The sequence below is a fragment of the Schistocerca cancellata genome, chromosome 9 (genome assembly GCF_023864275.1).
Source record: "Schistocerca cancellata isolate TAMUIC-IGC-003103 chromosome 9, iqSchCanc2.1, whole genome shotgun sequence".
NCBI classification, from domain to species: domain Eukaryota; kingdom Metazoa; phylum Arthropoda; class Insecta; order Orthoptera; family Acrididae; genus Schistocerca; species Schistocerca cancellata.
Genome location: NC_064634.1, coordinates 443,685,842 through 443,830,020, shown reverse-complemented (window position 1 = coordinate 443,830,020; position 144,179 = coordinate 443,685,842).

Genomic DNA, 144,179 nt, shown 5'->3' with positions numbered 1-144,179 from the left:
TTAGGAATTTAATATTTTTGTAAAAGTCAAGGAATAATTTATTTCTCCTGTAAAGTTATAAAGCATAAGTTTTAGATTTTTGGGGGATACAAGTATGTTTGTGAATGAAAAAATTATTAATGGAATTGGGCTTGTAAAGTTATGGGAATGGTGCTTATAAATGTAAAATAATTTGAGAAATTATTTTAAGGGATGGAACTTTCTTGATTTATAATTGCCATAGAAACTGAAGTTGAGAATAAGACATAAGTATTGAAAAAGGGGAGGGTAATCTTAAACGAAGGTTTCCTTAACTTCAATACATCTCCATCACCATTTAATAAAAGTCTTGATGTCAAATAAAAATCAGTCTCGAATTAAAAAATTATGAGTGGTACAAATTTGCATTAAAGTCAGATATAAAAAGCAGTATATAAATTGAAAAGTAGCTCTAATTTGTTTAAATTTAAAATTAAAGTATAGACAAATACAGAATAGGAGGAAAACGCTTCATATTATTTAAATAATTTTATATTAAGCCATAAATCTAGTAAAAAACATGTTAAATTATGGAAAAACATTAGATTCCCACTCAAATCTGTAGTATATAGTAAATCATTTGCGGTGGATAAACAAAAAGACAGACTGAAAGACCAGCTGTTTCGACTATGCCAAATTAAAATAGAGAGTTGGTCAATATAAGTATATAGCAGTTGCTACATTCAGCAGTTGAGAACAATTTTGCACTTTCAATCAATTTCTCAACTGTTGTTTGGCCCAGTATAAATTAAACACAAAAGGAGGCAGATATGTAAAGTGGCAGCTTGAATGAATGTTAATTTCGCACCTTACATGAGATTTTATACGTCATAACGAGTATATTGATATATCACATGACATACTTCAGTGAAAGTGAGCAGATTGGCCTATCAAAATTTTCTGTATGTAATGCAAAAAGTTATGTCACTGGATCGACTGTATTAACACACCGAACCCAAATCCCGCATGTCAGTGAGCAAAAGGTGAAAAAAAGTGCTGGAAGAGACGGTTGAGTTTGGAACAGACTTGGGTTGAACAGCCTCGTCCCATGTACTACGAAAAGCTTTTAACAGAGTGACCCATGGCAAGGCAGATGGCCAAGCGCTATCTGCGACGGAGAAATTCCTTAGAAAATTACGTTGGGGAGTTACCAGATGGATACAAACAGTCCTGAGGCGCCGTTAAAGGAGAGTCGCACTTACTGATTACATGAAAGGTCCGTGGTGCTCTTGTGATGTACGCATGTAACTTTTACCCATCAGAAGCGGGCACAAAATGTCCGATTGATCGAAATAAACTCGGAAGGAGTAGAATGGCGAGATTATGGCGCAGTTTGAAGGTACACCCTATGCGATTGGCGGGGGTAGTTTCCATGAGATGAAAGGAACGCTCACAATGTTCTAAAAAGGCTGTGATGCAAAGCCCGAGAGGAAATAATTGAAATGGCTCCAAGCATTATGGGACAACATCTGAAGTCATCAGTCGCCTAGACTTAGAACTACTTAAACCTAAGTAACCTAAGGACATCATACACATCCATGCCCGAGGCAGGATTCGAACCTGCGACCGTAGCAGTAGCGAGGTTCCGGACTGAAGCGCCTAGAACCGCTCGGCCACTGCAGCGGGCGCACGAAAGAACACAGATAGGGGAGGGGGGGGGGCAGTTTGCTACGAATGACAGAATACCGAAAACATCGGGGACTCTCCTCTGAACCAGTGTCAAGTGTACAACGGGGCGCTTCATGCTCTACACGATGCCAAAAGAGGAATTTTGTGTGAATACTGCGTTCATTTTGACTGACATTCAGCTAGGAACTAGCTGAAGAGTCGTTGAGCTCCGATAGGGGAGAAACGAAACAGCCAAATAGTTAATTCCTCTTGCGAGAACTGAGAGGGTGTTGAAATATACTCGTTGCTCCATCTATGTACGTGTATATCGCCATATTATCCAGACTAGGGATGAGTGCATGTTTTCTCGCCTAACAAGTAACATAGGGCAGTTTTAGTTGATAAAATCAGTAAGGATTTTGATTAGCTTTTTATAGGATTTTCAGAGGGCGAGAGCAGCCATCCGGCCGACACCACGTCGCACCTAAAGGTAAATGCCGCTGGCAGAGGCGTAATATTATTGGATCACCAGAGTGTGTCCACTGTGAACACGAGCAACCTTGATAGTCTTTTGTATATCTTGTCACAAAAACTAACCACCCTCCTTGACATGATTGTCATCCTAAATAGTACCGAACTTAGAACCTGGAATCGGATGATTTGACGTAATATTGGCCAACACAGATAGTGCTTCACTGTTTACATGCAGGAAAATACTTGTAGGGAACCTTCTATTTAAATTTGGTATTGTTGTACAGTGTCATTTCTGCTGATCAGAACATAATAGCCAGCCGGGGTGGCCGAGCGGTTCTAGGCGCGACAGTCTGGAACCGCGCGGCCGCTACAGTCGCAGGTTCGAATCCTGCCTCGGGCATGGATGTGTGTGATGTCCTTAGGTTAGTTAGGTTTAAGTAGTTCTAAGTTCTCGGGAACTGATGACCTCAGCAGTGCTGAGGTCCCATAGTGCTGAGAGCCATTTGAGCCAAGAACGTAATAGGTCATCCTGACAATTCTTATGAAATTGTCATGTCACAACCAGTATAAACAAGTGCGCTTCATTGACAATAAAACAGGAAATAAACCACATTTGTACAGCTAAACATCGATGTACTTTGTCGTATAATAAGGGTCAACTCCTAACCGCAGTAATTTATTCTAGTGATGTTAAGGAACTGGGTGTTCTTGCTGATGTCTGACGAATGTGAAAAGGAGTGAAGTGTCAGAGTTGTCGTGTCGCGTCGTAATTACTGCCAATCAGCACGCGGAGACTGATTATCGTCCATGCTGTATTGTGTCACGCCATCAGTGGTCGCTACCGAGGTAACAAACATGACGATCTGTGCGTAATGATGGCGACTCACTCGCGGACGATGGTCACGGACTTGCACCTACTAAGCCCAAGCGTCTTCCGTCACTTTTGTGTCCCAAGGTTCAACGACACTGTCTACCCTCAACGGCAAAAAGAACTCTGTGACCAGCCTAACGGCTGCGCCTCTAGCGCATTCATTTCGGCCCGTAACAATACCTACGTCCTCACATCTGGGACGCCTGGAATAGCGGATCTTAGGCCGGTTGTACACACGGCGGATTTTTCCTCAGCGGTCAATTGATCGTCGTCGTGCACAAGAGTAAGTCAGAGCTTGCACATTAAGCGGAAGAAAAAACGAGCGGTAAATCTGACGTCGGCGGTAGCTGTGTGACCGCCGACTGCCACTGACGCCGACGGCAACTCTACCGCCATGGCCAAAGTAGTGGCGCACTTGACCAAATGCACGCGTACACACGTAGCGGTTTTTCTACCGTCTACAGCTGTTTTGTTCAGTGTGAATAGAGTCGAGTCGTGGTGTTCACAGTTGTTAACTGGTTTCTTCTTTCAGACATGAGTAATCTAGACATAGATAATGAATTCGTCCACTACCATGCACATCAATTTCTAACACTATATTGTGTACTAATGTGTGTTTGTTTATTTAAAGTTTTGGTAATGTAGATATTTTGTATCTTTCTTCGGAATTTTATCATTAAATACCGTTACTTTAAAACTAGTTTGAAAATGATTATCTCAAACTTACCTCAGTGTTGTTGCCAGCATTTCTACAGGCTGAATACAATTCCTCATTTTGGTATTTTTCCGCTGAATAGTATCTTTCAACCGCCCATGGAGCCTGTCAAAGGTAGACACCGACATTCTGAAATAATTGAAGAATTTCGTGCCATCTTGCCTCAACTCTTCAACGTACAGAAAGCTCCAGCCTCCCTCCTTCTTTGATTAATTGGATGCACCGAAATTAATCGATTATTTCTTCTCCTTTTTATTCGTCGGCGTAATAACAATAAGCTTATAATTCGCACTCTGTTCATTTCAGACGACACCGTGTGTTTAAAAGCAACAAATACTTCAAATAAAGTAGTAAACTTGTGTGAACTGGTTTGATCATGAACGAGCACTGCCAGTAAAAAACTGCCTGACTCGTTTAGATGCCGAAGCGCACCGCAAAGCGAATAGCCTGCAACACGTAAGCTGCTGACGACGGAGATTTTACCGCCGTGTGTGTAAACGTTAGGCTAGGCGCGCACTGGCGATTTTCCGTCGCGCGGTTTATTTGTCGCAAGAATGAAACACAGTGGCTCGAATAGGAGCGCGCGCACGTGCGACAAAAAAGTAGCGGCGATTTAAAAGACGCAACCGGCCTTATTTCACGCGCGACGCGATTGTCGCAGGTGTGGAATGATTCTCAGGCACTGGCATGGGCCCGCGCGCACTAGCGACGCGATTTCTCAGTCAGTCGCTCTCGCTCTGTGTTACACAGCATGTCTGATAACGGGAGTTGCGCTACGGATGACATTGTGAGTTGTGTTGTCGATTCAGAAAGACCAATTGCAGACGTAGAAAAGCGACCAGCTCTCTACAACAGGAAATTAAAAAGAATACAGTGATCGCAAATTGAAAGAGAAACTATGGGGAGAAGTATGCTGCAGCCTAATTCGGAACTGACTGAACTGCCTGGACCAGAAAAGACTAACAAAGGTATTTTATGATTCACTTATTTTATTCATTCATGTAGACATCACAGTTACAACAATTTAAATTTTTTCATATTGCCAGGATACTGATCCTTGTGAAGTCACAAAGTAGTTTGCAAAATAATCCCTTATCTGCATACCACATGCATCAGCTCTTATTCCTACAGGCTCACAGCCTTACAGAAGGCATTCGTACGACTCGTTCTCAGTTCGCACACCGTCATTTCGTCTTACGAAATTATGCAGAATACATGCTTTTAGAATTATGTTTTTGCAGTTTTCTCATGAAACAAGTTCGCCAGTTTCGACTTGCAGTGGTGATTTTCTCGATGTATCTGATCAGTAATGTAAAAGGCAACAGCAATTGTTGAATGAAATGATTCTCTTGATGTATCTAATCAGTAATGTAAAAGGGCAATAAAAACTGTTGAATGAAATAATGTGTGCTCACCTCAAAGTCACTGATACGCGCTCCTCATGTGGTATACACTTCCTCCATGTCGTACCTTGTTTTGTTACATTCGGTCCTACTGTCTGAAGCAGTGTATCAAAACTATTCTTACTCATTCGATAGTATTGAAAGAATTTATTTTGGTGATTTTGTAACTCTTCGTGTAATTTGTAAAACTGCCCTTTCACTAGTCTTTGACTTACAATCGGATGCACCCAGTAACGACATTTGCGCTGCTTTCTCGCTCTTCTTCGTAGTAAAAGCGCCACCAAACAAGCTGTTTCGATGAAATCCATGCTGGTACTGAGAGTAGTTGCGATTTTCCTGCCGCTGTGTGCGCACCACAATGTACTTCCGCGACAGCGATTGTTAAGTCGCGCCGACTGAAAAATCGCCTGTGCGCGCCTAGCCTTAGAGTTCTGCGAGTGGCGACGGTCAACTGACCGCGGCGGAAAATATCCGCCGTGTGTGCAACCGGCCTTAGGGCAAAACGGCGGGCGGGGAGTGTGTCCCTCCGCCACCGGCACAGAAGAACTGAAATTCGAACTAACGGTTACTTGAGAGTTTTAGTAATACTCCATATTGTACCAATTCCAAATTAATTATACAAGTCGTCGGAAAATTATAATCGCTTCACGAGCCGCTACTCACATTCTTAGGCAAACCTACAGGTCCCTAAATGCCGCGGAAAATTAATTTTATATTATTTAATCGGAAATTAATGAACTCGACTTGTAAACTACTGTGCTGATCAGCCCATGACTTATATGAATAGACTCTTAATCTAAAAATGAAGGTATACGTTTAGCCGTGGCGGGACTGGTGCCAGGGCTATCTTTGGTTAGGCACTATCGATTCCCTCTGGCAGAAGTTTGTCTTTGGAGCCTGGGCCGGCTCAGGACATAGCGGGCTGTACGGAGTGGAAAGGGACAACAACGTTGGGCACGGCAAGCGGATGTGCGCGTATTAGCGAGACGTTGGAGAGACGACAGCGATCACGGCGTGCCCGAGTACGGGCGGCAGTCAGCGCTTGATCGTACTGGGGTCAGTAACAGCGGGCCGGCGCTGTGGCTTCTTGGCAATCTCGTGAAGCTACCAACGATTAGTGAAATATAATGATTGCTCTTGAGGCAGCAAAGCGTTGCAAGGACTATGATGTGATATTTCATGCCTCTTATTGCGTGCTTGGCTCCTTAATAGTATTGCTCTTAGTTCAAGTGTCTAAAACACTGATACGTGTGCGCAGCCTTACCGAACGATCTGTATTCCGTGTCTAAAGATTGCCGTGTGGTACCTTACAGGTCCAAATAAGGTGCTCCATGTGATGCTTGGGTTTTAATGAGCCAGTTCCGTTTGCATCATTCGTGTACGTGGTTCTGCTTAAAGGAATGAAATCAGTTGTATTATTGTCAATTTTATCGAAGTAGTTTTCTGTATAAGTTTGAGTATTAAGGTGGAGGAAGGGTTGTTTGGTTCCCTGCTGTCGCTTCTGATTTGTTACAGAGATCGGAAGCAGTGGGCCACCGAAGTGCAGAGCCTCCCCTTTTAAATTACTAGCGGGAGTATAGGCGGTGGACTTCGCCTGAGCTCGCGTGTGCTGTTTGGTTCCGATTTCGGTGTTCTGAACGGGTTGGAAGTACAAACGGATTCCACATTTTAATTCGAAGATAAGTACTCAGTCGCCTCCACCGTTCGTGGCCAAGTCGCGGCCTCACAATTTCGGGCCTCAGTTATTGTACAAGCTGCAGTTTTCTAAAACTTATGGTGGCTCTGCAAGGTTTTAAATATTTGTCTTAAGAATTTTGAGGGATTTCTAGAAGAATGTGTCTTAATTGTAACCGTTTTCTAAAATTGCGGTGCAGTTCACCCTTAGTGGCGTATGTCAATTTTGATGGGGAAATAACTGGGTTATTATTGATCAAACTGTCTATAACCTTGTAAAGTTGACTGGTAATATCTCGCCCGGGAGCGGTTTTTCAATCGATGTGGAAATAATAACTGATTTCCTGATTATTTGATGTAAAGTTTATTTTAAATTATTTACTTGGCCCGAGTGGCGGTTTTTTAAATGTTTGCAAAGAGATTAATTCGTGGTTTCATATAACAAACAGTTTGTAAAATTGGCCTGAGTGGCGGGTTTTTAAATGTTTTTAAAGAGATTAATTCATTTGTGGTTTTATATAACAAGCAGTTTGTAGTTTGCCTGAATGACGTCTCTTAAAGAAATTATTATGATTTATGATTGTAATTCTCTTAATGATTTACCTATGACGCAAATAAATACGTTCAAATGAAATGGTCACTGTATGGGTCAAGTCCTTCCACTCCCTTTATAGTAAAGGTAAAGGTACTGATTAAATTTTGTTAGGGTACTCTCCCTTTGTCAAAGGGCTGAACTAGCTGCTAATTTGCCTCCACATGTTCCGTTGCTAGGTACGACAATGCATGGTGATCATTAATAAAACCAACAAACTGCAAGAACGGATTCCTGACTGGAAATAGAGGAAAAGAGGGCCTATGAACATGTGTCCGGAAATGCATCGTTGCCACGGTAGATGGCACTGACGAATGATAGTTCCTATGACCACGTGCTGTATGTTCCTTGTGTGTTGCAGGCTGTGTGATTGACGCAGGGTGTTGTAAGCAGCAGAGATAGAGTTTGTGTACTGCCAAGCAGATTGAAACAATGGATAGGCAGAACGGCAATATCGAAACAAGTATCCTCACTAACATCACACACAACATTTCAAGCCATTTTTGGACGTCTCTGTGGTGGTGCGTTCTTTCAGACAGACAAATGTGCAGGGAGGTGGCGGACTGGGCATACACCAGATCTGGAGACAAGTGTTCTGCTAACATTGTGTAAGCCAAAGTACGAATATGTGTGTCATACATGACATTGCCTTCCATGGAGGCCACTTTGCATATTTTTTGTGACTTGGATGCGATGCAGCTCTGTACTGTGTTCCGGGACGATTTTTTGTCGTTGCACGCACATTGTCCATTTCCAGACACATGTTCATGGGACCTTTATTCCTCCATTTCAAGTCAGGAATCCGTCCCTGTAGTTTGTTGATTTATCAGTGCTACAAGGTGAATGCGGAAAATGACTTCGCGGGCAGGAGCGACAGCTTGCGACTAACGTGATAAAATTTGTTCACGATGAAAAGAGAGAGGATTTATCGTTCCGGGGGAGAAGTTGTAAGGTGACCATGTCATTTTGATTTGTGTATGTTATCGACGTGCACGTCAGAGAGAGAAAGAGTTATGTTACTGTTAAGCAATCTTTGGTCTTGTCGTGGCAGAGTCTTTGCCTCTGCGCAGTCTAATACATTCTTAGTTGGAGTGTGGTAGTTGATGTGTGAATTCAGTAGTGCTGTGTTGACTTGTGATGGTATCTGTTACATGGAAGATTCACTGTAAAGGACAGCAAGGCTGAATGTGATGTATATACTGGGAAGCCTAAAGGATATAAATTTTGAATGGTATTATTTTTGAAGAGAACTTTGAGGTAAGACTGGAGCACTGCGCTGCTGGGTATGGTTATTGTCAGCTAGTTAACTCGCTCAGTGCTGAGAGAGAGACCACTTCACTTCCCTGAGTCATGCATTAGCATGTTAATTAATTAAGCTCTTTGATTTTTATAGAAATTCTCTGCTGACGTTGTACCCTCTTTGTCATTATTCACCTTGTTAAGCATAGTATTGTTCAGACCAGTGTAAAGTGTGAAGATAACGCGAAGTTTTGTTTTTCTTCAGTTTCGCATATAATACGAGGGTTGGAACTTTAATAGTGGCAACTATTTATTTACAGCTTGTACAAAAGAGATAAGTTTTTCAAAGTTTTACTGATCTTCATAGTAGTCACCAGCATTGTGTATAGCCCGTTGCCAGCGATGTAGAAGTCGTCGGATACCCTTAACAGTGCCAGTTGTGTTTACAGTTCAAGCTACGCGGGTATTGCCCGACGAATTTGTAGCAGTTCTGAAGCGAATGCCGCGAAGTGTTTCCTTCAGCTTAGAAATCGAGTTGGACTCACGAGGGCTTAAGTCAGAGGAGTGCTGCAGGTAGTATAGCACTTAGCAGCCCCATCAGTCAAACAAACCAGTGACAGCTTGCACTGTACGTGCTTGAGCATTGTCCTGCAGAAAGTGTCATCACTTCTGTCTCTAAGCTGGTCGTAGGTTGTGTTCCAAAACTGAATAGCATAGAGACAGAAGTGATGACACTTTCTGCAGGACCCTTTGCAGGACAATGCTCGAGCACGTACAGTGCAAGCTGTTACTGATTTGTTTGACTGATGGGGTTGCTAAGTGCTATACCACCTACTGCAATCCCCTGACTTAAGCCCTCGAAGTTCAACTCGATTTCTAAACTGAAAGAAACACTTCTCGGCATTCGCTTCAGAACTGCTACAAATTCGTCGGGCAATACCGCGCCACTCGAACTGTCAACACAACTGGCACTGCTAAGAGTACCCTACGACTTCCACGTCGCAGGCAACGGATTATGCACAACGCTGGTGACTACTTTGCTCAGTAAAACTTTGAAACACGTATCTATTTTGTACAAGCTGTAAATAAATAGTTGCCACTATTAAAGTTCCAACCATCGAATAAAGACAAGTTGCATTCTGATCAGTTACATTTCAATTCAAAGTAGGTTCTGTTTAGTCAGGGGTTAGCATACGAGTTTAAGTTGGATAATAGTTTATGGATGCATAGTTTTGCTAATACGTAGGCTTTAACAGAATGGGAGGTAAAGTTGTGCTAAATTCCATACAGAAACTAATATAGTGAGGAGGTTATTAATACATATGTCGACTGTTCTGCCAGGATAGTTGGTTGGTTCTTTTGATAATACATAGATATTGTTGGATTTCTCGACAGCAAAAATACCTCTGCGCTAATTTTACTAATGTTGTACTTTTATCAGGAAATCCATTTAAAATTCTGTGTTAAATTAGTGAAATTTTGTGTCATGCGACGATTATTGATTACTTTGTTGTGTAAGTAGTTGCCACAATAGCACAGGTTCTGTGTGGATTTCATTCATTGTTGAGTATTTGCGTACACGATACTACAGTTTTGTTTGTTTGGCCATTGTAGCAATTTTGTTCAAGAAATAGTGATTTATCATGTTTGGTACTACTGAAAACAATATGAAAATCCGTCGTAGCACAAAATAGGCAGTGTTGGAAAATAACGACTCGGTACAGGATGAGATAAACCACCTTCAGCGATTAGCAAATACTAATAGTTTACATGAGACTGCAGGAAACTGCGCGGATCCACAATTATTAACCAGTTTAGCGAAAAAACTTTAAACAGAACTAACGATGAGTAATGAACACGTGAATTCTGAAGTCACCACAATCTAGCTAAAGCGTGCTACAGTTACCACAGTCGTGCGAAACTTTACGACTAGTAACAGACACATCAGAATCTGGTTTTGCATTCAGTGTCTTTTGAACAAAAGCAACACACATCACCATTCATGAACCATTATATAGAGCGGCACTGCACGAATCCGACAAATTTTCTAGTTTCATTCGTTGGATGCTTAGAGAAACATAAGATGAAAACAGAAAATTGCCGAGCGGTCTAAGGCGCTGCAGTCATGGACTGTGCGGCTGGTCCCGGCGGAGGTTCGAGTCCTCCCTCGGCCATGGGTGTGTGTGTTTGTCCGTAGGATAATTTAGGTTAAGTAGTGTGTAAGCCTAGGGACTGATGACCTTAGCAGTTAAGTCCCATAAGATTTCACACACATTTGAACAGAAAATTAGGGTAGAGAAGAGGCAATTGCTGGTACAAAATAGTATATCAGTTAGAGAAGAAACAAAAAAACTGCAGGAATAAAATAATAAATCACTGAGGGAAGAAATAAAAAAGACCTTAAATCAATAATTAACAGTTCTGTAACTTGAATACGTGACCTTGAAACAACACGAAAACGTGAAAATTAACCAGCGTAATGAAAAGGACGGATTGTTAGCTAAAATCAACACTGTAGTTCCGAGCGCCATACTTACTCAGATAAAAGAACAGAATAAACATCTTAACACAATGGTAAAGCAAATAAGCAAACAAGTGGAAACTTTGACACTAAATTCGGAAAAGTAAAAAGAACAGTTAAGCACAATTTAAGAAAAAGTTGGTGACTTAACAACGCAAATAGCAAATTTGTAAACCATTGCAGACAGATTCAAATGGCAATGTCAGCACAGTTTTCAGACGCTGCAGAATACCAGTCGTTAACAAATTTTAAAGACAGCCAAGAGAAAATTAATCGATAAAATAAGCGTTGCAGGAACACTGTGAGTGAAAAGGTCGAGCGTATTGAGAGAAAGTTTAACTGCGACGATGAAAAGGACGAATTTGACCTTATACATTCATATTCAGAAAACTTTCGTGAGCATACGTATCTATGGCGTTAAGATGATTTTCCACGAGGACAGTACCACACATCCAGATACTATAATGAATCGTGGACGTGGTGCAATAGAGAACAGATAGTTCGCACAGAGATTGTAACTTCGATTACAAAAATTTTTCGACGGTACGTAAATTCAAAGCTTTCAGGAATTACAGTAACCAAATTCACCCCCAAGTTTGGATTGATTAGTTCCCATTTTCTATACCACCAAATTGACCACTTGAACACAAATTGGAATTTCTCTGTGGTTATTTGGAAAATGAACTTGCGGTAAGAGTGCGCTCAATAGTGAGAGAGTGGTAAAGCATAAATGACTTCTATCGAGCATTTTGACAGCCTACTAGTAGCAGGGCACACAGAATAAAAAATACCATTATAATGTTACGGAACTTTCAACAGTCTGTCTTCTCGAGCCCAGCAAATACTTTGAAGGCATGGTACACGGAAATCAGTACTTACCTAACCCATACAGTCCACGAAGTTACCTAAACATTTATGACTTGTAATTTTGGCCGGCAGATGCAAAGATGGTTTAGAAGCGTTTCAAACATTACTTCAGAAATTGGAATTGGACAGTGACAACGGTTTAGCGAAAAGACACAATAACAATCACGAAATAACGTATGACAAACTAACAAAAAATATGGAAACTCTCATAACAAACACAACCACAGAAACAGTTACAGATGGGACAACCGACGTCGTCCGTATGACGCACAATTCTCACGACTGATTAATCATTATTGTGATTGAAGTAATTTCCAGGGCTTTGACTATAAACGCAATACCACACATCTCAGGAATTTCGGTATCGAAATAGACGTACTCAAATTATCATAACAATCAATATAATCAGATAATCCTCTAATTCAGATGCAAATTTTCACAGGTACAATTCAGGTAGATCAAATCCGCAAAATACATGGCACAACGAAAGTTATGCAAATAGCAATCAGCACAGTCAAAATCAACACAGTCACAGTAATCAGTATCATAATTCAGAGGCAAAATTCTGATAGGGCAAGCCCAGCGCAACAGACAGAAATAGTTTGAAGTTAAATCACCAAATTCACGAGATAATGAACGACGAAGAACCAGTACAAGACAATGACTCACGACTCTGGCAACAAACAATTTCGTGGATCATCCAAAATGCACCGCTACCAAAACATTGAAACTACGTGCGTTTTGAAGACATTAGAGATTCGTTACTAGAAGAGACTGATGACAAACCTAACTCAGTACATCCAATAATAAACATTTCAGTAGGCAACACTACTCTTTCCGCTGTCCTTGATTCTGGTAGCCCTATTTCTGTTGTCAGTGACACTGCATCCCACAAATGCATGACAATCACGGATTGTCCGACTTCGCCTTTACGTAAGATTAAAATACAAGGAGCGATTTCTGGAAAATGTGTTGACGTGACGCATCAAACCTACTTAGAGTTCTGGTGTCAACGCTGTAAATTTTCGATGAATTTCTTGATTGTTCCTCTCTTCTTCACTGAAATAATATTACGAGTAGATTTTCGAAACAACTATATAGTTATATAAGAATGCAGGCTTTCTCGGGGAATCCCTATGACATAATCTTCTCGTATTGACAGCCGAGTCAGTGCGTCGTACTCCGGCAACTTTTCAGCAAGTTTCTTACTTGCATTCTTCAGGTGAAATGTCATGTTATCTCTCTCTCTCTCTCTCTCTCTCTCTCTCTCTCTCTCTCTCTCTCTCACACACACACACACACACACACACACACACAATAACACTTGAAGGCTGATTTTGGTGAAGTGTTTTGTCTTTACGACATTTGCTTCTGCCTTTTGGAGGGGATGGATAATGGTCCTGGATTTTTTTGTGGGGTCCTGTCGTTTGTGAGAGAAATGTTTTATTTTGCTGGGTTTATCTGGGATTAGGTAGTGGGTTTATGATTTTATCATGTTAGTAGTGATTTGGGGGTTTCGATCCTGAATTCCCTAAGATTGTCGTTACCGAGGGAACTTACCAGTGCATTCGGGGATTGCCTGGTTCTATCGTAGAACGCTTGGGCGGGAATTTTGAACCTCGTTTTAAGCGGTTCTGTATTGACGGCAGCGTGCAAGTCTGCAGTGGGGAAACTAGAGTCTACGTGTATGGCTCTTTTCGAGGCTCTGTTCTGTATTGTTTGCAATCTTTTGATGTGAGTTTTTGCAGCGTACCCCCATACAGAGCAGGCGTATTCGAGGATAGGGCGCGCTAAACTGCAGTACATTCTAACCCCTAAACTGGTTGCCAGGCAGCTCTCTGGGATGGGGTATAGTACGTGGAGCCTTTGGCTTGCTTTTATCCTCAGGGCTTCTTTGTACCTACGCCATGTGAGGCGTTGGTCCATAGTCACCCCGAGGTACCACTCGGGGTGCCACTCGATGTTGCTTCTGTGGAGATGGAGGGTGGGGTGTGGGAGGCGGCGTGGAGGTCTCTTTCCTTTTCTATGCGTAAACATAATAGCTTGAATATTTTCACTATTCAGGGTTATGCGCCATTTCTTGGCTCGTCTGTTTTGTGAAGGACGGTTTGTACTCGTCTTGTGACAAGGTTCCTGTTCGAGCTCTGTGCGAAAAAGGCAGTGAGGCAGTGTCATCAGCGTATTACGCTGTCTCTGCTGTCGGTTTCGGTGGGGGTGTCCGCTGTGTATGAATTGTATAGGATGGTTCCTCTGACGCTCGCTTGGGATACTCCTGCACGGATGCGTCTCTTTGTTGCGTGTGAGTTATCGACTTATACTGTGCCAAGCTATAAAGATCCAGACGTGACGTGAACACACCACCTCACCTGATGATTGCAAGTAATAAACGAGCAGAAACGTTGCTGGAGAACGACGCATCGACTCTACTGTTAACCCGAGAAAAATTTTATCATAAATATAAAGGTATTTTGCATTTCAATGACGCCGAAGTCATTGCCTGCCATTGCCAATGCCTGCCACCTATAATGTAAGCAATATTCATACTGACAAGTACACTGCCATCGTTGTTTCTCCTTAGACAACTTGTTAACAAGCCTATAGTTTGTTCTACCCTGATTGGGAGACCTCACTACCCGTGAGGCCATTTTCTAGGATGGCCTTCGGCTGTGTGTCTGAGCAGGACTGTGAGGTTTTTATTCACTGTGGTTCTAATAATTATACCATAAAGGCCTATAATGTCCCTGTCTAAAATCGTAGTACCTGTGCGCACACCTTATACCATTAGGCATAAACACAAACTCTCTGTAGGCTTCCCTAAATTGTCTAATTAGTTCTTAAAGATTAGGCTTGTAATACCATAATTCCTCTAACACAATAACAGCAGCTGCATAGTTAATTTTGTTGCCATAAAAGGTAATTGCTAGTTCATCGATGCGTTCTTGACTGGTAGGAACAAGGAAGGCGAGGCGCAGGTCGTCTGGGTAATTTCTTATATGGTCCCAGTTGCCATAAAAAATCTCCAACGCAGACATTAGCTGTAAACAATAATCTTTATTTAGAATATAACGGTACCCTTTCTTTTACAAAATGTCATGTACACTCTATTCCTTACAACAAAGGTTACATATTTGACCTCACTCTGAATAACATCATCCTTCGCAGGTTCGTCACCAGCAATTTGAACACCAATATAGAATGGATTAATACCTTGAAATAGTTTGTTTTTTGCTTTACATTGTGTCTCCAGATCAGTCCACGACTTTACTTTTCCTATATCTGCACTGGTTTCTGGCTTATAATAAGTAACTAATTTAAATCTGTTTTTTCTACTATATTTATTTTACTATATATACACTCCTGGAAATGGAAACAAGAACACATTGACACCGGTGTGTCAGACCCACCATACTTGCTCCGGACACTGCGAGAGGGCTGTACAAGCAATGATCACACGCACGGCACAGCGGACACACCAGGAACCGCGGTGTTGGCCGTCGAATGGCGCTCGCTGCGCAGCATTTGTGCACCGCCGCCGTCAGTGTCAGCCAGTTTGCCGTAGAGATGGGCAAAACTGTTCTTTTCAGAGATTGGATCAGAACTGTTCACTCCCTGAAATGAATTAGCTCTTTTTCATGACTCACCACTCATTTACAATATAAAATAAATGGAAGGCACATTGTCCTTTAAACTTGGTTTATTCCAGTACTATACCTGTATTTTGATCTTATTTGATCCTATTTTGAAGTAACACAGATAATGAGTAAGAATTTTGTATTGTTTATTGAAATTTCCACGATATGACAGTTTTTGATTATTGATTTATTTTGCACTATCGTGGTTTTTTGGGTGATCGGAAAATGTTGTAACTTGAGATTTACATTAACAATATATTTGGCTATAACGTATTAAAATTTCATTAACCTCATACAAATACATCGCAAGCCATATATTTTTAAAGTGAACGTTTCCTTTCGAAGACGCCTAAAATCGCAAAATCCGTACCAGAATAAGAAAAAAAAATATAAATTTGACTGTAAAACGAAAGTGCTGCATATAGCCTTACGCAGAATAAAACAAGGAAAATATTGGTGTATCACATTTTGCGATACGTTTATCGGTTCGCTCGTAATTAAAGCGTAAATTCGAGTGTCTATAATAAAAATCCTATAGTAAGAGGAGTCATCAGGAACCTAATCTAATCAGTTTAAACAAATAAAAATAAAATAAAAACAATTGATGTATACATAACATAATAATGTAATATACATAGCGGCATTACTACGAAGAACAATATCCAGTGGGGACGAACTCCGATGCAGAGGTGCTGAGTCGAGCAGGTCGAGCCGCGAGCTGTTTTACTGCGTGAGCTGAGACCGCAGAGACCACAGTGACACCTGAGTCGCTTTGCTCGACGCTCTGGCTAGAGTCGAGACGGTGGGGCGAGCGTTGAGCGGGCGAGTTCCGAGGGAGGGGGTAGCGGTGAACTCACCCGCTCCGAGACAAATAGTTCGTTCCCTTGCGAGCGGGTTTTTGCAAGTAGTTCCTATGTTATCCGCTAGGTGGCTCTCTGTCCTGTTGCTCGCATCAACTGCCCAGAGAGCAGGACGTGCGACTGAAACGATCGCCGACAGAGTGCGATGCGAAGTTACGCTGCGCCAGAACACAAAATCCAATGGGGCACTGCACAATGCAGGCAGCCAAGGTAGAAGCAGGGCAGAGGCCGGCGCTGGCTGTGTTGTGTGGCGTGCGCTGTGCTGTGACCAGCAGAGGCGATGCTGATATGCTCCGTCTCTCTCTCTCTCTCTCTCTCTCTCTCTCTCTCTCTGCCGTGGGAAACGTTTGGAGCTACCGTTCTTTTTTTCTGAATCACTGATTGTTCACTCCTTTGAAAGATTGAACTCTATAAATTAGTTCAAGAGCGGATCCCCCATCTCTAGTTTGCCGTGGCATACGGAGCTCCAGCGCAGTCTTTAACACTGGTAGCATGCCGCGACAGCGTGGACGTGAAGCGTATGTGCAGTTGACGGACTTTGAGCGAGGGCGTATAGTGGGCATGCGGGAGGCCGGGTGGACGTACCGCCGAATTGCTCAACACGTGGGGCGTGAGGTCTCCACAGTACATCGATGTTGTCGCCAGTGGTCGGCGGAAGGTGCACGTGCCCGTCGACCTGGGACCGGACCGCAGCGACGCACGGATGCACGCCAAGACCGTAGGATCCTACGCAGTGCCGTAGGGGACCGCACCGCCACTTCCCAGCAAATTAGGGACACTGTTGCTCCTGGGGTATCGGCGAGGACCATTCGCAACCGTCTCCATGAAGCTGGGCTACGGTCCCGCACACCGTTAGGCCGTCTTCCGCTCACGCCCCAACATCGTGCAGCCCGCCTCCAGTGGTGTCGCAACATGAGTGAATGGAGAGACGAATGGAGACGTGTCGTCTTCAGCGATGAGAGTCGCTTCTGCCTTGGTGCCAATGATGGTCGTATGCGTGTTTGGCGCCGTGCAGGTGAGCGCCACAATCAGGACTGCATACGACCGAGGCACACAGGGCCAACACCCGACATCATGGTGTGGGGAGCGATCTCCTACATTGGCCGTACACCACTGGTGATCGTCGAGGGGACACTGAATAGTGCACGGTACATCCAAACCATCATCGAACCCATCGTTCTACCATTCCTAGACCGGCAAGGGAACTTGCTGTTCCAACAGGACAATGCACGTCCGCATGTATCCCGTGCCACCCAACGTGCTCTAGAAGGTGTAAGTCAACTACCCTGGCCAGCACGATCTCCGGATCTGTCCCCCATTGAGCATGTTAGGGACTGGATGAAGCGTCGTCTCACGCGGTCTGCACGTCCAGCACGAACGCTGGTCCAACTGAGACGCCAGGTGGAAATGGCATGGCAAGCCGTTCCACAGGACTACATCCAGCATCTCTACAATCGTCTCCATGGGAGAATAGCAGCCTGCATTGCTGCGAAAGGTGGATATACACTGTACTAGTGCCGACATTGTGCATGCTCTGTTGCCTGTGTCTATGTGCCTGTGGTTCTGTCAGTGTGATCATGTGATGTATCTGACCCCAGAAATGTGTCAATAAAGTTTCCCCTTCCTGGGACAATGAATTCACGGTGTTCTTATTTCAATTTCCAGGAGTGTATTTATTGTACTATATATATTTGTGTCTAACGAATTCGCAATTGGCGATGAAGCATTAATTTCACGGTTGAATGTTGTCCATGCCGATTGTCATTTTGCACATTATTCATGTCTTAAGGCGGAGTTGGATTCGTCGGACGCGTCGGACATGGAGGCCCCGGAAGATGTTGTATGCCTATCGTCGGATGAGGATGTTCCGGAGGGGTCGCGCTGCACGCCCGAGGCGTTGGATACGCCGACGGACGAATCTAACTAAACCGTATTTTGGTCGTATGTGTAAATGGCGCACTGAATATACGTAAACCGGTGGTGTGAGGTTTGAGTATGGAAAGATGAGCTCGTCTGAGAAGCATGATGAATTTGCAATTAATTTCTCCAAATTACAGCATTATGATATTACTGATGAGTTTAAGTTTTTCTCTAACAAATATGCAGGTGTAATAATTAATAAAGTAGTTACGTATGTGTACAGAATTAATTGAACGACTAACCTTAGATGATAGGGCTAATAAAAAAATATTTGAAGACCAAGGTGCATTAGAAAAAGTACGATTAGCGTGTAGTAACAAGCTTGGTGCGTTTAATCTTAATCCCGAACGCTCTGCCTGAGTACCCTGGCGTAAATATAGTAGAAAAAAACAGATTTAAATTTGTTACTTATTCTAAGCCAGAAACCAGTGCAGATATAGGGAAAGTAAAGTCGTGGACTGATCTGGAGACACAATGTAAAGCAAAAAACAAACTATTTCAAGGTATTAATCCATTCTATATTGGTGTTCAAATTGCTGTTGACGAACCTGCGAAGGATGATGTTACAAATATGTAACCTTTGTTGTAAGGAATAGAGTGTACATGACATTTTGTAAAAGAAACGGTACCGTTACATTCTAAATAAAGATTACGTATCCAACGTCAGTTTCATTAACATTTGAAGACTGGATCTCGAAACAAGAAGAAGAAATAAATTCTTTGTGTTTATTGACAGATAACGCATCGCAAATTCCATCAGACTACTTTCGTAATGACACAGGTTTTGCCTATACCTGTTATGATGAAATGGATCAGGAATCCGATATACACTGTCTCTTTCAGGAAAAGCTGAATAGAGTAGAGCAATGTACAGATGCTGACAGAAAGGATCTTTTTGACATTCTGTACACACATTCCATCGGTTACACACTTCGTGAAGGAACTATTAAGGGTTTTCAGTATGAATTCCAGGTCAAAGAGCCCAATACGTTTTGCGTTAAACTATGTGTCGTTTCAGTTAGCTAAAGAGAATATGTGAAGGCAGAAATTCAGTCCATGCTAGAACAGTGAATCATAGAACCCGCACTCAGTTCATATAACAGCCTATTACATAATGTAAAGAAGAAAGAGATACTCATTGAGTTGCCACACGATTCTACATCTTTATCTCCGTTATTGTACTCAGAAATCTGGATCTTATCAGGGAGTTAATACCATTTCCAGCTCCGTAAAAATTACGTCCTAAGGAAGTAGTAGATATAACGCTAAACAACATCAAAAAGGCTGCAGAAAGGAATCTCAGCAAGGACAATTCAAGCTCAAATAGCTACAGGTTGGACAGAAGATTCTGGTTAAATCTCATGCATTATGTTGTAAAGGCAAGCTCTTTCTTATATGTAAAGGATCTTATAGGATTCGTAGAATTCCACACGACAGTTTTGTGTAAATAAACGAATCGGACACACGAGAGCAAGAGACGTCATATTTCGCATATCAAACAATATACAGAATAATCCTGTTTACTAAAGTTGAACCCAGACGATAGAACTACATGTCACCTATTCGAAAATATTTTTTGCGTAACAGCGCACAAGTTAGCGATAAACAAGACTATTGCAGCGCATGCCAAAGCGACTCACGTGGCGCGGCAGGCAACGTCTGAAAAGAATCGGGCGACAAAAACTTCATTCATCGCCGAAGAACTAAAACGATTTGCTGCCTTGACGCAAACGCTAAATAAACTGCTGAGGACTTCGAAATTTGATCTAGAACCAAATAAGAATAAATAACTTCTAAGAAAACGACCATTGACAGTATTTATTAAAGCAGTTCTGAGAGGATACACAGGTTATCAGCAATATGTTGTTCATTTGAGAAATATCTTTAGCTTCACACAGTGATGATAATACAGGGACATGTAACATTTCCTATGACTTTTGATGAGATTTGCAGGCTGTTAGGATGGTAAGTGTGTTGTCTGCAAAGAAGATCGATAGGTATTTTTCAGACTGTATTGTGAGGCAGTGATATTGCGTTTACTGAGCTACAATATTTACGATTATAACTCTGATGTGTTGTTCATGTGGAAGTAAGTGGACGAAAAAAGAGCAAGGAATTGTTACTTGAAATGTATATCGAAACTTAAGATACGAATATGAGTAATCTTCTAATGGAGTAATGAGATTTATGTTGGTGAGGTCCACGAGTTGACAATTATGAGATTTATGATGCATACTGTAATAGAATGAAGCAATGATTATGATAATCAATGTAGAGAAACAGAGTGAGTAATGGTTAGGGCATAGGGACACTGTAGATTTTCATGCCATTTAGATGTATTTCGCGTTTATGAGTGTAAAAGCTAAGTTTTTGAAAAATTGTGACTGTATGACTATAGTGAATGAAGGTAACGTGACTTAAAACAACGCAGGTATTTCCTTAATGTGGAGTTAATAATCATCTGAGGCAAATTATTTAACCTTTTTATTAAACATACACTGTCATTTTCTTTCTTTGGAGCAACACAACATGTAACAGCTATACTGTACAATAATTCGAGAAGTGTATATTTTTGTCTCCAATTATGGATGGAAAATGTTTTGCAGAGATGTGGCTCAGCATTGATGGCTACTCTGTACTGTGGCACACTCTTTTAGCATATGATACCTCACTGAACTTGTTATGACTTGTCTTTTTGTTAGTGTCTATTTTCGTATTTATACTTATGTATTAGATCGTTCTTTTCTGATCTGTATATAGCTACACGCTCTCAAAATTTAACTTCTACTGAATACTATAAGAAAATCTGCTTTTCTTTGTCTAACAGATAAGCTTTACATATGTATGAAACGATGTCCTAACAGTCTAGATGTTTGGAAAATTTCGAATTCTTGGGAAGAGAAGATGAAATTCATCACTCGTGAGGTGTGACATGTACAGACAATATGCAGGAAGTAAAAGGAATAATGATGATTTCCTTTTCACTTTTCAGGTTTATTCTTTTTGCCATGGCATACGACAAGATTCTTTTGTATACAATTTTTTCTACCAACATGTGTGACATTGCAGACTGCCTTCTTGTATTTTCATATGATGTAACATAACAACATGCATTGCCTTAGCTTAAGGAATTTGACGTTGTATTTGACTTTCACACTTCATGTCATGTATTGAGTTTCTTCATCATGCATATTCTCTGTATAAATTGTTACTATAGGGAGTGTCGCCATTAGTATAATAATTAAGTGTAGTATTGTAGGGAGCACTCAGAAGTTAGGAAAGATGCGTAAGAAGTCATGAAAGATATGTAAGGAGGAAGCAAAGAGAAAAAGGGGGAAAGAAAGTTGTTACACAGATGACTGAGAGATGAAATGATTACGTAGGGCAAGTATAAGAAAGGGTTAGGTAGGGCAAATATGAGAAATCCCTAGGTAGGGCAAAGATGGCAAATGGGCAATGGGGCTAAATAACATGAGCTTATGAGAATGTATGAAACATGACAGAAAAAAGCAAATAGTACAGTAAACAGTGGCATTTGTTCAAAGTTTGATAAATTATGGGCAAAAGGATTAAAAGGTGCATGAACTAAAGGATGAAATATAACTAGATAGCATGCTAACTACTGACCATATTTAGTACAATAATAGACTGACCTGCATACAGTATTCTTTGATGTGAACCTTGGTTACTCCCTAATCCATTTTTCCTAATTATATGTTTTTCTCCTTATCTATGTGTGACCACATTCATTATGTGTTTATTTCTTGTGTATGATCACTATCCTTGTGTGTTTCTTTCTACCTTACTCCCTATAATTTTATATATTTTTACAGATTTTATGCATACAAATTGATTCCAACAGATTTAGAATTTTCTGTAGGTAATTCTGTACACAAATAACATGATTTACTTGTCTGAAGTTTCTGTAATTCATTATTCTAAAACCATGTCATTTTTTCCTTAATTTTTTATAGAGATACAAATCTGTTGTTTCCATTACATTATGTGTGCATTCCACATACACAACTATGTAAAATCTTATTACTCCTGTCTTAATGTAAGTAATTGTGCACAGCAAATGTAACGAATTGTAACTAAGTGACCATTCACTACAAATGATTGAGACTTGAGAGGGCAGAAGAAATATGTTTACTAATTATATACTGAAACATTCGCTGCCAAATACACAGCTGCAACTGACTTTAATAAGGTACTCATGGATGGTACAAGATGGCTGTGGAGTTATCAATGGATCTACAATCTGCTTCAAGCAGATACATTTTACTTCTTGTGCGTGTGTGGGGTTGTCATCTGAGTACAGCGCTTAGTCTCAGTGGGGCTGCTTCAACATAGCTTCCCACAACAATGACATTATTGCAACGGGCTAATGAAAGTTTGATCGTTTGTCACAAGGACACTCGTCTACCTACTTTCATCGTGCAAATTACTACTGTCATATATGACTGCGTGATAAATACTCTAATCTTCGTACTGTGTGCTAAAAAAAGTGTAGTTCACCAATACTATTTCAATACAACATGTGACATATAAACTTTCAAAATAGCCCTGTGCAGAATGTTCTCATAGACATCATAAAAAATTGATAACCTGCCAGAGGTGAATTCCATTGATGAATCATTCACATATTCTTCAATTTTGTAAACATTTTTACTTATAGTTATTTAACTCATATTCTTGAAAAGCTATTTAGCTCTTTGTATTTGTTACATGTCTTAAATGTTCCTGTCCAAAATGTTTACAATTTTGTCATCTTCCCATTCCTATCTGAAATGACCTTCATATAAAATTCTACTGGGGGAAGGTGGAGGATATATAAGGTGATCATGTCAATTTTATTGGTGTATGTGTTCGATGTGCATGTCATAGAGAGAATTATTTACCGTTGAAGAATCTTGGGTCTCGTAGTGGTGCGGGTAACATTCATCTCGTGCTAGATGAGGAGAACCCTACATCATACTGACGTAACGCTTCGTCACCGTGACGTAGTGTGAGATGAATATCACTCTTGTGGCGCAGTCTTTGGCTCTGCGCCATCTGATAGTCTTAATCGAAATGTGATAGGTCATGGGCGAATTCAGTATGGTGTTGCTGACTTGTGATGCTTTCTGATGGATGAAGAAAGATTCACTGTAAAGGATAGCAAGATTAAATATGATGTCTATATTGGAAAGCAAAAAGAATATAAATTTTGAAGGATGTTATTATTTTTGAAGAGAAGTTTTATGCAAACGAGACCACATAACCCCCAAAAGGGCATACTACACTAGGTTTTTACGGAAGAATGATGAATCAGAATCAAAGCGGCCAGTGCTTTACTTATATCAACTATGGATTCACACTCATTGCAGCACTGCGCATCTAGGAATGATTACTGTCAGCTGGTTAACTTGCTCAGAGCTGAGAGAAAGACCACCCTACTTCCTGAGTCATGCATTAACAAATTACTTGGTTAAGCTGTTTAACTTTTATAGAAATTCTTAGTTAACGTTGCACGGTCTTTATATCATTGTTCACTTTGTTAAGCAAGGGCATTGTTCGGACCAATGTTGTGTGTGAAGATCACCCAAAGTTTTGGTCTATATTTCTCGAATGCATACTTCATTCTAAAATTTTTGTCTTGGAATATTCATATTACTTCCCCACCCCACTGTCCATCATTATTCATTATCACATGCAACCGATTGAATACGTATTTAGAAATAGGAGTCTATCTTAGCCACTGTCTGATTGACGTTTGCTGTTGTGCTTTCGAGAAATCTGCAACAGCGTTGTCAGAACGCAAGGTAGGTGGAAATTTTAATTAGCGTCAGGTAACTGTTTTACTTCAGTTGCACATATAATATCAAGAAAAGTTGCATCTGATTAGTTAAGGTTAGTTCAAATTAGGTTCTATGAGTCAAAGGTTGGCATACGAGTTTGATAACAGTTTGTGAGTACATAGTTTTGGCAATACCTAGAATGGGAGGTAAAGTTGGGCTAAATTCCATCGGAAACTAATATAGTGGGAAGGTTACAAAGTCGATGGAACGGGCAACCAAAATGTTACAGTTGAGCAATAGGATGGTTTGTAAATTAGGGAAGGAGGTATTCGAAGTTGAGCAGCGAGGAATTCAAGTTTAGACCAAAGAAGGACGAGTGAGGTGCTCACGATAAGCATTTCGTTGACGACATGGATAAATGTGTTATCAGGCAGCAATTTCTAACGGTAACGAACAATATAAAGAAATACCAATTTGAGAAAACTGCACAGCTCTTGTAGCACAAAACTGAATTTCAATACTACGAAGGAGAGACTCTTAGAAAGATTGTTCTTTCTATGGAATTTAGTTTTAAAAGGTGCCCCTATAAAACTATGCAAACGAGACAACATAGTCGCCAAAAGGGCATACTACACTAGGTTTTTACAGAAGAACGAAGAATCAGAATCAAAGCGGCGAGTGCTTTACGTAGATCATCTATGGATTCACACACATTACACCATAAATAAACATTGGCAAAGTGACAGCGTGCGAGGAATATTGACGAATAAAATTGCTGATCAGCGTTAAATTGTTGCGCAAGCAGACGGTAACATAGGTTTCATTCCAGGTGCACCTCTTATGTATGACTCAAAAACTAAACCATCGTAGTATCGCCCAGAAATAGGCAGTAATAATTTTCTAAAATACGTACAGTCGCAGCTTATACAAGCCATGCATCGATCGAACTAGTAAGGTCGTTTTTGGCAATGCCCCGTACCACAACAAGCAGGAGAATAACCACCGTCCGCTAGTTCTCTAAAAAGGTAAACATAATCCTGGACAATGACAACACGTTATGAGCAAGATATACGAAAAGCATAGTCAAAATATTGGAAGGAAATTAATTTGTACCCTCCGACTCCCGCCATACCATCCAGACGTAGATACCGTAGGACTGATCTGCAATATTGCACAAAACGATGCCTGTAGTCGGAATACGTCAAGCGTCTCGCTGTCGGAGCTGAAAAAAATAAAATAAGTAAACGATTGATGCTTTTGCAGTTGTGGCATTAGAAACCTGCAGAAGGCGGTAGGTCATTTAAAAAAGCAGTGATGAATATTAGGGGAGAAGTGTTTTGTTGGACGAAGAGGTAGAAAATATAATTACATCAATTCAGAGTGTTTTGGGCCCGCTGCGTTATATAAGTTTAAGGACATTATGTAATTACGATTCCAAAATAGCAAGTAGGTCAGATCGCTTTATTCACTATAACAGGCCTATTTCAGAAAACAACCATCATCACGTTATCTGGAAGTAAATGGTACATAATATTAGTACAATAATTCTAATATTATAGGTCAATATTAATGATAAACATTATTATAAAATTTTGTTACATACTTCAGATGAGTTTGACATTCATACGTTGTCATGACTGTCGCTGTCTGTTTTAATTACACTTCGTTAGTGTTCTCGAAATAATAACGGATAGTTATAAGAGATATGACTACTTATCTGATATAATTTTCAGATAGTGTTAGTCTTCTTTAGTGCTGTAATTAGGTGACAGCTGATAATGAATAACCAACCGTTGTTACTTCAACTAGTATAGTTAAAACAAAGCGACCGTGACAAAACCAAAATAACATATGGATGTCAAACCAATGTGACATAAACGTAACAAATTTTATAACAATGTTTTCTCATCAATATTTACCTATAATGTTAGAAATATTGTACGGAACTTATGTACCATTTACTTAAAGATAACCTGACGGTAGCTATTTGCTGGAATGGACTATTGTAATGAATAAATCGATCTGACTTAGCTTTTTTGGAACCTCCATTACGTAATTAATTCATTTGGCGTAGTTTCAAGGGAAGAATCGTCATCGTCAGTGACCGAATAGGCAAGCTACGAATCGACGGAGACAGCTGAGGAAGACGATGAGATCAGCGTGGAAAGTAGTTCTGCTGATAATCCATGAGCAGCTAACATAAGATAAAGATACTTTCGTGCAGTTACTGTTCCAAACATGCAATTACTTCAGTGGTGTGTACAGCATGGTCATCCATTGTGTCGGCCTGTACATATGGTACACGAAAAAAAGACTGTTGTGCTGACCATGAAGTTTTTTCTTTATTTATCTGAGGAGAACTCCCTTTTATCTTCCTCTGACGAATCAAGCAAGATACACAAATGCTGAAATGTTCTCTGAATTAAGAAAACACAACGAATATTATATTATCCTTCGTAGTAGGCTAGTTTGTAAACTATTACATCCACTTTCTTTTACTGTCAAACGCTCCCGTCCACAATCGCAAGGTGACAAAACGTTAGATAACTCATAGGGGGAGGGGAGGGGAGAGCTGGGATCGTCTTTTGAAACCAACTACAAAGTGATGGGCAAATAAAAGTCAACAGGACGATTAAAATGAGACAACATAGGATTAGAAAATAATAAAATAAATACAATTCATTGAATAAAAAAATGAACGAAGTCAGTCTGACAAAGATATAAAAATAAACGTTTCAAAGTCCCTAATGCTATTCGAGCCCACAACCTTCCGCTTGTCGCGTGCATTATTTGCACATCTACACTATGCATCTGCTCTGGACAAGTATCTAAAAGTTAATTCGATACACTCTAAGAGTCTAGGGCATCACATGAGATACTTCTTGTTGATTAATTCCAATGTCCTCATCCATCTGGAAATTATCTAACCATTGCAAGTGTCCAGATTATATGTTCAATGACAGTACTGTTCATCTATTAATCACTTCTCAATTTCCATACGCACGTGATGTGGCGGAAGTAGTAAAAGTCTCACAAGGAGAAGATTCTGAAATGTCTTGCTGAACAACCTACTCTCTCATATATATATTACAAAGGCGCTGACAACTTCACTTCAAAGAGTTCACTAAATTGGAACAGAAAATTTACATAATCTACTTGTATTATAGAAGTGACACTCGGCAATCAATTTCGATCGGCTTAACAAAATAGGTTCAGGCCTAACATGTATAAAATACAGCTGTTTCGAAGTAAATATTTGTCTACCGCAAACTGAGTCGCTTGTAAACGTGGTAATCGAAGGGTGGCGTATGACACAGTTCCACTTTACGAATAATGTATGCCACAACTGCTTTTGTTTCCCTCCATGCCTCTCTGGCCCAAACACGACGGTGCTGCCATCGTGGCGAGACTACCAATTCGCTTTGCCGAGAAAGTTATCGATTTCCTGCCGTTCTGCATATTCGTACAGCTCGTGCGAGTTCGAGCGCTCTTCGCTTCGGAGCGCTGCAGTCGCCAGGCGGGTGTGATGTCGCGAAACTGCGTGTATCATTTTTAATGAAGACATTTTAGGTCTTATTGTTTCGATCCTCTAACATTAGGTAGGAAATTCAAGCTGAATACGATTTATTATCAAGGTATATGTAAAGTTGTACTTGCTATCACATATAGATGAAGATACTTATCAGCGTCGGTTACAGATAAAACCGTATGATGGCAGCACCACCAAAATTCCCTTTCACTTCAGAATTCACTATTCTTACTAGAAACATACGAAGCAACCGTACGATTCAGCCTCACTGTTATTGTAAACTCTAATTTGTTTGATTGAATGCTGCAAGGAAACGTAGTTGATCTAGATTTTCTACCTGGACAATTTTCATGACCACATATGTTATATAAATGTTGACATGTGTCAAAATTGATGTATCAAATTACGTGACCGCCTTTATAATGTATTTGTAGTGGGGCGCGGATTCGGCGTAATCCGCGCCTGGGATATTAAGTAAATTGGTACACGGGGTTAGAGAAAGACCTATCGGTTGCGTCGTAATTTCATCATAAATGGTGCTTAGCAGTTAATGATGGACTGTCTCGTAATATTACTATCAATTTCGCTACATATGGGTGCAGTTAAAAGAGTAGGTCGAATCCATCAGTTAAGTTTACGAATATAGTTAACACTGTGGATATTGTGGGCTGACAGGAATGTCGGCTGAATCGTGCTATAACCTTAGTTAATTAACTGTCCATTACATTTTAGTTGACGTATTAAGGATTAGGGCCATGAAACTCACCGCAAAATTACACATAACATGATAGCCCTTTACAACATATTAAATTTTAGAAAACTGTGAGTATGATGACAAAATTTTGTGAGATCCGAAAAACTGCTCGATTTCTGCAAAGTTTCTTCAACTGCCGACAGGTTCTTAATTTTTTAGTGCCTAAATGACTAATTACACTTCTCTAAGCCTTTATAGTATTGTGTATCTTATATTCAGTACTATTTATAATATGTTTTTAAAACGGGCTAGGAAGTAAAAAATAAAAAGAAAACCATGGGTCACGTATAATAAATATTTGATGCATGAATTGTTCACCTATAGCACGCGCCACGTAGGCCGACGCTTCCGCTCATAGAGGCAGAGCGGTGAAGAAGCGTAGAGGGATGAGAACTGCACATCCGCGGCAGCAGAGAGCGGGCAAACGAGACTCCACGTTGCCAAACTGCGATGCTGTGAGCAACAGTCACGCCCATTTGCCACGGTACAACGTATTATAGGTTCAAATCTATGAGGGGAATAGTAAATATTAAAACCAATTTCGATAAATCGTCATGAGAGAAATATTAATTCACGTCTTGAAAACGTTGCGTCCACTGCTCCACAAATTTACTCTGCGTGACATCGGAAGGCGAGAACAGCCGACACAGCTTTGCAAATCGTCATGAGAGAAATATTAATTCACGTCTTGAAAACGTTGCGTCCACTGCTCCACAAATTTACTTTGCGTGACATCGGAAGGCGAGAACAGCCGACACAGCTTTGCGAAACGAAGTACAGCGTAGAAAGTAGTTCTGCTGATAATCCATGAGCAGCTAACATAAGACAAAGATACTTTCGTGCAGTTACTGTTCCAAACATGCAATTAGTTCAGTGGTGTGTACAGCATGGTCATCCATTGTATTATAGGTTCAAATCTATGAGTGGAATAGTAAATATTAAAACCAATTTCAATAAATCGTCATGAGAGAAATATTAATTCACGTCTTGAAAACGTTGCGTCCACTGCTCCACAAATTTACTCTGCGTGACATCGGAAGGTGAGAACAGCCGACACAGCTTTGCGAAACGAAGTACAATTTTTCTCAACATGACAATTATCTAACGATAAGATGATTGAAACTGCTCCCAATTCATTGCGATTTGGACTGTATTATAAGTAAAAATTTAATAGACAACAAAATTAACTTCAAGCACAAACCGAAATCATACACTCCTGGAAATGGAAAAAAGAACACATTGACACCGGTGTGTCAGACCCACCATACTTGCTCCGGACACTGCGAGAGGGCTGTACAAGCAATGATCACACGCACGGCACAGCGGACACACCAGGAACCGCGGTGTTGGCCGTCGAATGGCGCTAGCTGCGCAGCATTTGTGCACCGCCGCCGTCAGTATCAGCCAGTTTGCCGAGGCATACGGAGCTCCATCGCAGTCTTTAACACTGGTAGCATGCCGCGACAGCGTGGACGTGAACCGTATGTGCAGTTGACGGACTTTGAGCGAGGGCGTCTAGTGGGCATGCGGGAGGCCGGGTGGACGTACCGCCGAATTGCTCAACACGTGGGGCGTGAGGTCTCCACAGTACATCGATGTTGTCGCCAGTGGTCGGCGGAAGGTGCACGTGCCCGTCGACCTGGGACCGGACCGCAGCGACGCACGGATGCACGCCAAGACCGTAGGATCCTACGCAGTGCCGTAGGGGACCGCACCGCCACTTCCCAACAAATTAGGGACACTGTTGCTCCTGGGGTATTGGCGAGGACCATTCGCAATCATCTCCATGAAGCTGGGCTACGGTCCCGCACACCGTTAAGCCGTCTTCCGCTCACGCCCCAACATCGTGCAGCCCGCCTCCAGTGGTGTCGCGAGAGGCGTGAATGGAGGGACGAATGGAGACGTGTCGTCTTCAGCGATGAGAGTCGCTTCTGCCTTGGTGCCAATGATGGTCGTATGCGTGTTTGGCGCCGTGCAGGTGAGAGCCACAATCAGGACTGCATACGACCGAGGCACACAGGGCCAACACCCGGCATCATGGTGTGGGGAGCGATCTCCTACACTGGCCGTACACCACTGGTGATCGTCGAGGGGACACGGAATAGTGCACGGTACATCCAAACCGTCATCGAACTCATCGTTCTACCCTTCCTAGACCGGCAAGGGAACTTGCTGTTCCAACAGGACAATGCACGTCCGCATGTATCCCGTGCCACCCAACGTGCTCTAGAAGGTGTAAGTCAACTACCCTGGCCAGCAAGATCTCCGGATCTGTCCCCCATTGAGCATGTTTGGGACTGGATGAAGCGTCGTCTCACGCGGTCTGCACGTCCAGCACGAACGCTGGTCCAACTGAGGCGCCAGGTGGAAATGGCATGGCAAGCCGTTCCACAGGACTACATGCAGCATCTCTACGATCGTCTCCATGGGAGAATAGCAGCCTGCATTGCTGCGAAAGGTGGATATACACTGTACTAGTGCCGACATTGTGCATGCTCTGTTGCCTGTGTCTATGTGCCTGTGGTTCTGTCAGTGTGATCATGTGATGTATCTGACCCCAGGAATGTGTCAATAAAGTTTCCCCTTCCTGGGACAATGAATTCACGGTGTTCTTATTTCAATTTCCAGGAGTGTATTTGCTTGACAACTGCGTCTACTCAATAGAACTTTTTAAAAATGTGTGTAAGGTGTGTGTGTGTGTGTGTGTGTGTGTGTGTGTGTGTGTGTCGATCTGTTTAACAGTAGTTAAGTGTGATCACTGAGGGTAAAAAAGAATTAGTGGCAGAAAAACTAATGTAAAGGACTATCATAATTTTTTTTTCTTTATTGAGTTTCGATTCCCCCTAAAGGGGGCGGGCTGGCAGCAGCTTATTACGCCGCTCTTCAGCCTACAGAATTTGGTTTAAGAAGATGAAGATAATAAAAAATAATAACAGTTGGTGATAAAAATCGATGACTTACAGGTAAAATGGCAGAAAATTCTGGAGCTTAAAACATAAAACACAGGAAGCAGAAAAGTAATAGATAGACAATTAAAAAACACGGCGACAGTCTGGGTTCTGTTCACAAGAGATATAAAATGCACACCCAGCGACAGCATGATTTCTGTTCGCAACACTGTGGAGAGACGCACAACACTGAACACTCACTTAAACACTGCACTAAAAAGTTGGCACAAATATGACATACCACACCCGAGAGCAGGTGGGGGGGAAACTGGTCAGATGACGGGAAAAAAGGGGGGAAGGAGAGGAAAAGTGAAGGGGGAGGGGGGGAAAGGAGCCAATGGAAGATGAGGATCCATAAGAGGGGTGGGGGGTGCTGAGCAGACGTGCCAGGGAGTGGGGAAGGCAGAGGAGGGGAGTACAAAAGGACTCGGGGGGGGGGGGGGAGAAAGGAGATAGGGAGAGGGTAGGCGGGGAGAAAACACAGGATGGAAGGGGGGAGGGAGCCCAGGGAAGGACGGAGGGGGGTGAGGATCAGAGTTGATAGGAGGGATAAATGGAGGGAGAGAGGGCACCATCCGGGAGGGGGAGTTGATGGAAGCCACCTTGGGAAAGGAGATGTAGGGTGTAGAGATGGAGGGCAGGGGGGATACAACAGTGAAGACGTGGCAGGGGGCAGGGATGGGAGAGGAGAGGAGCAACCAGGGGGTGAGGGGGTTCAAGGCGGCGGGAGGTGTAGAGGATGCGGATATGTTCGAGGAAGAGGATATCATAAAAGTGGTCAGTAAGATGTCATATTTTTCGCTGTTAAAGGGCGTTATGAGTGTGAACGAACTCGTTAGACATTACAGTGAGAGGCTGCATTTATAATCCACTGAACAAGCAGTTAACTATCATCTGCGAATAACTCCAGGGAATTCTGACCGATAACATCGAAAACCACCGATATTTCGACAAGTAACAGTTACTTGTCATTTTTGGCCTTACTCAGTTCGTGCCTTGAAAATGTATACATGCGGAAATATCGGAATTTTGACGAATTTATCCAGCTGCATTCTCGTATGTTATTAGAGTATACAGCATGGTGGTTGGAGATTAACTTCTCCTTGGGCAGTATATTGAACATTATAGTCTGCATAATGCAAAGGATGAACCATGAACCTTGCCGTAGGTGGGGAGGCTTGCATATCTCAACGATACAGATAGCCGTAGCGTAGGTGCAACCACAACGGAGGGGTATCTTAAGAGGCAGGACAAACGTGTGGTTCCTGAAGAGAGTCAGCAGCCTTTTCAGTAGTTGCAGGGGTAAGTCTGTATAATTGACTAATCTGGCGTTGTAACATTAACCAAAACGGCCTTGCTGTATTGGTACTACGAACGGCTGAAAGCAAGGGGAAACTACAGCCGTAATTTTTCTCGATGATGTGCAGCTTTACTGTATGGTTAAATAATGATGGCGTCCTCTTGGGTGAAATATTACGGAGGTAAAATAGTCCCCCATTCGGATCTCCAGGCGGGGGCTACTCAAGAGGACGTCGTTACCAGGAGAAAGAAAACTGGCCTTCTACAGATAGGAGCATGGAATATCAGATCCCTTAATCGGGAGATAGGTTAGAAAATTTAAAAAGGGAAATAGACAGGTTAAAGTTAGATATAGTAGGAATTAGTGAAATTCGGTGGCAGGAGGAACAAGACCTTGGGTCAGGTGCATACAGGGTTATAAATACAATATTAAGTGGAGGTAATGCAGGAGTAGGTTTAATGATGAATAAAAAATTTGGAGCGCGGATAAGCTATTACGAACAGCAAAGTGAACGCATTATTGTACCCAAGATAGTCACGACGTCCGCAGCTCGTGGTCGTGCGGTTGCGTTCTCGCCTCCCGCGCCCGGGTTCCCGGGTTCGATTCCCGGCGGGGCCAGGGATTTTCTCTGCCTCGTGATGACTGGGTGTTGTGTGCTGTCCTTAGGTTAGTTATGATTAAGTAGTTCTAAGTTCTAGGGGACTGATGACCATAGATGTTAAGTCCCATAGTGCTCAGAGCCATTTGATAGTCACGACGCCCACGCCTACAACAGTAGCACAAGTTTATATGCCAACTAGCTCCGCAGATGACGAAGAGTTTGATGAAATGTATGATGAGATAAAAGAAATTATTCAGATAGTGAAGAGAGACAAAAATTAAATAGCCATTGGGGACTGGAATTCGATAGTAGGAAAAGGAAGAGAAGGAAAAGTAGTAGGTGAATATTTAATGACGATACGGAATGAAAGAGGAAGTCGCCTGGAAGAGTTTTGCACAGAGCATAACTTAATCATAGCTAACACTTGGTTCAAGAATCATGAAAGAAGGTTGTTTACGTGGATGAGGCCTGTAGATACTGGAAGGTTTCAAATATAGTATTATATAATGGTAAGGCAGAGTTAGGAACAAGGTCTTAAATTGTAAGACATTTACTGGGGAAGATCTGGACTCTGACCACAATCTACGGTTATGAACTGTAGATTAGAGCCCGCATCTCGTGGTCGTGCGGTAGCGTTCTCGCTTCCCACGCCCGGGTTCCCGGGTTCGATTCCCGGCCGGGTCAGGGATTTTCTCTGCCTCGTGATGGCTGGGTGTTGTGTGCTGTCCTTAGGTTAGTTTGGTTTAAGTAGTTCTAAGTTCTAGGGGACTGATGACCATAGATGTTAAGTCCCATAGTGCTCAGAGCCATTTTTGTAGATTAGAACTGAAGAAACTGCAAAAAGGTAGGAATTTAAGGAGATGGGACCTGGATAAACTGAAAGACCAAGAGGTTGTAGAGTGTCAGAGAACATAGGGAACGACTGACAAGAACGGGGGAAAGAGATACAGTAGAAGAAGAATGGGTAGCTTTGAGAGATGAAATAGTGAAGGCAGCAGAGGATCAATTAGGTGAAGAGACGAGGGCTAGTAGAAATCCTTGGGTAACAGAAGAAATATTGAATTTATTTGATGAAAGGAGAAAATATAAAAATGCAGTAAATGAAGCAGGCAAAAAGGAATACAAACGACTCAAAAATGAGATCGACAGGTAGTGCAAAATGGCTAAGCAGAGATGGTTAGAGGGCAGCTGTAAGTATGTAGAGGCACATATCACTAGGGGTAAGATAGATATTGCCTACAGGAAAATTAAGGAGACCTTTGGAGATGTTTTGGTTTTGTGGGGCGCTCAACTGCGTGGTTATCAGCGCCCGTACAATTACCCAATCTTTGCTCAGTCCAATTTCGCCACTTTCCTGGATGATGATGAAATGATGAGGACAACACAAACACCCAGTCATCTCGAGGCAGCTGAAAATCCCTGACCCCGCCGGGAATCGAACCCGGGACCCCGTGCTCGGGAAGCGAGAACGCTACCGCGAGACCACGAGCGGCGGACTAGAGACCTTTGGAGAAAAGAGAACCACTCTTATGAATATCAAGAGCTCAGATGGAAATCCCAGCTCTAAGCAAAGAAGGAAAAGCAGAAAGGTGGAAGGAGTATATAGACGGGTCTATACAACGGTGATGTACTTGAGGATAATATTATGGAAATGGATGAGGACGTAGATGAAGATAAAATGGGAGATATGATACTGCGTGAAAAGTTTGACAGAGCACTGAAAGGCCCATGTCTAAACAAAGGACCGGGAGTAGATAGCATTCCATTAGAACTACTGATAGCAGGCGAAATACCCTCGGACTTCAAGAATAATATAATAATTACACTCCCAAAGAAAGTATATGTTGATAGGTGTGAAAATTACCGAACTATCAGTTTAATAAGTCACAGCTGGTAAATACTAACACTAGTCTTTACAGACGGATGGAAAAACTGGTAGAAGCCAACCTCAGGGAAGATCAGTTTGGATGCCCTAGAAATGTTGGAACCCGTGAGGCAATACTTATCCTACAACTTATCTTAGAAGATAGATTAAGGAAAGGCAAATCTAAGTTTCTAGAATTTGTAGACTTAGGGGAAGCTTTTGACAATGCTGACTGGATAAACTATCTTTCAAATACAGGGAGCGAAAGGCTATTTACAATCTGTACAGAAACCAGATGACAGTTATAAGAGTCGAGGGACATGAAAGGGAAGCAGTGGTTGGGAAGGGAGTGAGACAAGGTTGTAGCCTATCCCCGATGTTATTCAATCTGTATATTGAACAAGCAGTAAAGGAAACAAAAGAAAAATTCTGAGTAGGAATTAAAATGCATGGAGAAGAAATAAAAACTTTGAGGTTTGCCGATGACATTGTAATTTTGTCAGAGACGGCAAAGGACCTGGAAGAGCAATTGAACGGAATGAACAGTGTTGTGAAAGGAGGATATAAGATGAACATCAACAAAAGCAAAACAAGGATAGTGGAATGTAGTAGAATGTGTGATGCTGAGAGAAATAGAGACTCCTAAAGTAGTGGATGAGTTTTGCTATTTGTGGAGCAAAATAACTGTTGATGGTCGAAGTAGAGAGGATATAATGGCAATGGCAAGGAAAGCGTTTCTAAAGAAGAGAAATTTGTTATCATCGAGTATAGATTTTAAGTGTGAGAAAGTCATTTCTGAAAGTATTTGTATGGTGTGTAGCCGTGTATGGAAGTGGAGCAAGGATGATAAATAGTTTAGACAAGAAGAGGAACTTTCGAAATGTTGTGCTACAGAAGAATGGTGACTATTGGATGGTTATATCACGTAACTAATGAGAAGTATTGGAACAGAATTGGAGAGAAGAGAAATTTGTGGCACAGCTTGACTAGAAGTAGTGTTCGGTTGGTAGGACATGTTCTGAGGCATCAAGGGATTACCAAATTAGTATTGGAGGGCAGCCCAGAGGGTAAAAATCGTAGAGGGAGACCAAGAGATAAATACACAAAGCAGATTCAGAAGGTTGCAATAGGTACTAGGAGATGAAGAAGCTTGCACAGGTTGGAGTAGCATGGAGAGCTGCATCAAACCAGTCTCTGGTCTGAAGACCACAAGAACAATGCAAGGGATACAAAGTCCTAATCAAAAAGGGTTGGAAGTTCTCATTGTTATGTATGCAACTCGTATGTTAACAAACACATTTTTTAAATCACGAGTCTTTAAAACTAAGAAATATTATTACTTCGTTCCAAAGTCTACATCCTAATACCATCGTCACTTCTATTTAAAACTGTTTGCGAACAATCTCTTTGTAAATTTACGATGATAGATTCAAGGCTGATATCCATCACACACCCGACAAATTCTTCTGTCTGAAGCTTTTCAGTATGCAGGACAGACGGTGCCCACGTTACAAGTGGTATGTTGTCTATTGTCTCATGCACAAGCGATTCAGTGTATGTTATCTTCAATGTTTTGTTTTTTCTTCCACATAGCCTTAACCCTTTGTCCAAATTAAATCCAAGGTACTACACTGACAGTGACACGTGGTTAAACGCAAAACTTTGTGGCCCTATTCACGTGCAAGGAAGTCAGGTTTGTACGTTCTGTCATGTTACTTGTATAAATTAACGAGCTGTAGGAGATCTTCACGAGGCTGATTTATACTGTGATTTTTAATTTTAAGCCAGAGAAAAATATCCGCTTTTCTGGTGTTTGTACTTGGTGTTGAATTATAACTGGCAATAACCAATTTTCGAAGCAAGGTATGACAAGAATTGTGAATCAACTAAACTGACAGAGTTCATTTCCTAATGGTAGTCACTCCCGGTTTCCTTACACGTAAATACAAGTTTATTCTCAGAAATAAAACCAGAAGAACAGTCAGCACGCAGAATAATTATCTAAGAACCTATTCCTATGAGAGCTATAAAACAGCTCGTAACAAAAGTTAAAAGTGCGGTAAATAATTCCGTTCACCTAATTGACCCATGTTTCATCAAACTACCATCTCTTGTACCATGAATCTTAATATGGGTTCGTACTGCATCTGTCACTTCTTAGAATTAAAAACTGTCTTCTTAACGTATCTGGAACTAACGTCTTTTAAAATTTTTTACGTTGACAAAGCGCTTACCTTTGAAGCCAATTTTCTCCTGCATAACTGTTACACGTTTTTGTGATGTCGGGCATTCATCATTCACATGGAGTACTATAAAATATCCTAGTTAAAACCATCCATTTGTGCTAAAAGTTCCTTGCTATTTCGATGCTTGTCAGACGACACGAAACCAACTTGTTCCGCGGTTCCTACAGCTCTGACACTTCCGTTTACAATTCTCTCTACAGTTATCTCGCCGGCACCACATGGTCCTGGAGTCCGTTCTTGTGTTTTCAAATGTCAACAGTAGGATTCGCTGGGAAAGCTTTAAGTCAGAGACCTGCTTTCAAACTCACGTCTGAAAAAGTTATAAGTGCGGTAAATAATTCCCTTCACCTGCTTGTGAAGGACTTAACATTTATTGCCGTCACCTGACTCTTTTTAATCATAACAAGTGTGATTTTTCTCAACGGCAACAGTTATTTACGCTCCTACTGTTATCTATTGGACGTGCCCCACATTTCTCGTTTTAAATTTTAAAAATATTGTCATAGCTGTTAAAAATTCGCGAGCACGGATTTTCAAGCTATCAGTATGACGTTAGAAACCTATGTGACTTTATACATTCGTGAGCGTTTTAAAAACGTGTTGTTTTAACAACTTTTTATTTAAATAATTATTTTCTGCTTTTTAGTCTTGTTTATGTGACATTTTTCAATGGATTTTAAACATTTTGATGACATTAAAGCACAGCTATTTTGTAAATTTCAGGTTTATTTAAGTTTCTCTTCTTCAGATTAAACAAACGTATTGCTTCCTACTGTGTGTACGACCGGTACAGGAAAAGGTACGCAAACTACCCTCCGCTACACACCAGACTAGAAAGCGAGTAAATATAGCAGTGTCATCCGCTTCTCAGCTACGTTGAAAGTTTCAAGTCCTAGCGCATTGGGAAGTTTTAATTTAAAATCAAATTGTACCAAACACCGGACAGACAGAAAAACGCAGTGCCCTCTACCACACGCGAGAAAGGAAAGCGTGTTAGTCTCGCATTTTCAACCGCTTCTGAGTCATTTTGGAAGTTTTGTCTCTGCCTCATCGAGAAGTTAGTGTACCAAACAACAGGCAGCCAAGTTAATTTGAAATCAAATCATTACAGTGTACCATAATATATTTTAAACAAAAGAAATTCATCTTTCAAGAAACCATTACATTTGAAATGAAAATTTCAGGTCAGTACAGTGCAAGAAAAAGTAACATACTTATAAGGTATACAGAAATGAATAAAAGGATAAGAAGCGAGATAAGAAATCATTAGTTACAATGTATAGTTCACACAATTTTTCATAAATATCATCAGCATTAACAGATTCCATTTCTCGTTGTGAGAGTTATACGCTTCAAGCAAGTGTCCAGATGAAACTTAAATGCAATAAACATAAATACTGTATGCAAGAAACACAAATATCATAAGCATTAACAGATTGCATTTAAGAGGCCGCAGCGGCTCAGTCCCGACAGGGCATTGTTGCGTCTGCCACAGCGGAACGCTTGATTTCTTTGTTTGGCATTCCAGAACGTCCAACTGCCTTACATGCTTCGAAAACTCACTCCCGAGTAAACTCCAGCAGCTCTTATATTTCTATCCCAGTGGATAACTCAATACTGTCCACATCACACGTACCCGAAACTTATACAATGTCTGAATGCGTCGGTATTAACTTACATAATACATGGTATATAAGAATTATTACAACATATTATTTATAAAATTACACGCGATGCATATACCAGAGTTACATTTATACTCATTGGTCATGGCTTGGTTTTCCTTTCATTTCAGTTGCTTCCAGAACATTTACTCTTTAAGCTCAATTTCTCGCTATACTTTTTGCAAATTCATTGATGACCTGGTCGAAGAAATAAATTTCGAATAAATTTTGAAAATTACACCAACAATGAAGTCCTTACTAGAAATTCTTTCTAAGAATAATCAGCCCTTGATTGATACAACTTCAAGTCAATAACGTTACGTACACGTGACAGCTTGTCACGGTTAAGAAAAGCTAAACAGTAAGCGTTAGTATGAAGTACACTGACAATCTTAAATGGTCTACTACAAATGAATTTAAATTTTGAAATCTCATTACCAATTTTGCATAATTTCTCCCCGAGAACGAGGTCGCCAATTGCCAATTTAGCAAACCGCGCTTTTGCGTCATGACACCATATTCGCGCCTCGGCTTCCTTTTTCATTACCTCTCGTAAAAGTTCTTTCTTCACCTCAATGTCAATACTAATTCTCGGAGGGAAATCAGTTATCTCTTCTGCCAAACTCTTAGACTTATGGTCTAATAGAACTTCCTCCGGAGTGAATGCATCAGAGCATACATATTTTCAAAATACCGTTTATATATTTGCCACACACCCTGTGATTGTGGTGACAATTCGTTCCCATATTTCTGTGTAAACCAATCTCATCAGGTCAAGTGACAGTGTGAACAGGCTGGTTCAAATGGCTCTGAGCACTATGGGACTTAACTTCTGATGTCATCAGTCCCCTAGAACTTAGAACTACTTAAACCTAACTAACCTAAGGACATCACACACACCCATGCCCGAGGCAGGATTCGAACCTGCGACCGTAGCGGTCGCGCGGTTCCAGACTGAATAGGCTGGTACTGACTACTCACATCACCACCTGTTTCATTACAATTCGCACTAATTTCGGTCTTAGCTTTTGAAATTCACATCATTGTTTTATTGTTGCAGCCAATTACTCCATTGTATTTCAATAACCAGCCTAAACCCATTATTATCTCGGTGCTCAAATCAGGCGCGACGATAAATTCATGTTGAAATTTTTCCCGTTGAATTTCGAAATAGACAAGTATTTGATGTTATATAGGTTTCCCACTCTTTCCCGTAGCAGCGATTATTTTAACTCCCTTTACGTGCATTAATACGACTCCTGGTCTTTCCTTTAACAAATCGAAATTTTTTTCCGGACATAGCACTTAGTTTTGCCCCGGTATCTATTAAAACGTGCATTTGTAGGACATGCATATTGACGAGCAGTATTATTTGTCTACACTTATCTGTAATTGGTTTTCCCATAACAAGTCTTCATCCACATTAACGCCATTCCAGCAAAACCTGTCCGGCTCTGACACAACTGGTGGTTTTTTAATTTTCTGTTTTTAGACATTCTTAATTTCTATCTGCCCGTTCTGCGGTTGATGAAAGCGTTTTGACCCCAACACTGAAACCTTTTCATCAATTTCTTCGATTAATGAACCTTGTCTTACTGACAATTCGCTAACTGACGAGTCAGGTAAATTTCCTTTGGAAAGATGGCTGTCACGTTCCAAATTGCTTGGAGAAATGTACTCTGTTTTTGCTTCTAATTCTTCTCCCGATTTCACGCAGCCCATACCACTCTCGTCTGACTGTATGATGCCAGCCTTACCTCGTAGATTTTGTAATCTACGTGGCCGTCAATTAGTCGTACGCGGTCATCATCGATAAACTCGTCCTTGCCCCTCTTCAGAAACTTCGCCTCTGTTTTCTTTAGGGCCAGCGTCATTGGGGTTGGCTACTTCAATTATTACTACATTTGAAGAAGTTTGCCTCTTCGGTACAGAGTTCTCCGTTTACCCATAAACGCTAGTTTTATGCGGATTCAAAACCGTCAAATATTGTCCGCTGTCCCCATTAGCACACTTCCCATGCAATCCTCTATAATTCTTCAGTTCGTCGGAAATCTGACCTAGCCACTCCTCCTTGCGTTCCGCCATTGCCCTGCGTGATAACGTAAGTTCTGCCATTTCCACCATTGTTGTTCCCCCAATGACCAGTGGCGGATTTAAAAATTTTGCGCCCCTAGGCACACTGTATTATATGCGCCCTCCCCAAAAGACATGTTTTAAATAATAACTATTACCCATCACTTCACAGTTACCGTTTTGGGTGGGAGCACTGTGAGCTGTTTCCGTACTCTGCTATTCGTTGTTCTGAAGGACGTGTCGCGCTCAGTCAAAACGTAATATGGTTCCTGAACTGTACTTAGTTTACGGCAGCGCATAAAACAAACTTAAAACTACATTGTGTTAACACATTCTTCTGTCGAAAGACAACAGAAACGAATACAAGGAAAATAACTTTTCTTATATGACCTAATAATTCAGCAGAGCGTGTAGGAGACAAAGGATTTTTGTTATACATTCACTTTTAATATGTTCTTTTACCGAAACCGTTGAAAATTAAAATAAAGAAGTTGTGTTACGATCTAAAAATTGAAGCGAATGTGTCACACATTAGGTATTAATACGTACTTTTACAGAGATGCGTTCAAAATTAAAATTAAACTCTCGTTTTACGATCTAATAACTTGAATGTGTAGCAGATAAAAAAAAAACACGTTCGGTATTAATACGTGAATCTACAGGAAAGCGTAAGAAATGAAAATGAAATAGAGATTTCGGAGCACGAACTACAGACGAACAAACACAGAACTGGATTTGCTCGTACATAATTTTACAGACTAGTGGGGAAAAATCTAATCTGTTTTATAATCTAACAGTTAACGTGTAAAGCATTATTGTTTGTGTAGCTAGATGCTGCCTAATAAGTGTACACAATATCTCCATGTAAGGGCTGAATTGTTTTGTACTACAGCTACTGCTCTCACCATAGCTCTTTCTAACGGTATTAGCAAATCTTTTTCGTATTTATCGACAGAACTGAACTACCTATTAACACTTTTTCATCTGAGCGTACTCTCCGATAACGTATATTTCCGCGATAACTATACATTTCAACAGACGCCAAGAATACGCATCAGTTGTAATATACTTCATTATCAGTATGACTTGACTGTACAGCGCCGAGCGGCCTGGGTCATTCGGGTATTGTTTAGTATTCAGAATGAGATTTTCACTCTGCAGCGGAGTGTGCGCTGATATGAAACTTCCTGGCAGATTAAAACTGTGTGCCAGACCGAGACTCGAACTCGGAACCTTTGCCTTTCGCGGGCAAGTGCTCTACCACTTGCCCGCGAAAGGCAAATGTCCCGAGTTCGAGTCTCGGTCTGGCACACAGTTTTAATCTGCCAGGAAGTTTCATTGTTTAGTATTGTCGGGCGCCTTCGGTCACGTCTGCACGTAAACGAGGTTTAGTTGCGCGTTCTGCTATCGGCAATTGTAAAATAAAAAGCGTAATACGTAGTTTGTAAATCCAATGAATGTGCTCTAAGTTATAATAAATATCACATTATAATCTTAAATTTTATATATATCTTAAATTTTTAAAAGTACTGAGTATAAATAAACAAACTCACCAGTCAGCAAAGTTTGCGTCTGGCTTTGCCGTTGATCATACCTTCATAGTTCAGACGGTTATCAGTTAGGAGGTCGGCTTCGATGTGGAGAATGGACAAGGCGTTCAATCTCTCCTCAGACAACGTAGAAGGTAGGTACGATTTCAGGCTTTTAAGAGCCAAAAACCGTCAGGTGAACTGTTCTTAAGGTTACTGAAAACTGTGAAGGAGTCTTAACAGTGTTCTGTAGCTTTCATTCCTCCTCATTAATTCGGTGTACAAGTTGTCGAGTACTGAGAGAAATGTTTCGACTACAAATTTTTCCCTTCCAGTCAGAAAAACCTCTTCAGAGTCCGCTTCGTCGTCATCATGAAGTTTGCGTTTTCGTGATTTTTATACGTGCATTCATAGTATATATCAGTCACAATCTCCATGGATTTATTTTCAAAATAGTCAAACTTTCCACGAATAGATGCAATAAAATCCTACAAGTGATTCATATAATTCATGCACTATTTTAGCATCAATATTTACACTTTGCAATTTCAAATTTACACTATTAAATCTCTGGAGTATGCCCTTCCAAACTGTCATCATGAATAGTGTTTCTAGTCTGCTGAGTTGATTCAGTAAAGCTGAAGCCTCATTTCGCACAAGTTGTTTTTCAGACGTATAATTGGCAGTGTGTGTGTGAGGGCATTGATAACGGCCTCCCAGCTTTCATACAGTCTTACACACGCTTCCTCTCTTGCTGACCAACTTGTTTTTGATAAACTTTTTAGCGTTTTGCTTCTTGGTTTCGTGAAAGAAGTTAATCCCAGCGCTGTGTAGAAGCAGAGAAAAAATTATCAACGTTTTGCACTACATTGAAAAAAGGACATGCTTTCCGACAACAGCTGGCATCACTAGTGCCGACTAAATTCGTAAAATGGGCTGCACAAGGGACATAATGCGCTTTCGGATTTCGTTCTTTATTGCGTGCCTGCAAACCAGTGAAGGTTCCTGACATATTGCTTGCGTTGTCACATGACTGGCCTCTACAGTCAGTAATATCAGTGGAATTCGTAGACAAGACTTTAAGTACGGCCTCAGCTAAGTTTTCGGACTTGTGTCCCGTGTCTGGTTAAAACAGAAGGAATTGTTCAACAAGTTCACCATTCTCGTTCACATATCTTAATATGAAAGATATTTGACCTTTTTTATTTCACTTATGATAATTCTTTTTATTCGTTCAGAAAGAAGCTCTACTACTTTATCTCAGATTGTTGACAAAAGATAACTTGTATGTCCCTGCCCTGGATTTCCGTATCGTTCAATGTGCTCTGGGAGGAAAGGATCAGACTCGGCTATAAGTTGAAGAGACATCATTATGTAATGAATGGAATCTTTCAACGTATCCACGTAGGGTAAGTCGACGACTTGTTAGATTCTTCACTACTGAAAACACCCTTTTCAACACACTGCGCCAGTACATTTTTTCTGTTTGAACATATGACTAGAAATGGTTATCTATTGTTCCAAGTGGCTGTTTTGATGTTAAGAGTGATAACTCAGAATTCTAATTCTGAGATAAAATTTCAGAAATATTTTTCGAATCTGCAATACCTTTAGTAGCAATCGCGGCCTTACCTCCGAACAATTTACATGGTGCAAATAAAACAGCATGGGTGCTACAGGAGTATAATAGAAAATCACGCAAGGTTACGGTAAAATACGTTTTTGTTCAAATATCTGCTTTATCGCCTATTGATCTTCTTGAATTAGAAAAATCACCGTTACAATTTTGATTAATGCCACGTTGTAAGAAAACGTCGATTGTTGGTTCACTGACACACCATTCTACAGGATCATAACTAACGAGGATATTTCTTTTTGTAATGTCTGATAGTTCAAATGGCTCTGAGCATTATGGGACTTAACATCGAAGATCATCAGTCCCCTAGAACTTAGAACTACGTAAACCTAATTAACCTAGGGACATCGCACACATCCACGCCCGAGGCAGGATTCGAACCTGCGACCGTAGCAGTCGTGCGGTTCCGGACTGAAAAACCTAGAACCGCTCGGCCACCACGGCCGGCTTGTAATGTCTGACTCGACACTTAGTTTTTCGTGAAACTCTAAATCAGGAACAATTTACTTTTCTTCATTTTTAACTTCGTTTCATCTGTATTTACTTCTTTTACAACAGCTGCAGTGCCAGAAATATCATCCGTGGTACTTGAACTCGAAGTCGAACCAGCAACATTTTTATGAAAAAATTATCTACTCTGCCAAGCGTTTTTAGAACATTGGCTTCTCGTTCTCGCCTTTCCTTCGATAATTTCCGAAATGCCGCCCCACGTAATTTTGCACGTTTGCTTTAAGGCATTTAGAGAACTGTCAACCAACAGTCAAAACAAAAGAAAAAACTTTTAAAAGGAAAGAAACGAAGATTGTATCCAGTTCCAACCGTACTACACCGCACGTGGGCACAAAGCTTTTTGCTTTAAACACGGCACACGAGCACAAAGATGTTTCCTTTAAACACGGAGCCGTGAACCGACCAACTCGGATTACTCGACGTAACTGTGCTATCAAAGAACGGCAATCCAGGATAATTTATTTCATTGCGGCCTGTTTCTCTGTTGTCAGTGAACAGTGGAAGCCCATATACCAGCTGGAATTCCTCTCGTAAAGAAAACGGGACAGTCCCTTTTTTGGCTTATGTTTCCTGCGTCGCCGTAATTTTAGCTGGGACGAATATATGTTCTGAATATCCTTGACACTGTCTTTCTAATTTCAAAAGCCAATAATTTTTGCAATTTATTGCAGTGAGGTGTGCTGGAACGACTCTTATCCCACTTATTCTTGTAACATTTTAGCGGGTTCTGTGGGCAGAGAAGACAGGCTAGAGTAGTCTTGTTGGCAGTTAATATGGTGTGTTGTCATTTGTGTGAACACTGCTGTTATGTCTACACGCAAATGCACCTTTTGTTCCAACATAAAATAAAAATAACCTTTCCTCGAAGAAAAAAAGCGTAGTTAAGAAGTTTATTATCAAATTTGCAATGCCACATACTATTCGATTGCATTGAGTGGGAACTTTGATATCGTGCAGGCTGCAGTACAATAAATGAGACAAACTAAAGTTGGTTTCTTCTTTTTTCGCCAAAAAAGGTAACTATGTAAATAAATACAATTTTTAAACTGTTGTGAAGTTTATTTCACACATTATTCTTTTCGTACAAACATGTATTTAAAAATGTAAAACATTCCCAGTATCAACATGTTTTGTTAAACGGGTGTCATTAAATCAAAGCTCAGATAGTGAAGGCCACAGAGCTTTCACATTAATTATGGTAATGGAGGGTTCATTTGATACTTCCCTGTAATTTCTACAAGAAATTTCAGTAGCATTGGGTTTTGCATACTGAGTATTTAAGAAACTGCTCATTAATATATCACAGCTTTTCAGTGGTACCAGTATTTTCACAGGGAAAATATGGTAGGGTTAAGTACAAGCCGACAACATTCTCGGAGTAATGTTTCAAACATTGTATTGTAGATTGCCGTCCTGATAGCTTACTTCAAAATATTTTGAGCAATCATGAAGATACCAGACAGAAACCCAATGTTAAATTTTCATTCAGTCACCATGTAAACTACATATATTTCAAGTTTGTATTGTCGAATTTCGTTCTTAAGGCTTATTTAAACTAGCAAGTTGTTTAACAATATTAAAGTTTTCGTTGTTATCTTTTTAAAATCGTAAAAGGTTAAAATGAGTACAGGTGCCGCCCCTAGGACTGTCCCTAGTTGGCCTATATGTAAATCCGCCACTCTGACTTATTGTAATAATGGTGTGATTTATTATCACCATGGTGCTGGTTACCATTATTGTTATTATAGTTGTCGTTGTGGTAGTTGTTGCTATTACCACGACTCTTACAATTTTCGATTATTCCGCCAATTGTCTTCATCTTCGACCTTTTCTAAAAACGTAGTAATTGTTCTATAACCGCTGCCTATCTACCTCTTGGAATCATCTGGAAGCTTCTTCCACAACTCCCGAACAATCTCCGATTCAGTCCATCGATCACGCAAATATTCTAATTTGCGGATCCAATTTTCACAAAATTCTTTCATCGAGGAGTGAGAGTTCGCACCATTCGCCTTCCTGCTTCTGCACGGACCAATATTCTTTCAAGAACGCATTATTAAATTCTTGAACGCTCATGTTCACAATATCGAGGTTTCAGCCCCATCGCTTAGCCTTGCCCACTAGCACATCGATTAACAGCCCTAATTTTTCTCTTATCTGTGCATTATACAGGCAATACTGTTTGGCAATTTTAATGAAGTCCAGTCCACCCTGTTTTTTGATAAGATTTCAGTGTTATGTGCATGGCATGACACGTAGTGGTGCTTTTCGTCTGATCTCTTTTCTAGTTCGGTTACTTTTGTAACTACTTGGCAAGTTATCGTCGTTAACGTTTCCACTTCCTTCTTTTCCGCATCACACATAGTCAGCTGTTTCTTCACTCTAGTATCTATGTTTGATACTAAAGTTAACAAATTCGTAACCTTTTCCCTATCGTCTTTTTCGCGCAAATTCTACCTTTTCAATTACTTTACTTTCAATAACGGGATCAGCAGTCTGTTTCAGTTTCTATTCAATCTTCTGTACTTCCGTCTCAAAACGAATATTTATGCTTCCTAATTTTGACTGTACCTCTGTCTGGTCCTGCTTAAGATTACCGATTTCGGTGTTAATTGCAATTATTTCTTACTTGATTTCATCTACTTTCGTGTTACTAACTCCAATATTGTTGTTAGCAATCTTGATTGCTTTGAATTGATCATTAAGTGATTCGGACAGAGCATTAATTTTAGCAACAATTGATTTGGTCTGAGCATTAATTGCACTGACCAACATGCTCAACAAATCGTTTGTATTTCCAGCTATTACTGGTTTTTGACTCTCTGGTTCTTTCTTAATGGTTTCCTCGTATCCACCGTCTCTGGATTCGATTTTGATTTTCATTCCGAATTCCATATCATTTGTCAGTACCAGGAATTCAATTTTCCTCTGTTCCTGTGTTTCAGCGGTAGCGTTTGTGATGCTACTCGCCGGTTCCTCAACAATGGGTTCCGCTTCCAGCGTTCCCCTTTGTTCTACCGATTGTTCCCCATTAAGTATAATCAAATTATCAGTTGCATTTGTGTCCATCATGTTGCCTTTTTTACTGATTAATGCAAATTTGGAAATTTGTGGCTTATTTCCACCACTTAACTACTACCACGGGAGAGCGAATTCATTCGTAGCAGAAGGCTTTAATTCGCTATGAATCTGTACAATGCAAAATTAGTGCCCAGAACAATACCAAATTGATATCGCCCTGTCGCCAGCGACGCCACGTGCAACCCCCACCCCCCTTCCTAAACAGCCTACTGGATACCGATATAACTGGGCGTGATCGAATATGCCTAATGAAATTTTACGGTGAATAAGGTTATCGTTACCGAAGGAAGAGCACCGGTTAGTTGAAGGAAAGTGTACAACAGACTCTTCTGAAAGAAGAATCTACTCTGAATTTAAGCTGAATAAAAAGCACTCCGTGAACATTCGGCCGCCGTGTCATCCTCAGTGGTGGATGCGGATAGGAGAAACGTGGGGTCAGCTCTCCCGGTCGTTATGATGGTATTCCTTACCGAAGCCGCTACTATTCGGTCGAGTAGCTCCTCAATTGACATCACGAGGCTGAGTGCACCCCGAAAAATAGCAACAGCACATGGCGGCCTGGGCGGTCACCCATCCAAGTGCCAACCACGCCCGACAGCGCTTAACTTCGGTTATCTCCCGGAAACCGGTGTAGCAACTGCGGCGAGGCCGTTGCTACAAAACTTTCCCTGAATACCGATGATAATGTTGGAATGGATGGAATATAGTGCAATCTCTCACGAAACACACACGGAGGAAAAGAGTACTATGTAATATTTACTACAATAATTATTGATAATACAAAGAAAACACTGATTACCTAAAAAGGGTGTAATTAAACTGTCGCCAGCCCGCTAGGGAAATGAGTCTCCAGAATCTTAAGAAAGGTAATAGCAAAAAATTTAGGCAATTGTCTCTGGTGCGGTAACAGAGGGTTACCACACTTTTCCACAGCACAACAGTTCACGAGAAAATAAATGAATCAGTAATCACTGAGTTAGCAGCTACTTATTCTGAAATACTAAACTTTGAAAGTAAAATTAAATGAAGTTACTGGTTAAATAAGCGACTGGCTTAACTATAACTTGGTTGTGTACGAAAATGACTTCCAGTAACCTGAGCGTAATGTAATGCAAAATTTAGTAAAGGGCAAGCAATTGATACATTGGATCGAATTTACATTAAGTAAATGAGCAAGCGATTTTACTTTTAATATAACAATAATAATATACATTCCAAGCCAGCAGAAATCATTCTCTAAGCTAAATACAGAATAAATGAAATCGCGAACTCTTAATTTGTGCTGTATCTTCAGTTATTAGTTCTGCCACTGAAATTTTGCGCCACTTTAAGTGAATGAAATTAATACTTAAAACTGCAAATTATCTAAGCCTCTGTTATGCACTACAAGAAAGAACAATTACTGAGGCAGAAAATGTAAGTTGAAACTGGTCGTTAGCAAACGCGTAAAAGTGGCAGTAAACAGTTAATCAGTTTTCATATTCTTACGACACTCGGTGATTGCATGGAAAGGAAAGGGACCGTGCCTGGTAACAATGTTTGAGGACAATGACAACATGGGTGCCCTACGAGTTCTAACTGCTGCCAACTATTATTCAAGATAGTCATACTTCGTGAAAGAAATTCAAGTGGGTGAAGTCTCTGCAGTACTATATCTTTCACTTAACAGTCTTACGATGTTGTGTCTGTACGGACGACGAAGAATGTAGCCAATGACAAGGCTGAGCTGCCATTGTTGCTGTTTGATGGGAACCCCGACTTGTATCCAAAGCCATTGATAATTATGGCACAGGCAATTATGGCACTGATAATTATGGCAGCTCCCTTCGCCTGTCCATTCCTACTGTGCTCTCAGTACCGGTACTCACGGGATAGAGAATTACGCGTTCCTACACTGGTGCTATCATAGCTGTAGACCAAGTCTGTAGGAGCGTCCAACAAACACGTCCGCACTCTTTCATGACTCAAGCTGTTCTGCTTCCTTTCTGTTCGCAACGTGCCAGTCTCCACACGCGAAGATAAACAACACTACAGCTAATGGCATTTCGTCGTTGCTATCGATACATTTAGATAAAGTTCCGTTGGCTATTACCCAACATTTCCAATATTTTCAAAAATGGTTCAAATGGCTCTGAGCACTATGGGACTTAACAGAACTTAGAACTACTTAACCTAACTAACCTAAGGACATCACACAACACCCAGGTATCACGTCCAATATTTTCATTACAATTACAGTAAACTATTTACAGTCAGAAATATACTGTTACATCGATTACTTATTAAACATAGCTTCTATAATACAGCATAAAGATTCAGAATTAGATGTACAGAAAAAGTTACCTATGGATATTAAATGGCAAAAATTTTTCGATCGTGCAGAAGGTATTATGTCTGCATTTTCAGTGTTACAAACTCTTGTTTAAACTTCAGTATCTGTCCTCTTTGGAAATGTCATCGTCTGCTACCAGCTACAGGAGTCCAGGACATGGTTATCAACTTCCATGTTACCTAAAATGGGAACCTGTATCTCCCAGTTAAAAAGTGTATATATTCAGTTCCCCATCCGGGGCGGGCTGGCAGCGGCACAGGCGCTGCTCTTCAGCCGAGAGACATTAAGTATATAACACGAAGACATTTAGATCAACATAAAGGAGAAAACATGGCAGAACATAGATATAAAACGGGAGAGCATAATGGAAGAGATCATGCAAAAGGGGGTGACTGCAAAAATGGAGATAAAAATCGAAAAAAAAAGTATTTTACACAAAACCCATACACTGTAAGTGTTAAAAGAACACAAGGCGACGTACGGTCGGGCCATAAGTTGCAAAATAATTAAAACAGTCACGAGATGGGCGGCGTAGCACAGAACAGTCACGTAAAGCAAGACTACACTACTTGCCATTAAAATTACTACACCACGAAGATGACGTGCTACAGACGCGAAATTTAACCGACAGGAAGAAGATGCTGTGATATGCAAATGATTTCAGAGCATTCACACAAGGCTGGCGCCGGTGGCGACACCTACAACGTGCCGACATGAGGAAAGTTTCCAACCGATTTCTCATGCACAAACAGCAGTTGACCCGCGTTGCCTGGTGAAACATTGTTGTGATGCCTCGCGTAAGGTGGAGAAATGCGTACCATCACGTTTCCGACTTTGATAAAGGTCGGATTGTAGCATATCGCGATTGCGGTTTATCGTATTGCGACATTGCTGCTCGCGTTGGTTGAGATCCAGTGACTGTTAGTAGAATATGGAATCGGTGGGTTCAGGAGGGTAATACGGAACGCCGTGCTGGATCCCAACGGCCTCGTATCACTAGCAGTCGAGATAACAGGCATCTTATCCGCATGGCTGTAACGGATCGTGCAACCACGTCTCGATCCCTGAGTCAACAGATGGGGACGTTTGCAAGACAACAACCATCTGCACGAACAGCTCGACGACGTTTGCAGCAGCATGGACTATCAGTTCTGAGGCCATGGCTGCAGTTACACCTTGACGCTGCATCACAGACAGGAGTGCCTGCAATGGTGTACTCAAAGACGAACCTGGGTGCACGAATGGCAAAACGTCATTTTTTCGGATGAATTCAGGTTCTGTTTACAGCATCATGATGGTCGCATCCGTGTTTGGCGACATCGCGGTGAACGCACATTGGAAGCGTGTATTCGTTATCGCCATACTGGCGTATCACCCGGCGTGGTGGTATGGGGTGCCATTAGTTACACGTCTCGGTCACCTCTTGTTCGCATTGACTGCACTTTGAACAGTGGACGTTACATTTCAGATGTGTTACGACCCGTGGCTCTGCCCTTCATTCGATCCCTGCAAAACCCTACATTTCAGCAGGATAATGCACGACCGCATGTTGCAGGTCCTGTACAGGCCTTTCTGGATACAGAAAATGTTAGACTGCTGCCCTGGCCGGCACATTCTCCAGATCTCTCACCAACTGAAAACGTCTGGTCAATGGTGGCCGAGCAACTGGCTCGTCACAATACGCCAGTCACTACTCTTGATTAGCTGTGGTATCGTGTTGAAGTTGCATGGGCAGCTGTACCTGTACACGGTATCCAAGCTCTGTTTGACTCAATTCCCAGGCGTATCAAGGTCGTTATTACAGCCAGAGGTGGTTATTCTGGGTACTGATTTCTCAGGATCTATGCTCCCAAATTGCGTGAAAATGTAATCAGATGTCAGTTCTAGTATAATATATTTGTCCAATGAATACCCGTTTATCATCAGCATTTCTTCTTGGTGAAGCAATTTTAATGGCCAGTAGTGTATATACAAGTGAAGCACACAATTAAAACCACACTTTTCTTCCTTTATTGGATTTCGATCCCGCACCCTCTGTGGGCTGGTAGCAGCACAGTATGCCGCTCTGCAGCCTACACAAAAGTTAAAAAACAGAATTAGGAGATATAACAATAAAAGCAGGTGACAAAACGTAACTGTTAAAACTGCAAAACGTGACTGTTAAAAACTGAAACAAGGCGAAAACGATGTGAAGAAGGTATAAAAACAGAAGGTCGATGATGCTGATTAAAACACATAGTAAGTAGACAGGCACAATTAAAAAACACGGAGACAGTCTGGTTTCCGTTCAATGGTTCAAATGGTTCAAATGGCTCTGAGCACTATGGGACTTAACTGCTGAGGTCATCAGTCCCCTAGAACTTAGAACTACTTAAACCTAACTAACCTAAGGACATCACACACATCCATGCCCGAGGCAGGATTCGAACCTGCGACCGTAGCGGTCACGCGGTTCCAAACTGGAGCGCTTAGAACCGCACGGCCACACCGGCCGGCTGTTTCCGTTCGAAACAGTTAAAAACAAACCAAGCGACGACAGTATGGTGGCTGGTCGCAACACTGACAGGGGATTCACGACACTGAACACTTACTTAAAACAGCACTATAGAGGCGACACGGCGGCTGATGGGGCCGGGGGGGGGGGGGGGGGCTGGAGGATCCGGACCGATGAGGGGGAAAAAGGGAGGGAGGAGATATTAAAACCACAGCACTGACTCGAGGGTATATTCATCTACTGAGGGTTACTTCCATAGTCGTACGAATTCCATAGGTCACTCGACATAGATGGACGAAACGAAAGTACACAATTCGATAAACAGATGGAGTGCAGTCTGACAGCTATTTCCAAAAACCATAAAATACAGATGTTGGCAGCTCCTCTGCTTGTTCGTTTATCTATGGTTTGGTGTCAGATAATGCCAAAGCATAGTTCACACTTCGGTAAACAAACGGCGCCACGCACTACTGGCAGTTACTAGAATAACTGCTAAATTAAGTCGGCGTAAGTTGATCTCAGACAGCTGGCAGCAGTGTAGCTAACTTAAAGCTCTAACGCTGCAGGCGCGAAAAGTAGCCGTGTACAGAGCTTTGACAACACAGAGGCGTTGCCATAGAGACGTTTACAAAATCGCGTTACGTTATTGGTTGAGGAGGGACCCCGAAGCTGCTGCGCCCAGCCCACTGCAGTTGTTAAGTATTAACTTAACACCGACTCAACTACAGTATCTGATTAATGGTTATTACAGTCATTGCTACGTCTCAGTAATCTGTTACTTCTATCAGTGACTTGTTGCCACTTCTACTACAGCGACGCCTTCACCAAGTTGTCATTCCTCTTACATTTTTTTTCTCTACGCTGTTTTGGATGCGCTTGAACAATCTAAACTGTAATTGAATGGGAATATTCATAAACCTCACCTGTCTATTTTTTGACAAAATTGAGTTAGCTGTGATTTTGTACGTTAAACATACACAGCAATTATGATATTGAGAACCCCCATATGTTTTACCATTTTCAGTGTTGTTATGCAAACAGTGTATCAACTAGACTGAAAAAAAAAGCTAACATGTACAAAAGATATAGGCTTTCTCAAAATTTTAGATTGTCAGCACTGCTGAAAATCTGAAAATTATTTATTCTTATATCTGAAAAGATGCTTGCATTCAAAATTTGGCGGGCCACCCCAGTTATTAGTGTACCAGCATTTCACATTAGCAGTGACTTATCTCCTGTTTACATATCCTTTGACCTTGCAGTTTTAATCACTTAAAATATGTTACTTTGACGGATGTATTCCTGAAATTTTATTACTCTACATTAGAGACTCCCTAGCACTCGCCCCAGTTGTACAGCCGACTTTGCTAGCGATAGCTCACTGTCTACATACGCTCTCATTTGCAGAGACGACAGTTCAGCATCGCCTTCAGGTACGTCATTTGCTACGACCTAGCAAGGCGCCATATTCAGTTACTATAATACTATCTTCAAGAATGTATTCTGAACAGGTAATATTGTGAATCATGTACCGTCAAGAGCGACGTTCATCGTTAATGGATTAAAGTTAAGTATCAAACTAATTACGTCCGCTTTCTGATTTCTCATTCCTTGTCATGGTTCAAAAATGGTTCAAATGGCTCTGAGCTCTATGGGACTTAGCACCTGTGGTCATCAGTCCCATAGAACTTAGAACTACTTAAACCTAACTAACCTAAAGACAGGATTCGAACCTGCGACCGTAGCAGTCGCGCGGTTCCGGACTGCGCGCCTAGTCCTTGTCATGTTCCAGACCTCACGTCAGTGTAGTTCTTCCCTCCTAACGCCAGCCTGCGTCAGCTAAAACGCGTGCATTTCGGCCTCCACTCGTAACACGATGTTAGCTCTTCTCCTAACACAAAAATGAGCGTAGTATCCTTGTCTCAAGTCTAAAAGTGGCTATTTAACAACTTTTGTCATAATAAGAAGGTTTAGTAATGTATTTGTGTCAATGAGGAGTAGGGTGAAGTTTAAAAGATTAATAAGGGAGAATCAATATGCAAAGAAGTGCGGTACAAAAGTACTAAGGAATGACGAGGTACGCTTGAAGTTCCCGAAGACTATAGATACTTCAATAAGGAATAGCTCAGTAAGTAGTACAGTTGAACATCTCTAAAAAGAGCAGTCATGGAAAGAAAAACATAGATACGAAGAAGATAACTGCGAAGAAACGATGGGCAACAAAAAATATTTCTTTTGATGGATGAAAAAAGGAAGTACAAAAATTTTCAGATATATTTAGGAGTACAGAAATACAAGGCGCTGAGGAGTGAAATAAATAGGAAGTGCAGGGAAGCTAAGAAGAAATGGCTACGTGAAAACTGAAGAAACTGAAAAAGAAATGTTTCTAGGAAAGACTGAATCAGCATAAAGGAAAGTCAAAACAACCTTCGGTGAAATTAAAAGTAAGGGTGGTAACACTGAGAGTGCAACGGGAATTCCACTATTAAATGCAGAGTAGAGAGCGTTTAGGTGGAAAACGTACGTTGAAGGCCTCTATGAGGGGGAAGCTGATGTGATAGAAGAAGAAACAGGAGTTGATTTAGAAGAGGTAGGGGATCCAGTACTAGGATCAGAATTTCAAACAGCTTTGGAGAACTTAAGATCAAATATGGCAGAATAGATAACATTCCACCAGAATTTCTAAAATCACTGGGGGAAGTGGCAACGAAACGACTATTCACGTTGGTGTGTAGAATGTGTGAGTCTGGCGACGTACCATCTGACTCGGAAAAATATCATCCACACAATTCCGAAGACAGCAAGAGCTGACAAGTGCAAAATTATCGCACAATCAGCTTAACATCTCATGCATTCAAGTTTCTGACAAGAATAATACACAGAAGAATGAAAAAAGAAAGTTATCTTAGATGACGATCAGTTTGGCTTTAGGAAAGGTAAACCTACCAGGGAAGCAATTCTGACGTTAAGGTTGAGTAAAGAAAAATCAAGATACGTTCATAGGATTTGTACCGATCTGAAAAAAGCATTTGACAATGTAAAATGGTGCAAGATGTTCGAAATTCTAAAAAAACAGGGGTAAGCTACAGGGAGAGATGGGAAATAACACGATTTGTACTAGAGCCAAGAGGGAATAACGAGAGTGGACGACCAAGAACGAAACGCTCGGATTAAAAAGGGTGTAAGACAGGGGTGAAGTCTTCTCCTGTTTTATCAGTACATCGAAGACGTAATGACGAAAATAAAAGAAAGGTGACCTGCCAACGAACCGCAATCGACCACCAGCGTTACCTACTATTGTCCTACGCGTACATTTCATTTAGTATCTCTACATCCAGGTGTTTGTACAAATTGACTAATTATCGTTCATTGATGTTGTAGTCATGACACTATGTTCAAAAAAGTTCAAATGTGTGCGAAATCTTATGGGACTTAACTGCTCAGGTCATCAGTCCCTAAGGTTATACACTATTTAACCTAAATTATCCCAAGGACAAACACACACAGCCATGCCCGAGGGAGGACTCGAACCTCCGCCGGGACCATTGTAAGACGTGTATATTTCTATTGTCTACTGTCAAACCACAATTTATGAAAGATGTTTATATTTTTTTAATAGAATTAAGTAGGAATAATTAATATTTGTCATGTTGGGGTGGTAGCAGGGAATGTATGCACCAAAGTATTGTTGGCAAGAGAGACCGCAAATTGATATAATTTTAAAAAGGGCGGGAGAGTCCGCGTATGGATACGTTTTGAGAAAAGAGCGGGAAAGACCGCGCATTGATACATTTTGTAGTGGTAGCAGGGATTGTCTGCACCAGAAAGCATTGTTGACAGGAGAGACCGCACTTTACCGTTCGTAGGAAGTTAGTAGTAAGCAAGATGTGAAGCGAGTTGGTAGCAGGTCTGAAGCGAGAGGTTGAGAGGAGCAGTGTGCCTGCCAGCCACTAGCTATGATTTACAAGAGATTATAAACGGATGTACAGAGACTTCAGCTAACTATTATCATAAGAGGAACTAATATTATTGAATTAATTTTTTGAGACACTCACGAGTACTGAAGATATGTTTGCGCATTGCTAGTTGTAAGATTATTGTAAAAAGTAAGTCCCATTTGAACGTTTTTAAAACCATTTCATTCTGAATATAATTAATTTTTGACAGCAATATTACATTACTGATTATACTCCATCCCAAAAACCATCAACGTAAAACTTTGCAATATTTTATTGTTGTCAAGAAAAAGTTTAACTATGAATTACGTAACTTCAGTCAAATTAATTAAAGAATGTCAGCTTTGCTATTAAAGAATAGCTTCAGCTTTGGTAATAAATACAGCCATTTATTATGACAGCCCACCAGCAGCTAATAGAGTATAGTAAAACAGAGTAAGTATATTCATGTCGCAGTTCGATGTAGCAGTCAGATGGCGATCCAGTAACAGTAAAAAAGGTAAGGAACAGTTTTGGATTATTGCAGGTAACGACTGAGGGCCACGACGACGACACATTCTATTTTTCGTCGAAATAATCAGCAAATCACTTTTAATAAGCAGCATTTAAATTTGTAGCTAAGATTGAGAAAGAGAATTAATTTCAAAGGGAAGATTTCATTTGTTTTTATTAAGCAAGAGATAGAAATCCTAAGGGAAGGTTTCATAGGTTATTGGAGAAGGGAAGGTAGCGTAACAAAAGAGATATAGAGGAGACGGTAATTGCGTAACACAAAATAGATATAGAGGAGACGGGAAGGTTTTACTTGGCGACATCCAATCAGTAAGACTCATTAGTGAATCTACCGTGAAAATGTATATGCTGGCTGTGACAATTGTACGAATAAACTAGTATTACGTGGCTCAACGCTTATACTAAACTGTACATCTTTAATTCACAGCCGATCGGCAATTCTGTTAGCTCTATTGATTCTGCGTTGAAAAGTGTTTGTTCAGTGTTGAATCCGCTTTAAACAGTGATATATTTGTTGCGTGTGCTAATTATAGACAATGTTCCGCAGAATAATTGCTCTTTCTCAAAGTGATAAAAGTGTAGAAAATACTGATGAGAAATTCTTTTCAGGAATAGACCGAAATAATACGTGTGAAAAACTGGATAGTGAAACGTTAGGTGAACAGACATTCGAGAGTAGTAATAATATGGAATCTTTTGACGAACAATCAACTTCAGAAATGCCAACTGATAATGATCATTAGTGCAAAATAATTTGTTTTTAAATACAACAGACGCTACACAGCCACAAATTACGCGTGGCAGACATAATAGTTTCAGTAACGAAACCACTATAATGGAGTCAAACAGTGACTCCATTACGTGCCGAAACAGATTCTAACGGTACACAGCTGCACAATCTGCGTAGCAGATACCACAGTTTTACTGACAAAAATTCCGAAACCACGGAAGAGGTGACACGATTACAATCGTCTGAGTATGTTCAAATGAACACACATGTACAAAATTTAACAACGAATGCAAATACACACAGAAGTCAATCCGATACTGATCCAATAATGGCATTTTTGCTACAAATGAGACAGGACATGAATCAAAACTTTTAACAGAAGGGCACAAGAATCAGCAGACCTAAAAAACGAAATCAAGGTAGTTGCTGAAAAATGTTAACAATCAAACCAAGAATTACACGCCAAGATTCAAGAAATAACAATAAACAAGAAGCATTCGCGGTTAGCATACGAGAAACAATGACAGAGAACTTTTCTAAACAAAGAAAACAAGAACGAAAAGAACTATTACAAACAATTACTAAACAGTGACATAATGACAAAAAGAAAGTGTTTGCTCAGGGAAAAATTTACGTAGACATTCACATACACTCGATTTCGGAAGAAATCGAAATGGTTAAGGAGACAAATATTCAAATACAAGAGAAGCTCACGAAAATCCAATCACACACAATTGAGGCGAAAATTTCTGCAGACACTGAAATCCATAATATTAGGGATAAATTAACAGAAAAAGTCCAGACACTAACTGACAAAATAGAACACATAGAAATCAATCAAGACCCAGAAAATTTGAAAGCAGATTTGAAGAAAGTAACCAAAAGTAATCGTAAATTACGAAACGAACTGACAGAAAAGATCAACGAACTCACTACAAGAATAGACCTGTTAGATACTAATAATGACAGTAAATCAGATGACACTGCAGCAGTCTCAGTTCAACAGATTTCTAATAGTAAAGATAAGCAAATTACAAATGTGCAACAAACAATCGCAGACCCAGCACCATGTAATAATTTGTTACATCAGAAAATCAATTCTTTACAGCAAGGGATAGCTGACACACAAGAAACAACTGCAAACAATCAATTCCAGCAGAACACACACCATTACGACATGCCTCAGATGCACAATACATATAATGTGGGTAGACTTCAGAGAGTAAGAGATCTTAATCAAGCAGAAAGACACATAAATTCATATTCACAACATTAAGAAAATAATTACGCTCAAAGACATGACGGTTTCGACCACAAGCATTTCCTTTCAGTGAGAAAGTTTAAAACATTTAAAAACGACAGGACGCAAATACATCCACTGGACTGGATCCAACAATTCAATGCGGCACTCCCACCATCATGGCCAGTTCAACATAAGCTGGAATTTATTATTAGTTTTCTTGGAGGGGAACTAGCGAGAAGAACGCGACCAATTGCTAGTCAGTGTTTTTCAGTAGAAGCATTCCAGGAAGCATTTCTAGCAGCATGTTGGTCAGATACCACACACAGTACCATTAAAGATCTGCTAATCAGTCTGCCAAATTTCGAGAATTCTACTTTTCCAACAATCACACAATTTTTCGAGTATATGGTTGAACAAAACCAATACCTCAATGAGCCATACAGTCAATCCACATTAATACAGCTGTGTATTTCAAAACTCCCCAGAGCATTAATAGTGTCATTATAAACAGACCAGCAAAAGGACAGCGTGTACGCATTTAGAGGCATCCTGCAATTTGCTCGAGGTACACCAGGCATATTATGCGTTTGTTAATAAGAACTTTTCACGACATAACGCAAACCAGACAAACAATACTAATTTTGAGCAAACACTATTTCGTAATAACAATCGTAATAAACGCTTTCGCAGCGAAAATGAAAATTTTAATCAAGAATACACACAGGGATTAAATGAACAGCAGTATAATAACAATGTACAATTCAAGACAGCAACAAAGCCATCCAAATAACACGACACATATATGACAGGAAATGCCGAACCGGTCAAACTTTCACATGACTCATCGCCTAGAAAATGCGTCAGGTGCAAGCAATTACACGGTTCAGCCGCAAAATACACAAAACGAACAAAGACAGCCATTTCAGAGAAACACGCAAGCCTCACCGTATAACCACAGCTATAACGACAGAAGGAGAGAAAACGAACACCGACCGCAAAAGGACATTCTACAATGATAATTTTCATAGAAATTCAAACAGTGCATGACAACCAAGTCATCGTATGAGTGTACCAGACACAAGATTTCATCCGCCTCCTATCGCTAATAATGAAAACGGTAGAGCAGTGCAGCTCATAGAAAACACACAACACTCCCTGACAGAAAATGAAATGTCAGAACAATTATGACTAGAGATAGCCTGTGATGAATCTCTAAATGACGACACTATGGATCAGGACAGAGAAAAGATAACGATAGAGAATGCCATTACATTCGACGACGTGCAAGACACATTGTTACACAAAAAACCAATCATGCAGAAATCTATATGCCACCCAATAATCCAGATAAATTTGAAGTCACAAAGTATTTTAGGAATAATTGGTCAGGCTCACCAATGTGCGTAATTAACGAAGACACATTTAACATATGCAATAGCAATAATGGTTACCCAGTATTCCTGTTGCACAAAACTAAAGTTAAGGGAGCATTCCCAGGAAAAAGCATTGAAGTCTAAAGACAGACACAATTAACGTTTGTTTTAGCAGGGCAAACTTTCCACAGCAATTGTAGGATAGTTCCACATTTAAAAACTGATATAATATTAGGAATGAATTTTCTCGTACAGTACGACGCAAAGATTAACTTTCAATCGTCCTACCTAACACTACGAAAGGAAGACAGTGAAGTGGTAGTGAGATTTCAAAACACAGTATCCTCAGAAGAACGAAATATGCACAGGATCGAGATTATTGCAGATTCTAAAGATTACGATTGTTATCTCACACTATACACGAATACACATATTAACGACATGGCAGAGAAACAGGAGTATAATGTATTAGAGACAATAACACGCAAGGCTGGAGACAGTATAGCAGAAGACGACACAGAACGCACAGAATTAGAAAACATTCTTGTGCAACATAAAACAGTTTTTAACTATGTTCCAGGAACGATGACAGGTGAAACTATACTAGATATTCCAAGCAAAACACTATCCAATCCCGCATATATACACAGAAGCAGTTAAGAAAGAGTTACGAGCAATGATTGATCAGGGTATAATTGAACCAGCAGCAAGCCAATATATAAATCCATTACACATCGTTGAAAAGAAGGATGGATCACTCCGTTTAGTTTTAGATTCACGTCAGGTTAATAAAATAATCATTACAGAAACTGACCGACCACAGACGCTAGAACAGTTACTACAAAAGTTTCATGGCACCTCTATATATACCACCCTCGATCTCAAATCAGGATTTTGGCAAATCCAATTACATCCAAATTGTCGAAAGTATACGGCATTCCTTTGCTTTGATGAATGTTACCAATTTGTAAACTTCAGTTTGGACTAACGATTTCGTCTGCAGCCTTTATACGAGGCAAGAATACAATTCTCCCACAGGATCTTAAAAACAAAATTACTACATATGTAGATGACATTCTAATCGCAGCAGGAAACTGGGACCAGCACAACCACACCCTTCAACGAATACATTCTAGCAGAATGGGGTAACTATAAACCTCCGTAAATCTGAATTTGGAAAAGCCTCAATAAAATTTCTAGGTCATATCATTTCACAGACAGGTATTGCACCAGACTGCGACAAACTGCAAGCATTGAAAGATATCGACGTGCCAATAAATAAGAAGGAACTTCGGAGCTTTTTAGGCCTTATTAATTATTTTAGAAAATTCATTCATTATAAAGCATTAGACACACCCTTGCTGTGCCAGCTCCCAAGTAAAAACACAATTTGGTCATGGAATGAAGACGCTGAAGCTGAATTCGAGAATTTGAAAGAAGCGTTACTAAGGGCACCTTTGTTATCACATCCTGACCCAACACAAAACTTTTCCATTGCAACAGATAGTTCAACTACAGCACTAGGAGTACATATTTTCCAGGAAGTACAGGAGGAAGGTAAGACAATCGTTAAACATATTGCATTTGCAAGCAGGATACTTTCTCGAGCAGAGCGGAATTATTCTGTAACAGAATTAGAGACGCTATGCGTAGTATGGGCATTTAAGAGATTCCGTCATTATCTGTATGGAAGACACACCACAGTATATACCGATCACCAAGCAATCCAGTTTTTATTATCAGCAAAACTTACGCATGATAGATTAAGCCGTTGGAAATTATTTCTACAAGAGTTCGACTTAACTATTGTACATATTCCAGGCACGCAGAATATTGTTGCCGACGCACTATCGAGATCTATTCAGCATAAACGACTAGAGAAACAAAATACCTTCTGCCACAACCACCATAGTATTATGTATATCAAACAAGTAGCTTTCGAAAACTTTATATCGTCAGCATTACAGGACATAGAGAGAGAACAGCAGAAAGATGAAACACTAAAAAAGATTGTAACGCTTTGGAGAGACAAGAGCAACGCAAAAATCAGACATAATTACACTATACATCAAAATATTCTGTTTATTCGCTCATACTCAGACGGCAACAATTGGCTTTTATGCATTCCAGAAGGGATCAGAAACAAATTGATATGGTATACGCATCTAAGCTACGCACATTACGGAGCTAGGAAATGCTTTCTAATTCTTCGACAAAATTGTCACTTCAACAATATAGAAAAACACATTTGTAAAGTTATAGCATCCTTCAAGATTTGTCAGAAAGCTAAATCATCAACAGTATCACATATTCCACCACTGTATCCCATCATACGGGTTAATTTAAGACACATGGCAGCAGTAGATCTTTTTGGTCAAATCCCCGGAACAAGTAAAGGTTATATTCTAGTAGCCGTAGAACTGACATCCAAATTTGTAACAAGGAAAGCAACAGCTAGATCAGTATCAAGAGCATTTGTAAGAGATTTTCTATCAATAGTAGGACATGTACAGAAGGTTATTTCAGATAACGGACGACAGTTTAGAACATAACACCAATTTACATATCAAGATATCACAGTTCTTCTAACCCGTCAGAAAGAATAATGAAAGAGATCGGGAAACTATGTAGAATTTATTGCCACAGAAAGCGTACAACATGGGACGAATACATTTCACAGTTTCAGGAAGTAATAAATGCAATACCTAATGAGTCAACGATGCTCTCACCAACTGTAATACTGACGAATAAAGACCCACTGAATAAACTTACTGAAATGATTACTTTTCCAAAGAAGCGTAGACTTCGTCATTGTGAGATAATAGACATGGCACTAGCGAACATTAAACGAGCTGCAGATCGTCGGAAGAGACAGCAGAAGCAGGTAAGTAGATTACACAAGTACGAGATTGGCGATAAGGTACTAGTCCGTACCCATTATCTGTCACATAAAGGGAAGAACCGATACAAAAATTTGAACTTCTATATGAAGGACCGTACAGAATTCGAAATATTCCGCACGCTAATGTAGTACACAATGAGACACTCAGAACAAAAAAATCGAGAGGAAATCATCATATGTCAAACATAAAGAAATTCTTAAAATAGAAAAACCCTCTTACAGGGATACATATAGACAGAGTATAACAATGAGTGTTTTGACTCATTCCAGCAAGCCCGAACACTGTGAGCTACTAATGGGTTATTTACGTGCGCAATAATTCACCTCGATTCGACCGCAGATAAATACACTGAACATTAATAGATGTCTTAGAAGCGTTCTCGCAGGACATTTATTTCACATTATGTAAGGTAACTGAAGCAATTAACAGGACTACTTTAAATGTAAATGTATAACACGTACAAATGATTTTCATACAGTAGTAGCAATTAAATGTATTCTGTAACCCGTGCATGCAGCATTGTTGTCAAAGTTCACCAAAGTAAACGTAGTTTTAATTATAAGTATTCAATATGGAGAAATGTGGATAAATGCTTTAAGGTCATGCCGAGAGCTGACGCGATTTTCCAGATGCAGAGAGATGTTGAAGTTATGCCGTGCACTGACGATTATTAACCATGAATATTTTATTATAGGTAATACAAAGAGATACTGAAGTCATGCCGTGCGCTGATGATTATTAACAATAAATATTTTATTATAGGCTATGCAGAGAGATGGCACGAGGTACAAAGGAGAATGAAGATGTTAGTATGTAAGGAATATAAGTTAGTAATGGTTTATTTTGATAACAGGTGACAGCGCAGCGCAGCACTACAGATGGAGAAACCACATTAAATTGCTTACTATATGTACTTCGCTATTCGAAATTTTTTTCCGTATTGAACATATCTTTTACATCACATACATACATACATTGTAAAAACAGACCACTCCAAATGTCAGCATACCGATTCGCACTCTGCGTAAAATACAAATGTTTTCTCTTGAATAACAATGACAATGTGCGCTACACAACTGAAACATAATAGATAGTCGACTGACAATATGACTCGTAACTGACGACCACATTACCGAACATACTGAAGTCACAGAAAGTGACATAGTTTGTCAAAATGTACTTTCATATTTCAAAAACTGTGAATTCTCAACCAGTGAAGTAATATAACAGTGTCTTTATGTAATTATTTATGTGAGCACCAGATTATGATTTATTTAAAGTCACAGAAAGTGACATAGTTTGTATAAAGGTACTTGTCTATTTTATTTAAAACGTTAATGCCTAAATGTAATACTAAATTCCACCTACAGGAATACTTGTTTATGTTATTGACTGTCACGTAATGTAATATGTATTGTAGGCTGAATTCACTACAGATGGAAAATGTGTTTTTGATGTAATTGTTTAAAACTATAAACTTTTTCTACAGACACACAAGGTGACATATTTTGTCCTTTTAAACGTAAAATAAGAATACGGTAAAGATAATTTTTATGAGCATAGAGGAAAGAGATGATGTAAAATTTGATAATAACGGTATCAACCATATCCGTGAACCTTTAGACAAAATGATTATACCTGTACCCTAATTCCTGTGCATCCACATGTTTATGGAGCATAAACAAAGTGAATAGTGACCCACGTTACTTCAATCTACAATGTTTTCTATGCGATGCCGGCATACCAAGATGCACACCACAGTCATGATGTACGTCAGTAGGTGCTTGCATACCAAGATGCACACCATCACTACTAAAGGACAATTGGAGTTGGAACTTGTACCTGATGTAGCTGCGGCAACCCAGGCAATTGGACGGTTACCTTTGTGTTTGGTTACACTAAAACTATGGATCAAAGAGTCGACGGAACCACATGGCGAAACCTGGTGTTGTGCTATGTGAGGGAAAGAAAAGGACTTTTGAGTGCATTCACAGACGGTTGCCAGTGCTTTGACTATGCTATCCAATTCATTTCTTTCCCTTCCTTGAATATGGTACTAATAGATGCCAATTTGTCATGAAACATAAACTATGAACTAATTTTTGCCATCCATTACTATTAGAAATATAAATAACTTTTACTACCTGATGTACACTTCCAACTTACTGACTCATATTATTTGTATATTTTGATGTATACTCTTTTGAATATTCTCTTTGTTAGACTTAAGAAAACAAATTCTTATGACAGTATATGTATGTGTTTTATTGAAGGAAATATTCTATCGTTAACTTGCTTATTACTAGTCATATTTCTATAATCAAATTTTCTCCTTACGTCAAGTCCAAATGACTTAACGACGTAGGAAAATTTTAAGGAAACCCAGTGGAGGGTTATTTTTATTGTCAAACCACAATTTATGAAAGATGTTTATGTTTTATTAATAGGATTAAGTAGGAATAATTAATATTTGTCATGTTGGAAATAATTGTGGTAGCAGGGAATGTATGCACCAAAGTATTGTTGGCAAGAGAGACCGCAAATTGATATAATTTTGAAAAGGGCGCGAGAGACCGCGTATGAATACATTTTAAGAAAAGAGCGGCAAAGACCGCGTATTGATACATTTTGTAATGGTAGCAGGGATTGTCTGCACCAGAAAGCATTGTTGGCAGGAGAGACCGCACTTTAACGTTCGTAGGAAGTTAGTAGTAAGCGAGATGTGAAGCGAGTTGGTAGCAGGTCTGAAGCGAGAGGTTGAGAGGAGCAGTGTGCCCGCCAGCCACTAGCTATGATTTACAAGAGATTGTAAACGGATGTACAGAGACTTCAGCTAACTATTATCATAAGAGGAACTAATATTATTGAATTAATTTTTTGAGACACTCACGAGTACTGAAGATATGTTTGCGCATTGCTAGTTGTAAGATTATTGCAAAAAGTAAGTCCCATTTGAACGTTTTTAAAATCATTTCATTCTGAATATAATTAATTTTTGACAGCAATACTGCATTACTGATTATAATCCATCCCAAAAACCATCAACGTAAAATTTTGCAAAATTTTATTGTTGTCAAGAAAAAGTTTAACTATGAATTACGTAACTTCAGTCAAATTAATTAAAGAATAACGTCAGCTTTGCTATTAAAGAATAGCTTCAGCTTTGGTATCAAATACAGCCATTTATTATGACAGCCCACCAGCAGCTAATAGAGTATAGTAAAACAGAGTAAGTATATTCATGTCGCAGTTCGATGTAGCAGTCAGATGGCGATCCAGTAACAGTAAAAAAGGTAAGCAACATTTTTGGGTTATCGTAGGTAACGACTGAGGGCCACGACGACGACACATTCTGTGTTTCGTCGAAATAATCAGCAAATCACTTTTAATAAGCAGCGTTTAAATTTGGATGCGAAGATGGAGAAAGAGAATTAATTTCAAAGGGAAGATCTCATTTGTTTTTATTAAGCAAGAGATGGAAATCCTAAGGGAAGGTTTCATAGGTTATTGTAGAAGGGCAGGTAGCGTAACAAAAGAGATATAGAGGAGACTGTTATTGCGTAACACAAAAGAGATATAGAGGAGACGGGAAGGTTTCACCATGACACTATGTTTTTGATTTTTGTGAAGTGCACTATTCTGCATTCCAGAACGTTTAAAGCGAACTGCCAATCTTTGTATCACTTTGAAACCATACCTGACTGGATATATGTTTCTTCAGACAGTGCTTCGTTATAGATAACTACATCGTCTGCAGATAGTCGGAGGTTACTAATAATATTGTCTGCCAGGCCGTAAGAGTATCAGCTGGTTATAATTAAAGTGCTGCTACTCACAGACTTCCGGTGTACTTTGTTCCCTTGATTATTAAAATTCCTTTATCATCCTGTTCTAATAAACGAAGTTTTTCTTTTTTAAATTCATTCAAAACTTATGTAAGATCAACAGTGTTGCAAGATCGACTCGGTCATATTGTTATTTTACGTATTTACTGTGATATTTCCGATAAAATGAACTTCAATGGTGTGTTAACTGCATTCTTTGACATGTAAAGCACAGCATAGTTTTTACATTATGCAGGGGCTTTTTGTACTGAACAGCATTTAACAAAGTAAATAATATTTTAAGAATCATTTTGAATTTTATTTGCAGGGAGAGACCATGTTGTGCTTCAGAGCGAGTGTAAAAAGAATTTTCTGTAGAAGATTTTGAGATTTTATTTTTCCAGCTATGTTTTCCCATTTGTACAGCAAAAATCCTTTGACCTTGGCCATGTACAGACCTTGTTGGTAGGATTCATGCTTTAGATTATAGTGAATTAGGTAATTATTCGACAACCCTCGAATAAACCACATTTGACAAACAGCAGTCAAATTTTAAAAATTAATGTATTTTATGGGCCACTAGAGCTCCCAGTAATTCGCATTTGATAGTTATGTTTCAAGAACACTGTAGCCCGGGTCATATGACTAAAACAATGAGCTAAAGTAGCCCACTTCCGCATGTAATGTTGACATATTTTTAAATCAAAGGGTTTATATGGTTTACGCTATAAAAACATTAAGGTGAGTGCAGATAAAGTTGTGAAAGATACGAAATATGAGAGTAACATCTCTGACCAACAATCTGTACCCTTTGATGGTGCTTGTAGAGACGAACGTTTTTATTTTATTTATTTCTTTAGCTTTACGTGATCAGGATCATTACGCCCTCTATTACATAGGACCGGCGTTTCACTCATGGAGTTCCTTTTTACGTTACAATTGGCTGAAGAATAAATAATTTTGTATGACAAATAATCTTAAAGTGATTTGAATGACTTAAGTGGCAATGTGAGTAAATAACATTGACTATGAACTAATAAATACCCAGTGGGTACAGCGACAGTGGTACTCATTGTTTTATTAGATATTTCATAAACTTTTCTGAAGCTGGAGATATTCTTCAGATCCCTATACGGGACATTATTCCAGAGACGGGCCCCTGCTGCCGAGAAGTGACTGAACGATGGAGTGAGAAAGAAAAGATTCTGCTATGATGAGAACGGGTATTTCTGCCATGTTGTTCAAGTAAGAACGTTAAAGTCGAAGAGAGAAAAGAGGGCAGTGTTCGTTGACAAGACAGTAAAGAAGAGAGAGTGTATGGAAGTCACTGCGCATGTCTGCGCGCAGGATGGATAGCTGTACATATCATAGTGAAAATAACTGATCAAAGAATTAAACATCACAGATACAACGAACGCAGACATTCATAGCCAGTTTCAGGTGCCGTGAGCTATCCTGAGAAAGGACTAGCAAGATAACATCGCTGCAATCAATAATTAAAGAATAAGCCTTAAAGAGTAAACGAAACAGTAATTTTTCTCTGACGAGCGAACCAGAATGAAACCTCTGGTGGTCAGCATATGAGCTAAAAAATCTGCCAGTACTAAAAACACTGCTGCTGCCTATCAGAAAACCGTAGTTCTAACACTCATAATGGTAACTGTTGTCTCTGACAACAGATCCAAACTTCTTCTTCGTCTTTGCGCTGACGATGAAGCCGAGAGCTCAAATAACCCCTAGTTCGCAGAAGAACTGCTTAGAATCTCATATCACAATTTTGAACCCCGTCCATTTGTCTAACTGCCTTGAAATTATGTATAGTCCCTATGATAAAGCATTAACTGATTTAATGACCATGCAGGCAGGACTATCAAGCTTGGCTGCAATCTGCGGCCTCCCATTTATGCCGTCCAGGACCACGCCCCTCCTCCGCCCCGGCAACCACTCCGCTACGCCATTGCCACGGACGTAGCGGCGTTATCGATTTCCCAGCGACGTGCACACTCCTATCGCTTGCACTGGCAAGTTGAAGAGACCTCCACTTGGAAGCGCTGTATTCGCCGAGTGGGTGTGGTGTTATGAAAATGCATGTCTCATTTGCAATGAAGATATTTTAGATATTAATTTTTCGATCCTCTAACATTAGGTAGCAATTCCACGTTCAATACAATTATCAAGGTCTACATGAGGCTGTACCCTGCTGCCATCTCTGGACGACGATAGTAACAGCGTCAGTTACGTATAAGACCGTGTGATGGCAGCACCCCCAAAATTTCTGTTCACTTTAGAATTCGCACTTCCCACAAGAAAAATACGAAACAACCGTGGTGCTCAGTCCCATGATTATTCCAAAATTTAATTTATTTAATAAAATTCTTCAAGGAAATGTATGTGGTGCTGACGTTTTAGTGGAAACACTTTCATAACCTCAAGCACTATAGACTTATTACGTTATATATACGTCGACATGCGGCTCCGTCAGCAGCAGGTAATGCATTAAAATTCCCTGAAATTCACTCATTAGCCGAAATTGACAATTAAAATTTTTGGAGGGTGCGTAGCTTTATTTTAAACGCACCTCATTGAAACCTAAAACTTAGCGTAGTTCAGAGAGTAGAGGGACGCCCCTTACTTCCTACGTGTGGATGCAATCAAACAACGAAGTAAGTTCATCAGTTTAGTTTATCAGCACAAACTCTCCACGCTGGGATGCAGTTAAAATAACTAAGTAGAGGGAATCCATCATCTCAGCATATCAACAGAATTAGAACTATGGCATTTGTGACCTGGTAGCTGTCGTGTTATAACCGTATCTAATTAAGTGTCCATTACATTTAAATTGATGTTTGAAGGGATGGGGTCATGAGATCCAAAACAAAAATAAACGAAACATGACAGATTCGTTCCCTCCAGCGCCGCATCTTCCATCTGAGAAAACTAAGAGCATGGCAATAAGGTTTTATGTGAGCTTTGAAAAACTGTACGATATACGCAAATCTTCCTCAGCGACCGACAAAGTCTTAATTTTTTTTTTTTGTATGAGAATGACTAATTACATTTCTTCAAGCTTTAAGAAGTTTATGTGTCTCTTACGTTTGGTATAATTTAAAACTGGCTAGAAATTACAAAATTTCCCCTAGCACCCATGCAGATAGTCCTGAAAATTGGTTCGTGTGAATCTTTAATAGATATCAGAATGCTTGTAAAAAAAATACTTGATGCATGAACAGCTCACCTAAAGGACTAAACTTTGTTGCACTATAAATGATATCACGTGTTGTGATTTCTTTTTTTTTTTTTTCGTTTCTTTCTTTTTTAATCTGGGAGTTATTACTCTGTGAATGATTTATGTCGTTACCTTTTGCGGCCACTTTCTTACAATTAATGTTTAAATAAACGAAATGAACATTGTGGGACGGGCAAAGTAGGAGATATTTCGTACTTGGAAATTCTTCTGTCGCAGGCCGCACTTCATGTTTATCATCATATTATATGGAACACTTGTAGAATTCGTTTCACCGCTCTTTTAAACTCTTAAGTGACTTGTTCCAGCGACAGGAACGAAGAGTGTAAAAAGAGGATACTTTGTGTTGGCTAAATGTTGCTGTTTAAATAAGACGATACTGAGATAATCGTCGAGCTGCCAAGGCATACAAATGACTCTCATGTCAAATCCATATTAACTAATCATTTCCTAATCACTTAACAAACCTGTGACTGTTTGTATAGTTAGATAAGCATAGGTATCTTGTCTCAAAACTGGGAGTGGTTGTTTAACAACTTTAGTGACAATAAGGAGATTTAATGATAGATTTGTATGAGTGAAAGAGAAAGCATTTCTATATTTAGTGAATGATACCCGTAAGACGGTACACAACGGAAAATATCACAGTTTTAACTTTGTTAGTTCATTGCGTAGCCTGTTCTTCTCTAGTATCTGAATCTGAGATGCCTTTTGTCTCAGTAAAATCAATTTAAAATATTGCCCTAACGAGGAGGAGCCAGTAAATTGATAAACATCTTCGTGTACTAGATAAATCAAATCACAAATAATCTGTAAATGTGTTTCATTTTATCAAAAACTTTTGTTATACCAACAACGAATTTGTGAATTCTAACATTCCAGATCAGCTCATAATGTAATATAAAATGCGTCACCATGCTGCACATGGATACATCATAAGTCTCCTATTGTTTCAAAATTCACATCTTCGAAAGAGATGAATATTTAGAGTTACATCGTCAGCACATAACTTATTTCACTGTACTATCAACTGCGTTACAAGACAATTAATAATAACTACAAATTTCTTTCGTACAACATGATCAGTTCACTGAGAATTCTAGAAATCCATCACCGCTGGTTAGAGAAACGACCTGCTAGAAGTTAATCATTTTACAGGAGTAATACAGAGCAATCACACTACAAAAGAGTGACGTACCGCATGCGATCAGTTGCTTCGTCTTCGTCTACATCGGCTTGCACCATCAGTCACAAACACAGTGAAGAACTATATATTATAGCGTTGTTACGCGGCACTAGTAATTTATTTAAATAATCAAATTTGGAGAACTGTGTCTATTTACAACATGAAGAACTGCTCTTCTCCTAATGCTGGAAAGTCGCTATGTGTGCTCCGATAAGAGAATACTGAGAATGTGGCTTATTTGTCTCTTCTTCATTGTGTTTCTCAAGCAACAGTTTTATCGTAATGTTTTCCAGTGGAAATGGTGCCAAAGCCGCGCAAACGGGCCTGAAGCAAATACCGAAAATTCCTCCTGATTACTTTCCTCATTTGTAGACGTTTTCACCGTACTTGGATTTTGCAGCCTGATTGGTCTATAACTAAACTGCTGTCCGATTATTCGGCATCATTGTTACGTAATGCAGCCGCAACTCGACAAGTCAGTTGGCCGTGTTTACACATGAACTTAACGGTTGAATAGATGCGAAAACAAGAATACAAGATTGATACTTATGGTACGCCAGATCGCATTTGCGTGAACTATTGCTTATTTTCTTCAAGTAGTTTGCCTTCTTACCATTCTCCGAGAGTACCTTCCATAGATAATTTTCAGAAACCGATTCTCCAGCAGTGAGCTGTAGAGAGATCCTGTGCATCTGCATTATGGCTAGAAGTCTTAAAGTTATTTTGCCTGTATTTAAGTATATTAATCTCAGCTAAAATTTGTCTCGCAGGTACTGCATCAGTGAGTGAATGAAAGAAATCTATTCTTTTAGGTTTAATCCCTTTAGATATGAGTGTTTCATTATGCTATGCATTCTTTCTAAGTACTTTCTTGTATTCAGACCCACGCACTGATGGTAGTAATTAAGCCCAGCTTAATACACCTTTTTTATAGATATTTTAAAAATAAATTGCAAAATCGGAACACTTAATCTCCTTTCATATGTCATCTCCATCAAGCAGATTCTGAGAAGTTTCCCGATCTTTCTGGTCCATTAAAGTTTTAATAACTTCATAAATTTCCTCCTGTTTCTCGCGCTCTTCGATCTTGGAGAAACTTTTCCCTCCGAGCGCGGTCAGTATGCCAGGGACAGTAAAACCTGTGTTGGGTAGCTCCAGGAGATTCAACCAGGCGTTGTGAAATTGCTCTGCCGTATCGGACATAAATACAACTGAATTGAGACGACTTCCCATAGCGGTATTAAGGGCGGTTGAAAAATTCTTCCATAGTGGGAAGGTGACTGAATTTCGAAAACATGAAGGCACAAGAGGAACCATGGCACAACTCTTCTAGTACAAGAAGAGTTGTTAGCTCAAAAACACTTACATTTAATCCACGTGTACAGTGCATGCAACTGTAGTTCAAACCATATTGACACAGAATTTCTGACTGAGCCTCATTCTTTACAATGCGGGTGTTGCTGTAAAATATCCGTACTATAGCTTTAAAACACGTTATTTCAAAGAGATTCATATTTAGTTATTGTTATCCTCAATATATTCCCCTCCTCAACCCCTACAACGATCCATGCGAATTTTCCTTTGATGGAAATAGTATTGGAAGCCTTCCTCTGTGAGCTCCTTGAAGATACATGCCGCTTTTTCTTTCACTGCGTCAACGGACTGAAAGCTTGCTCATTTTAATGCAGATTCGACCATGAATGCATAGAACTCACATGGAGTTAGGTTAGATGAATAAGGGGGTGGTTTAACAATGGGGTGCTGTACGTCCGCAGAAAACTCTTGACAGACAATGCGGCATGAGCTTGTGCATTCTCTTGATGCATAATCATGATTTGTTCTTTCACAGTTCAGGTCGATTTTTTTCTTATTTACTCATGAAGCTGAGCAAGAACCTCCTGGTAATAATGCTGATTAATACGAGGATAATCCCAAAAGTAAGGTGTCCTATTTTCTTATAAGTACATAGACCTGTTTATTTCTAAAATGGTTTACATCAGTTAATAGCTTGAACATTTAGGTATTTTTCGACATAATCACCATTTCTGTCGATGCATTTTTGTAGACGCTGTGGCAGTTTTTGTACGCCCATGTCATACCAGCTCGTCACCATGCTGTTCAGAAAGTTATGAACCTCCTCTTTTAGAGCTAACAACTATTCTTGTTCTAGAAGAGTTGTGCCATGGTTCCTCGTGTGCCTTCATGTTTTCGAAATTGAGTCACCTTCCCACTATGGAAGTATTTTTCAACCGCCTTTAATACCGCTATGGAAGTCGTCTCAATTCAGTTGTATTTATGTCCGATACGGGAGAGCAATTTCACAACGCCTGGTTGAATCTCCTGGAGCTACCCAACACAGGTTTTACTGTCCCTGGCATACTGACCGCGCTTGGAGGGAAAAGTTTCTCCAAGATCGAAGAACGCGAGAAACAGGAGGAAATTTATGAAGTTATTAAAACTTTAATGGACCAGAAAGATCGGGAGACTTCTCAGAATCTGCTTGATGAAGATGACATATGAAAGGAGATTAATTGTTCCGATTTTGCAATTTATTTTTAAAATATCTATAAAAAAGGTGTATTAAGCTGGGCTTAATTACTACCATCAGTGCGTGGGTCTGAATACAAGAAAGTACTTAGAAAGAATGCATAGCATAATGAAACACTCATATCTAAAGGGATTAAACCTAAAAGAATAGATTTCTTTCATTCACTCATTGATGCAGTACCTGCGAGACAAATTTTAGCTGAGATTAATATACTTAAATACAGGCAAAATAACTTTAAGACTTCTAGCCATAAGGCAGATGCACAGGATCTCTCTACAGCTCACTGCTGGAGAATCGGTTTCTGAAAATTATCTATGGAAGGTACTCTCGGAGAATGGTAAGAAGACAAACTACTTGAAGAAAATAATCAATAGTTCACGCAAATGCGATCTGACGTACCATAAGTATCAATCTTGTATTCTTGTTTTCGCATCTATTCAACCATTAAGTTCATGTGTAAACACGGCCAACTGATTTGTCGAGTTGCGGCTGCATTATGTAACAATGATGCCGAATAATCGGACAGTTTGAAATTCATTAAACCAGTGATGATACATAATTCCATGAATACGGAAGAAAACCATCATAATCGCTTTGAACTTTTATTTGCTCATTCGAGCTTTCATCATTTCCATTTTTTTCTCTAGGTGAAGTTGGGCCCTTCCAGTGCATGGATTGGCTCTTAGTTTCTGTATCTTAAGTGAAAAAATAAGGTTCGTCACGTGATACCTGGCGTGTTTCGGGTGTCTCCTGCAGCGCCACCAACCCCCAACGTGGCATCGTTATGCGGGTCGTCGCTCCAGCACCACAGGCGCACCGACCGCAGTCAGCCGAACTTCTGCGCTGCAGGTAGCAGGCTAGTTCAGAGGGCGCGTGCAAAAGCAGTAGAGGCCGCCACATCTGCATACCTTTAGATACGTCCGCCACGACATTTTATCCAACCCGTCAGACCCCATATCCACACTATTAACGTCTAAGACGATTGTCTATTTCGTTTGCAAGAGAACTTTTCAGAAGATAGTCTCACGGAGAGATTTACTTGTGTTGCTTTTCCAAGAACTTTAAGTTGTCAAAGAAGTCATACCTTTATTTTCAGGAAGGACTTTTCTTATCTCTTTTGAGCTGCTGACGGGTCGTGGAACTTACATATGTGAACATAAACTAATTGCGTCAATAAATCAAAGTTTTCACGAGTTTCTTTTCGATCGTAAAAATTTTCCACATCGCTGTCACACACACTTTTTTCTCGTTAACTTGCGATTGTAAAATTTTCCTTACGCATTCCACGGCAATTCCTACAGTTTCATGAATCTATCGAACACTTCAACGGTCAGTTAGAATTAGATCCCCACTTTCCCCATATTTTCATCCGTTTTTGATGTCGAAGGGCATTCCGGGCGTGAGCCAGCTTCGGCGCCATCTCGGCCATCTTGGAAACGCTTGAACCACTAAATAAGTCGCTTAAACGATAAACAGCCTTCGCCATACAGTTCTTTTAGCAAAAGGTAGTTTTCAGTAGCATTTTTTTTTTCAATTTTCATGTGAAACTCCACAACAATTAGTTGCTCTATATTACACTTGAAATTTTTCTGGGAAAAACAAAATAACGTCCCCTACAAAAACGAAGGCGACGGCCACAGTGATTTGCCTACATACGCAAGAGATTCGCTACTTGAATGAGAAGGCTACCCGTTTCGCAGCTATTGATCTTTGGCGCATGCGTAGTTACTTTCTGACAGTACCGGTTTCGTTATTTTATAGTCGCACCTCGTAAGCGTGAAATCATGTTAATCTCTGAGGTTTCTAGAGCTGCACTATGGAACCTTCTTCTACGTCCTACACTCATGATTCTACACCAGCACATTCGTTTACATCTTTAACCGCTTCAGACTTGAGATTGTAGCCTTTTGCTATACTCTATAGATGTTTCCTCGACTGCAAGAGAAGACATTGCAGTTGGTAGTTTGTAATGCAGATACTCACGGAATCGGCGGTGTCATCGAAAAGAATTTTTATGGAACGTTTTCTAACAATTTTCTCCAGCTCCATTTAAGCGACCTAGCTCTGAATGTTGGCAGACGTGTCTCTTGCACAAGGAAACAGTAATTCTGCGCCTTGAATGACATGTAACGCTCATGCTGGTTGGGCTGCAACACCCAATTTCGTTATAATTTAACATCTTCCAATCACGCTTGTTTGTTTCTCTATGTTTGTAAACACCGTTACGCTAGTAGAGAAGTACACTGAAGAGCCAAAAAAACTGGTACACTGCCTAATATTGTGTAGGGGCCGACGAGTACGCAGAAGTGCCGCAACGCGACGTGGCATAGACTCGACTAATGTCTGAAGCAGTGCTGGAGAGAGTTGACACCATGAATCCTGCAGGGCTGTCCAAAAATCCGTAAGAGTACGACGGGATGGAAATATCTTCTGAACGGCACGTCGCAAGGCATCCCAGATATGCTCAATAATGTTCATGCCTGGGGAGTTTGGTGGCCAGCGAACGTGTTCAAACTCAGAAGAGTATTCATGGAGCCACTCAGTAGAAATTCTGGACCTGTAGAGTGTCGCATTGTCCTGCTGGAATTGCCCAAATCAGTCGGAACGCACAATGGACATGAAAGGATGCTTACGTACGTGTCACCTGACTGAGTCGTATCTAGAAGTATCAGTGGTCCATATTACTCCAAATGCACACGCCCCACTCCATTACAGAGCCTCCACAAGCTTGAACACTCCCCTGCTGACATGCAAGGTCCATGGATTCATGAGGTTGTCTCTATACCCGTACACGTCATCCGCTCGATAAAATTTGAAACGAGACTCATCCGAACAGGCAACGAGTTTCCAGTCATCAACAGTCCAATGTCGGTGTTGACGCCGGGCGGAGTGGCCTAGCGTTTCTAGGCGCTTCAGCCTGGAACCGCGCGACCGCTACGGTCGCAGGTTCGATTCCTGCCTCGGGCATAGACGTGTGTGATGTTCTTAGGTTCTAGGGAACTGATGACCTCAGATGTTAAGTCCCATAGTGCTCAGAGACATTTTAACCATTTGAATCGGTGTTGACGGGCCCAGGCGAGGCGTAAAGAATTGTGTCGTGCAGTCATCAAGAATACATGAGTGGGCCTTAGGCTCCGAGAGCCCATATCGAAGATGTTTCGTTGAATGGTTCGCACACTGCCACTTACTGGTGTCCCAGCACTGAAATATGATGCAGTTTGCGGAAGGATTGCACTTTTGGTCGTGTACTTGCAGGATCTATTTTCGGCAGAAGCGATGTCGGAGATTTGATGTTTTACCGGATTCTTGATATTCACGGTACACTCGTGAAATGGTCGTACGGGGAAATTCCCACTTCAGAGCTACATCGGAGATGCTGTGCGCCATCGCTCGTGTGCTGACTATAACGCTGCGTTGCAACCTGCCATTGAAGCAGCAGTAACCGATCTAACAACTGCGCCAGACACTCGTTGTCTTATATAGGCGTTACCGACCGCAGCGCCGTATTCTGCCTGTTTACATATCTCTGTATTTGAATACGCATACCTATAAGAGTTTTTTGGCACTTCAGTGTAATTTGAAACTATTATATGCAAATCTAACGACCTATCACGTGTTGCAGACGAACTTTTTTATCGAGTCGGCGTGATCTATGGCTATCTCGTGATGAACAGAGAAAGGTTGACGCACAAGACATGGTTCTGCACATTTGCGTTTACACAGTGGACAGAAAATAATATCTTCACGTACCTATAGGTCTTTGAAATTATATCTCCTGAAACTGCCATGTCTAGAATTCTTATAACCACAAATATTGTACCCAAGTTTCAGACGTTTAGTATTAATTTGCCTTTGTAAGTTACTATTCACAATGAACACTACTAAACATGCAAATACATTTGTCCTTGATTCAAGAATCTGAAATAGGCTTTGAAAATTTCGAATACATTGCAGTCGCTGCAGCGTTTCAAAGGACGTTTTGCTCCTAAATCGACCTAAGCACAAATGTAAGTAACAAGAACCTAAAACATCATTAAGCACGAAAGAAAGACAGTCAGCAAAAATCAAGTATGCAACAGTACAAAATCATAAACTATTCTGCCCTCGAGTTCACTTAACGGTAGCAGCCTAAAGCAAGGACTGGCTGTTTTGCCCCGAGTTCTCTAGGACGAGGCCTGCCGCAAGCTGGACGTGTCTAGCGAGCTGTGACGTCACTGGGGAGAGAATTGTAAGAAAATATTGCAATGAAACTCGTCGCAATGCTCTGAAATCGACGAAGTAGTTTCCTCATTCTCTTGTGAAATATTAAAAGAATATCGTTCAGAAACGGTTCAAATGGCTCTGAGCACTATAGGACTTAACTTCTGAGGTCATCAGTCCCCTAGAACTTAGAACTACTTAAACCTAACTAACCTAAGGACATCACACACATCCATGCCCGAGGCAGGACTCGTAGCAGTTGCGCGGTTCCGGACTGAAGCGCCTTGAACCGCTCGGCCACTGCTTCCGGCAAAAGAGCATCGTACTTCAGAACTGACACGTGCAGTAACATTAGACTTAAAACCAGGCGCATAGTTTATCATCTACTTTGAAGAAGACTTTGAACACTAGCATATGGACATCTCATTGCAAGCGAGAACACGTGTGTATAATACAGTCAGTAAAGGAAGTACTTGTGCCGAAGCAAAGCGCGGAAGCAGTCTACATTCTAACTCGCAGACAGAATCGGAGCTTTCGAAAATTTTGTTTTTTAGTATATTTTACCTGCGCATTTTTAAATCTACATCTACATACACACACTGCCAACCACTGTGAAGTGCGTGGGAGATGGTACTTAGCATGGTACCGCATTCGTTCACCAGTAACGAGCCGCAAGTATTACTGCTTATAATTAAAACGCAGGTGTTTACGGAGGTCCAGTGTGGAGTGTAATTATCGTACGGCAGCGGAATTTGGTAGATATTACAGTGCATTAATGTGGAACCGATTTACGCTGGAAAAAAATTAGTTCCTTTTTTGAATACCGGCACCGTGCCTATAGACAGTGGTAGTGTTGGCTATCAGAAAAATGTTGCCCTACTGCTAAACTTTGTCATTGAGTAGTGTTTCGTTTTTTGTCTTTTAAGCTCTCAATTTTTTTCATTGACAATATATAGTTTTGCTGTTTTGCTAGGTTATTGTTTTTCAGTAGTCAAAAACAATACACAATTCAATGACTGGTGAGCCATTAGCCACAGGATTATTTTTTCTGTTGTACAATGTCTTCAAATCGCAAGGGACAGATAATTCATTCTTACTGTAGTGAAATAGGGCGTGATATTTGAACGTCATGTGATGGAGAAGCAAGGCAGAAAATTTTAAATATTATATAGTGAAACAAATTTGTTTACGTGCTTCCTGTTACGCTGGCATACCTGTATCACCTTTACAAAAATTCGAAAAGTGGGAATTAACACAGATGTATTCCTTTTGTGCTCCCGCTACAAAGCGTCCAAGATCTGAAGTACGTATGCACGTTCCAGGGTCATTAAGAGGCGTTATACTTAATGCATGTGGAAATCACATTGTCACTGTAAGCTAGAAACAGTCGAGATACTCCCATGAATGACAATGTTTTATTTGTCACATAGTGTGGAGAGAAAGCATTTCGGTGCTTGCATACACGTCTTAGAATCAATAAACTAGTTACACAAGAAGTTACACAAATGAAGAATGTGATCGGTATTTTCCGAAAGTATGAGCAACCTGAAAGGGTCTGGTGACTTGACATATTCAGTTTTCTGAAATGTATTGATGACAAAGGCAGTAACACATTCATGACAATATTTTTCGAACTACGTGAGATTTTCCAGACACAAGGCTTTCGCATTCGTGTCTGGAGCATTATTCTTAGCTGCTGACAGTGCAGTGATCATCGTGATCAATTATTTACTTTCCTCGATAATAACTGTTTTATTCGCAAATCACACTTTCTCAGTTTAGCAAGCCGTAGTTAAGTAAACAGCATCTGGCACGTGCGTGCAACTCTGCCACTCGTCATTATTTTCACACTTGTGAGATGAAGATCGGGAAGAACAACATCCTTTGGTAAGTTTCCGTTGTAGTCGTTCACTATTGAAACTCCGATGGGTTACGGGGATTGCTCCAACATTACAACAGAAGTGCCAATTTGTTTTTGTGTAAATTTTTAATTTTTTTTCCTCATTCGAAGAAGCTTCATTCATGGGTAACGGCTACATTTCTCTTGCTGACAGGTTTAATTGCGCTCCTTTTTGCAAAACACAGTTTAATTTGCACGAGCGCACTTGCAGCAGCTATTACGACGAAATTCTGAAACAGTGGTTTATTAGACAAGCAGAGAGCTCATTTGCTTACGGAAAACACTGTGTCGGCATGCAGTAACGTAAGAGAAGAGATTAACTGTTAATTTTCACAATAGGAAATTCTCTTTTCACTAGCTGTCGACAACTCTTGAAAGGTTACAGTACTGGATTGAGCTATATCGCCGTACATAAGGAATTCAGTGTGTTAAAGATCTGGCAAAATACTCTCCTCCTTGTGTCCTATCGTTTCCAGAATCTCGTTTCAGTATCTAGACCGGTTTAGGCGATATGAGAGGTACTATGAATACTTCATTCTCGCGGACGTGCGATGGGGCTTGAGCGCACTGCGTACGATCCATTTTCTCAAGATCAAAGAGAGAGACCTCCTTCCAAGTCTAAAGAAAAATTCAATATGTTGGCTAAATTTCATACGCAACAAGATATGATGTAATATGCACCAAAAACAACATTATGGCGATTGCTATTTTTCATTGTAAACTTTCCGAATATTTCGCAAAGTCTTACTTACACTACTGGCCATTAAAATTGCTACACCACGAATATGACGTACTATAGACGCGAAATTTAACCAACAGTAAGAAACTGCTGTGATATGCAAATGATTAGCTTTTCAGAGCATTCACGTAAGGTTTGCGCCGGTGGCGACACCTACAACGTGCTGACATGAGGAAAGTTTCCAACCGATTTCTCATACTCAAACAGCAGCTGACCGGCGTTGCCTGGTGAAACGTTGTTGTAATGCCTCGTGTAAGGAGGAGAAATGCGTACCATCACGTTTCCGACTTTCATAAAGGTCGGATTGTAGCCTATAGCAGTTGCGGTTTATTGTATCGCGAAATTGCTGCTCACGTTGGTCGAGATCCAGTGACTGTTAGCAAAATATGGAATCGGTGGGTTCAGGAGGGTAATACGGAACGCCGTGCTCGATCCCAACGGCCTCGTATCACTAGCAGTCGAGATGACAGGCATCTTATCCGCATGGATGGAACGGTTCGTGCAGCCACGTCTCGATCCCTGAGTCAACAGATGCGGACGTTTGCAAGACAACAGCCATCTGCACGAACAGTTCGACGACGTTGGCAGCAGCATGGACTATCAGCTCTGAGACCATGGCTGCAGTTACCCTTGACGCTGCATCACAGACAGGAGCGCCTGCGATGGTGTACTCAACGACGAACCTGGGTGCACGACTGGCAAAACGTCATTTTTTCGGTTGAATCCAGGTTCTGTTTACAGTATCACGATGCTCGCAACCATGTTTGGTGACATCGCGGTGAACGCACATGTGTTACGACCTGTGGCTCTACCCTTCATTCGATCCCTGCGAAACCCTACATTTCAGCAGGATAATGCACTACCGCATGTTGCATGTCCTATACGGGCGTTTCTGGATACAGAAAATGTTCGACTGCTGCCCTGGCCAGCACATTCTCCAGATCTCTCACCAATTGAAAACGTCTGGTCAATGGTGGCCGAAAAACTGGCTCGTCAGAATACGCCAGTCACAACTATTGATGAACTGTGGTATCGTGTTGAAGCTGCATGGCAGCTGTACCTGTACACGCCATCCAAGCTCTGTTTGACTCAATGCCCAGACGTATCAAGGTCGTTATTACGGCCAGAGGTGGTTGTTCTGGGTACTGATTTCTCAGGATCTATGCACCCAAACTGCGTGAATAATACCCTGTCAGTTCTAGTATAATATATTTGTCCAATGAATACCCGTTTATCATCTGCATTTCTTCTTGGTGTAGCAATTTTAATGGCCAGTAGTGTAAATCTTAGTAAGTATGACAATTAGCGAGACGATGGCCGCTCCACCATGCAACTGCCATATTAATTTTCAAGCAACGTAAAAATCAAATATTTTTATTGAATAGTTTCTGCAAAATCGTTTGCGAAAGATTACAGGGTGCGCCCTTCGATTCTGTCAGCACAGCTCGTCGCCACCATCGTGTGCAAAAAAGTCTACGCGTTCCAATACGCATGTGCGGAACGTGCGCGTCGCGCTGTGTCGTACCACTGGATATGTTCTATACACGCCCCTCCGTTTGCGATTGGACTTAGTATTGATTACTTTGCGGTGAAGTCAGCAAGGCACCGGCGGCGCGCACGCGTCGTTCTCCCATTCAGCAGAGCCGAGCTGTTGCCCACTTCTCTGTACGAATAGCTGTGCATGTAACTGCCGCCCAGGCGAGCGCTCCCGACAGAACGCGATCGAGACTGAAGCTGTTACTCACTTCAGTGTTCCGAAACACACGAATGTTTTAGTATGTCTGCAGATATTGCAACTCAGCGCTATTACGTTCCATGGCAGTATTTTACTACGGTGGCACTTATACCTAAGAAAGTTCATATTTCCATCAGAGCACGTGTACAACATATTTTGCCTTCTTCCAGTTTCGTGATCATTTTTGATAGTCCGTGGTATGTTTCGTGACGTAGCAATGTATATTTGTTGTATCCAATCATTTCATTTCATTTAATTTTTATATACTGCAATATTGCGATGTATATTATAAGAGAAAAAAACACGCACCACAAAGGACATTCGAAATGAACGAAAATCGCTAGGTGCGATGTATACGTACAGATAAACAAATGAGTACAATTTCAGAAAAATTGAATAATTTGATCATACAATGTAGGCTTTCACGGCCGCCACTTAAAACTTCCGGGTTGATAGGCCGTGGTCGAAGTATAAAACTCTCCCCTGACGTTTCGTCTCCGACTGCGGGAGACATCCTCGGAGGTTCAGCGGGGGTATATAAAATTCCTTGTAGTTGTGGACAGGTTTATATCTGTACCAAAAAGAGAAGGGTGAACGCCCTTCTTGTTGAACATTAAAGGAACTGCCGCCTGGGTCACACGGATAAATCGGCCGTAGCGGAACGTGTTTAACAGGAAGGTGAAATAAAATTCAGCGAAACGAGCGTCATATCAAAAACCTCGCATTATTATGCATGCATGTATAGAGAGATTATCGAGACTGATAAACACTGTAATAATTTTAACAGGAAAGACGAAGGTGTTAAACTAGATAAAATTTGGATGTCAGCGTTGCACCGCAAACGTGACGATCGATTACTTTCAATCGAGAATGTTAGAATTACCAGAGACAATCTCATAGCCGACGCCACGTGGTCGACAGTGGCGCCCTCTGTACTGCCTATAAAATCAGCGCTTCCTCGAGTTTGCGCAGTTCCCTCTGTACCTCCGAGGATGTCACCCGCAGTCGGAGACGAAACGTCAGGGGAGAGTTTTATACTTCGACCACGGCCTATCAGCCCGGAAGTTTTAAGTGAATTGAATAGTTTTTTCAAGAGACAGAACTTCCGAAATTAACCAAGTCAATAGCGCGTTAGTCCACCTCTGGCCCATATGGAAGCAGTTATTCGGCTTGCCATTAGTTGATTGAGTTATTGGATGTTTTCCTGGTAGATGTCGTGCCAAATAATGTCGAACTGCCGCGTTAGATCGTCAAAATCTCGAGCTGGTAGAAGGACCATGTAAATAAAAGTCCAATCGTTCACAGTTGGGGAAATATCAGTCAACCTTGTTGTCCAAGATGAAGTTTTACAAGGACAAAGAAAAGCAGTAGAAACTCTTGCCGTGTGTAGGCGGACATTATCTTGCTGAAATGTAAGCCCAGGTTGGTTTGCCATGAAGAGCAACAAAACAGGGCGTATCGTCAAAGTACCGCTGTACTGTAAGTGTATCGTGGATGATCGCCAAATGAGTCCTTCTGTGAATGGAAACGGCGCCCCAGACCATGACTCCTGGTGTCGAGCCGTATGGCAAGCGACAGTCGGGTTGGTATCCCACCGCTGTCCCGTGTGCCTCCAGACACGTCTTCGGCCTGGGGTCTCATTCTTTGGAGTAGAATTGTCTTCAGTGGCGAGTTCCGCTTCGAACTGAGCCTCGATGACCAGTGAAGACGTCTCTGGACACACCGCGGACCCAAGTGGGGTGCCAACCTCACTATCGCCATACTGCTCGACAACAAGAAGTAGTGATTTGGGTTGTGACATTTCTTTTCATAGCAGGCCCCCTTTGGTTGTCATCCGTGACATCCTTATAGCACAGCGGTACGTCGACGATGTTTCTATGCCCCATTTTGTTGCCTTTCATGGCAAGACATTGTAGGCTTACGTTTCAACAAGATAATCCCGTCTGCACATGAAAAGAGTTTCTACTGAATGAAATGATCGTATGGCATTGTTGGGCGGGAGGCCCCATGTGGGGGAAGTTCGGCCGCCGTATTACAGGTCCTTTTTAGTTGACGCCACTTCGGTGACTTGCGAGTCAATGATGATGACATGATGATGAAAGACACACGCCACCCAGTCATCACGAGGGAAAGAAAATCCCTGACCCCGCCGGGAATCGAACCCGGGACCCCGTGCGCGGGAAGCGAGAACGCTACCACAAGACCACGAGCTGCGGGCAGTTTCTACTGTTTGTCTGCAATTTGTGAATCTCTTTCTCGTGAATAAATCATCCATTTTTTTCTGAAATTGTAACCATTTGTTCATCTGTACATGTACATCACATCTACAATTTCTGTCCCATTCGGGTAATTCCTTCGTGGTGCATCATTTTTTATTTTATTTATTTCTTGGTCTTAGAGTATATACCACGTTTTATACATCGATCAGTGCAATGTTCTAATCTGTTTAACGAGTGAACAAATCTGCTGTTGTTGTTGTTGTTGTTGTGGTCTTCAGTCTACAGACTGGTTTGATGCAGCTCTCCAGTCTACTCTATCCTGTGCAAGCTTCTTCATCTCCCATCCTTCTACTTACAGCTCTAATAAATTTGATGATACCGGTTGAGTGAAATTTTTAGCTCCAAGAACAACTTGTGTTTATGTGCAAAGTGAGTATATTTTGTTATTCAGATATCGAAGCTCCTAGGGATCATACCTTTCAGAACTGAGAACGGATAAATACATGTTTGTTTACAGGAAATTATATTACTTTAAATGCTACATTTGTATAATTCGAAAGTCTGAAAGTTACTACTGTAGTTTCGAAAATAATTCAAAGATGGTGATGGGGCACGTTTACGCAGTTATGCTGGAGCACGTTTATTCACTACCTTGCATTGCCATTTTAATTGATACCCCGCTCAAGGAAACTTCAAATTGGAAACGCAGTCTAAAAAAATGAAAGCGCAGAAGAATAGAAGAAATTACAAAAAAACGATATTTAAACCTGACGATTCTCAAGTAGAAGAATATTTTGTATTAGAGCAATGACTGATAAAGGAAAGAAACTGCTAAAAGCAAGAACAAGGGAAAATATGGATAATCCTACTTCCGATGTCGTCAGCGTTCCGTCCAGTGGCAGGTCTAAACGTGGAAACTGTCCATGCTTTTCGTCTTCTGTCATCTTTCTTTTAGTTCCACGTAATTTCCGCTTCCCTTTACGTCTATCATCTTGCATCGCCTCTTTCCTCTAAATCTCCTCTCACAAATAGGTCCTTCCAAAGCGTCTGTAATCGAACACTACCGTCTCAACTAATGTTCCATCCAATTCTTCTTCGTCTCTCTTATGACCTTCAGCAAAGTAATGAAGAGGTAGATATTTTCGTTTATATTTACTACTTGAAACTATACAACCAATTACAAAGGAATCAAGAGTGGGTCCAGTGCAGCATACGTAAGAGGTTGGCTCACGGCATTTCTGGTACAGGGAACACATTTTTTGCGTGCATAAAGTACAACGCAGACAATGATGATTCAAAGGCCTTTAATTAACACAGACTGCTAAGTGGGCCATACTGTGCTAACAGGTGGTAGTTCACCAAAAATTTTGTTTACTACTAGTAATATTTTTAGAATGAAATTTTCACTCTACAACGGAGTTGGCGCTGATATGAAACTTCTGGCAGATTAAAACTGAGTGCCGGGCCGAGACTCAAACTCGGGACCTTTGCAAAGATCCCGATTTGAGTCTCGGTCCGACACACAGTTTTAATCTGCCAGGAATTTTCAGTAATGTTTTTGTATTTTGCCTCGTTAATTGGTGTGAGTAACCTTGTAATTTTTCTACTGCCAATAAAATTTATTTAAAAAATTTTGGTATTACTTATTATTTTATCATATGACACGTGTAAACGTGCATGCATGGGTGTGTAGATCTGCCTGTTATTCCGGGTACATTTTTTCTTCCCTTGCCGCTAAGAGCCTAAACGTGCCCTTATTCGGCGCACGTTTACGCTCGCAACTTGAGCCTATATAAAGTTATTTTGCGCTTTCAAAGTACTGCTGTGTTGAAGGATGTATACCAAGTTATACTTTAATAACCATGGTATAAAACAAAACGATTTTAAGCACGATAAGCGGTTCTAGGCGCTTCAGTCTGGAACCGCGTGACCGCTACGGTCGCAGGTTCGAATCCTGCCTCAGGCATGGATGTGTGTGATGTCCTTAGGTTAGTTAGGTTTAAGTAGTTCCAAGTTCTAGGGGACTGATGACCACAGATGTTAAGTCCCATAGTGCTCAGAACCATTTGAACCATTTTAAGCACGATAGACCTAATGAAAAAATGTAAACAATGCATGAAATCGCGTAAATATGACCCGGGCTCCTCTACTACGTACAAGTCTGTCTGTCTCTCTCTCTCTGTGTGTATGTGTGTGTGTGTGTGTGTTTTTCTCTTCGCTTGCTGTAGTTTTACCATTATTATTAATGTCTAGTTCCCACGTACAAATCTCTATTATCTAGAATGAAACTGAATATAAGGCACCTATTGTGTAAAAAAACATAAATTGTTGTTGTATAAAAAAGTTGAGTATGGAGCATCTAATAAGCAAGAAAACCAAAAAGAAAAAGAATGATTGAATGGAAAATGTTGTATATAGATTCTTCTTCTTTACAAGTGTTGGTTTTGTTACGGGACGAAACAATAAGGGGTAGAAACTAGAAAAAAAAATTGAAACTGACTCACCCTCCATATTCCGGAGACAGAAGTGAAAGCAGGAAGCAAACCATTACGTCACAAGTCGGTCAGGTCGACGACACTTTCTGCCGAGCAAGGAATAAGCATGCAGCAGAAAAGAAGACCGAAAACTAAAGGAGCGAGACAAGGGTATTCGTTAGCTCGTAAGACATGTTCCAAGAAACTGTATCTATTTTATAAGAGCACACAGCGAGCGACCGACACAGTAGTTAACAGCCTGTTAAGTGAATGTAGCAGAATAAGGACGACGCTTTGGTCATTAGGAACAGATCCTGGCGTCATAGTCTCACGCTAGCTTCCCCACTTCAGCTATCCAGCTCTTGTCTTCAGATGATCATTGTCATCGACGGCATTCACAGTAATAGCACATGTTTCCATGATTACAATACTCTAGTGAATCTATGTTCTAGATGCTCCAGCACAGACTCTGAACTAGCCGAAGATACACTCAAGATGATGGACCTCACCTGATGAACTTCATGCTGCTCTGCGCCTACTATCTAGTGATAGAGAAACAGGGAGGGTGATCTCGTCTTAGACTATCTGAGCCAGAAATCCCACAGTCGATAGGTGACCTTCATTTTCCTGCCAATTTGTATTCGCACAAGTGCTGAGAGGCAGTACTTGTACCGCTACCCTCCACACAAATCTATGAGAAGTTATGGTATATTGGAAAAAGATCAGTCCAATGATTCGTACTGCATCTACTGCACACCATACTCCTGTTTCCACATTATACAGTCTCTTGATGTAGCTGATGATGGGTTTCAGAACAGCAGTACCAATTAGTTTCTTGATGATTGGACCTGCAGTGAAATATGTGTTGAAAGAACATTGTAAGTAAGGTTCCAGTATCACTGCTCAAAACATTTATTGATTATGACGATAGCCGTTTTGGAAGACTTCCATTTTCAAGTACTTGGGTATACAAAGCTTGTGAATTACAATATGTCATAGTTCTATAGGAAATTTAGATTTAATTTTTTATAACTGAAGAATTTGGTGAGTTATTGCGGTATAACTGAAATTGCAGTCATAATTTTCATTATCTCGAAATCACACAAACAGCTATATTGTAATTAATTTTTATATTTCTAAATTATGTAAGTAAGAGGGTGAGATACATCTACGTTATCTTGACGTATATATAAACCTGATGTGATTGCATCTGGTGACTATTCTCGTCATGTTTCACGTGAAATTCCAAAAATCTGTTTTATATCGATTTTGTGCCGTTTTATAGAGTGTGCGTAATATTTTGATATAATATTGTAGATATTTTCGGTGTTCTCTTGACAGTTCATACCATAGTTGTTTTGTATTTGCTTAGTAACAGACTATGGTCAGAGGCGATTATATCTTTATATATAAAACATCTATAGAGCGAACTGTCAAGAAAAGAATACAAAATGGGGATTACAATACGGAAATGGCCAGCAGTAAGGAGAACAAACAGGAATGACATGAGACGAGTGGAAATGGCCAGCACTAGGGAGAACAAACAGGAATGACATGAGACGAGTGGAATTTTGCAGAAACCATGACATGGCCCGAAAGTTAACATACTTCAAGTGAAGACCAAATAAGCTCGAAACTCAGAAACATGCAGACTGGAAAAATGGAGAATGGCAGCTGGATAATGTCTACATGGATAAAAATTATCAATTATCATAGGGAAATCCACGCCGTGAAAGTTTTGTGAGGGAAAGATACTGGATCAGATCGTTACATGATAAAAATACATATGAAATTCAACCCATTGACAAATAAAAATCCTACCGCAAAAAGAAGAGAACCTGCAACCCTCCTAAAATGATAACTAACAAGAAATATGAAGAACAGACATGAAATATAAAAATAACAGACGATCTAGAGAAAGTAGTTCCACAGTTGAAACAAACAGCTAAATATGTAGCCGAAGTGAAACCAAGGAAAAAATACCAGTGGTGGAACGATGAGTGTGATAAAACTGATGTATAGACGACAAGGTTGGTTAACGTAGCGGAGTCATTAAACAGAAGAATCACACTTGTAACTCGCAGCACAAGTAAAGATTACGCAAAAATAATAGGAATGGTCAAACCCCAACATCAAAAAGATGTACTTCTAACAATTCAAACAAATAGCGAGAATATAGAAAAATTTCCGCTACCGGTCACCCGGCTTCGGGCTTGTGTCCTAGGAAGTACAAAAGCACGAAATCGGTCGTGTGACGAATAAATAATCTTTTATTGCGACTGGTAGCAGAATATTTTCTGCGCCCTAAAAAGTAACATTCACGGAGTTCAACAGCATCCACGATGGATAAAATTCACTTAAAGAGCGAGAAAACAAATTCAATGGACTATCACAAAATATTTACCAGACAGTTACATATACATGACCCTCCATCATCAATGTTAAAGGATAAAAATACGACCCACGGCATTAGAAAACACAAATTTTAGCAGACATATTTAAAAAATTACTAAATTGAGAAGATCCTCCAGAACAACTAAAAATAAACACAGATACCCCTATTAAGACACCAGCAGAAAGTGTAAACTCACAATTCATTTTACAAAGCTTTGAGTCCGCAGCTCGTGGTCGTGCGGTAGCGTTCTCGCTTCCCACGCTCGGGATCCCGAGTTCGATTCCCGGCGGTGTCAGGAATTTTCTCTGCCTCGTGATGACTGGGTGTTGTGTCATGTCCTTAGGTTAGTTAGGTTTAAGTAGTTCTAAGTTCTAGGGGACTGATGACCATAGATGTTTAGTCCCATAGTGCCCATAGCCATTTGAACATTTGAACAAATCTTTGAAAGAGCTCGAAAACTACAAAGCAAGTGAAGAATATCAAACATTCATAGAAGTTTGGAAATATGCAACAGAACCAGTGAAGATATCGTTACATCAGCGCATAGTGAAAATGTGGAACAAAGAAGAACTACCAGAACATTTTGACTACAGGTAAAATCCATTCATTACATAGAAAGGAGATTAATCAAATCCAAACAACTATAGAGGAATTTCGATGTCACATATAAAATCATGTCAAGAATCCTATATAATCGTTTTAAAGATCAACGTGAAATGGAACTAGGAGAATACCAAGGAGGGTATAGACCCTGGAGAATCCGCTCAGAATCTCCATCTCAAGTTAATAAAAATGATAAATTTAATTCGAACATACACCAAACCTAATATAAAGTTCATAGGAGAAATATCTGAGCCATTTAGATTAAAGCAGGTTAAGGCGGTGAGGTGTATTATCGCCGTTATTTTTCAGCTGTGCGCTAGAGTATGTAATGAGAGAGAGGTAAAAGGAAAATCTGAAAATCATGAAAACGGGAGCCCAAAAATTCAGATAAACTTAAATAGTTTGGGATTCGCAGATGGCTTATCGTTACTAAATAATAACATTTAAGAAGAAAGAAATCAAACAACAAACATATTAAATGTAACACAAGTAACAGGACTCCAGATATCATTCAAAAAGAATGAGATAATGCTGGTAGATCCACTAGTAATCAACAAATAACAGGAAAGTAAAAACAGTGAAACAGAACACGGTCTACATACGATAAAAAGTGTAGCAATCAAATTTAAATTAAAACATTACGAGACGGTGGTTCAACCAGAGGTGACACAAGGAATAGTAACTCTTTTCAAAGTCACCCATAAAAACTGAATAGACGAAATCCTATGAGTAGAGGAAAATAACTAGAACATGCATAAATAAGAAATATCAGAAATATGGACAATGACGGATAGTGCCAAGTGAAGTGATGCACAGCGAACTGAGTCCATTACAGATACTATACATATTATGAGGACACCAGAAACCAGACTATCAAGAAAAATTATAGAGAAACTTTCGAACATGAAGCAACAAGTAGGATGAATAAAAGGAATCAGCGAGGATATGAAAAACTTGAATAACGTTGGGTGATTTTGCAAAACAAAACAGAAAATTTAAATACACTGAAAAACATAAAAATAATATTTAAACTAAAAATAGACAAACAACAAACAATAAAAAGCTTATTTACAGATGAAGAACGATAAAAAAGATTACAATGAATGAAGATACCGGGCAATTCGGCAAGAAAACCTATTGAAAAAGATGATCAGAAAATGATTGACTAAAGTGGTCCAACGGAAGAAAATGACTTATGGGACGTCGTGGATCTATGAGGATGTGCTGAAAAGTAATGTCTCCGAATACGTGAGATAAACATTATATAATCAAACGTATCCGGACACCTGCAAAAACATACGTTTTTCATATTAGGGGCATTATGCTGCCACCTACTGCCAGGTACTCTGTATCAGTGACTTCAGTAGTCATTAGACATCGTGAGAGAGCAGGATGGACGCTCCGCGGAACTCACGGACTTCGAACGTGGTCAGGTGATAGGTGTCATACGTCTGTACGCGAGATTTCCATACTCCTAAACATCCCTAGGTCCATTGTTTCCGATGGAACAGTGAGGCGGAAACGTGAAGGGACAAGTACAGCACAATAACATACAGGCCGACCTCGTCTGTTGACTGACAGAGACCGCCGACAGCTGAAGAGGGTCGTAATGTGTAATTGGCAGACATCGACCTAGACCATCAAACAGAAATTCCAAACTGCGTCAGGATGCACTACAAGTACTATGACAGTTAGGCGGGAGGTGAGAAAACTTGGATTTCATGATAGAGCGGCTGCTCATAAGCCACACATCACGCCGGTAAATGCCAAACGACGCCTCGCTTGGTGTAAGGAGAGTAAACATTGGACGATTGAACAGTGGCAAAACGTTATGTGGATCACGGTTCACAATGTGGTGAACCGATGGCAGAGTGTGGGTATGGCGAATGCCCGGTGAATGCCATCTGACAGCTTGTGTTGTGCCAACGGAGGCGGTGGTGTTATGGTGTGTTCGTGTTTTTCGTGAACGGGGCTTGCACCCTTTGTTGTTTTGCGTGGCACTATGACAGCACAGGCCTACATTGACGTTTTAAGCACCTTTTTGCTTCCCACTGTTGAAGAGCAATCCGGGGATGGCAGTTGCATCTTTCACCACGATCGAGCACCTGTTCATATTGCACGGCCTGTGGCGAAGTGGTTACACGACAACAAGATCCTTGTAATGCACTGGCCTGTACAAAGTCCTGACCTGAATCCTACAGAACACCTTTGGGATGTTTTGTAACGCCGACTTAGTGCAAGGATTATCGACCGACATTGATACCTCTCCTCAGTGCAGCACTCCATGAAGAATGGGCTGCCATTCCCCAAGAAACCTTCCAGCACCTGATTGGACGTATGCCTGAGAGAGTGGAAGCTACAAGGGTGAGCCTACACCATATTGAATTCCAGCATTACCGATGGAGTGCGCCACGAACTTGTAAGTCATTTTCAGCCAGATGTCCGGATACTTTTGATCACATAGTGTATTTGGGGGAAGTAATATGTTGTTCGTCTCCTCCTGAAAAGTGCTGTTCAGAAATTTTAGTAGTAAATCTCTCCGTGATGCACAACACCGGTCTTGTAACGTTTGCCAGTGGAGTTTGTTTAGTATCTCCGTAACGCTATTTCGCCAGCTAAACGATCCGTGACGAAACGCGCCGCTCTTCGTTGGATCTTCTCTATCTCCTCTATCAGTCCTATCCCAGATAGATAAACAATACTCAAGAATCGGGCGAACAAGCGCCTTGTAAGCCACTTCTTTCGTGGATGAGTTACACTTCCTTAAGAGTCTTCCGATTAATCTGAGACGGTGTCTGCTTTTCTCACTATCTGTTTTATATGGTCATTCCACTTAAGGTTGCTCTGGATAGTTACACCTAGATATTTTACTGCAGACGCTGTCTCCACCTGTTTGTCATCAATAGTGTAGTTGTTCCGTAGTGGATTTCTTTTCCTATGTATGCGCAATATGTTACGTTTATTTACGTTCAGGGTCAACTGCCAGAGCCTGCACCATTCATCAATTCTCTGCAGGTCGTTCTGCAAATTCTTACTATCTTCTGGCGTTTCTACTTTGGTATAGACAACTGCAATTTTCGGACAAGACATCCAGAACAATACCACACGATGACCTGTCTCTGGAACCAGTTTTGATCACATAACACCTGGCAAGTTGAAGTCACCCCCTATTACAACGGCATGATCAGAAAAATTACTAATGATATTATGCAAGTGCTGTCTGAAGCGCTCTACAACTACAGGTCATAACTCAGGTGGTCTATAAAAGCCTCCGATCATCATTTTTGACCGTTCTTTGATACTCAGTTTCACCCAGATTAATTCACATTCGGAATTCGTGAAAACCTCGCTAGTTTTTTTTTTTTTAATTTTTTACTGCAAGTAACACGCCTCCACCATTGGCGACTAACCTATTCTTACGATAAACATTCCAATCTCAACTTAGAATTTCGTTGTCATCGACATCTGGTTTCAACCAGTTTTCTGTTCCCAATACTATCTGTGCATTATAACCTTCTGTGAGCGATACTAATTCTGGGGCCTTTCCTTGGATGCTCCTGCAGTTGAAATTCTGGGACCTTTCCTTGGATGCTCCTGCAGTTTACTAAAGCCATATTAATGTTTTCTATCTCTGATCTCCGAGGACCAAGATTCTCTGAGGTCGCTGTGGCTGATTTGATAGGCAAATTGTCTTTGATCCCAAGGGAGAGGATCTCTAATCTAAAGTCATTAACAGATGTGGACTCTGACTATAGCTTACTGTTTATGAACAGGACATTAAAGCTGTCAGAATTGCAGAATGGAAGGAAATGATGGATATGGGACCTAGATAACTCGAAAGTAGTAGAGACTGTTAAGAGTTTCAAAGGGAACATTGTGCACCGATTGACTGAAACGGGGGAAAGGAATATAATAGAAGAGAAAAACTGTTTTGAGAGTCGAAATAATGAAGGTGACAGGCGTCAAATAGGCAGAAAGACAAGGCCGGGTAAAAATCCTTGGATAACACAGGAGGTATTTAATTTAACTCAGAAAGGAGAAAACATAAATATGGAACAAATGAAACAGCAAGAAGCGACAACAGGTAGCTAAAAAAATGCAAAACGGTGAAACGGTAATGGCTCGACGATAAGTTCAATGCAGTACAAGCATATTTCTCTATGGTAAATGTCGATGACGTCTTTAGGAAAATTGGAAACCATTGGAGCAAAGAGAACCATCTGTATGAGCAGTAAGAACTAGGATGACAAGCACGTACTAAGCAAAGAAGGGAAGGCTGGACGGTGTAGTGTCTCTACATGAGGGGAACAAACTTGAAGGCAATATTATAGAATGAGAAGAGGAAGTAGATGAAGATGAGACTGGAGATAAAACACTGCGTGTTTAATTTGACACTGAAAGGTGAAAGTCGAAACAAGGCTCTTGGAGTATGCAACGCTTCCTCAGAGTTATTGAGATTATTTGGAGAACATACCGTGACAAACCTGTTTCACGCAGTGTGCAAGATATATAACACAGGCGAAACACCCCCAGACTTCAAGAGGAATGTACTAATTCCTGTTCCAAATGAGCAAGAGCTGACAGGTGTGAATATTACAGAACCATCAGTTTAATATTTATTTATTTATTTGATCCGGCCTGATTAGGTCAATCAGCTCCTCTCGTACACCGGGCCAGATTTTCGCACATACATTTCTTATTTACCTAAGAAATAACAATTTTAATGTGACAGATAGTATTGAGTGTCTGTAGAGACAATGTGAATAAATAATACTGACTATGAAATAACAAAGTTACTCGCAATACTGGCAGCAGTTCTCTACTACTGATACTGCTGAACAGTAATGATAGTGGCAGACACAAAAAGGATTTGTAAGTGAAGAAAGTAGATGTTTTCTGATCCAGCCAGTTCTGGGGAAAAGAAATTTAAGCAGCCTGCTCCATCTTTGTAATAAAGGTGTACAGGGATAAAGGTAATCATTATTGTTTTTAGTGCACATTTCATTAACTTTATTGTGAAATTGTATGTCATTCAGTTGTCTAAAATAATGCGGTAGGTTATTCCTTCTCAGTAACAGACTTCGAGAAAGTGGCTGAACGACGGAGTGATACAGAAAGGATATTCATCTGATGGGAGTGGGTGTTTGTCATGTTGTTCAGACAAGAGCATTAAAACCGAGGACAGATATGGGGGACAGTGTACGTTGTAAGACAGTAGAGAAGACAGAGGGTGTGGAAATCTCTGCTCTTGTCTGCGCACAGCCAGGATAGCTGTGCGTACAGTGGTAAAATATGATCAAAGAATCAAATATCACAGCTATAATGAAAACAGGCATTCATAGCCAGTTCCAGTTGCCGTGGACTTTCCTGGGAGATAGCTTGCAGGATAAAATCACTGTAATCTATAATTGGAAGTATAAGTCTTTGTACCAGTTTTTTTTCTTTTTTTGCAGGTCAAAAGGGAATAACTTTTTATATTTTTGAAGCGCATGAGGAGATGCTGATGTCTTCTTGCACACTGCAGATAAGTTTTCATCTCTCTATAATAAGCCTTGTTTGCAAAATACTGACTTTTGTTATTCACAGAAGACTGGAAAAACTGATAGAGGCCGGCCTCGAAGAAGATCAGTTTGGGTTAAGGAGAAATGTAAGAATTGGCGAGGCAGTACAGATCCTACGACTTATCTTAGAAGGCAGACTGACCTAAGTTCATACCATTTGCAGATTTGGAGCAAGTCTTTGACAGTGTTTTTTAAAAAAACTCACTAGGAAATTCTGACGATAGCAGGATATAAATTAAGAGGGGGGTGGGGGGGGGGGGGGGAGTTATCTACAACTTGGTAAAGGAACTGGCCTGTAGTTATAAGAGTTGAAGGACATGTAAGGGAAGCAGTGATTGAGAAGGGAGTGAGACAGGGTTGCAGCCTCTTCCCGATATTATGCAATTTGTACACTAAGCAAGCAGTAAAAGAAACCAACGAGAAATTAGTCAAGTGATTAAGGTTCTCTGTGAAGAAATAAAAACTTCGAGGTCAGCCGATGAATTCCGCTATGAACGTAAATATGTAACTTCTGCATACCCCATTTGAAGATGAGCAGAGAATTGCTCTAAAATTAGTTTACAGGACTACAAAAAATGCTTGCCTCAGTTAGTTCCGTTTACATTAAATTCGCAGATTTAAGCTTTGCTTGGTTACCAAAAATCGATTAACGTGACTTTGGGGTGGTACCTTTGAAAAGGACACGTCAATTTCCCCTTCTCGCCACAGTTCTTTCCACTGTTTTGATCTCTATTTAATGACTTCACGGTCGACGGCACGTTTATCACTAAAACTTCATTCCTTTGTTTCTCTTGAGTGAGAAAAATAGCCGGCCGGAGTGGCCGTGTGGTTCTGGGCGCTACAATCTGGAGCCGAGCGACCGCTACGGTCGCAGGTTCGAATCCTGCCTCGGGCATGGATGTGTGTGATGTCCTTAGGTTAGTTAGGTTTAATTAGTTCTAAGTTCTAGGCGACTGATGACCTCTGAAGTTAAGTCGCATAGTGCTCAGAGCCATTTGAACCATTTTTGAGAAAAATAAATACGACTCTACAGTTTCCTCCTTACGTGCTGATATTTTATAGCTGTCACAGATGAACCTACATCTTCAAACACTCGTTTTAATGCTCATCAATAAATAGTAAATCAAATATTTCAACTTCTAATTGAGTATCGTAAAAGTGAGCAACTTTGTGAGACTTTTAGTACTTTTTCTAACAACCTTACACAAATGTTTTGCGACGTTTCATTTCCAAGTACATGGAATTTTATAACCATTACCCTTTAATAAAGTTTTTTTTGGCATTCGGATTATTGAACATTAATTGTCATAAAGGTACCCCCCGCCACCCAGTTAAGGTCAACATTGTGATAAGGCGTCTAAGACAGGGAAAACAGAGTTAAATTTATCTCTCAAAAAGACGGTTTGATCTATTGTTTCTTTATGCCACACAGTTATAACTTAGTTACAAATTTACTCGGTTTTATGAGTTTCGTTTTATCAATACACACAAAAAAATTGTGACAAAGTGTGCCAATTTCACCAGACTTACTTTTTTACTCTTCTTTAAATTTAGATAATTATAGGCCAGGCTTCACTGAAACAAAATAAGAATGAAAAAAAAAAAGAAACTGCTTTAAGCAACGTAATTAAACGAATCTTTACCACTTACTTACGTGGAACCGTGAGAGAAAGAAGCAGATCTCAACACTAACATTTACCACAATATCCTTTAAGCAAGGTTATTCAAACTCTTAGACAGTTACTTACAAATTCAGTGGTATAAGAAAAAGCAAAGCTATGACATATTTAATGGAATATTCTGATCAACTTTATATTATATTTATTAACAAAGTTATAATGCGAAACAAAAATTTGTGTTTTTAATAGACCATTCACAGGTGTCCCTAATTTTATTAATGAGTCTTATTTTATATGATTTCATTTGTCACACTTGTTTTTGCAGGTATGTGTGCTGTCAAGAATTGACCCCTGTAATCTACGGAAATTGGGTTTTCCCCTTTCAAATTGATGATGAAAATGTTTGTAAAATTTAACTCTTACAGAGAATGGTCTTCACATATAACTTATTTATGTCACCTTTTCTTCAAATTGATGGTCAGTAGCGGGAAGCTTCCAAGAAATCTGTAGACACATTTTTCCATCTGCAAAGAAAATGGCTTTGTGACCAGCTCAAGTTTAACTTGTGTAATTGAAGATTCCGTCACTAATGGTAGCACTATGCAAGAACACACTCTAGCACTGCAGCACTGTTGCATATTGACCAGAGTTACAGCATTTAAGAACAAAAAGCTAGTGTGTGCTGTTGTCGCAAAGTAATACCTAAATCGCAAAAATGCCCACTTTTGCCGTACGTTTACGACTGGTAATTTACAACGTATACGATGACGAGTCGCAAAATCGCTTCTTGATTCCATCACACCATTTTCTTCTCTCTTGTTTATGGACAATATTCATCTGAATAGAACGTTAATAAACCACTTCGTACGTCTATCTACGACATAACTAAAAGCCAGTGACTGTTCAAAAAATGGTTCAAATGGCTCTGAGCACTATACGACTTAACTTCTGAAGTCATCAGTCGCCTAGAATTTAGAACTAATTAAACCTAACTAACCTAAGGACATCACACACATCCATGCCCGAGGCAGGATTCGAACCTGCGAGCGTAGCGGTCGTTCGGTTCCAGACTGTAGCGCGTAGAACCGCACGGCCACTCCGGCCGGCGCCAGTTATTGTCATTCCTATTAAACAAAACACAACACTCAATTTTTCTTACTTTAATGATCATCTGCATAGCTGGGAAAAGTGACTACTATTGATAACATTTCGGAACTTATGTCAGTTTGTAAATAAACACTGACAATTACACCACTGGGCTATTTTCTGATGAATACCAATGGCTAACAAGTATCTTTGAAATATTCAGAGAGAAACATAACTTATTCACGGGCATAAATATACGAAACATGCTGTCTACTTTTTTGTGCTAAATGGCCTCTTATTGCACTCGTACTTTTTGATAAGGTGTTTCCAAAATTTTAAAACAGCTTAATTTTGTTTACATATTTTTGTCATATATCATGTGTTGCTTGTTTTCCTTACCTCGTATGCAAATTTCTAATTCTTCATGTCAGTTCGTAGCACGGTTTTTGCTTAAAAGGCACAGAAGGCATTTCAGACTTGTTGTCAATAATGTTGAACATGCTTACATTGGATTTCATGTTTTCACTAATGGTAGATTCGTCACGTGATTTGTACGCAATTGGCTTGCAGGATGAACATGGTTATAATATTGATTGCAACATACTTTTCATTGCCTTGTTTTTTTTTCATCTGACGGCGGAGAACACCGAAGTTGTTTATTAAACGGAACAATGACTGATATGTGTAAGTTCGCTTCTGTATATGGACAGAGGCTTCGTCCTACAAGAAAAAGTCTAAAAACATTCCAAAATGGAAGTGTAGGAAATACTGGATATATAGAATTTGCTTGTGTATGGATTGCCTATTGACAATGAGAAAATGTTTGTGAAAGACAGGTATTAGGCATTCACTGGAAGTGACAGTTTCTAACGAAGAGTTTCACGTAGAAAGCTCTGCGGGACTAATGAGACGTGGGAGGTATATAAGGTGAGAGCAGAGTTGAGGAGGTGTGGTCTCCCACAGCACTCGGACACGGCTGACAGGCGACAACTTTCTTCGAGATGGCCGTCTACACTACTACGGTAAGACACCGCCAACTGTGTCTTCTCAGGCACGGCTTGCCGGCCGGGGTGGCCGAGCGGTTCTAGGCGCTACAGTCTGGAACCACGCGACCGATACGTTCGCAGGTTCGAATACTGCCTTGGGCATGGATGTGTGTGTTGTCCTTACGTTAGTTATGTTTAATTAGTTCTAAGTTCTAGGGGACTAATGACCTTAGAAGTTAACTCCCATAGTGCTCAGTGTGTAAGCCTAGGGATCGATAACGTCAGCAGTTTGGTCCCATAGGAACTTACCACAAATTTACAAATTTTACACTCCAATAATCGTAAGTTTGTATTATCTATGTCGCTATTACTGTGAGTCGGCATTCACTGCTGCGTAAATGCCTCATGTAGAATGCTCCATTCATTACTGTCTTCGGCCGCACGTAGACATGTCACTCCCGTAGGTCTTCTGATAACATCTTCCAACCTTCCATTAGGTCGTCGTCGCTGTGTTTACGTATCTTTTGCAATCCAGCAAAGAACTTCTTCGTCCATTTGCTATCGATTCGTATAGCTGTATGTCCAGTCCACCTCTATTTCATTTTCATTACAGTCAAAACTACGTCTTCCACTCCTGTCTATTCCTTAATTATTTTGTCTGTGTTTCTCTCCCTCGTAACATTTGTCAACATTCGTCTCTCCATTGCTCACTGGACACCGAATAGTTTTTGGACGGGTTTTGCACTAAGAGTCCATTTCTCTGCGTCATAAATTATAATTATAACTGGTGACACACTTAGTGCACAGGGTGTAAACAATAACCGTTTAGAACGTACAACAGACGTGTAGGGGAAGTGTAGATGAGCAATTATACACAGGGTACTGGCAATTAAGCAAGCCGGGAAACGAACTCACATTGGCCTACAAAAGCCATCTGACCTACGGCGCTTCAGTGCAGCGAAGATTCTGAGTACCTTCTCGTCCTCTTGCACCAAGGGCTGTCTGTCAGATTTTTTTTTTATTTCGTTAACGTTATTAAATTATACTTCTCCGTGAGGATAACAAAAGAAAAGACTTTCGTAAACGCTACGCAAAAACTAATTACGTTTACCATTATATCTAAACTTCACCCTTACAAGCACAGTAGTCTCGTAAGGAGGTCAAAGAAATAAAACGATTCAATTGTTAACTTACCACTGTTGAAGTTTTAGCGAAAAAATAAATATTGACAGTCTAGCGCGATAGCTTACGGGACTTTTATACGGCAGTTTGAGACTGTTTCCCTGCTTTATAGACCACAAGTGTCGTACATCAAACTATTTGTCCTTACGTCCCCTAGACCACTGTCGTATGTAAGAAAACCCTTATTCTCCCATCCTTAGATACAGGAAAGTTTAATTCTGAAAATGCTGTTCAGCTTACCAAGAGTTCCCGAGTCGATTTACTCTTCCGTTAATTTCTCGTGCTGGCTATCTAATCACTGTTTCGAATTGTTCTAAACGCAAGATATTCTTAATTGGTTCTTTGACTTCACTATTGATTTTTACTATTTTCTTTTCAATACTACTTCACTCCTATTAAAAGAGAGTTTCAGGTCTGCTTTCAAAACTACTATATTAATTTGTTCCATACGTTCCTACGGTCACATAGTAGAAAGTCGTTCATAAAACGAAAGCGGCTCATATATGTTCCGTTAACATGTATTTATCCTTCATTTCGTCCATATTATGGAACCGAAAGCTCCCTCCGAGGATAATTGCAATATTTCTGCTGATATTGGATCTGCTCGTCAGACATTTCTATCGACTCTGAATTTCTCATTATTTTGCTCAATGCTAGTGAAAGTTGCAGCATTGATGTATACATACTTCAGTATGCTAACATTGGGTCAATCAGTGGATTGTTGATCAGTGGCAGCCGTCAAGAAAATCTGTACTATATATATATTGCGATGATAGTAATAGATGCATAAGTTTGTACGTCTCTTCTGTGGTATGTTGGTATTCCGGCTGCTATGTGTTTTTTTGTCCATTGTCGTTTTATTTGTACTTCACTGTTTCTATTTGAATTTACATATTATCATTTTGCGGACGCTAGAAAATGGAGTGCCAAGTGGAGAAATCGGAACATTTCCGATATATTCTTCTGTTTGAGTTCAGTAGAGGTATGATAGCCCTGGAAGCAACCATAAACATGTACCGTGTAAGGGGTAATGACACTGGACACAGCACTGCAAGAAGATGGTTTTCTCGTTTTAAAGAGGATAGTTTTGACAGTGCTGACTCTCCATGTTCATGAAAACCTTCGGGATTTAATGAAAATCTTTTAAGCGCATTAATCATCTTTTATTCATTTCACTTTACTCGAGAACTGGCAAATGTGGTGAACTATGATCATTCTACCATCGTGCGACATTTGCGTGCAGTGAAGAAGGTTCAAAAGTCGTGTGTACGGGTACCGCATGCTCTAAGCCAGTCACAAAAATGGTTCAAATGGCTCTGAGCACTATGGGACTCAACATCTTAGGTCATAAGTCCCCTATAACTTAGAAGTACTTAAAACTAACTAACCTAAGGACATCACACACACCCATGCCCGAGGCAGGATTCGAACCTGCGACCGTAGCAGTCCCGCGGTTCCGGACTGCAGCGCCAGAACCGCTAGACCACCGCGGCCGGCCCAGTCACAAAAATCGGGAGGTGGCCATATGTGCATATCTGCTGACCCATCATCAGTTGGCTCGTGAACAACACCGACTGTCCCTATCCTGTATCGTTATCGACGACAAGAAATGTTTGCTTTATGATAACGTAAGGAAATTAAGGAATGACTGAGCCCAGGTTAAGCAACCCCCGTAAACAGACCTGCTAACATCCATGAAAGATGTTATGCATTTGATGGAATAGCGACGGTGCGGTGTACTAGGCATTGCCTCCTCAAGGTGTAACCATAACTACTGACATTTTCTGTCAATAACTGAGACGTCTTGCAGACGGAGTCCATGAACAACGACCGGGAAGACTGCGTGACGTGATGTTACTCCACGATAACGGCCGTCCGCATTTTGCTAGACTGACAAAAAGCACTATACAGGACTTGGGTTGGGAAGTCATTCCGCACCCACCTTAATCACCTGATCTTGCGCCCTCAAATTTTCTGCTCTCTATAGACCAACATTCAAGGAACTTCCTTACTGGACGAGAATGCGCTCCGAAGATGGATCGACGAGTTCTCCGCCTCACAACCACGTGATTTCTACAGATGCGGAATCGAAAAGTTACCACAGTGTTGGCAGTCTATTGTAAACAGTGAAGGAGAACGTAGAATCGATGAATAAAGTCTCTGTTACGCGTATGTTTCGCGTTTATGGAACTTATGAAACAACGCTACGAACTTATGCACCAACCCATTATAACGAAACGAATGGGAAAAAATATCAATACCATTTTACGAAGTTGACGGGAAAACCACAAAAAAACTATTTACACTACCAGAAGTTTAATTATTCATGAATTATCACCCCAATGAGTCCATAGTTATATACTACAATATTGTGAACTTCAGTTTCTCCTTATACCGCGTTAGGATAATTTCTTTCACTCCTCTGACCATTGCATCTCGTTGATCGCATGCTGTTGATTGCGCTCCCCACTTACTCAGACTGCTCAAGTGGTCCTACGGGTCTCATGTTTAAAGTTTCCTCGGGCTCACTCATGTGATTCACAACGCCTTTTCCACGCGACTCGACGGTTCAATCCCGCATCCGGCCATCCTGATTTAGGTTTTCCGTGATTTCCCTAGATCACTCCAGGCAAATGCCGGGATGGTTCCTTTGAAAGGGCACGGCCGATTTCCTTCCCGATCCTTTCTTAATCCGAGCTTCTGCTCCGTCTCTAATGACCTCGTTGTCGACGGGACGTTAAACAGTAATCTCCTCCTCCTCCTTCTCCTCCACGCAGCTTGAAACAGAATCTTAGATACATTATGTTTGATGTCACAAAGTAACAATATACGCAGTTTAGATGTTGCATTTCAAATGTTGTGCAGATGATCGCTTGGATATAAATGGATTGTAATAAATGATAGTTCAGTGAGCAGCGTGTTCGCAATTGCTTTGCACAAATACTTGGAAGCTGTTTCTCATTTCCTCTTTGAAATGTCGCTGTTTATGAAAAGAAGTTTGTTTGTTTGGCTTCCGTGGATGTTAAAACCCGCTTGATATGAAAGAAGTAATCTCACACCTCGTCGCAGGTATTTTTTGTTTTTGTCTGCTGTGTTCTATATATTCTGCTTTAACATTCCTCTCATTATGAAAAGAAATTATCTATACTATTTCGTCCAGCCCAATACTTACATTTTAACGAATCTGGAGTCCTTTATTTGTGCCTGGTGCGAGAATACACTCAATTATACATAAAATTAGCCTTTTTGTAGATATACAGATTCTATGAATCCAATAGAATTTTTCTTTGCTTATACTTCCATTACTATATGTAAGGTCAGAATTTACTTTTTTGGCGTCTCTATTCGTCCTGACACCAAACTGATTTTTACACTAAGATGGCAAAAGTCATGGATAGCGACATTCAAATACACGGTTGGCTGTAGTATGCGTACACTTGGCATAAAAGGGCAGTGCATTGGCGGAGATGCCATTTCTACTCAGGTGTTTCGTGTCAACCGTTAACGGTGTGATTATGGCCGCACGACGGGAATTAAAAGACTTTGAACACGGAATGGTAGTTAGAGCTGGATGCGTGGGACATTACATTTCGAAAATCGTTAGGGAATTCAATATTCCGAGATCCACTGCGTCAAAAGTGCGCAGAGAATACCAAATTTCAGACATTACCTCCCACCACGGGCGTTTGCGTAGAGTTGACGGTGCTAACAGACAAGCACCACTGCGTCAAATAACCGTATAAATCAATGTGGGACGTACGACGAACGTATTTGCTAGGGCAGTGCGGCGAAATCTGCCATTAATGAGCTATGGCAGCAGACGACCGACGCGAGTGCCTTTGTCAGCAACGCGAAATCGCCTGCAGCATATCGGTTCTACCCTGGAAAACCGTGGCCTGGTCAGAAAAGTTCCGATTTCAGTTGGTAAGAGCCGATGGTAGGGTTCGAGTGTGGTGCAGACCCCACGCAGCCATGGACCCAAGTTGTCAACATGACACTGTGCAAGCTGGTGGTCGCCCCTTAATGGTGTGGGCTATGTTTATATGGAATGGACTCTGATCCATCTGAACCGATCATTGACTGAAATTGATTGTGTTCGGCTACTTGGAGACCATTTGCAGCCATTCGTGGACTTCATGTTCCCAAACAACCACGGAATTTTTATGGATGACCATCATCGGACCACGATTGTTCGTGATTGGTCTGAAGAACAGTTTGGATAATTCGAGAGAATGTTTTGCCCCCTCCCCCCAGATCTCCCACATGAATCCGATCGAACATTCATGGAACATAATCGAGATGCCAGTTCGTGCATGAGATCCTGCACCAGTTTGGTAGTTCTTGAGCCCATGCCACCGTAAGTCGTTGCACTACGCCAGGCAAAAGGAGGTCCAACACGATACTACGTGGTATCTCATGACTTTTCTCACCTCAATGTATATCTTTCACATTTATTACCCACTTGATTTGCTAGTGTGAGGACAGTCATCCAATTGGAAACGTGAGTGGAAATTTGATGTTAAGTCTCTTTTTTATATAGATTTATACTTTCTAAAAGCACCACTACTGGCTTTTACCCTAGATACAATGTGGTATACCACCAGAGCCCTGATTTTGATAGTACCAAGTAACAGACCTGCTTACAAGGTGTAGGTTTAATTTGCAAAAGGTGGTGCAAGTGAACACTCAGCAGTGTAAAGCCAGGCCACTGAGTGTGGAATATTACAGACTTCTACAGGTGATGGTGGAGCAGTGTTTGAAATGAGTATGTTCGCCGCTAAATTTTCTGAACACACTGTGTGTGCACTTATGCGTGTAGCACGTATGGTGCTACTGCTCATGAAGTATATTCCTCTGCAGTTGGTGTTCCTGTTGGTGAGCCTGGCGTACGCCGCAGCCGCAGCCGTTGTCAGCACTGGCGTCTCAAGAGGGGAGTCCCTGGCAGGGGCTGACACTTTCGGCTTCGGCTTCGCAGCCTGGCCGTGGGGTTTATGGCCTTACGGTGAGTCCAACATTGAAGACACTTAGACCAGACAGCTACAAACTGTAGTCTAGGTACAAGCTTTATGGTAGTAATATAGCACTTCCCAGTTGCTGAAGATGAAATAAACCGAAGTACGCCCCATTAAATGAAACAATGACGTTGGGACAAATGACATTCTCTACTTTTCATACAATTATGACTACTAAAAGCAAATGCCATGGAGTGAAGTATGCCACAGATAAAAACACTAACTACATAGAGCAGTTTTCTTCGCATGTAAAACAGTGGATCACACACTGCTTGAAAAATTCCTTCAGTGTGAGACCCATTTCAGGTGTTGTAAGAAGTATTCTGATATCTCTTCTTTGTTCACAGGTTTTCCAGGACCATTCCCATACCCTTATCTAGGTTGATGAGCTGCCCAGGAGATGCCTGAATTGGTGTGGAGCTGTAGATACTATTCTGTGATTTGTAACTACTATCTTTACGGTTTAAAGAAATGTAAGCACATTTTAAATAAACGACCTTTAAGGTATCCGACAACATAATGTCCACTGTTACTTCCCAGATCATTTACAGATATTATGAATTTATTTCTCTTCATACGGATTGACTTCTATCAGACGGTGCGAGAATGCAGCAACAAACTCACTTTACACTCAAAATTATTCAGGTGGAAGGACGGTAGTTTTACCATTCTGAGACCACTGTGGAAGGACAGGACCTTTGCATAATTTTATCTAAACATCTCTAACAAAACCCAACGATATTATGGACATAAAATGTAATTCAAACACACACGGGTAACAGAAAAACCGAAATTGAGGGTAGGAAAGCAAAATCAGAAATGGTGAACTCCACTTTCAAATGGTCCTTTACAAAAGAAGATACAGTAGAGCTGCCTCAATTTTAGTTTAAATCTCGCGCCACTGCAGAAATAGCTGCTGCAGATATCAGTGTCAGTCACGCTGAGAATCAGCTGAAATCACTCAAATTAAACAAGGTTTCAGGGCGTGGAGGTACCCCTGTCAGATTCTATACATAATTTTGGCTGAGTTAGCTCCTATTTTAATCATAATATATCGTAGACGTCTCTAACAAAAAACTGTGCCCAGTTGTTGAAAGGGGGAAAGTACACACCCATCTACAAAGCTTATACACAAAATTCCCAGTGTCATTGACGTCCATCAGCAGCAGAACCCTAGACCATGTTCTGAGATCAAATATAAGGAGGTACCACGAACAGAATGACCTACTTTATGCTAAATAGCAAGGATTCCAGAAACATTGGTCTTGCAGCTTGGCATTTTTCTCACATGACATTCTGACAGCCACGGATCTAGTCAATTAGGCGGATGCAGTATTTCTTGACCGCCGAAAAGTATTTCATTCGGTACCGCATCAACGTTTATTTACAGAAGTTCGGTCATATGGAGTATGAAATGGAATTTATACCTCGAATGAGGATTTCGTAGTAAGGAGGACGGAGCATGTTATCTTCAATGTAGAGTCGTCAACAAGAATAGAAATAACACCACTCGTGTCCCTGGAAAGCATCTGGGACACGTGTTGTTCATTTATAGGTTAATGACGTGGCAGACAGTAGTAATAGCAATCTCACACATTTCACAGATTATGCAGCTACCTATAATGGATTATTTGGAAGAAGCTTCATAAATATTGTCAGCTCATGATATGATTTAAACGCAGTGCCTAAATTGGCAACCTTCTAGAAGAAACATAAAATTGTTGTAGTTTTTGTTGTTGCCTTCAGTTCGAATATCAGTTTGATGCAGCTCTCCATGCTACTCTATCTTGAGCAAGCTTCTTCATCTCCAACTAACTACTGCAACGTACATCCTTCTGAAACTGCTTGTTGTATTCATTTCTTTGTCTCGCTCTATAATTTTAACCCCCCCCCCCACTTCCTCCCCCGCAGATTTTCCTCTAATAGCAGGCTGGTGATCTCTTGAGGTCACAGAATGTGGCCTATCCCTTCTTCCAGTCAGGTGATGCCACAAATTTCTTTTCTCCCCCGTTCTGTTCCGTACCTACTCATTAGTTAGATGATCTACCCACCTAATCTTTACCCTTCGTCTGTAGCACCACATTTCAAAAGCTTCTATTCTCTTTTTGTCTAAACTGTTCATCATCCAAGTTTCACTTCTGTACATGGCTACACTCCGTACAAATACCTTCATAAATGACTTCCTAATAAATCTATATTCGATGTTAACAAGTTCCTTTTTTCAGAAACGCTTATTCTGCTGCCCAAATAACAAAACTCGTCTACTATTTAAGTAATATTAATGCTCCAAATTTTCTTTTGTTTCCTTTACTGCTTGCTTGCCATGTGCAGATTGAATAGTGATAGGCTACAACCCTGTCTCACTCCCTTCGCAACCACTGCTTCCCTTTACTGTCCCTCGACTCCAGTTCTAAATAGCCTTTCGCTCTCTGTATTCTATCGCTGCTACCTTCAGAATTCTAAAGAGAGCATTCTAGCCAACATTATCTAAAGCTTATTCTAAGTATACAAATGCTATAGACATGGGTCTGCCTTTTCTTTAGCTATCTTCTAAGATAATTCGCAGGGTCAGTATTGCCTCCCGTATTCATATATTGCTCCGGAATCCAAACTGATTTTCCCCGAGTTCGGCTTCTACCAGCTTTTCCATTCTTCTATGAAGAATTCGTGTTAGTGTTTAGCTCACTTCCCAAAGCGCAGTAAAATAGTGTTTTTTTTACTACAATAGCAATCAGTCACTATTGTGATCAGACAAACAATATAAATACCTAGGTGTCTGTATATGAAATAGAGCGTCTATCATTCGTAAATCAGGTAGCAAACTTTTAAGGATGGAAAGAAGATTAGAATTTAACGTCCACAGCACAGTCGCTAGAGACGGAGCACAAGTTCGTATTACGAAAGGATGGGGAAGTAAATCGCGTGGCCTTTTCGAAGGCATCACCCTTTAATTTCCCTTTAGGGAAATCACGGAAAATCTAAATATGGATAATCGCGCAGAGATTTGAAACGTCGTCTTCCACAATGCGAGTCCATTGTGCTAACAAGTGCGCAATCTCGCTCGGTAGCAAACTTCGATTCACTGTCAGGATACTACAAAAATGCAATCACTCTACCAAGGAGACTGTTCAGAACAGGCTTTTGTGTCCCATCTTAGTATATTGCTCAAGTGCTTCGAAATTATACCGAATAGGGGTAACAGGAAAAATTTGGCGTAATCAAAATAGGTCAGCACCGAATGGCCTCATGTGTGTTTGTCTCATGGGTTCAAATGGCTCTGAGCACTATGGGACTCAACTGCTGAGGTCATATGTCCCCTAGAACTTAGAACTACTTAAACCTAACTAACCTAAGGACATCACACACATCCATGTCCAAGGCAGGATTCGAAACTGCGACCGTAGCTATCGCGCGGTTCCAGACTGTCACAGGCAAAGGCAGATGGGGGGTTACTAACGATGGTGCAGATTTAATATCTAGAAAGTACTTGACAACATTCTGCAACACACTCAGAATAACGTAACACAAAAACGTTGTTTATACAATAGGGCACTATGAAACAAACTGGTTTTACGAGGGGCGTTCAGTATGTACTGCACACGTGTTTTTTATCGGAAAACTTCGGTTCAAAAAATTTACTTTGTGACAATGTGGAATATTCCATCCACAGCTCCTATAGTTTCATCAAGTTCTGTTAGGTGGGGGTGCTATACGTAGCCTTCAAAACGGCGTCCGTATCGGAGGTGCGTTCCATGCAGAGAGTTACCATTGAGTTTCTTTTGGCGGAAAACAAGAGCATCGCAGATATTCGTAGGCGCTTGCAGAATGTCTACAGAGACGTGGTAATGAACAAAAGCACGGTGAGTCATTGGGCGAGGCGCCTGTCATCATGGCAACAAGGTAGCGCGAACCTGACCTATCTTCCGCTTGCTGGCCGGCTGCACACAGCTGTGACTTCTGCAATGTTGGAAAATGAAGAAACGACTTCAGCGTCTTCGTCGCCTTCTCATGACAACGCGAACCCTCAAACAAGTCTGCGCACCAGAAAGGAGCCGATAGAACTTCATTGGACTGTTCTTCCTCATCCACCCTACATCCCGGATCTTGCACAATCCGACTGCCAGCTGTCTAGCCCAATGAAGAATGCACTCCGCATTAAGCAGTAAGTGAATGATGGGGAGGTTATTGATACGGCAAGATGTTGGCCAGTAAAGTGGTACGATGCGGGCATACAGACTCCCAGCAACGTGGCGTAAGCCTGTCGCGTTGAACGGAGATTATGTTGAAGAATATAGTTTTGTAACCAAAAATAATTGAGAACAATATAGCGTACTGGAAGCCTGAATAAAACCAATCTGCTTTCAGTAAAAAAGTGTTGTATTACCTATTGAAATGCATCATATTCCTAATGAACTACGAATCTTCTGCACCAGTCACTGTTGTTGTTCTTTTCAACTTTTTATTGTAAGCTAAGGACAAGAAACTATGTCATCGATCCTGATCCGCCTTCAGATGTTGGAACGGGTTACTAGTTTACTCACAAAGATTTAAGCCCCTGTGACTGCCTGTGCAACTCTGAACATGGCTGACGTTTGCAGCAACCGTATACACAAATTTGAAAAATATGTAAAAATCTGCCAACCAGTTGCATAGGTTTTCTATATACCTTGACCAGGTTTCGTCACCTCTAAGGGCGACTTCATCAGAAGGTAAGGTGTGTTTAGGATCTTCTTTCTGATGTCTTTGTATTTTGAGACATCCTTTGATACATGGGCGGGTTAGAAGCGTACCACTTTGAAAATGGCTGACGTTTGCAGCAACCGTATACACAAATTTGAAAAATATGTAAAAATCTGCCAACCAGTTGCATAGGCTTTCTATATAACTTGACCAGGATTCGTCACCTCTAAGGGTAACTTCATCAGAAGGTACCTGTACAACCGGTTGGCAGATTTTTACATATTTTTCAAAAAAAGAATAAAAGCTTTCTTCAGTTAAGTAGTCAAAAGATTAAATAACGGAAACACACACTTTCACGAATAAATACTGTTGCTGATGCATTGCTCACTTACTTGTCACCGTACGGAAAATCACCAAAATTTATGTGTTCATTATTTTCTACAGTATCTCGACTGCCTTTGAAAGACTTCATTATATTGTAGACAGACTTAGCCGTCAATTACATCATTCGAAGAACGAATGCGAGCCAGTGATCTATACTCGCGTTGCCTGGTTGCTAATATGTTTACGAAACACTGTATTGAAAATTGATGATGACATGTAATTTAACAGGTTAACGTGCTTAAGAGCTTGACTTCCACCGTCCTTACAGTTACGATAAAATATGAATTTTTTAATTAACATTTTGGTGCAACTTTATTTTAAAATCTTGATTTCCATCTCTCAAAAATAAAATCAATGCAGAAATTTAAGCCGGCAGCAGTCGCCGAGCGGTTCTAGGCGCTTCAATCCGGAACAGCGCTGCTGCTACGGTCGCAGTTTCGAATCCTGCTTCGGGCGTGGATGTGTGTGGTGTCCTTAGGTTAGTTAGGTTTAAGTAGTTCTAAGTCTAGGGGACTGATGACCTCAGATGTTAAGTCCCATAGTGCTTAGAGCCATTTGAACCATTTGAGCAGAAATTTATACTTAAGTACATTAAATAAATGTGAATGAGAAACACAAAAATTATTTTTGGTAGACCACAGATACAGAACGTCGAAACGTTTTCTTGTTAAATATTAGTGTCCTCTCCCCACCACTTACTGAACTAATTTCACCATTTTATTAGAGTCACTATACTCATGGCGCTGTCCTCCACCATTGTTAGGAAAGTATTTACCTACCGGTAGCCCTTTACCTCCAGTGTCTGACCATCAGTACACTCTGCCCAGGAAAAAACATAACTTCTTCAGAGCGTCTGCTGGAGGTGTGAATCACTTTGACACTGCGCTGCCGTCGAGCCAACGTGAATGCAGTAATTCCAGATAAAAGCCTCTCAGCTGGTACGTGATGTGCGCTATTGGAAAACTACCTACCTTCAGCAGTTTCCCTGGCGTTGCGGCAAGCGTACCATTCCCTTCACGTGCTGCGGTACGCCACTTGCTATGCTGCTAAACTACCTTCCTAGAAGGAATCTGAAAGACTCAATGTTGAAAAGGAAATTAAATGTGGTGAGTGTGATGTTTATTACACAAGCACGGGCCTGCCGTATGCAAGTGTGAAGGCAACACTTTTACACATCTGGGCATCAATAGTTGCTTCAATCGTTGAGAACAGTGCGTGAATAAATTGTTTTCGATTGTATCGAAGTAATCTGTAAAAATGTTCAAATGTGTGTCAAATCTTATGGGACTTAACTGCTAAGGTCACCAGTCCCTAAGCTTACACACTGCTTAACCCAAATTATCCTAAGGACAAACACACACACCCATGCCCGAGGGAGGACTCGAACCTCCGCCGGGACCAGTCGCACGAAGTAATCTGTAAATCTCATTCTCTGAAACTCAAATTGTAAGCGTCTCCGAACAAATTTCTGTTCGCGAAAATATTTAATATCCAATTAAGTACGATTAATGTTACTGTAATTTACTGGCAATAAAATGCAAGTCAAATTGTAGTGGGAATTCAGGTTACTGACTCAGCAGCCCCCGTTTTTATTTTCTATGGTTTTCTTTCCGCATATCGTTTCACTTGGATGGTTACATGGCTCATAAAACTAAACCACGTCTGCCGCCAAACCTACTCGTTGTCCATAGCTACTACTCGTAATCTGGAATTAACATCATATGCGGTCATGGTAATGTTATCATGTTTCTTAGTTCCTAATTCGCCCATGTAGGGACTATGATAAGTTTACAGCCTTTGTGAGAACTGTTTTCGTTTGTTGTTTGTTGCTTTTTAAAATGAAAATTACATCTACCAAATATCAGTTCCTACACAATCTTTATTACCGTAGACCAGATCGTAAATGTACACTACCGTCCATTAAAATAGCTACACCACGAAGATGACGTGCTACAGATGCGAAATTTAACCGACAGGAAGAAGATGCTGTGATATGCAAATGATTAGCTTTTCAGAGCATTCACACAAGGTTGGCACCGATTTGTCTTACACAAACTGCAGTTGACCGGCGTTGCTTGGTGAAACGTTGTTGTGATGCCTCGTGTGTGGAGGAGAAATGCGTACCATCACGTTTCCGACTTTGATAAAGGTCGGATTGTAGCCTATCGCGATTGAGGTTTATCGTAGCGCGACATTGCTGCTCGCGTTGGTCGAGATCCAATGACTGTTAATAGAATATTGAATCGGTGGGTTCAGGAGGGTAATACGGAACGCCGTGCTGGATCCCAACGGCCTCGTATCACTAGCTGTCGAGATGACAGGTATCTTATCCGCATGGCTGTAACTGATCGTGCAGCCACGTCTCCATCCCTGAGTCAATAGGTGGGGCCTTTGCAAAACAACAAGCATCTGCACGAACAGTTCGAAGACGTTTGCAGCAGTATGGACTATCAGCTCGGAGACCATGACTGCGGTTACCCTTGAGGCTGCATCACAGACAGGAACGCCTGCGATGGTGTACTCAACGACGAACCTAGGTGCACGAATGGCAAAACGTCATTTTTTCGGATGAATCCGGGTTCTGTTTACAGCATCATGATGGTCGCATCCGTGTTTGGCGACATCGTGGTGAACGCACATTGGAAACGTGTATTCGTCATCGCCATACTGGCGTATCACCTGGGGTGATGGTATGGGGTGCCATTAGTTACACGTCTCGGTCACCTCTTGTTCGCATTGATTGCACTTTGAACAGTGGACGTTACATTTCAGATGTGTTACGACCCGTTGCTCTACCCTTCATTCGATTCCTGCGAAACCCTACATTTCAGCAGGATAATGCACGACTGCATGTTGCAGGTCCCGTACGGGCCTTTCTGGATACAGAAAATGTTCGACTGCTACCCTGACCAGCACATTCTCCAGATCTCTCACCAATTGAAAACGTCTGGTGAATGGTGGCCGAGCAACTGGCTCGTCACAACACGCCAGTCACTACTCTTGATGAACTGTGGTATCGTGTTGAAGCTGCATGGGCAGCTGTACCTGTACACGCCATCCAAGCTGTGTTTGACTCTATGCCCAGGCGTGTCAAGGCCGTTATTAGGGGCAGAGGTGGTTGTTCTGGGTACTGATTTCTCTGGATCTATGCACCCAAATTGCGTGAAAATGTAATCACATGTCAGTTCTAGTATAATATATTTGTCCAATGAATACCCGTTATCATCTCCATCTCTTCTTCATGTAGCAATTTTAATGGCCAGTAGTGTAATAACAGAGCTATAAAGCTCAAATACAGCATATACTGGTCGTATTTTTGCGATGTTTCTGAAGAAGTGTGTTGTGAACAACACTATTAACGCATCCAAGAAACTCTTCCTTGCAAACAGACGCTTGTCTAGAGTAATTCAAATCCTTTACAAACCGTCAATATTTCACAAAGTATTGGAAGATATCATGACTATGTAAATGTTGTAGTATTTCCTCCTTGTTTTAAAGGAAATTATGTGTAAGAAACTAATATGGTTGGCAGTCAAGAAAGATGACAGTGAGAGCTACAGCATGGATACACAGGTGCTACATCAACATTCACTCATGCTCTTAAATTAAGGATAATTTCAGAATGCGGTGCCACACAACATGGCACTACACAAAACTGGCACTAATAGCATACGCACATAGGGAACATACACGATACGTATCTGTAAGTCCACGGTATTGGTGATAAGTTGAGAAAACCGTCCCGAAACACATGTGCTACAAAACATCACTGTTTCTTGCGCATGTACCCCGACATGAGTATGGGATATGATCACCATGCACACGTTCACAGGCCGCACAATGGGTTGGCGTACTATGGATCGCCGGCCGGAGTGGCCGAGCGGTCCTAGGCGCTTCAGTCCCGAACCGAGCTGCTGCTACGGTCGCAGGTTCTAATCCTGCCTCGGGCATGGATGTGTGTGATGTCCTTAGGTTAGTTAGGTTTAAGTAGGTCTAAGTTCTAGGGGACTGATGACCTCAGATGTTAAGTCCCATCGTGCTCAGAGCCATTTGAACCATTTGAACCATACTTTGGATCAGATAGTCGAGCAACTGCTGTCGTATAGCCTCCCATTCTTTCACCAGTGCCTGTCGGAGCTCCTGAAGTGTCCTAGGGGTTTGAAAATGTGCAGCGATACGTCGACCGAGAGCATCCCAAACGTGCTCGATGGGGTTTAGGTGTGGAGAACAGGCACGTCATTCCATTCGCTTTATATCTTCTGCAGACGTGGCAACTTTGAAAAGTGAAAAATCAGGAGAATTTTAGCGGTGTACTATTGTGAATTACGCCCCTCGTGGTCTCGCGGTAGCGTTCTCGCTTCCCGAGCAGGGGGTCCCGGGTTCGATTCCCGGCGGGGTCAGGGATTTTTCCTGCCTCGAGATGACTGGGTGTTGTTGTGTCGTCTTCATCGTCATCATTCATCCCCATTACGGTCGGAGGAAGGCAACGGCAAACCACCTCCATTAGGACCTTACCTAGTAAGGCGGTGCGGGTCTCCCGCATCGTTCCCCTACGCTCTGTAAAGAAGCATGGGACTTCATTTCATTTCATTGTGAATTACAATACATCCCTGACGATTAAAGTTGCAATAATTCAATAACCGTAACAATTCAATTACATTTTCTTTATTATTTACATGTAAATACTAAATAACGGACACACCTGAGCTTTCGGACTGTATAATTTATCATTGAACATGCTGAACAATATGAATTATGAGCTCTGCAGGTTTCTTTGGATTCACACACATTCAAATGAAGCACTCTCGAGAGAACTACAGTTCGAAATTACGATCCGAGGATACAAATTAACGTATATTAGATTTCTGTTTTGACATTAGCAGAGTTTTTACATGAATAAATCATTGTTAAATGATCACACGTTTTCATTTCATAATAATATTACGTCGCCATTCTGCACGAAAAATAATCATCACCTCCAAGATACGCAGCCAACAACTACTACTGAGTACACAAATCGCGCAACAGAACTGTGAACACAATGATCCTACGTTCTAGACAATGTTCTTGTAGCAATTATGCCAACCCTCGCGCACCGTTTCCCCCTATACTGCACTTCAAATTCCCTTAAATAATTTATCACACCGTCGGGTAAGCAAGCGGGGTAGTGGGGCGGTAAAAGTGATTCAAGAATGAAATTGTCGAGCGGAGGGGCGGGGAGGGGTGGGTAGTGACCCTAAATATTTTCCCCCTGAAACATTTATCTCTCTAACTTCCCCCTAGGCAGCTTAATTCCCCCTAAATTTAGTGGAAATCCCCTAACTTGGGAAAACTGCCTTTTAGACACAACAATGCTAATCACGTCGCTTGGAACAACTATCGACTACTCCTTGTCCACGATAACTTTACGCTTGCGCTGGTGCTAAATGAAGCGGAGGAAATTGGCACTAGTTGAAAGATATTCATTTGCCTCCGAACACTGCCAACGATAAGGTTCTTACTTCCTTGTAGATAAGAAGCGCTAGCTACGCCTACTGCCGCTCCCGACAGCCACCGCATCAATCTGCCAAGTTAACATAGACAAGTAGCAGCCATACCTTGTCATCCACCAATATATCGAAGGCGCAGGATTTTAAAATAGTAAGGAAAGTATTGAAACTGCTCTGAAAATCGGGAGATCGGTCTTCACTGTCGGGAGATCGGGAGGAAGAAGGAAAAATCGGGGGTCTCCCGCTTAAATCGGGAGAGTTGGCACGTTTGCTTCTGTTTCAAGGTACTCCTCCACGATGGCAGCTCGGTGGGGCCGTGCGTTATCATCCATCAGGAGGAAGGTGGGACCCACTGCACTCCTGAAAAGGCGGACATACTGGTGCAAAATGACGTCCCGATACATGTGACCTGTTACAGCTCCTCTGACAAAGACATGCAGGGGTCTACGTGCACCAATCATAGTCCCACCCCACACCATCAAACCACGACCTCCATACAGGTCCCTTTCAAGGATATTAAGGGGTTGGTATCTGGTTCCTGGTTCACGCCAGATGAAAACCCGGTGAGAATCACTGTTCAGACTATATCTAGACTCGTCCGTGAACATAACCGAGGACCACTGTTCCAACGATCATGTACTGTGTCCTTGACACAAGGCTTTACGGGCTCTCCTCTGACCAGGGGTCAGTGGAATGCACATTGCAGGTCTCCGGGCGAATAAACCATTTCTGTTCAGTCGTCTGTAGACTGTGTGTCTGGAGACAACTGTTCCAGTGGCTGCGGTAAGGCCCGAGCAAGGCTACCTGCAGTACTCCATGGCCGTCTACGGGCACTGATGGTGAGATATCGGTCTTCTTGTGGTGTTGTACACTGTGAACATCCCGTACTGTAGCGCCTGGAGACACTTTCTGTCTGCTGGAATCGTTGCCGGAGGGCCCGTGCCAAGACCTGCTGTGTTTGACCAGCCTCCAGTCGCCCTAGTATTCTACCCCTCATCCATATGTGTTCTTTGAGCCATTTTCAACACAGTCACCATTAGCACATCTGAAAACGTTTGCACACTTACTCGCTGCACCATACTCTGACATGCACCAACACACTTCTGCGTATGTGGACTGCTGCCAGCGCCACAATGCGACGACCACAGGTCAAAAAAATGGTTCAAATGGCTCTGAGCACTATGGGACTTAACATCTGAGGTCATCAGTCCCCTATAACTTAGAACAAACCTAACTAACCTAAGGACATCACACACATCCATGCCAGAGGCAGGATTCGAACCTGCGACCGTAGTGCTCGCGCGGTTCTGGACTGTAGCGCCTAGAACCGCTCTGTCACTCCGGCCGGCTACCGCAGGTCAAATGCACCACATGGTCATACCTCGAGGGGATTTAAACCGCCCACCAGAGCGTTGTTTCACCATGTATCAGCATTATCCTTAATTTATGAGCATGAGTTTAGAATGAAATATACGAATACCTTAACATTCATTAAATCTGGTGGACGGTAAACAGTTAACAGCAAAAATATTTTTAGATTTCTCAGAAGCTTTTGATATGGTTGATCACGAAACCATGCCCTGTCCAGTCAGATTAGTGTGACCACCTACCATAAGTCTGAAAACCAGCTTTTTCAGCGGGAACTGCAGAAATACGTGCAGGAAGAAAGTCAGTGAAGGTCTGGTATGTGTAGGTAAAAACTGAGTAAATAAATACCGTAAATATACGTCCTACAAATGTGCAGCATGCAATACCTCTTCTCCTACGTCTCTGAAGAATATTTCACGGTATCCAGATGGAGATACCTTAGACAGCGTCATTGGGAGCTTAGATTTCGTAAGAGTAGGGAATGGAGTCAGCCGCTCTTTTTCAAGACAACCATCCCAGAAGGAGAACGGTAATACAAAAACTTCACAACTATCTTCCAGGAATGAATAAGGAAAACTGAAACATGTCCGCTTGTCCTGTTCGTTAATACTAACCAATATTGCTCAGTACAGTGTGGAATTTATCGTACACATCTAAGATAAGAGTTCATGACGGCGGAAGTCAAAACCCTATGAAGCGGATGTCCTGGGGTATCGAATTCAATCTGTATTTTCAGCTTTTTCTGTGTACATTTGGTACAAACTTTTTAATTGACTAGTTCGCAAAGAATATACAACGTTAAATTTGATAACCAGTTTCTGTTGTTCACACAACCATCCACAGATCTGAGAGACTTGAAGTTAGCTTACTGAACCCCCCCCCCCCTCACACGATGGAAGAAATCGTGCCATTTCCTTTACACCTGCTCCTCATCGCGTCGCACAATGTCCGTTATTCCTTAAGGTTACCAAGGATGAGAAAGAAAGCAACAAACGCGTTGAGTCGACACGACCGTGTCTGCAGCACGGATCAAACATTTTTCAAAAATCCATAAACGGAAAAGTTTGCAGGTATGTGAATCGAATCATTATTTTGGCATGTACAAGAAAAGTACAGAGATGGAAGAAGAAGTCGGACCCTCCATCGCTACGAAAATCAATCCCCGCGAGACAAGGTTGGAAGACTAAAAATTCAAGGGCGAGTTTACGAACACTCTTCTTGCAGCACCTGCGATTTGCCGTCAACCCAATCTCATCACAGGCCAGCCTCCAAGTGAAATTAATTCTGTTTCCTTGGCCATGGCAGAAGAAATCAGCAGAAGTACAATCAACTTGGTAAACAAAAACTTTCTTTCCACTGAAGAAAAGTTGATTCTTCCATATAAAACAGATACTGAGGCATTATTCCAGGCGGTATGTTTTACTGCCTTACTACGTAATACTGTGATGACCTGCCGTTTAATTTTGTGATTTCGTGTGCCAGCATGCAAATGAGCCAAGTGTAGAAGGATATGATTCAGAAGACTATGAAGATTCATCCATGGAATATGTTTCACTGGATGTTAAAGCTGAAGTCGTCGCCCTTGCCGAAGAGCATTCAAAACGGAATTTGGCTGTTCTTCATAAACACAATAGCCGTCACTTGAAAGAAAAACGCTACGTATCGGTGAAAAGAAGACATACGAAGTGCTAGCACAAAAACTGACAATTTTCAGTTGATCAGCTGCAAACTTTTGAACGTTTCGTAGATACAAGAAGTTCTTTCATACAGGTAGAAATATTTGAAATAATTTGTCTTCGCTAGTAATTATAATATTTATTTCTGTCAGCTTCAGTTCATGATAGACGTATACGAATTTACAAATGACTACGAGAGCAATTCAGCAATTGGTGACGGTGGCATCTTTTCCCCTTCTTTCCTTTTGCTTCCGTTTGTAAGCCAGTCCCTCCTGTGTACAAAGTTTCAAATGAAGACACAGGATATAACAACGAAAAGTAACGAAATTCATGAGCGGAAGAGACGTTGCTACTCTGGAAGAATCCGCGCAGCTAGGTCAAGAATTTTAAACATAAACAAGATTCTTAATTGCTCATTTTGATATGGATTTTGTTATAAACTCGGATCAGATGGGTTCCCATTATCAAACAAGGTACAACAGATCGTTGGATTATCAGGGAGCAAAGACTTCATTGGTCACAGAAAAGAGTTTGAATAAGCTATCACATTCGCCATCGCACAGTACAGTAGAACTGTATCTGCAAAGCGCCTCCCCAATGTACAGCTCTGTCTACGTGAAGAAACGGATGCATTTGGCTTAAATATTTCGAAAACAGTTGATAAACTGACTGCAGAGTTTACAAAATCTTGTTGTGTCTTCTTCAAAGTCTGGGAAGCTCCCGGAGGTCTTTATCAGAACATTCTCGAAACAGTACCCCGTCCTTACGTGAAGAACGAAAAATTCTTACTCCTTGTTGATACCTGAGGCGGTTAAACTGACTGTGTTATGCACGAGATGATTTTTGACAATGAGCCTCATAAGGAGAAGTGTACGCTCACTGAAATTCATACCGCCGAAATGTACACACGTCTGTCAACCTTGTGACGTTAATAAATATTTCTCCAAACAGGTGAAACTTTTGATGCAGCGTATGCAAAACGCCCGTGTCCTGTTAATACACCAGACGGAAATAGCATAGCGCGAAGATCCTATCAATGTAAATTCCTTGATTATGAGTCAGTTAAGCGCACCAATATTTCAAAAGATGTTGCAGTATTCTTGGTTTGCTTCCAATTTGACATAGCTGGAGCCTGCATTTTTTAAATGTCTACGAAGTATGCTTTTCTGCGACGGTCATTGCATATATGCAAGGTGCATTGTGTAAACACAGTTTATCTTTTGCGTGCTTCTACGACAGGTAGAATGAAGGGGCTGTGCTCCAGACGACAGCAGCGACTGCGAATAATAACGCCATCACAAACGAAATACATCGTACATTTTTGTAAAAATTTTTAGTAAATAGTTGTAAATAATGAAGATTAATAGTGTTCCGAACCCAGTTTACAAAGTCGTGGAAGAGTCGTCAGATAGTAATATACAAGAAAAAGAACGTCCGGGCTGCAATGGAACACGAACCGCCCGGTTAGTATCCGGGTGCCTACCCTGTGAGCCACGTAGCCTTGATGATCAGTCTAGCAGCAGTATAAGTATACAAACCGCGCCACGTAATTCATGACTATTTTCCTCGGAAACAGCTGAGTGCTGGCGGCCAAATGTTGAATGCGTTAAGTCACACTCAGATTCCTATATACAGAATTAGCGAATTTTTTGTCGCTAACAATGTATGAGACTATTGGCAGTTTAAAAATTATCTAACTATGTAGAATGTAGGGTTGTTGCCAAGAGACTTGATTCTCATAAATGGGTAACTACATCCTCATTTACGTATCTCTTTCCACCTAGTAAAGATAAAATGAGTTGCTTTTCAGTTAAATAAAGGAAATGAATAATTTCCTGCTTAGTCGTTCTTCTTTTCCCTCACTCCATGCAAAATCATTTAGTCTATGTTAACCAAAGTTTTTAAATGTAAGTAGAAACCTTACTACCAACACAAGTATCAAAACCATTTGAGCGTTTGCATGAGAGTAAAATCGGCTGTTGACGAGGAAATCTAGGAATTAGAATCGCATTTACAGAATCGATATTGGTGTGTTTACATGAACAATTCTCGTTGAGTTTTTCTGTCATAGAAAAACACGTAAGCAGGAAAAATACTCGTGCGAAACACAGTTGGTTTTTTTTTTTCAAAAATGACAACTTTAAAATAATAAATACATGGCGATAGGTAGCTTCTATCTTTGTAGATTTTCCAAAGTCATTGCATCTCATTAATGACTGACAAAGACACGCTCTTTCTGAATACTGTCGAAAGTAGGTGATTGGCTCGAGAAACTTCCGACTGTTCTCTGTACCAAAACAATTTTCAACAATATATACGTATTCTGTAATTTCTCCGGAAGTCTCATTCGACTTTTTCGCTTACCACCGCTGTTCTGCTCTCTTCCATTTCGGATGCTTCACGTGAGCAACTTTCGTTACTTTTAATAATTAGATACTTGTTGGCTTTCACTATTAACGAAAGGAACCTGACGGAGGCCACCGCTGTTTCCACATTTCTCCCCTCCCCACCACTCACCTTCATTGGAGAAGAAGAAACGTAGCTGGACTGCAGAGAAGGCGCTTAGTAAAATGCAGTGAGGGGTAATCACGACCTTACTTAATCGGCTACAGAATGGGAGGAACTAAAATAACTTTTAGAAAAGGGAATTTCATGTGCAAAGTGCTGTCGTTGCTAAAAAACGAATATGAAAATAACTACACTTTGACGCTACAGTGCTTGGCAGTGTCCAATCAGGCCAGTCAAAAAATGTTATCGCTAGACTAGGAACGAGATTGTGAATGTAAGCCGAAGGAGGAATTAAGGTGACTGTCCAAAAATCAGAAGATATTTGCAATTTAATTTACATCTACACGAGTACTCTTCACACCACACTTGAGTGTTTGTCAGAGGGTTTATACAACCAATTGATGCACTTACCAACGAACAGAATTTAATTTTTGTTTACGTAGATTCCTCTTGAACATCATTTATATTCCTCTGTTTCACAATTGTCTGAAAAGACAAGTTAATTCTACAGGTACGTGTGCTACATGAATCGTACTAATTAAGTTATTTTCGCCCTGTCGGGTAACATCTACAACATGAGCATTTGTTACTATTTAACCATAATAACTCTATAACTGTGTGAGTGTTTATATGTATAAAGAAGAGGGGGCAAAAACGCTGTGACTGATCACACTTTCATCAAATCAACTACTTATTTCACCGTTATCGGACCCAGTGTATTCGTCTATCACCAGGCGGCGACAAACATCGCTAATAAAATTACGTAGCATTAATCATTGTTTCTTAGGAATGCATTCGTGCCTTTTTAAATTCGGTCCTTACTTCCGTTTAGGGCTGCATAACGTCTATCTGTTGTAAAAAGCTTGGAGCGTATTTAATGCTTGATCATTATGACGTAGGAAAAGAACCTTCTTTAGATTAATGAGCTTGGATCCGTCTGTTCCTTCCTTCAAAAATAATGGAAATCTATATTTTTTTTTGTTTCCGTGGCTCGCCTAATTTTTATGTTTGGCAAGTCCCTTACGTACAGCAGTACAAGTAAGTTGAGAATGAAATAAATAGCGAGCGCAGGGATGCCAAGGTGAAATTGCTGCAAAAAAAAATCTAACGAAATCGTAATAGAAGTGGTCGTTGGAAGGACTGACACAGCATATAGGAAGGTCAAAACAACATTCGGTAAATTTAAAAGTAAAGCATCAACATTGCAGGATCCAGTATTAGACTGAGGATTTAAAAATAAACTTTAGAAGAATTGAGGTCGAAAAAGGTGGAAGGCATAGACAACATTCGCCGGGATCTCTAAAACCATTAAGGGAAGTGGCAACCAAACAACTATTCAAGTCTGTAGAATCTATTAGTCTGAGTACACGTCATCAGACTTTCCGCAAAATATAATCCACACGATGGGGAAGATAGCTAGGCCAGGGAAGTGTGAGAAATATCGCACAATCAGCTCATCATTTGATGCAGCCACGTCGGTGACAAAAATAATATACAGAAGAATGGAAAACTGATCATTTGTTAGATAACAATCAGTAGTGTTTCAGAAAAGTTAAAGGCATCAGAGAAGCAGTTCTCACGTTGCACTTGATAATGAAAGCAAGACTTAAGAAAAAACAAGACGCTGTCACGAGATTTATACACCTAGAATAAGATATCAACACCATACAATTGTGTAATACATTGCAAATATCTGAAAATTAGGTAGAACTTATAGGGAAAGACGTGAAATTTACGATATGTAAAAGACTGAAGCGGAAAAGAGAAGAATGGAAAGCCAAGAACGAAGGGCTCGGATTAGAAGGGATATCAGACATTGATGTAATCTTCTGCCCCTGTTAATCAGTCTATACGGTACATCTAAGGAGCAATGATGTAAATAAAAGAAAGGATCAAATCGAGATTAAAATTCAGCGTGAAAGATTATACGAGTTTGCATGCAAGCACCAAAAACACGCCGGCCGGTGTGGCCGTGCGGTTCTAGGCGCTTCAGTCTGGAACCGCGTGACCGCTACGGTCGCAGGTTCGAATCCTGCCTCGGGCATGGATGTGTGTGCTGTCCTTAGGTTAGTTAGGTTTAAGTAGTTCTAAGTTCTAGGGGACTGATGACCACATATGTTAAGTCCCATAGTGCTCAGAGCCATTTTTTGAACCAAAAACACTGGTATACGACAAGCGATCGGACGCAGCACCTCCGAGATAGCGATGATTTTCCTGTACCACCATTTCACGAGTGTACCGTGAATATCAGGAATCCGCTAAAACATCAAATGTCCGACACCGCTGCAAGAACGGGACCAACGACGACTGTAGAGAATCGTTCAACGTGACAGAAGTGCAACCCTTCCGCAAACTGCTGTAGATTTCAATGCTGGGCCATCAACAAGTGTCAGCGTGCGAACCATTCAGAGAAACATCATCGATATGGGATCTCGGAGCGAAAGGCCCACTCGTGTACACAAAGCTTTACGCCTCTCCTGGGCCCGTCAACTCCGACATTGGACTGTTGATGACTGGAAACATATTGCCTGGGCGGACGAGTCTCGTTTCAATTTTGTATCGGTAGGATGGACGTGTACGGGTATGGAGATAACCTCATGAATCCATGGACTCTGCGTGTCAGTAGGCGACTGTTCAAGCAGGTGGAGGCTTTGTAATGGTGTGGGCGTGTGCAGTTGGAGTGATATGGAACCCCTGATATGCCATACGACTCTGACAGGTGTCACGTATGTAAGCATCTAGTCTAATTACCTTCATCCATTCCTGTCCATTGTGCATTCCGACGGACTTGGGCAATTCCAGCAGGAGAATGCGTCACCCCAGACGTCCAGATTTGCTACAGAGTGGCTTCTGAGTTTAAGAATTCCCGCTGCATACCAAATTCCCCAGACATGGTCATTATTGACTATATCTGGGATGCCTTGCAACGTGCTGTTCGGAAGCGATCTCCACCCCGTTGGTACTCTTGCTGATTTATGGACAGCCGTTCAGAATTCATGGTGTCAGTTCCCTCCAGCATTATTGCAGACATTAGTAGAGTCCATACCACGTCGTGTTGCGGTACTTCTGCGTGCTCGCGGGGGCCCTACACGATATTGGGCAGGTGTACCAGCTTGTTTTTTGGCTCTTCAGTATATAAGATTGACGATGTGACTGTCGCAAGTGTAAGTGAGAAAGAATTGCAGGATGTGTTAAATGGGACCGAACAGTCTAATGAGTACAGAATACGGACTGAGAGTAAACTGAAGAAAGATGGAAATAATATGGAGTAGCTGAAATGAGGTTACCTATAAACTTAACACCAAAATTGGGTAGTATGGACTAGAAGAAGCGGATGTATTCCACTACCTTACAGGCAAAATAACAAATGACGGAGCCATAAGTAGGACACAAAAAGCAAATTATCACAAGCCCATAGGCCATTCCTGGCCAAAAGCTTTCCTAGTATCAAACATCGGGCTTAATCTGACGAATAAATTTTGAAGAACGTACGTTGGGAGCTCAGCATAGTATGGAAGTGAATCATGCACTGTGAAAAAACATGAAAAGAAGAGATTCGAAGGTTTTGAGATTTAGTGCTATAGAAGATACTGAAAATTAAGTGGACTAAGATAAGGAATGATGAATTTCTCTGCAGAATCGACGATGAGAAGAACATGTAAGAAGCACTAACAAGAAGAAGAGACAAGAGGATAGCGCATGTGTGAAAATATCAAGGACTGATTTCCGTGGTACTTGATGGAGCTGCAGGAGGTCTTTCAATTACGAGGTCACAAATCACGATGTAACTGAAGAGTTACGATATTTTTATTCCCTCAGAATTCATCACCATGTACTTGCATCAGTTCGTCTTCAATGTTCGAATGCAATTTTCGCTGGTCACCTCGCATGTAAATAGGTTGTCTACAAGTTTATACTTACATTTCGTAAAAAAAAATGTTTTTTTGTTACAAAAGTTAATTATAAATTCTAGTAGTGATTATATACTACTGATACTTTATCTACACCTACAGCTGCATGTACACTGCGTAAGTGAACTTACGGTGTGTAGCGGAGAGTACTTTTGGTACCATTGTCAATTTGCCCCTGATCAATTAACATACGGTGGACGGAAGAACTGGTGTCGATAAACTTCGGTATGAGCTCTAATTTGTCTGATATTCTGGTAGGGCGTTTTGCGTGGCATATTTGAGAAGAAGTAAAGTACTGGCTCACTGGCTCACTCTTCTTTAAATATACGCTGTATGAATTTCAACAGCAAACCTCTACGCGATACGAATCATCTCTTTTCCGGTGACCAAACTTCCATCTTTTCTTTGGACCTTATTCTTCGCTTCTATTAACCAAACCAGTTTATCAAAACAAAAAACAAAACAAAGAATGGTTCAAATGGCTCAGAGTACTATGGGACTTAACATCTGAGGTCATCAGTCCCCTAGACTTAGAACTATTAAACCTAACTAACCTAAGAACATCACACACATCCATGCCCGAGGCCGGATTCGAACCTGAGACTGTAGCAGCAGCGCGGTTCCGGACTGAAGCGCCTAGAATCGCTAGGCCAGAACGGCCGGCAAACCAGTTTATCGTCCCCGACTGATGAATAATACTCAATAATTGGTCTTACAAATGTTTTAATACCTTTGACGATATTGTCCTTGGCCATTAACTTAGTACACTCCGTTTTTGCTTGATTGGCGATCCTACTACGAAAATCACTGTACGGTAAGGGTATGTCGGTAGGACGTAAAAGCTGCAGTATTTTCGTAAGTTGGTCTCCACGTTCGTGTTCCCTAACTTCAACATGTCCCCGTATCCATTGCAGATGAATTAGCTGACGCAGCTCTTTTGCTCGACTGAGCCTTCTCGGTATATCGTGTATCCAAAGGATATACAATTTTCCTTCGGCTGTCCTCGTGATAGATTGTAGTGCACTCGCCGAGTCGGAAGATATTAGTGCTTTGTCGATTGGTAATTAGTCTACATAAATAATAGCTTGGCGAATCTGTCGATTTCATCTCTTTAGGAACGACATGTTGAGTTCTGTCTGCTAGGAAGTCCTTTCTGTAGTAACAGATCTAGTCCGATACTCGGTAAGGCCGCATCTTGTTCACTAACTGACAGAATGAAACTATACAGAAAGCCTTTAGGAAGTCAAGGAACGCGACATCAACCTCGATGTCTTTGTCTACAACGCCCTGGATTTCATGGAGCATACTGAGTTTTGTTCAGGATATTTTATTTCCCCGAAAACGTGAGCAAAAATATTTTCCGTAACTATACAGCAGGTTGACGTCAGAAATATAGGCCTACATTTATGTACATCTGCCCGACAACCTTTCTTGGTACACTCTGGAGCTCCGACGACCTACGCTTAACTACCGCTAGAAAGGGAGCAATTTCTTTCACATAAACTCTGTAGAATCTCACAGAAATTTCATTTGGTCCAAATGCCTTTCCACAACTGAAGGTTTTTAATTGTTTTCTATTCCGTGATCACTTATCTCAGTGTCTACCATTTCGATATTAGTGCGATGATTAATCTCATTACGATTTTTCGCCGTGAAACAGCGTCGGAAGAGGGAATTCATTATTTCGGCATTTTCTCTGTCGTCTTCCCCTTTGGCATCACTATAGTCACTGAGCTATTGAATAGATTTCGATCCACTTACTGATTTGACACACGACCAAAACTTCTTACGATTTTTTGTCAGATTCTTTGATAAAATATTTCTTTCGAATTAACTGAAAACTTCTCACATCGCTCTCCTTGCACTCATGTTAGCTTCGTTTTGGTTTTGTTTGTTAATTAAACTTTGACTTTGCTTACATGTGTGATAAAGCTCTTAAAATACGTAGCAAACTTTCTAACACGGCTGTTAAATACAGTTGGTCTTCCCCATCCCTCCCAACCTCGTTCGCCACATGCTGGTCTACGACATATTTTACTACACTTACCTGTTTTATCCATTTTTGTTCCACATAATCGTTGTCATAGTTGCAACGTTGATGTTGAATTGCAATTTGTTCCACGTCATTCTTTCCGCGCAAAAAATGTTTTCCTACCTTTACATGCTACTTTTACACTGTGGAAATTAGAAAAACAGCACACAATAACGGTGTGGATAGATATTACGTTCCTTTCCAAATTTACTTATTGAAAAACTAGTTTCCTGTTATGCGTATGCTGTAAATGACTAAGTAATTCCACCAATTTCAGAAAAAGTCGGTTAATGATCGTGACTTATACTAATTACATTGATTTTGGGTTCTTGGATAATCCTAAGTTTCTTTAAATTGAAATACGAATAACCTGCATACAGTCAGAATTGTTATTTACTAGCTCCAAGATGCGTCTCCCCCTTCTGATGTTGATTTTAGATGTTTTTTTCTAAGTCTGCTGTCTTGTAGCATGATATAAAGAATATCATAGAAAATATTCTTCACATTACCAAAGAGACATTTCTACCTTTTGTTGTCCCTATGGTATATTAAAAAGAATTTTTTGACATTATACAAGAAATCTTGGAAGAGGGGTGGAAGGGGATGGATACTATCTTGAAAGTAGGATATAAGATGAACATCAACAAAAGCAAAACGGGGATAATGGGATGTAGTCGAATTAAATCAGGTGATGCTGAGGGGATTAGATTAGTAAATGAGACAGTTAAAGTAGTAAATAGCTTTTGCTATTTGGGCAGAAAAATAACTGATGATGGTCGAAGTAGGAAGAACCTAAAATGAAGAAGAGAAATTTGTTAACATCGAGTATAGATAGAGTGTTAGGAAGTCCTTTCTGAAAGCATTTGTGTGGAGTGTAGCCATGTAGGGTAGTGAAACAAGAACGATAAACAGTTTAGACAAGGAGAGAATAGAAATTTTTGAAATATGGTTCTACAGAAGAATGCTGAAGATTAGATGGGTATATCACATAACTAATGAGGAGATACTCAAAAGAATTGGGCAGAAGAGAAATTTGTGGTACAACCTGACTAAATGAAGGGATTGATTGGTAGGTCACATGCTGAGCCATCAAGGGATCAGCAATTTAGTACTTGAGTGAAGAAGATATGAAAACATTAAGCTGATTCAGAGGGATGTAGGTTTCAGAGGTTTGCACAGGATAGAGTAGCATGGAGAGCTGCATCCAACTAGTCGTTGGAATGGAGACTGCAACAGCAATAACAATAAATCTGTAACATTTGTCATAAAAACTGTACATTCAACATCACCCAACGATCAGTATGGAAAAAAGATTGTTTCCTCGCAAGTGAAGAAATACAATTCCTTAAATAAGTTGCGAAACTCCGAAACCAATAAAGTAATAAATGTACAGGGTGAACCAGAAATCTACCGCCAAACTTTCAGGAATATTGACCAAAACAAGAAAAAAACGTCAAGAGCTCTATAGCTCTTAAGAGTGACGAGCACTTGTTCATCTTACGTACTGCGAAACACACCTTTCTTGCTGAACAATTGCTCGTAGCTCTTAAGCGTTTTTGAGCCCCTGAGTTCTGGAGTTTTATTCTTGTTTTGGTCCATATTACCTCCTCACGAAATACGGAAAGCAGAGGACTTGCGTTAGAACAACTGTTTCACAGCAGCGAAAACGAACAAGTGCTCATAACTCTTAAGGAATGCATTTTAGAGCCCATGTTGATCCAACGTTTCTTTCTTGTTTTGATCCATACTGCGATCACCGAAATTTTTTCGGTGGAGTTAGTCCTGTATATTGTGATCTTAGGCAAGAGGAATAACTGCAACTTGATCCTGTAGATTGCGAGCTAGAGCAAGAGGAATAATTGCAACTTGATTTTTGGTTTCTTCATTTAACTTGTCTTCTAGAGATTAATTTTCATAAAAAGTATTTCAAATTTCTCTAACGAGTTTATTTTCATATTTCAATTACTGTATGAAGTCATCAGTGTGTGTAAATTCCATTAATTTGTTGTGTCTATCACGCAGTTTCCATAGGCTGCTAGCATTAGCGTGTTATACGCAGCGTTCCCATTTTAGCAGGTGCACAAAGCAGGGTATCTTTTGCAGTATAATTTATATACTCATGGTAATGTCACCGTCTCCTGGACGCATTTAGTCATTGGTCAAATGGACAGATTTGCATGATAATGACAATCTTTTGTGGAACTTTGCCCAAGTGCAGGGTGCTTATATACATCTGAACAAAGTTTCGTCTTCTATGCAGTGGTTTAATTTATAAGGTATCATTATATAATGCTGCACATCATGTCGTTTGATATTAACGAGGTCGCATTAGTCTTTGCAATTTTTTCGATCAACACTAACCTGCAGTCCTTTCGATACGAGCATCTTCAGCTTTGAGTGGTTCCTGTATAATTAACGCAATGTGGCGAGTTTCCCAATGTTTGGAGACACGAGGCGCCTCACGTCGTGTATGAAAGCTACCAAGGACGGCTGTTATCAATGGCTCTGGTAGCTAATTAGTGGGTGTCTCCTCTCCTATATAAGGCGTGCGCCGCGTTGCAAAGACATTGCCGCATCGTCGCACTCGCAGCAAGTCACCATGGGAGGCGCCGTGCTCAAGGTGAGCAAGAGTGATACTTACCGCTTAGTCACCATCACAACTGACGGACTAGTCCTGTTTGCAACTCCTTTAGTACATTTCTTACATCTCACTTATTTATTTCTGTATTGTCGACAATATCTGTAGAAAACACGTTGTAGTCATTCTCTTTTTACCCTTTTTTACATCAACTCGCGGTGGTTTGGAGGAGGATGTTGCTCTGTAGCTGTCGACATATTTCTTTCAATATAAGAATGTTTCCTCAATGCGTTCACTAACGAGTGCTACATTCCACAGTCCAGTGTTGCGAGGTCGAACGCTGTTAAGGAACTTCAGAGAACCTCAATTTGGAACAAACTGCGGAACTATTCTGTTCACCTCCACCAAAGCTCATCTCTCAAAGGATCATAAAAAAGTAATGTTTCTTCTTGCGAGTGGAACAGTGAATGGAAATACTCTGTACTACACACTGTACAGTGGCTTGTCGTGTACGTACACTATCTGATCAAAAATAACCAGACACCTATTAGTGGACATCCATTGGGATGTGTCCACCCTTCGCCTTTATGACGGCTTGAACTCTGCAATGGGTATTTTATTGAGATGCATGGAGGTCTGTGGAGAAATGACAGGTCATTCTTTATCAAGCACAGAAACCAAAGAAGATAGTAATGTTGGACGCTGGGTCTGGAGCGAAGTTGACGATCTGACTAATCGCAAGGATGTTCCATTGGATTCACGACGGGACTCTGAGCAGGCCAATCATCTCGTGAATGTTACCGTCCACAAACCATTGGCTCACAGATGATTCGTTATGACAAGGAACATTGTCTTTTGATACAAATAATCGTCGTCTCCGAACTGTTCCTCTACTGTACGCAGTACACATGTCTTCATATCCCTCCGCATTTAATTTTTTCTTAAGTGCAATAAGGGGACCACACCCTAATCATGAAAAAGCCCCCCATACAGTAACGGCATCTACTACGTACTTCGCCGCACGGGATTAGCCGAGCGGTCAGGCGCTGCAGTCATGGACTGTACGGCTGGTCCCGGCGGAGGTTCGAGTCCTCCCAAGGGAAGTGTGTGTGTGTTTGTCCTTAGGATAATTTAGATTACGTAGTGTGTGAGCTTAGGGACTGATGACCTTAGCAGTTAAGTCCCATAAGATTTCACACACATCTGAATATTTTTACTTCGTACTTCACTGTTGGCACTGAATATGACGGCAAGCAGAGTTGTCCAGGCATTTGCTAAACCCAAACCCTCCCATGGGAGGGGTATTGCGTGATTCATCACTCCAAATCACTTGTTCCCAGAAACCCACTGTCTAGTGGAAACTGTCTTCACACAACTTCAAGTGTCACTTATCACTGACTTCGGCAATGTATGGCTTATGAGAGGCTGCTCGACCATTTCAGCTCAGTCTGCTTGCCTCCTTAGACACGGCCATTGTGCCAGCGGCACTGCTGGTGACACTTTGGAACTATCGAGTGATTTATTTCATGAGATATTTTACGACCAACGGTCCCTGATAGTCCGTACATGAGTTCTTCCTGGGCTTGGTTTATCTACGGTTGTTCCTTCAGGTTTTCATTTCACAGTCACATGACCAACAGTCACTGAGGGCAACTTTGGAGCCGCCTGCAGTGGCGGAGCGGCTCTAGGCGCTTCAGTCCGGAACCCCGCGACTGCTACGGCCGCAGGTTCGAATCCTACCTTGGGCATGGATGTGTGTGAGGTCCTTAGGTTAGTTAGGTTTAAGTAATTCTGAGTTCTAGGGGACTGATGACTTCAGAAGTTAAGTCCCATAGTGCTCAGAGACATTTCAACCATTTTTTTGACAACAACATACTACCGAGCGAGGTGGCGCAGTGGTTAGCACACTGGATTCGCATTCGGAAGGACGACGGTTCAATCCCGTCTCCAGCCATCCTGATTTAGGTTTTCCGTGATTTCCCTAAATCGTTTCAGGCAAATGCCGGGATGGTTCCTTTGAAAGGGCACGGCCGATTTCCTTCCCAATCCTTCCCTAACCCGAGCTTGCGCTCCGTCTCTAATGACCTCGTTGTCGACGGGACGTTAAACACTAACCACCACCACAACCACCACAACATACTCTCCACTTCCTTTTACACTGGCTCGGGAGATCTAGTGATCAACTGAGTATAACATAGGGGTGCCCTGATAGTTGTTATCAGATAGTTTATGTACCAGACGTAGATGTATGAAACCGTAATTTCCCTATAGATGGTGCTAGCCGTCAGTGTAGAGCCCGTGAGACCGCGTCTGCAGCGCTCTCTGCTTCCTGTGACGGCTGACGACGAATGCCAACACACTGTAACCCAAGTTCCATACATCTGTATCTGTTTCAAACCCGTAAACGTGTCGGGTTTTGGGCCTACGAACTGCCATTTGCAGACAGCATCTGTTATCATGTGGACAGTAACTGCTGCAGAATCGCATCGAATGTTTATCGAAGCTTTCGGCGAACATGCTCTTGGAAAAACAGAGTTTCGAGTGGTTCAAAAAATTCAAAAGTGATGATTTTCACGCGAGAAACGACGAGCGCGGGAAACCACAGAAAAAGTTCGAAGACAACGAATTGGAGGCCTTGTTGGATGAAGATGTACTCAAACTCAACAGGAACTCGCGGGACAATTGAATGTGACCCAGAAAGTCGTTTCTCTTCGGTTGAAAGTTATCGGAAAGGTGCAGAAGTGGGAAAGTGGGTTCCACATGATCTCAATGAAAGACAGCAAGCACATCGAAAGAACAGTTGTGAAATGCTGCTCGACAGATAAAATTTGGAAATTTATGTTAAGGACTATGAGATCAAACTGCTGAGGTCATCGGTCCCTAGGCTTACACACTAATTAAACGAACTTAAACTAACTCACGCTAAGGACAACACACACACCCATGCACTCGAACCTTCGACGGAAGGAGCCGCACAACCGCGACAAAACGCCTCAGACCGCACGGCTACTCCGCGCTCGCCAGATAAAAGGAAAATCGTTTCTCTATCCAATAGTGACAGGTGATGAAAAATGGATATATTTTGCCGTGCGGGATTAACCGAGCGGTCTAAGGCGCTCCAGTCATGGACTGTGAGGCTGGTCCCGGCGAAGGTTCGAGTCCTCCCTAGGGCATGGCTGTGTGTGTTTGTCCTTAGGATAATTTTGGTTAAGTAGTGTGTAAGCTTAGGGACTGATGACCTTGGCAGTTAAGTCCCATAAGATTTCACACACATATTTTGAGAATCCTAAGCGTCGTAAATCGTGGGTGAATCCAGGCAAACCATCAACATCCACTACAAGACCAAATCGCTTTAGAAAGAAGACAATGCTCTGTGTTTGATGGGATCAGAAGGGTGTTATCTATTATGAGCTGCTGAAGCCTGATGAAACCATTAACACTAATTGTACCAACAACAAATGATCGATTTAAATCAAGCATTACTTGAAAAAGACCGGAATATGGAAAAAGGCAACACAAAGTTATATTGCTCCATGATGAAACGCAGCAAAATGAGTCAGGGAAACGACCGATGCGTCCAGTTGGGAAATACTAGGGCATGTGGCTTATTCTCCAGACTTGGCTCCGTCCGATTATCAGCTATTTGCATCACTGGGACACGCTTCTGCTGAACAACGCTTCAATTCGTATGAAAATGCGGCTCGCTGACTGGTTCGCTTCGAAATAAGCACTGTTATTTTGGCGTGGCACTCATAGCGTGCTGGAGAGGTGGGAGAAACGTATAAATAGCAGTGGAGATTGTTTATCAGTTTCGAATAACAGACGTGTAATTATTGCAACCAAATTCCGGTTTCATACTTCTACACCTAGTAGACGTACTTGTAAAATGTAAATTTGAGAATTTTGCATGGAGTGGTGTCCTCAAGTGCTACCCGTCGTAACCTCTAAGTGTCATGGCATTACATTTACAAAGGACTGGATGTGTTCCAGAGACGTAGATAATTTCAGCTGCACTCTGAGGCTGTTCATAAAAGTATTCGAAAAACAGTGTCGTTAAAAACTGCTGCGAAGTTCAGGAAGACCTCCAGATAACCGGTGCTTGGTGCAAAGTCTGATATCTGCTACCCAATTTAACTAAATCTAATATAACGATCAGAAACCAGTGAAAATACTGAACATTGTTCCCCAGCAGTCCAACCACACGGATGATCTGATGTTCCTTAGGCTCGTATTTCGTTAATTAGGAGTCAGTGCAGAACTCTACAGAACACCTTCCAAAAGTCTTGAAACACGGCATCAACCGGGGCGCCGGTATTTATTACTTCCTACGTCTCGTGGCTGAATTGGGCGAGCTGATTTCACGCGACAGTTGTTTTCGGAAACCCTGTTGATTCCTATTGAGGAAATTTTCAGTCTTCGGAAATATCACAGTAAACGAGCATAAAACATGTTCCAAACCCGTACATCTATGTCTTATAGTATTCTGCCGCGTCATGGCACTGAATATTTGTTCATTGAATATTTGTTCATGCTTGACAGTGGGGTAAAGGCGGAATTGCAATAGCAGAATAAAAATTTTACAGCTATGGGGGCCGGTTTAAAACCCAAGCGACATAAGCTGCAGTGCGTGTGCGTGCCTCTGTGTGTGTGTGTGTGTGTGTGTGTGTGTGTGTGTGTGTGTGTTTGTAGACAACGTGTGTCACAAGTAGTAGCGAAAATTTATATCTACATCTACATGGCATCTCTTCAAATCTCACCTAAGTGCCTGGCAGAGGGTTCATCGAACCACCTCCACAATAATTCTCTGGTACTCCTCTCTCCAACAGCGCGGGGAAAAAACGAAAGCTTACATCTTTCAGTGCGAGCTCTGATATCCCATATTTTATTATGATGATCGTAGGTCGGCGCCAACAAAACATATTCGCATTCGCAGGACAAAGTTAGTGACTGAAATTTGTGAGAAGATTCCGCCGCAACGAGAAACCCCCTTTTTTTTAATGATCCTTTATCACGTCCGTGACACTCACTCCCCCATTTCTCGATAATACAAAAATTGCTGCCCTTCTTGGACCTTTCTCGATGTTCTCCGTTAATCCTATCTGGTAAGGATCCCACACCGCGTAGCTCTACTCCAAAATAGGACGGACAAGCGTAGTATAGGCAGTCCGTTTAGTAGATCTGTAGCATCTTCTATGTGTTCTGCCAATAAACCATAGTCTTTGGTTCACCTTCCCCACAGCATTTTCTGTGTTCATTTCAATTTAAGTTGTTCGCAACTGTCATTCCAAGGTATTTATTTGAATTTAGTGCCTTTAGATTTGATAGATTTATCGTGTAACCGAAGTTTAAAGGATTCATTTTAGCACTCATGTGGATGATTTCACACTTTTCATTATTTAGGGTCAATTTTCACACTATACCTATTCTTTTCTAAATAGTTTTGCGATTTGTTTTGCTCTTCTGATGACTTTACTAGTCTATAAACGACAGCGTCATATGTAAACAACCAAAGATGGCTGCTTAGATTGTCTCCCAAATCGTTTATACAGGTAAGGATCAGCAGACGTCTATAACAATACCTTGAGGAATCACTTCTGTTTCTCTCGGTGGCTTTCCGTCAGTTACTACGAACTGTGACCTCTCCGACAGGAAATTACGATTCCAGCTTGATAGCTGAGACAAAATACCATAAGCATGCAATTTGATTACAAGCCGATTGTGAGGTACGGTGTCAAAAGCCTTCAAGAAAACTAGAAATACGGGATCAATTTGAAATCATTTGTCGATACCAATCAAAACTTCGTGTGAGTAAAGAGCTATTTGTGTTTCACAAAACAACGTTTTCCAAATCTGCGTTGACTATGTGTCAAAAGACCGTTCTCTTCGATGTAATTTATAATGTTCGAACATAACATATGGCCCGCATCTCGTGGTCGTGCGGTAGCGTTCTCGCTTCCCACGCCCGGGTTCCCGGGTTCGATTCCCGGCGGGGTCAGGGATTTTCTCTGCCTCGTGATGGCTGGGTGTTGTGTGCTGTCCTTAGGTTAGTTAGGTTTAAGTAGTTCTAAGTTCTAGGGGACTGATGACCATAGATGTTAAGTCCCATAGTGCTCAGAGCCATTTGAACCATAACATATGTTCCAAAATTCTGCTGCAAATCGACGTTAGTAATATGGGCCTGTAATTTAGTGGAATTATTTGTGGTACCTTTCTTGAATACCAATGTGACCTGTGTAGCTTTTCAGTCTTTGGGTACGTACTTTTCCTCGAGAGAACGATTGTTTATGATTTAAGTACGGAGCTATCGCATCAGAATACTCTGAAAGAAACCTAATTGGTTTACTGTCTTTGTTACTCATGTTGGCAGCTGTTATTGATTCGAATTCTGGAACATTTACTTTGTCTTCTTTAGTGATGAAATTTCGGAAGGCTGTGTGTAGTAACTCTGCTTCAGTAGCACTGTCATCGATAGTTATTCTATTGCTGTCGCCCAGAAAATACATTGATTGTATCTTGCCGCTAACATAATTTACTTACGATTAGAATGTCTTTGGATTTTCTGCAGCTTTCAAAACAAAGTTTCGTTGTGGAAACTATTATAAGCATTCGTATTGAACTCCTCACTAAATTTAGTGCTTTTGTAAAAGATCGCCAATCTTGGGGGTTTTGCGTTCGTTTGAATTTGAATGCGTAATTTTGAAAGTATACGCTAAGAAGCAAAGACGTCCTTGTAAACAAGTGTCCGCAAAACAGCCGTCTGCGAGATAACGTTGAAATTTCGTAAAGATAACATCTGAAATACGTTTTTACTTCGAGGACAATACTTTAAACCGAAGTCAGTGGAGGCTTGTAGCCACACACACTGGCAATTATCTCGCAGACTGTTTTTTTGCGGTCCTATTTTTACTGGAAAAGTGATGTTTTTGTTATCGTATGCTTTTATACGTGTCAGTTCTCACTGATAATTATGATCACACTCCATATATACAGTGTGATCTACTATTACGTCCCTATTTTATTTAACTATTATTCAATCTTAAAAAATGTTATATAGTTCCTTTCAATTCTATTATGTACTATGGTTTTGCCATTTCCAAATAGACACCAGCGTTAGAAGCGCAACGTTCCTGACAGATTGTTGCAACATATCCCGTGGTACCCTAATCACTGCTTCTAAAGTGTCCAAGTCAGTGGCATGCACTTTCAAATATCCTCAGAGGAAAAATCCACTCAACATTGCCGCTACTCCAATAATGCGGCCTGGAATTTTCGCAAATTCAAAGCAAAATTAGGAGGTTCCCCATCGTGCATGCATATTGTCCACACCGTCCCAGGTTAAAACAATGGTTTGAACAAAAGTTTGTAGCATCCATTGTTCCACAGAGAATGTAAGGACCGATAAGAGTACCATCATGAATACCACACATACACACAACAAAGGCCGTGACAGAAATTTTTCAATCGTAACTACAGGACTGTCGTTACTAGAACCCCAGTAATGGCGATGTATGAACTCACCCCCACGGAACACAGCTTCTTCTGGTCACAAAATGTTACTCAGTGTATGTGGTTCTTCTCCCATCCACTGTAACGTGGATTTAGCAAACTCCTTGTTAACATCACGGTCTTCGGGTGACAATTGTTGGACAAAGTGTTGTTTCCATGGCCCTTAGTCGATCTCATTGATTACCTGTTAGACAGAACCATATGATAGTTCCCCTCTGGTATTGTCTCAGGGATTTCGTGGGACTTCGTTCTTGGCTTTCCATTCTTCTCTTTTCCGCTTCAGTCTTTTACATATCGTAAATTATATGTAAATTTCACGTCTTTCCCTATAAGTTATACCTAATTTTCAGATATTTGCAATCTATTGCACAATTGTATGGTGTTGATCTCTTATTCTAGGTGTATAAATCTCGTGACAGCGTCTTGTTTTTTCTTAAGCCTTGCTTTCATTACCAAATGCAACGTGAGAACTGCTTCTCTGGTGCCTTTAACTTTTCTGAAACAGTGCCGATTGTTATGTAACAAATTACCCGTTTTCCATTCTTCTGTATATTATCATTTTTGTCACCGACGTGGCTGCATCAAATGATCAGTTGATTGTGCGATATTTCTCGCACTTCCCTGGCCTAGCTATCTTCGCCATCGTGTGGATTATATTTTGCAGAAAGTCTGATGACGTATACTCAAATAGTTTCTACAGACTTAAATACCCGCGACCGCTACGGTCGCAGGTTCGAATCCTGCCTTGGGCATGGATGTGTGTTATGTCCTTAGGTTAGTTAGGGTTAAGTTGTTCTAAGTTCTAGGGGACTGATGACCTCAGGTGTTAAGTGCCATAGTGCTCAGAGCCATTTGAACTATTTTTTCATTATTTCACGTTTAATTTAATTACACAGAGGTGACAAAAGTCATTGGATAGCTCCTAATATCGTGTCGGACTTCCTTTTGCCCGGCGTAGCGCAGAAAATTGACGTGACGCGGACTCAACAAATCGTTGGAGGCCCCCGGCAGCAATATTGAGGCATGCTGCATTTATAGTTGTCCATAACTGCGAAAGTGTTGCCGCTGCAGGATTTTGCACTTGAACTGACCACTCGATTATGTCCCATAAATGTTCGATGGCATTCATGTCGGGCAATCTGGGTGCTCAAATTGTCCAGAAAATTCTTCAAACCAATTGCGTACAGTTGTGACCTGGTAACAAGGTGCATTGTGATCCATACCAGGAAGTGCGTGAATGGCTGAGCATGGTCTCCTAGTGGCTGTAAGTAAACGTTTCCAGTCAGTGATCGGTTCAGTTGGACCAGAGGATGCAGTCAATTCCATGTAAACACAACCCACACCGTTATGGAGCGACCAGCAGCTTGCACGATGCCTTGCTGACAACCTGAGTCCGTCCCTCAAATACCGGCGTCGCACTCGAACCCTACTATCAGCTCTTACCGCTATCGGAACTTATCTGACCGGGCTACGATTTTCCAGCCGTCTAAGATCCAACAGATACGGTCACGAGCCCAGGAGAGGCGCCGCAGGCGATGTTGTGCTGTTAGCAAAGGCGCTCGGTCATCTGCTGCTATAGCCCAATAACGGCAGGTTTCGCAGTATCCTAACGGCCCACGTTGATGTCTTCGGTTATTTCACACAGTGCAGCTTGTATGTTAGCACTGACATTTCTACGCAAACGCCGCTGCTCTTGGTCGTTAAGTGAAGGCCGTCGGCCACTGCGTTGACCTTGGTTAGAGGTAATGCCTGCAATTTAGTATTCTCGCACGCTCGTGACGCCAAAAATCTCGGAATACCGCATTTCCCAATAGATTTCCGAAATGAAATGTTCCATGCGTCTAGTTCCAATTACTATTCCGTATTCAAAGTCTGTTAACCTTTTAACATGAATCATCCGAGTGCAAATGACAGCTCCACCAAAGCGCTGTCTTTTTATACCTCGTACGCTACCGCCATCTGTATATGACCATACCGCTATCCCATGACTTTTGTCATCTCAGCATAATTTATACATTACAAGATTTGCCTTAAGCTCGTCTTATCAATGAAAGACAACTGACGTGTGAATGGGTGGAGGGAGTCACCCAATGATATGTCACTTGTGTGGAGAAATGCTCTACGACGGGCCATGGCAGCCATTAAGTGGATCCTGACATCCTTTAAACAACTATTTCTATTTATTTTTGGTGCTAAGCACTCAGCATGCAATGTTCCATCAGTGAGAGACTCCTGTGGTGTTGCAGACGCTGATGGTGCTGCTGGTGGTAGCGGTGGTGTCCTACGCGTCCGCGTTGCCCGCCACTGCTGGAGCCCCTGGTGCAGGCAGGGAGTCGCTGACCCCCGCAGAGAGCTTCGCCTTCGGCTTCGGTTGGGGACCCTGGGGCTGGCGCGCTTGGCCTGGTAACTGATCCGCACTCTACACTACAGTAAACCCTACAGCCCCAACATAATGGTCACGCCGCTCAGGGCGCTCTGTACAATATTATGTTTGAGAGCATGCAGAATGAATCAACATCAGAGACATGTTTCCTGCCAAAATATGTAACGGAAAGAAATGTGTGAGTCTCTATGGAGATGATTGTAAGGCTCCACAGATTCTGGCATTCCATTAGATAAGTTTGAGAGGCGCCATACTTGTCAATATCCAGTGCTAGTGACATGTAAATACGAGGGTAGCAATAAAAACATAGCCATTTGTAGTCGTAAGGTGTAAACTTTTATGTCGAAGAATTAGGATCACGATGAACGTATTCGAAGAGGAGTAAAAGTGCAACCATATCTAACCCTTCGCAAACGACATACCACTCATCGCTACAAGTAAAGAAAACTTGGGACACCGCCTGAATGTAAGTGATAGCGTTTGTGGTAGTGTCTTCAGATCGGAGACTGGTTTGATATAGTTCTACACGACAGCTGTCCTGTGCAAGCCAGTTAATATCTGCATAACTACAGCAACCTACAACCATTTGATCCTGTTTACCGTTGTTACCCTTTGGTGGGCAAGCAGAGAAGAATAAACCGACAGCATAAGCAATGTATTACTGACCACGAATACTGAAACTGAAGTGGAGAGACAGAGTACGAAATGGAAGTATAGATTTACCAAGGAACATCACAGAAATGCGACACGTTAGTGGGACATTTGTCGCTGTGTCCATGAACCGCAAGAGCAGCAAACTGTAAAAAGCTTCCCCGGTAGAAACATGTGAAGCTTCCATGGTGATGGGTGACAGCAGCTTCTAAAGAATCTGATGGGGAAATGTGTATTCTTATTCCTCTCTTTATATTCTGTTAGTTTTATTTTAATTACAAGTAACCGAGTTTTACTTGTATGCATATACATGACGCACTTGCGTCTGCAACCGATAGCGTAAAATTTTTGGAGAAGATTACTTAAGAATGTTAAGAAGAACTGGACATGCAAGGATTGCCCAACGAAGCATACGTTGCCACAACCAAAAGTAGACCAACTGCCTTGCATTTTCAGGCAATCTCGGGACCCTATACAGAAATTCAAACACAGCTACTGCGTAAAATACATCAAAACAAAAAACAGATTTCCTTAAAAATGTGTGACAAACGTCAAAGCTGCCACTCGTTACTTGAAGACGAGACATGGTAAGATAGAGTTGACAGCCTTAGACTCATCGGGGAAATAGTCCAACTGAGAACTGGCGAAAGAGATGCCAGCAACATCAAGCGAGAACAGACTGTCATTGCTTTTCTCAGCACATATATATGAGAAAAGCTACCTAAAGGCTAGTTAAACTAATTCATTATAACGCTGTGATTAAAGAGACTGCCTCTGACTGTGGATAGCCCTGAAGACAAGAATGTCAGGACTCAAAGAAACCGAGGTATAGGGCCTCCTCAAGGTATAGGGCCCAAACATAGACCTAAAAGCCGGCCAGAGTGGCCGAGCGGTTCTAGGCGCTACAGTCTGGAGCCACGTGACCGCTACGGTTGCAGGTTCGAATCCTGCCTCGGGCATGGATGTGTGTGATGTCCTTAGGTTAGTTAGGTTTAATTAGTTCTGAGTTATAGGCAGCGATGGCCTCAGAAGTTAAGTCCCTTAGTGCTCAAGCCATTTGAACCATTTTTGGAGACCTAAAGTTTGCAACAGATAGCTCAGAGACATGAGAAAGGATCTTCAATGAGTTGTATTAAATCGAGGAGACATGACAGACTGGACGAAGTAAGGATGAGTGAGCGAAAGCTTTCATGGCTTCCATAAAGAATACGAACTGAAAGGCCACAGGAAAGAAAATGGCTGCTGGGGAAAGAATGCAAAGCTTCAGGGCTGCAAAGAAATCTTCACGTAGTACGTGATAGTCAGCCAACGTGTTTTTTAACGGCAGTTGTCGAATAAGACTATTACAGATAAGTAGAGGAAGTAACATATAAACGGTAATTTTTCTATGGTGAAAACACTAGAATATGTAAAACACATTGTCTGAGGACCTCGAAAAATCGTGATCCTAAAAATAAGTATATACAGTTTAAAAGAATAACGTTCTACTCTTCTAAAATTTTCATATAATAACAAAAGGACTGTTTATGAAGTCTGTATTTTTCATGTTTAAAGAATTAGAGTTCTTTCAAATCGCTGTGTAATTATTTCTCTGAATAAATTCTGTTGTTTTCCATGACTTTCGTGTTATTATTATATTTAATGCCATTATTATTGTTTATTAAATGTGAATTAATTTTTTTGTTTTAAGGTTATGGATTTGGGTATCCTTTCTGGGGCTGAAGACCACACCGACGCATCTCAAGTTTGTGAAGATGGCAACGCCCGCTTTGGAATTCACTGAAAGGAATCTCAAAGCGCAAACACTGTATTTTAAAGCACTGAATAATAAAAAACTGTTGCAAACATAAGATATTTTATTTGAATTAGGTATGTTTAAAATAAGAAAGTATTACATAGATTTCGTCACATAACTAAATACAGAAGCTATTGAAGTTAATATACAGTCAGACAACAGACAACCTTTCAACTAGTATCAGAATTCGAGAAAAGCAGTTCACAACTGGGGCTGCCACATACTATACTGACGAGGAACCGATGAATAACAGCATCCTTGAAGACATCTAAGTGCCTCATTTCCCCTCATTTTTTCAGGATACGTGATACCTCATCCCAGCAGTGTTAGTGACGTCCTGCAGAGCATGGTGTATTAATTTCATTGTGTTTACTGTAGTATCTATCCATAAATTCCTTTATCTGCTTTCAAATATGCTCTATGGGATTAAGATCGCCATGTTGTGTCGTGGCAATAATCTAATGGAATTACGTCCTACAACCTTAACCACTTTCTAAACAATGCAGTGGTCTACAAGCATCAACCTATTTACCCTTTAATTAAAGTGATATCTGGATTGCTTAGCTTCTGTTAAAGCCAATATATGATATCTCTCTTTTTTCAAGATTTTCATAGACTGTATTCAACGCAGTCGCTACGACGTGAATTATTATTTCCATTTATAGCACTGCAATGCTTCATTTGTAGCGGAACATGACTGTATTTTTAAACACTTCTCCACTCGTACCTTCATGATAATCGCCAGTTTCTTTCGACAGAAAGGAAAATGTGCACCAAAGTATAATTGTTGCAATGTAAGTGTCCCCGACTTATTTTTCGATGTCCTGTAACAGACGAGAAAGAAAAAATGTGCCTTTCATCAGTCGTTAGTAAATACGTTTTGCGCCTCTTGCCCTGTATTAAACCAAGTCCGCACAAGGTAATAAACCTTAAGCTTCTCCTATCTGATTTATTACATTAATATTTTTTTTAGACAATAATTATTTTCGCACTGCAAATCAATGTCTTTCATTGATTTGGTTAAGTACTTCTTTTAAAAATAACCGGATTATTGTCGTCATTTAGCACTTGCAATATATTATTCATTTCTCAATAAAAATGCATGCCCTTTCGAGCACACAGCTCTTTTCACAAAATCATCACATTATTCGAAACCATTCGATCGTCATCTTCCCATATCCGCAAGAACAGGCAGTTTATCCGTTTTCCCAAGTTCCTTAGTTCCTACGGAAAATTAAGCAATCGCCCATTT